A 137,594-nucleotide genomic window follows, 5' to 3' on the forward strand; every position below is an offset into this window, starting at 1 on the left:
CCTGGCTGTGAGTGGGTGTCTGCTCTGAGCAAACCTCTTTGTTTTCCCAAATAAATCTTCGCCTATGCCTCTCCGGATACACCCTGGAATTCCTTTCTGGGACATGTGTCAGGAGCCTTCCAAGGCTGAGTTGAGGTCCCCTTTTCTCTTCTGGGGAACTCCTTGGACTCCATCTGGTGACAACAGCAACACTGTTCATAACAGCCCCATATCATCCAACAACACAGTGGAACAGTGAATCAAAATGCATTTTTTCAATAATGAAAGTGGATGAACTACAGCCACATGCTGAAGAGGCGATTCTTAACAATACCCAGCAAAGGAAGACACAAGAGAATTGGTTCCACTTAGATGGAGACACTAAACAGACCAACTGTGCACTATGTAGCTGAGGGATACACGTTATGTAGCAGAAAAAAACCTCAAAATCCCGGCAATTTAAAGCAACAAAGGTTTCTTTCTTCCTTGTATTAATATGCAATGCAGGTTGCCTGCATTTTCTATGTATTTTTAAAAATATTTAGTTATAGTTGGACACAATACATTTATTTTATTTATTTATTTATATGTGGTGCTGAGGATCGAACCCAGGGCCTCACATGTGAGGGGCAAGCACTCTATCACTGAGCCACAGCCCCAGCCTTGAAGTTGTCAAGTCCTGTGGTCACTTTGCACCATCCTCTTGCTGAACGCAGCAGCAGCACGGGATAAAGGTGACACTGTCCTCTTCCTTGACAGTGCTTTTACACTCAGCTGCCAGGTGCTGTGCTCTCCTGGTCGTCCTCCATTACGGGCCACTTCTTCCCAGCCTCCTTGACGGCTCCTTCCCAGCCCCTGCGGGACTCAAGCCTCAGATGCTTCTCTTCCTTATCCACACACACATGCACACACACACACACACACACACACACACACACCCTTGTGGACTCACCTAGTTTCTGACTTTGATGCCATCGACATAGGGAGGATCCCTCCCAGACCTCTCCGCTGAACGCCAGATGGGCACACCAGTTGCCTACGCACCTGTCACTGGGAGGTCCCCAGAACCCCTGACTCGCATGGATGAAAGAGCACCTTGATTCTCTTTTCTAACTGCTCCTTCTGGGACCTGCACCATCTTAGTAAGTGGCACCATCATGCGTTCAGCTGCTCAAGACACAAACCTACTAATTATTCTCAACCAACCCTATTTTCCCTATTTCAGCCGGATCCCTCCAGTCCTGCTGACTTGGCCTCCTGGGCACAGACTCAGGCTGTGAAGCGCTAAGGTCACATCCCCAGAATCTCCGCCTGGGGAGGGCAGCCCCCTCAGGGTCTCTTTGCTGCTCCACCTGCAGTCGCTCTCCTCTCAGGGGTCTTTTGAAGAGCAATGGCTGCGTGTCCTTGCCTAAACCATTGCATACCCCCTTCAGCCTGGCATTTCCCACACCACTCTGTCGCTCCTGGAGGCCACCATACTCTAACCAAAGTCGGCTATTTTGATTTTTCAAATATCCAAAGCCTTTCCCCTCTGAGGTTCCAGGCACATGGTTGCCCTGTCGTGGAGGCTGCTGTTCCAGGGACTTCTTACTGTATAACAAGCCGCTCCAGAAGTTGGTGACTCAAGACGGTAGTTACTGTGGTTCCCGGGGCTGACCGCATTCAGCCCGAGGGTCCTGGTGCAGGTGCAGTGGGGTGGGGCAGCTGTGGTCCTCTGAGGTGGGCACTCAGCTGCTGGGTGCTCAAGACAGCTCACTCCTGTGACCAGAAGTTGCCCCTGGATGTCAGCTGGGAGCCCAGCCGGAGCTGTTCCTAGAATGCCCACACAGGGACACAGGGACACACCATGGAGCTCTGGCTTCTCACAGCAGGACAGCTGGGTTCTGAGAGAGACCGTGGCCTAGAAAGGAGTCCCACGAGACCAGAAGCAAAAGCTTCCCGAGAGACTCCTGGTGACTTCCAGAAATGACACAGCATCACGTCTGCCATATTCTATTAGCCAAAGATGTCACAGGTCCCAACCAGAGCCAAAAGGTAGAGGAACAGACTTCTGTCCTGGTGAGGGAGTGCAGAGTGACACTGGAGAAAGTCTAGTGGCATGAAGACAGGATGCAGCCATCTTTGGGAAAATACAGTCTCCCACAGCTAATTTCTTGCCCCTTCCTTCCTTCCTTCCTCCCTTCCTTCCTTCCCTCTTTCCTTCCTTCCTCCCTCCCTCCCTACCTCCCTCCCTTCTTTCCTTCCTTCCTTCCTTCCTCCCTCCTTCCTTCCTCCCTCCCTCCCTTCCTTCCTTCCTTCCCTCCTTCCTTCCTCCCTCCCTTCCCTCCTCCCTCCCTCCCTCCCTTCCCTCCCTCCCTCCTTCCCTCCTTCCTCCCTCCCTCCCTCCCTTCTTTCCTTCCTTCCCTCCCTCCTTCCTTCCTTCCCTCCCTCTTTCCTCCCTCCCTTCCTTCCTTCCCTCCTTCCTTCCTCCCTCCCTCCCTTCCTTCCTTCCCTCCTTCCTTCCTCCCTCCCTCCCTCCCTACCTCCCTTCTTTCCTTCCTTCCTCCCTCCCTCCCTCCCTCCCTTCCCTCCCTCCCTCCTCCCTCCCTCCCTTCCTTCCCTCCTTCCTCCCTCCCTCCCTCCCTTCCCTCCCTCCCTCCCTCCTTCCTTCCTTCCTTCCTTCCTTCCTTCCTTCCTTCCCTCCCTCTTTTCTTCCTTCCTTCCTCCTTCCCTTCCCTTCCTTCCTTCCTTCCTCTCTTCCTTCCTTCCTTCCTTCCTTCCTTCCTGTCTCTCCTCTCTTCTCTTTATTTTCTTTTGGGGAGAGTACTGGGTGGGATTTATCCCAGGTGTGCTTGACCCCTGAGCCACATTCCCAGCCCTCTAGCCCTTTTTGTTTTTTATTTTGTGACAGGGTTTCACTAAGTTGCTGAGGCTGGCTTCAAACTTGTGATTCTCCTGCCTCAGCCTCTCAGGGATCTGGAATTACAGGCGGGTGTCAGAGAGCCCGGCCACCGCTAATTTCTTCTTGTCATTCATCCCTGCACTGAAATATCTCAGGGAGGCCTTGCCTGTCCAAGGTATTCAGTCAATGTCACATCTGTGTCATATTCTAAATTTTGTCCTAACAATTATTATCAACTGGCCCTTATCTGATATATAGATCCTCCTCAACTTATGATGAAGTTGAGTCCAGAGAGATTTAAGTTGAAAATACCATAAATAAAAAAACACATTGAATATACCTAACCTACCGAACATTGTAACTTAGCAATATCAGTCACTTCCTGAGTGACTGCATGGTTGACTAGAAGCTGTAGCTGCCCAGGATCCTCAGAGAATCGGACCACATATCACCTGATTCAGAAAAGATCAGATTCAAAATTTGAAGCGTGGTTTCTACAGAATGTGTACTATTTTTGCACCACAATATAGTAAAAAAATTAGTTGAAGCTGGGCACAGTGGCACATGCCTGTAATTCCAGCATCTTGGGAGGCTGAGGCAGGAGGATTGCAAATTCAGAGGCAGCCTCAGCAACTTAAGGAGGCCCTAAGCAACTCAGCAAGACCCTGACTCTAAATAAAAATATTTAGAAGGGCTGAGGATGTGGCTCAGAGGTTAAGTGCCCCTGGGTTCAATCTTCAGTACCAAAAAAAGTCGAGCCATCGTGGGTTGAAGACTAGCCGTAGCTGCATTATATTAGTTTTCCCCTTGCACCTGAGCTCCCTGACAGTAGGGACTTCATCTTGCTCAATTCTGGTTCTTCCCTCCTCCTGAGAGGCCTGGCACGTGTTAAGTGCTCAGAGACTCACAGGATTACTGAATGAAGCTGCGGGGGCGACATTTGTACAGGAAGGACAGGAAGCGCCTGTGAGCCCTGGGAGATGAACCTGGAGGAACAGCTGCTCCACATGTGAATGAGCAACTTGCTCCTGGGACAGTTCAGGCAGGGACAGGATGGGCTGCCTCCAGAGGTGCTGGAGGGAGGCTCTGGACTCAGAGAGAGGGCTGAGGCACAAGCAGAGGCTCAGTTCTTGGCATCAACCAGGGGAGGCGGCTTCTCTGCTTTCTTTTGGCCCCTCTCAAAGTCAACTTAATCCTTCTGGTACTACCGGTAGAATGAGCCAGAATTTATGGCTCCGGGAAATTGTTGCAGCAATCTCTAACCTTTATCGCCTGTCCATTCAAACTCTGCTATGGGGAAAACCCACACAGTTATTTCTCCTCCCTCTCCCCAACCCCACCAGGCTTGTTTTCTTAGTTCAAGTTGTCTGACAGAACATGCCATGCCCCAAGGGTGGGGGTGTTGGGCTGGAGACCTCTCCACCAACATGAACTTAAGCCTTCAAAAGCAACTGCCTGGAGCAATGTCTTTCCAGCACCACAGCCCCCTTTTCCGAAAGCAAACCCTTCCTTGAAAACACGACAACACACTGAGCATTTACTATGTGCCTAGCTGTATGCTATGGGCTCTACGTGTTTAGCTTCCAAGAATCCCCGCCATAAATCCCTATAAGTTGGAGACCACTGTTAGCTCCCAGGTCACATGGTATGTGGGGACTTGGGTCTGGAACATTCTCAGTTCAGATCACACATTCTGAAACACCATGCTACCTGTTTTGCCATTTGGTTTTGTAATTCTGTTTTCCAAGTAAAGTCGCCCATGGGCTCTTGATGGCACAATGAACACTAGAGCTGCTTTCACTAAAACAGGCCCAGGGAGCAGGAGTCCAGACCCTTCGGTTCTCCCACCTTATCTCAGAGCAGCGCCCAAACCACAAACGCACCAAATCCATAATCCTCACCATGGAGGCACCAAAGAGCCAGCGCAGATTAGCACACAGGCTTTGGAGTCAGACCTTAGGCTAGGTGTCCTCGCTTGCAAAATAGGCTAGTAGGTATTCCTACATCAGCAGGGTCATGTGAGGACTACAGGGGCAGCAAATGCAAGGTTCGCACCCAGGTGTTCCTCATCAGAGGGCCTGGTATTAGGAGTAGCCCCTTGGCCCTCCCTCTGACCCCAAGACAGCAGACCTAGGGCCTGGGGACATAGGCTGAGCAGCTTCGCCAGCTCTACCAGGAACTGGCACAACATGAACAGATGCAGGGTGGTGAGGCCGTTCATAAATCTGTCAGTTTCCAGGATGCCCCCCACCAAGGCCCCCCACCCCACCGACGGGCACCACAGGAGGCTGAGGCCCAGCTGGCAGCAGACCCAAGTTGCCCGAGCCACTAGATAACTCTGTAATGAGTACCCCTCAAGCTGGAGCATTCATCTTGCTGCCCACAGGGAAACCTGGGCCCAGGTTAACCCTTCCCCTCCCAGCCCCAGGGATGCTGCTGAGAGCACAGCTCTTGGGGGAAGAGGCTGTGTGGTTACCTATTGCTGCCGAACAAAGCATCGCAGGACTTAGCAACTGGAAACAGGAAATGATTCTTTCTTGGTTTCTGGGGTATCTGGACTCTGAAAGTGGCCTACCTGGGTGGTTATGACCCAAGAGCTTCCATAAGCCTGCAACCAAGGCCTTGGCCTTAGTAGCAGTCATCTCTAGGCTAGACTAGGGGAGGAGTCGGTTCCAAATTCACTCATGCAGCTGTTGGCCGACCTCAGGGGACCCGTTTCCAGGCTCTGTCACGTGGGCTTTCCACAAGGCTGCTACACATCTCAGCGGTGGCTTACCCCGTACTCGTGATCAAGACAGAGCAGAAGAAGGCAGCTGGGAAGGCCGCCGCAGCCCTTTTGTTACCCAGCCTCTCCCCCATCACTTCTGTAGTGAGCATTCCCTTTGCTATTTTCAAGTTGATAAGTTGACCCCAAACACGAGGAAAGGATTGTAAAAGCACGTGAAAATCAGGAACTGGGGATCACTGGGTGGTGTCTTAGAGGTTTCTGGGCATAGGGGGCTGCAGCTGGCACGTAGCACCTGTGAACATACACACATAAAGACTGATTGTCCTTCAGGGCACCTACCAGAGCGCCAGGCACTGGCCACAGCAGCTGGCTGGTTCCACTTATCCCCAACACCACAGACGCCCCTCAGCCCTAAACAGCTCTCCAATAGGACCACTCATGCTTGCTGAGTGCCACCACGCTGGCCAGCACCCACCGTGTCTAGACGGGATGCCGTCACCAGCTTCCTCACTGGACCTGCTGCATCTGTTCTGCCCCCTGTACCTGCTCTGCATCTTCCCACCATCACCTGTCTTCTGTATTCAGGGGAATCTTCAAAACAGAGGTCTGATCCTGTCTTTCCTGGCCTGAAATCACTCAGACACTTCCTAGGATTCTCAGCATCAAGACCCAAGTCTGGGCTGGGGGTGTAGCACAGTGGTGGGGTGCTTGTCCACCAACACCCCCCCAAGTTTGCTCTGTGGACCACACGCTTCTGCAGGGTCAGCTCAGCCTGGACCTTGCTGGCCTCCCCTCACACCTGGCTTCTCTCACACGTCATGGTCTCCTTTCTGTGCTCTGAACACACCTTATGTCCTCTGGACACGGGCTTTGCCCAGGGTTGCCTCTTCAGGGGGCCCTTTCCTTGTCCTCCTCGCCTGCTGGACCCCTAATCACAGCTCAGAAGTCACATCCTCAAAGGAGTGGTCCCTGATCAGCCCTGATTAGGTTGGAGTCAGCAGCTGAAAACCTGTTCCTCCCGTCAGTGCCCTTTTCCTGAACACTCTTCCCTTTTGGGGACCAGTCACCGTGTCTGTTAGAATGCACGCACCGTGTGGGCAGAGGCTGGATTCAGTTTTGCCAGCTGCATCCATAGTGTCTGACACCAGTTGGTGCTCAAGAAACATGGGTGTTGAATTTGAAAAAAAAATTTTTTTTGGTTGTTGTTCAAAGGATAAAGCAACAACTTAGAAAACATGAATTCATTTAGAACTCTGGGGCTCAAAGGGGGCTCAGAAACCAGACAACCTTCTCCTGTTCAGAAGAGGAAACTGAGACTCAGAGACAGGACTCAGAGACAGGGAAGGACCATCCGGGCTGCAGAGTCAGGGAGGCCAGAGAGGAGAGGCCGGGCTGCAGATGCGACCCCTCACCTGCCAGTATCCATCTGTCACAGCCCACCTGCCAGTCGTCCGTCACCTAGCCTCCACCACGGGTATCTGACGAATGCTAACAGACCACTCTCAGCCTAAGACTTCGGCAGGAAGACTCTGGAAGCTGCTGGCAAAGTCCCCTGCTCGTCAATTCTTTTCTTAGTTTTGGAACAACCTGAAGATGCACCATCTGTCCAGAGAAGACCCATTTAACCCCAAATCAAGACCAATGAGATGGCTGCGGCCTGAGATGTCGTAGCCAATTCCAGAAGGTGCAACTGAGGCCAGAGTGGGACAGGGACCTTCCTAAAGTCCCACAGGGAGTCAGTAACCAGGCTGGGATCAGTGCCTGGATGTCCCTTCCCTGGGCTCTGGCCTCTACCCCAGGCTGCCACCACAGGTTGGGATTAGCTTGAAGGTCCATGTGGGCTCTGCGCTGCTCCAAGGCCAACACTCAACAGAAAGCAGACCTCTCCTTACGAAAGTGGCGCACTGGTATTTCAAAAATCTTCACATTGGCTGCCAACATTTAAACTTTGAGAGATTTTTTTACACGCGAATTTCAGATTTCCAGATTCTCTTCGGAAAAACAGATCCTCTGGCAATACAAGCCGGCTTGCCGACACTTGGCTGAACTGAGTGTGGCTGTTCAGGCAGACACGCTCTCCAGTCCCCTCAGGCCAGACTCCCCCTTCCACGGCCTCCCTGGCCCTTGCCGCCCTTGGTCTGAAGCTGCTCTCCCACTGGATCTGTAACCTACTCCCAGGAGCTTCGTTGATGCCTCCAGGGACCGGGAGGTCCCACTGCTGGTCAAGCGGACAGTGGGGTGAGGGAGAGCTCAGCCTGAACCTGGTCTTATCTGAAGCTGTGCATGACAGGTCCTGGTATAGTGTCATCCCGGAGCCTCATCAACTTTAATTGCCTCATAACCAAAGCGCTCTGTGCTTGTTTTGGCCAAGGCAGATAAGAGAGCCACCTCTGGGAATGACTTCACAGACTTCCAGGCCTTGGTGATGAAGTCCAGACCTTGTTGTATTCTGGGCAAACTAGGGACCATATCTAGATGGCCCTTCTGAAGTTTCACAGGCCTCCAGAGAAAATATCAAGAGTTTGGAGGTCCTACCTGGGATTCTCGGGCAGTGACAGCTCTCAGACAAATCACCTTTCATGACATGCCGGCCGGGGGAGCTGACACCCGACCTTGCCGGGTGCTGTCAAACATGTCTCATAATCCATGGGCGGAAAGTGGGAGTGGGGGTCTCACAGCAATGTCAGGGTTCTGAGCACTTCATCAGGAGGCAGCCTGGGAAATCTGAGCAGATGTTCTTGCAAACGTCCAACTTTGGAACTTTAAAATAGCAATGGCTTTGTTCCCACCACACTTATCGGTCATCCGATCTCAAAGCCAACTGAAATATGAGAGTCTGGATTACTGGATCTGGGAGGGAACCTGGGCAATTCTCTACCTCGAGAAGCTACTTACAGCCTCCTAGCCGAGAAGGGTCAGCCAGACTTGGTGGGCACAGCTCTTCCCGATAATGGGTCAGAAGCTTTCCCCATGGAAACTTCTAGTTCTTGCCCCAGTTTCATCCACAATGTAGGAACCATTTTTATCTCCTATTTACATCTGCAGCCACGGGGCACACCGTGCTCGATTTTCTCTCATCTGCAGGCTGCACCTGGCCACCTTGGAGGCCTGGCCACCTTCTTGCAATTGGTCCGTGTCCCTCCTCAGCATCTTCTCATAAGAGCTGTGACCTTAACAGGACACAGTTCTTGCTCCGGGCCCTCCAGGGAGGAGAGGCTGTGTTCCAGCTATACCACGCCGCAGGCTTCCTCTCCCTGGAGTTTACACACAGGCTGGTTTTTATTTCCTTAACACGTAGCTCTGTTTACTTGTGCAATGTTAATTCAAGTCCAACTGATCCTCTGAGATAATTTATTATCATCATTCCCAGTGTACAGATGATGAAACCAAGACCTGGAGAAGTGAAGTCCCTCGGCCAAAGTGCCAGTTAAGTGGTGAGGTTGGGACCTAAATGCAAATCATGGGTCTGGAGCAGAAGTGCATGACCACCCGAGCTGCCTCTGCCCGCTGTTGTTGACGTTAACCTGGGGAGAAGGCTCCCGGGGAGATCTGGAAACACTTCCTGATAAGTCAGCCCCAGGTCCAGATGCCATTTGTCCAGTGTCACTAGTTCTGCAGTGATAGCGTTGGAACTTCAACTGGATTCCAAACCCAAAGGGCTCTTTGCTTTTAGCCTAGAGCTTGCTGAGTGGACTAATCTGATTTAACTGAAGTGGAAATAAATCCTGCAGGGTGGCAATGTCACAGAGATCCTAGCCAGGGGAGCGGAATGCGTTCTAACCGGCTTGGAGCCTGGATGCGTATCTGACAGGCCACTGGCACCTAGGAGGTCCCTGGGCCAGGGAGAGGAGAACTAACCAACCTGAAGAGACAGCAGGAGAGACGTGGAGACCTCATTCACGAACAGGCTGGTAACTTGAGCCCTCCTGGTCTCTGGTGATGTGAAGTGTGTATCACCCTTAGAGACACACACTGCTCATAAATGGTCTTGTCAAGGGTGCTGTGATGGCATGATGGCTCAGTAGTGAGCATCTGTCCCCTGGAGCCAGGGGGTCTCCCTGGGGGACAGGGGCTCACTCCTAAAGCTGATCATGCTCTGTCTCTTCTTCCTGTGAGTAAATCCCTGCTCCTTCAGTGCACACGAGTCCTGTCATTCTCAGCAACACCAGCACCTGCAGAGTGTCCCATCCCAGGACTGCTGCTCCTAGTGACAGGCATTACCTTTCTCTCTCTCTCTTTCGGTACTGGGGATTGAACCCAGAGGTCATTAGTCACTGACACATCCCCAGACCTTATTTATTTAGCGACAGGGTTTCACTAAGTTGCTAAGGCTGACTTTGAACTTGCTGTCCTCCTGCCTCAGCCTCCCCAGCTTCTGGGATTACAGGCATGTGTCACCGTACTCGGCCATTGCTATGCTCTTTGCTTTCCTCCATACAGCGGGACTCCTCCTGGAGGTGGGCAACAGGCACCATGCCCTTGACAGAAAGTTTAGACTTTGTGGGTCATGCAGCCTCTGACTCCACCACTCGACTCCACCACTGGAGGGTGGCAGCAGTGTCCGACGACTCACGACATACAGCAGGGCTGTGTTCCAGCACAACTTTACGGGAGTTTTTACAGAAGCAGGCTGAGAGCAGGCTGCACACTGGGACACAGTGAGCCTCCAAACACATCCCAGAATTGGCTAATAACCATCAGCTGGGCTGGGGGCGTAGCTCAATGGCAGAGCACTTGCCTAGCATGTGTGAGGCCCTAGGGTCAGTCCCCAGCACCACAAAACATTTACCAAAAAAAAAAGGAGCAGTCGAATCTCACCGCACATCTGCCATCTTATGGAACTGAACATCCTTTGTATTGCTCGGCATTCCTTCCTTGACGTGGCTAAGAGTGACACCTTTATTTTTTTAAGAGCCCACTGTTTATGCCAACTCTACACCAGAAAAGAGGGAGGGACAGACTTCATAGCCTAGGTCCCCTCCTTGGCCATCACCAAGAGACATAAATCAGGAGGCAGGAGGCGCTGCAGAACTGTGGAGAAGACTTCCTTTATTGGGACCTCAGTTTCCCCCTTGTGTCAAACAAGGCTGTGGGTTTTCTACACCTAGCATCCTTCAAAGGCAAGGCTGGGCGATGAAAAGAAAGCTCTCTGGAGACAAGAGGGCCTTGGAGCTGAATCCCAGTTCCATCACACCTTGGACAAGTCATGACGTCTCTGTCTCTTATCTGTAAAATGGGCTTGTTGTGATGTCAGTAAGTTGTTGGGAGCTCAGGGTGCCAGCATGGTGGGGTTCTGGTGAGGGCTCACTGTCTTGGAGACAGCCACCATGCCGTGCCCTCACATGGATGGAAGCGAGGAGGTAAACTCCCTTGTGTCTCTTTCTCTAAAGGCTCCAATCCCCATCGTGAGGGCTACATCTTCATGAGCTAATTACTTTCCAGATATGATCACATTGGGAATTAGCCTTTTAACATGACTTGTGGGGGGGGGGGAGGTGCAAATACTTAGTCCTTAGTGTTATTGGGTCTTATTGAGAGAAGGGTATTGAAATCTCCACTACAATTGTGTATATGTCTATTTTTACAGTTGTGTATATATCTATTTTATTTATAGTTCTACCAGATTTTGCATTTTGTATTTTAAAGCTGTTATTAAATGTTTAAATTATGTACTCTTTATTAATTGACCCCTTTATCATTATGAAATAATCTTCTTTATCACTGATAATACTCTTTTCTCTGAAATCTCATTTGTCCTATACTATTATCCAGCTTTCTTTTGTCCAGTGTGAGCACTATGTATTTATTTTATTTATTTTACTTTTAACCTATTTGTGTATTTATATTAAAAGTTTGTTTCCTGTAGGCAACATATAGTTGAGTCTTACTTTATTTTTCTTAATCCAACCTGTCTCTGCCTTTTAGTTGAGATGTTTAGAGTATTTATATTTAGTGTGATTACTGATATGATCAGGTTTTAATTTACCATCTTGTTATCCATTATTTTTCTCCTCTGCTCTTTACTTAATTTTCCCCTTTATCTATCTATCATCAGGAATAATCGAATAATTTTTACAATTTCTTTTTTCTTTTTTTTTAAAGAGAGAGTGAGAGAGGAGAGAGAGAGAGAGAGAGAGAGAGAGAGAGAGAGAGAGAGAGAGAATTTTTAATATTTATTTTTTAGTTCTCGGCGGACACAACATCTTTGTTGGTATGTGGTGCTGAGGATCGAACCCGGGCCGCACGCATGCCAGGCGAGCGCGCTACCGCTTGAGCCACATCCCCAGCCCCAATTTTTACAATTTCATTGCATCTCCTTTGTTTTTTTAGCTGCAATTCTTTGTTTTGATATTTTAGTGGTTTAGAGCTTTCAGTTACTTCTTTATCACATTCTCACTTCATGTAACATAACACTTCAAAAATTCCCTAAGAGCCTTAGAACAGTACACTTCCACTTCTTCCCTTTTGTCTAGTTGTCACACATTTCACTTTTTTTTTTTTTGTTTTTTGTTATAAACACCAAAGACACTGTTCTTATTTTTGTTTAAAGGTCAATTTGATTATCTTTTAAAGAGATTTAAATAAAAAAACATGGGCTGGGGATGTGGCTCCAGCGGTAGTGCGCTCGCCTGGCATGCGTGCGGCCCGGGTTCGATCCTCAGCACCACATACAAAGATGTTGTGTCCGCCAAATACTAAAAAATAAATATTAAATAAGAAAACATTACATATTTCCCCATATAGTTGCAATTTTCAGGGTTCTTTATTCATTTGTGTAGATCTAGATTTCCCATTTGGTATCATTTTTCTTCTGTCTGGAAAATTTCCTTTAACATCTTTTATTTTTCCAGTCCAGTGGTGATGAATTCTTTCAGATTTTATTGCTATGAAAAAGTCTTTATTTCACCCTCATCCTTTTTATATACTTTAAAAAATTTTTTTTTGTAGTTGTAGATGGACAGCATGCCTTTATTTTTATGTGGTGTGAGAATTGAAATCAGTGCCTCACACGTGCCAGGCAAGTGCTTTGCTAGTGAGCTCCACCTCCAGCCCCTATTTCACCTTCATTAAAAAAAAAAAAAAAAAAAAAAAAAAACCTTTTTTGATAAATATAGAATTCTAGGTTGACAATTTTTTCCCTCTAGTACTTTAATGATGCCATGTCATTAGTTCCTGGCTAACAGTGTTTTTTGTTTTTTTGTTTTTTTTTTTTTTTTTGTAATGAGAAGTTTGGTTTCATTCTTTGTTCTTTTGCACAGAAGCCTTCTTTTTATTCATTACTACGGTTCAGCAACTGGACTATGATGTGTCTTCTTATTGTAGTTTTTATTCTTCTTGAGATTTACTGAGCTTCTTTGATCTATAATTTCCATCAACTTTGGGGAAAGGCAATTATTTCTTCAAATGTGTTTTCTCTTTCTTCTTCTTCTGGTTTGTATTTTTGACACCTGAAATTGTCCCATGAGCTGTTTATTCGTTTTTCAGTCTGTCCTCTCTATGCTTCATTTTAAGTAATTTCCATTTCTTTGTCTTTATTTCACTGATTTTTTTCTTCTGCAGTGTCCAAATTGTTGTTACCACTTTAATTTGGATATTACATTCTTCACCTCTAAAAAATAGCTCTACATCTTTACACCTATCTCTCCCATGTCTTTCTTCCATATGCTCATGTTTCCCATAGATCTTTAAGTTTTTGTAATATTGATAACTGCTGTCCTTAAGGCCTTTCTTAGCTGATTCTATCATCTGTGTTACTCGGGGCCTATTGATTCATTTTTCTCCTGGCTCTGGGTCATATCTTTTCTATTTCTCTGTATGGCTAGTGATTTTTTGTTGAATATCAGGCTTGGCAAATATTATACTGTTGAGTGCTGGGTTTCTCATATTTATTTAAACGGTTTTGGACTTTGTTCTTGTTGAGAGCCACAGCCGAGTCGGAATGACCCCTGGCATTTTGCCAGAAGTAATGGTTGAGAGGCGATCCATGAAGATGATGCTGGATTGATTCAATTGTATATTAGACTTTTACTGTCCGGTAATAGGATGGCTCTTGCTGCCTAGGGCACCCGCTACTTTGGAGTTCCTGTTGAGTTCTCGGGAGGTTCCTAGAGTGCGCGCACGCAGCCTGCACAGCCCAGTGGTGTTCCGGGAGAGTTCCCGTTGGTGTGTGGTGTTCCTGGGGGCCGCGTGGGTGGTGTTCAGGAGAGTTCCCGGGGAGTGTGCGTGGAGTGCTGTTGGAGTTCAGGCAATGAAGTTTCCTGTTTGAACATACAAGTGCTTTGTGGCAGCACGGTGATTTGTGCCCAGCCAGACTGCGGCAGTTCTGATATGCAGCCAAGTTACTTCCGGATCAGTTTGAGGCATGCTATCAACCTTTTCTTTATGACAGTCTGGCAAGCACAGCCTTCACTCAGAGACGAGTTAGCTCCACTACAGAGGCAGGATGTTCCAGTGCACTGGACCCAGGGCTCTGTGTATTATAAGGTCTCTTTGCTCTACTTAGTGGAAACCTCAACTCTTCTCAGCTGTTTGAGCTCTGGGAATTCTTCAATCTATTGCTTATTGTTTGATCTTGTGGTGTTTCACCCGACACTAATACTGACTAGAACTCACCTAAGGGTCAAAAGAACCTTCTGCAGACCTCCTGAGGTCTGACTCTGTGAAACTTCTTTCTATACGTCATTTCTCCCTGCAAAGTCTAGCCACCTCGGTCTTTCTGAACTCCGACTTCTGTTTCCTCAATTCAGTAATACAGTGGCCCTCTGGTTCCCTCCCTCTGTGCTGCAGCGTGGAAATTCTCTAAATAAATCAGGTGGGATGATCACAGAGCTCTTCCCTCTCAGGGATTCATAGTCCTGTGCTTCCTGTTGCCCAATATCTGAAAGCATTTGTTTTATATATTTTGTTTGCTTTTCTAGTTGTTTACGGTAAAGGGCAGTTTCCATAGCACTTAATCTTTCCTGGCTGGATTTGAAAATTTCTAACCCAGTTGTTATCATTATTGGTTTATACTTTAAAATGCCATTTAACAAATATATGATGACTTCACGGAGGGTTAGTAGAAACATTTTTTAAAAATTGTGTTTGAAGTTAGTTCATGAATATTCTTGAGTTTTATAATTCTACCAGGAAGCCAGGCTCTGTCAACATTTTCGTGAAATGTTGAACTAGGAAGAGATCTTCAAAGTCCAGCTGAATTCATTGAGTCATAGCCCATTATTTAAATAAACTTTTTTTTTTTTTTTTTTTTTTTTTTTGCGGCACTAGGGGATTAACCCGGCCAGGGCCTTGGGCCTTGTGCACGCTAGGCAAGTGCTCAACCACGGAGCTCCACCTCCAGCCCTTTCAATGAACTTTTAAAATTCACATTTTAAAGTGCTCAAGATTTTGAGAAGAGTTCCAAGACCATTCAAGGGGAAAAAACAATAATATTCCCGTCAATAGATGATGCCAGGGCACCAGGAAACAAACAAACAAAAATAGACAAATTGGATTATATCAAACTAAAAAATCCCTCTGCAAAGCAAAGGAAACAATCAACAGAATAAAGACACAATGGGAGAAGGCATTTGCAAACTATTCACCCAACAAGGGATTATTATACAGATTCTATAAAGGAACTCAAATAACTCAAGAGAAAAAAAAATAAGATGAAGAAAAAGAAAAAAATGCAATTAAAAAATTTGGAAGTGATATGAATAGATATTTCTCAAAAAAAGACATACAAATGAACAAGTATATGAAAAAACGCCCGACATCATTAATCACCAGGGAAATTAAATCAAAACCACAATGAGATACTATCTCACCCCAGTTAGAATGGTTGTTATAAAAGGCAAAAAAATACTAAATGCTGGCAAGGATGTAGAGAAAGGAGACTTCTATGGACTGTTTGGAATGTAAAATTAGTAACCCATATGGGAACCAATATGGAGGTTCCTCGAGAAACTGAAAGCACAGCGAGCTCATGATCCAGCAATCCCACTACGGCACGCCTACACCCCAAGGAAAGGAAATCGGCATGTCAGAGAGTGGCCTGGACCGCCATGTTTACTGTGGCACCAAGCAGACCAGCCAAGTGTTAGGGTTTGACTTGAAGTGCTCCCCAAAGCTCATGTGTTGAAGGCTTGGTCCCCAGAGCAGCAGAGTTCAGAGGTGGGCCCTGGGGGAGGTGATGGCCCCAGGAGGGCTCTAAGATCATCAACCGGTTAACCCACTGATGGATTCACACCTTGAGGGGCTATTACGAAGTCAAGGTCGTGGAAACTTCAGGATTCAGGTCTAGTTGGAGGAAGCAGGCCATTAGGGCTGTGTCCTTGAAGGGTAGGTACATTTTGTCCCCAGGCCCTTCCTCTCACTCTCTGCTTCCCAACTGCAAAGAGGTGAGCAGTTTGGTTCCACTCCACTCTCCCATGGGCCATGATGTTCTGCCTTGCCCCGGGCTCACAGGGATGGGGCCAAGTGACCTCAGAAACCATGAGCCAAAATAAATCTTTCCCTCCTTTGTTTTCTTGGGCATTTGGTCACAGTGACAGAAAGCTGACCAACACACCAAGAAAAACCTAGGTGTTTGTCCATGGATGAATGGACAGATGTGGTGCTATGCTTTGGATCTGCAAGGTCACCCAAAGGCTCATTCCTTGAAGGCTGGGTCCCCAGCTGGTGGCAGTGGTGTGGAAACTTAGGAGGTGGGGCCTACCTGGAAGGCTCCTGGGGGTGTGTGCCAGGGGAAGGAATATTTTGCCCCTGAGCTGAGCCCCTTAGCTCCACCATGGCTCCCAGCCATGATTTCCTCTGCCTCACCATAGGTCCAAAAGAAAGGGAGCCAGCTGACCATGGACTGAAACCTCAGAAACTGAGGGCCAGAGTAAGCCTTATCCTTTCACACCCCTCCCATCAACACACATATATACACACAGGTGAACACACACAATGAAATATTAGTCTGCCATTAAAACAATAAAATCCTGCAATCTGTGGCAACATATATGAACTTGCAAGACATTGTGATAAGTGAAATAATTCAGGCATGGAAAAATAAATACTGCATGCCCATTCATAGGAAGAAGCTAAATAACTGGATCTCGTGGAAGCAGAATACAACAGTGGTTACTAGAGCCCGGAAAGAATGAGGCAGAGGGGCTGGGGATGTGGCTCAAGCGGTAGCGCGCTCGCCTGGCATGCATGTGGCCCGGGTTCGATCCTCAGCACCACATACCAACAAAGATGTTGTGTCCACCGAGAACTAAAAAATAAATATTAAAAATTCTCTCTCTCTCCTCTCTTACTCTCTCTTAAAAAAAAAAAAAAAAAAAGAATGAGGCAGAGAGGGATGGACAGTGGATGGGCACAGGGGTAAAATTGGATACGAGGAGTAACTTCTAATGTTCTATGGCACAGAGGAATGACCTGTGGTTGACATTTATTTTCATTGTGTATTTCAAAATAGCTAGTAGACGTCTCTATTTTGAATATTCCCTATACAAAGAAATGATAAATGTTTGAGATGATGGTTATGCTAATTACCCTGACTTAATCATTACACGTAGTATGCACGTGTCAAAATATCACAATGTACCCCGTAAAAAATATGTACAATTATTTTGTGTCAATTAAAAATAAAAAAATGGTGCTGGCACAACTGATATCTATATGCAAAAAAACAAAGTCAGATTATAACTTTATATTAGATACAAAAATTAACTCAAAGGGGATTAAAGATCTAAATACATGAGCTGAAAAGTATAAAATCTTAGAAAGAAGCAGAAGTAAATCTTTGTGGCCTCAGATTTTGCAATGCTTATTTGAATACAATCTCAGCACAAGCAAAAGAAAAAACAGGTACATTAGCATTCATCAAAATTAAAAATGTATGTGAATCAAAGAACTCTATTAAGAGAGTAAAAAGATGGCCCACAGTGTGGGAGAAAATATTTGAAAATCATAAATTCGATAACGGCCTAGTATCTAGAATATATAAAAAACTTTTACAACTCACCAGCCCAAAAGGTAATTCACAAGGTAAGGAAAGGACTTAAGCAGACATTTCCTCCAAAGACGACACGCAACCAACATGAGCAAAGATGCTCAGCCAGTACTTAGCAAGGAAATGCTAATCAAAACCATGAGGTACCACTTCACATCCACTAGGCTGGCCACAGTTACAGGTAGAATTGTGGATGTCCTAGTGTCCAGCAACATGAATGTGACCTTATTTGGAAATAGGGTCTTTGCAGGTTTAGTCATGTTAAGATGAGGTCATTAAGGATGGCCTTGATCCAATATGACTGATGTCCTTATAAGAAGGAAGTCTGGACACAGACACAATGGGAGGGTGGCTATGTGAGACGATGGAGTGGAGGTCACAGTTCTGTGCCCACAAACTGAGGCACGTCTGGGGTGGCAGGAGATGGGAGGCAAGGAAAGACTCTTCCCTAGAGGCTTCAGTGGGAACGTGGCTCTGCAAACATCTCGATCTCAGATTTCCAGTTGCCAGAAATATCTATTACGTTAAGCCACCCAGCGTGTGGTACTTTCTAATGGAGCCCTAGGATGTTAATATAGCTCTGATTTTAATAATGGAAAATAGCAAGTGTCAGTGAGTACAATGGTCAATTTTATGTGCCAGCTAGGCTTGGCCACAGTGCCCAGCTATTTGGTCGAACATTCACAATGGTTCTGTGAATGTGTTTTTTCGATGAGATTAAAACTGAAGTTAGTGGATTCTGAACAGAGCAGGTTTACCCTCCATAATCCATGGGAACCTCTTTCAATTAGTTGAAGATATTAATATAACAAAAGCGGAGAAGGAATTCTACGAAGACTGTCTAACAGCTGCCAGACTACTCCAGCAGACCCTGAACTCCGCTGTGTGGTGTGAGCCAATCCCAATTCCTGAAAGATCATTCTCAAATACACGAGCTGAAAGTATAACATCTTAGAAGAAAACACACATCTTGACGACCTTAGATGACCTGGCAATCATATATATAATATGGATCAATTGGAACCCTTATAGGATGCTGGCGGAAATGGAAAACAGTGTAGCCACTGTGGAACACTATTTGATGGCTCTTCCAAAAGTGGAACAAAATGACCACATGACCCAGGGATTCCACTCTGAGGTATATACCCCAAGAGAACTCAAGACTTGTTCAAACCAACTTGTCTGAGAATATTCACGGCAGCACTACTGACTGGGGCCAAGGAGTAGAAACCACCCAAATATTCCTCGGGATTAACAATCTGTGGCATGTCCGCACAATAGGATGCCATTCAACCATAAAAAGCCCCGAAATTCTGATACATGCTGTGCTGTGCCTAAACCAACATCAGGAAAGAAGCCGGACACAAAAGTGGTCAGGTGAGTGGTTGCCAGGTGGCACATGGGATGACCAGGTGCTGGGAGCAAGGGATATATGAGGAGTGGCTGCTCATGGATATGGGGTTTCCGAGAGGGGGATGAGAATATTCTGGAACTAGTGGATGGTGAGGGCTGTGCAACAACACGAAGGTACTTAGAAGAAAAAACACATCTTGACAACCTTAGATCTGGCAATCATATATATAATATGGCTGTGTTCTCTGCTTCTTCCTCAGCACCGCCCATCTGAAGTTTGCCTCCTTGAAGGACCCCTGGCCTCTTGATGGCTGAGAACTACTCAGTATGCAGGTCACTGCTCTCACCTGCATCCAGCTCCGCCCCCTTTCCCCAGCTCCCTCACCCAAGCATCTAGCTAGCCACTGGCATCTCATTCTCTGGATTTTCCCAGGCAGGGATCCATCTAGGCCGACAGGGATACCTTCTGAGCTCCAGTGAGGTCTTTCCCCTAACATCCAAGGAAGGGATTGGTAGGGAATCAAACATACCAATGGCTTTCTAGAGCAATTTTCTCCCAAATTCTCTTCCTTCCCCTCTAACTCCTTACCTTAGGTGGAGGCACTAAAAGGGTTGCAGGCTTTCGTTTGTGGGATCGATCCAGTACTACCTGTCTGTGTGCATCAATTTTAACTTCTTGTTCTACAAGTACAAGTTTGTTCCTAATTTGTCACAGACATGGCATGAGACCCTTTTCACAAATATGTCACTTAAAGTTATTAATAGGTATGCTTATAGCTGCTGTGTCTCCGTCAAAACTAAGAATTCCCAAAGGTAACTGGCATTTCAAAATCCATGGAAGGGGCTGGGGCTGGGGCTGGGGCTGAGTGGTAGAGCACTCGTCTAGCATGTGTGAGGCACTGGGTTCAATCCTCAAGAGCACATAAAAATAAAACAAAGGTATTGATTGAGTCCACCTATAACTAAAATAATATATTTTTAAAAAATCTATGGAAGAAATTATGCAGGTAGTGAGTTTACTAATAAGATTCTCAGTAGGAAGAAATAACTCCAGTAGCCGTCTTTCCCAGAATTTCAGACCTTTCAGGTTGGTCAACTCTATTCATTTCCTTAAAGTAGCAGCTGAGGTCCCAAGTGGCTGCATGACTTGCCCAAGGTCATCAGAGTGAGAGATCAGAAGACAGTTATCACTTCTTGCAGTTCCTTTTGCTTGTAAAAAAAATATTAGATAAATTGATTTATACTGGTAATTTTAATATTTATCAAACCAGCGGTAGAGATGAATTTTTGACGCAAAATAACTATTTCATCTGAAAAACTGAGCAAACTGGGCTTTCAACACTACATAAAGCTATATGAATCCTAACCTACTGTGCAGGAGAATAATGGACTCTTAATTGGATCTGTGCCTCAGAGTGGAAGAGCAATTTTTAAATGGAAAACTCTACAGAGGTGGTGGTGAGAAATGAGCTTTGCTAGATGAATTATTCCAGGACAAAGTAAGAGAGCAAAACAAGACTAGAAAATGGCTTTGTCTTACAGATCCCAAATAGACCAATGCAGCTGGTTTGTACTGGTGAATTGCTATATTTGCCCCCACCTTCCTGATCTTGCCACCGTCTGTTGTTCCAGGGTCCTCATGGACCCTGGTCTCCTGGGTTCCATGAAAATGTGTACAGCAGCATTAGGACACTATTCATTATCTGACAATTATTATTGGGAAGCCAGGACGTGTCATCCAGAGGTTGCAAAGACTCTATACAACAATCATAAGCTTTTGAGGTTGGGATGGAGCCAGCCCGGAAATAACAATCCGACACATTTCATATACAAAACAAAACTGAGGCTGGGGAGCAAAGTACCCAGTCCAAGAAGGTCACACAGACAGTTAATGGCTCTAATCACAAAAATGAAGCGTTTTGACAGATTCATGAACTCTTGGGTAGCTCCATCCTCAGCTCTGAGACCTCAGAGTCATTCTGTAGCCTGAAGTGCTAATTAAACCAGAGGAATTATGGATTTACTATTTATAGGTAGTGAAATTAACTAGGCCATGATTCGTGGGGACACAGGAGGAGATCTTGTCCTCTGAGATTCACATATTACATTCAACTTTTGTATTTTAAGACAGAACATGGGTAATGCATAGCTCAACTTTCCTAAGGCTGGGCTAGGGTAGTCTTGATGGAGCACAGTGGTGACGAAGGTGTTTGCCTCATTAAGACCCACAGGTAACCCCACTTCTGGCACATGCTGCCCTCCTCCCTCAGTGGGTAAGGTCAAATCAATCCTTTCGAACCTACCAACAGCTTCAAAGGACCTATTTCAGACCTTTTTTCTATTATTTTAGGAGTTTTAACCAATAACACCAAGTCAATATGCTTTCACTGAATGTAAAAGGGAAAAAGGAGAAAGGAAGCCTGTAGAAATACTTTTAAAAGGCACGCGGCTGGGTCTGCAGGTAGCTCCCGTTTTGCTTCCTCTACTGGTCAGAGTGGCTCTCCTTATATTACCAAAACCAAACGGCTCTCAGGAGACCTGGTGGTGTGGACAAAAGTGCTGAAAGCGAGGAACTTCCAAGTTTCCATGTCAGAGACTGGCTGTGCATACCCGGGAGGCGTCATTTAACCCCTCGCCATCAGTTCCCACCTCTGCACAATGAGGATAAACCATGGCGGCACCTCTCCTGGGTACTGTGTGGATTGGCTAATTAAAGCTAATGAAGACCCTGGAAAGAACCAGAAAATACTATGTAAGTGCTGAGTATTTATGTGCCACTAACAGTCGCAAAAACTCCTCAGGGACAAGATTCTATGCAGACAGCACACTCTCCATTGGTGATTACTAATCAGCCACTGCTTACAAAGAAAGCACTGTGTTTCCAGAAAAGGGCAAGGAAAAGAAGCATCACACAGAGTTGTTCAACAACACCATCTTTATTCAAAAATATATATCTATGAGACATTTCAGAATATACTGCTGCCACCAATGGCAGCCTATACTTCTAAATAAAGTCCTAAATTAATATACAAATTTAAGCTTTAAAAATATTCTTTAAGAAAAACAAAACAAAAGCAAAGGAAGATTAAAGACTTTCTGAGGAATATGACCTAAAGGAAAGGTCCCTTGAGGCCTACGGATGCCCTAAGTAAAGAAACAACACAAACCAAAACCACCCACCCCGCCCCACAGACCACCTCTTACAGACAAGGAGAAAGGTTCACTTAAATTAAATGAAGTAAGCACACTTTGAGAGGTGAGGGAAAGAGAATAAAGATTTAAAAAAGCATTTCATTAAAACAAAACTAACTTCCTCACAGGAAGTCCACTAGTAACAGGTGTTAAGAGGCCAACACATTCATTTACATAATTGCTACAGGTTCATTTCTTGCTCTTGCTATAATAATTACGCACCAATCGGTGGATAATAATTAACTCAGGTGGATAAAACATAGCAGTGGGCCGAATCCCTCATGCTGTCGTATTTTCACCTAGCTGATCAGAGCAAATACAGTCTTTTGCCTGGTTTGTGGCTGGTAAAATTTTGCCTCCTTGGTGAAAGCAGAGCGTCCGAAGCAGGTCTGTTCAGAACCAGCTCCTGCACGACGCTGGAGCAGCACGACGGGAGGGTGCGCACCAACAGCAGAGACTACAATTTATCTTGCAAGTTCAGTGAAGTCACCTACTGCCCTGTGGCCTCTGGGAGAAAAACCTTCTAGACTCATTAGTTTAACAATGACAGGACAATAGGCAGTGCCAGGAAGCCAGCCCCACACAGCTGCACCCACACCTGAGAAACGCACCAGCACCACCAGGTTCTCCAGAGCCAAACCAGGCACCCGGCTCGACTTTTCCTTGTTGTCACGTCATGGTGCTCATGTGCAGGGGAGCTTCTGGAAGGGAGGCCTGTCATTCTGTGTAAAACACAGGCTATGTTTAACATGTAAAACGACATAGACTTTTGGTGATTCTAAAAACAACAACTCAAAACGATGGAGACTCTCAAGCCCCCTGCACTGAATTCCTTCGTACAGGTCTTGGATCCAGCCTAGGGACCATATTCCTATTACACTATTGGGGCAAACTGTCTTCTGCCCTTTCCAATGTCAAAAACAGGCCTGCCAAATTTGAATGATTTCGGTTTGCAGGACTGACCTTTATGATACAAAATAAAAAGCCTCTCTAACCACATTATTTAGTCATAGTGTCAGCTGGCATGATAATGGAATTAAAAACCAAATCAATATACCCAACTTTCCCCTCCCCTGCTGAGATGAGCTGTTCAATAACATCTGATGCAAACTCTCCTCCTCCTCCTCCTCCTCACATGGGGACACAGACACGTGCAGTGGTGTGAAGTGATTGGCAAATGGACATGCTCAGTGTCCTATTGGCAGGGGAGATGTTCAAGTTTAGTCACCATATTGTGGACAACACCCACACAGTGGATTAAATGATCATCTGTGCCCTACTCCCAAAAGGGTCAAAGCCGTACCCCTGCAGAGCCCAGACTCAGCATGCCTCCATGTGGAGCCTTCATCTTTAGGGCCCACCAGTGCCATCCCTACCAACTACCTTCATAGCCAATAGGGGTCAGCAGGGTCCTGTTTTTAGGAACATGGAACCCTTGAGAAGTGCGGCCTGGGAAGGTTCTATGGAGGAACCAAGCAAGCAACTTGCTCTGTGACCCTGTTACTGTCTCCAAACTATGACTTTATGTCCCAGATCAGCTCTGAATCTTATTGCTAGATTCTCTGGTTTGGTTACAAAATGAATGCACCTAACCTTGACTACAGAGCACTAGAGGAAGTAATGGAGGAGAGGGGGAGGTTGAGCAATTTGGCAACTCTTTATGACAAAGCTGCCCGTCTGCTATGCCACCAACCATTGGGGGAAAGATGGTAGACACGAAAGCTAACATCAGCAGAGAGCACCCTGCAGTGGAAGCCTGTACCTCACCTGGACAAGCCCAGCTCAGAAAGGAGGTGCTGCTTCCATGACACATGCTATCACAAAGACAGGTTCTTTTGAAAGGTTCCAGAAGTACACATGATTTTCCTAACTTCTTGGGAAAGAGAGAGCGAGCTAAGAATGGAAAAGCAATAGGGGCATAAAACATGAAAAGGGAGAAAGTGTCTGTGTTCTTTGCAAACACGAATCTAAACTGGACTCCACTCACGCTCTGACCTGTGCTCAGGGTGAGAGGCTGCAGAGGAGAGTCGGAAATCAGAGGCCACGGTTCTTTCTTGAGGCGGAGGGATCAGGTGGAAGAAGGGCTAGAACCAGGACCAGAAGATCATTTCCAACCATGACTTGCCCTCCTCTCTCTGGCACAGATGGGAATCTGGGGCATGACACCTGTCCTAGTCAGTTGAAAAGAGGTCACCAGCAGAGGGCAGAGGGGCCAAGCCACCTGTAACGTTGGGCAGCAGCGAGAGGTCTGGCAAGCTCTGAATATGGGACTTCAGCTCCTTGCGGACCTGGGTGACTCGCGCGAGCTTCTGCTTGTATTCCTAGGGAGACAGAGAAGACACCGCATGAACCTCTGCGCAGCACTCGCCCTCCAGATCTCCCAGAACCCACCGCCCCGCTCAGCCTCGGCCATCACAGGGTTCTCAAGTTCTCAAAGAGCAAATCAGAATGCCATGCTAGCCAGGCTGGGTTCAGGGGTATTCAGGTGAGCACTTGCGCTCTGGGAGGAGAGGCAGTGACACTTAATATTTGCTTTCTTTTTAAATTGGTTCTCAATAGTTTTTAAAAGCTTATAAAACAGAGGCTCAAACTTTATAACTATTCTGAAGGCTCCATCTAGCCACGGTTAGCAAAATCACTCCAAAGCTGTACTTTCTATGGCAGTGCTTAGCGATAAACCCAGATTTATCATTTTCACAAACGAGCACCACTTAAGATCAGAACACTCCCCCTGCCACGGCCTGTGTCCAAGACGGCCTTGTTCCATGCTGGGTAACCACAGTAAGGCCCTGACTAGGCCTGTGAGGTCCCTGCCCCTAGTTCCTCTAGACATGCAGCCGGACTTACCTTCCAAAGGCTCAGCATCACAAAGCCAATGCTCCGAGGTGAAGCAGGCCCTCGCTATCTCTGTGACAAACTCAAGGCCTTCTGAAAACTGCTGCTGCCCAAACTCACTCCTCCCCACCTCCACTCCTGTACCCAGGCCACCGCCCACATGGGTGCTTGTCCAGGACAGACCTTAAGCTTAGAGGTGCACTTTCTCCCAATGCTGGTGAAGCCCTGCCTCCACCCCTGTCTACCTGTCTGGGAAAATTCTTTCCCTCATCTGGGAGCCGGGTCCAGATCCCAGCTGCTCCCGCTCCCCGCTTTCCCTCGAATCCCTAGCAGGCGCTCTGGGCTCTCCCCAGAAACAGCCAATTTCCACGTTCCTCTAAGGCATGGCTCTCCTGATAGGAAGAGGCTAGATTTTTCTTTCTTTCCTCAGCTCCCAGCAAAGGTATACATCATCTGTACAGAAAACTGGGCCACGTGAGGTCTGTGTCTTAGGGACCCCTTGGGGCTTGTCTTTTTCCCTTCTAGGTGTTTCTGCAAGGCTAAGGAGGTTCTCAGGGCTGGACACGGGCTGTGTAAAACCTCTCCTGCATTAAAGTAACCCAAAGCACAGGCTGAGACTCAAAGACCTGGCAGTGTTTGGGTTGGCTCTGCCTCTGACCTGCTATGAGACCAGGGACGTGGTCTCCTCCTCTCCCTGTCTGAAAGGGAGGGAACTGAGCACACCACATAATGGACTTTAAGTTCTAAACTCCCTGATGCCAGACTCATTCCACACACTGGAGGAGGCAGAGGGTTTGAGGGCTTGTGTAAATCATTAATGACTCCCCCATCAAACTAGTAAACTCTAGTAGGTCAGGACAAGACCCACTTGCTCCACCCAGCACTCACCATGTGCCCTGCAGGGCCAAGTAAACTGCAGGTGTCTGGCACATTTGCCAAATGAATGACTAATACATGAAACAAACATTATGCATAAGTACAACATTCCTAGACTTGGGTCTCAGTCGCCTTTCATTCTTGACACTGAAAGCTGACTTCGAACATGAGCATGGAAAACGCCAAGGTTCCCTTGTCTCTTCACATGAACATTCATGTGAGGTTAATCTAAAGCATGAAGACCAAGGATCTCTTTCCCAACATGGATTCATTTAATAAACCTCTCCTGAATGCTGAAGCAAAAAAGGGTAATAGGTACCATAATACTCGCCTCACCTCAAATTCTCTGCCCGAAACTGAGAAATGAAAGCCACCTCGACTCAGAGTCATCCACTCATGACAACCAAAGAGACTTCACTGGAAAGAGCTCACCAACAACCATTTGAAAATCACCAAGTTTCTTATGAGCTGAGGGATCAGAAACCAAGGCTTTTTACCCTGGGGGATCATCAAACTAAAAACTTACCAAGCTCATCAGGTTGAAAGCAAAGGCAGATGACTGATCAGACACCACCTGAAGATTCATGTAGGCAATTAAAAACAAAAATCCCACCTGCTCCTGTTTGGAAGAAGAGAGTGTGTGTGTGTATATGGGGGTACCCTGTCATGCTTGGGCCAATAGTATATCCTAGACATTGCCAAAGAAATTCTACTTAAATTAAAGGAAATATATTCCACAAGAAAGCCTTCTCTTAGGCCACTCTCAAAGCAGTTGGATCCTGCCCACACCTCCTCCTGCCACAGGTTCCTCTTTTTACAGAAGTAATTTAAGAACAAGCACCCAGGCTCAGGAGGAAGGTTTCCCAGAGAAGGAGTGAGTGTGGCCTCACTGACAACCATGGAATCCATCAAGACCGTAAAAACAACCCCAAAAGATTCACAGGCCAGGAGGCTTAAGCACCTCAGCAAGGGTGACTTGGTACATATACTGAATAGCCAAACACAGGTAGAGACGGCCTTTAGAACACGTACCTGCCCACCAGAGATGATGGAAAGGCCTAGCTTAACGTCCCTAGGAAAGAAAGGCAGGTTAAAATTCATGGCAAGCCCTGAGCAGGTCAGGCTGTAGCTACAGGGATTCTGTAAGCCCTAAATAGACTCAGTAGTGACTACTCTGTGATCTCCCACCTCTTTTATTTTTTAAATAGATTTAGGCTTTCCAAATAAAGTCAGCTATAAATATTGCCAGACTGCCAAAACACAAGAGTGAATTCAAGCAAAACTATCCTCCAAATACAACCTTGGCCTTTACTCCTCCTCCTTATGCTCCCTGAGTTGGGTCAGGCACACCCTTGCTAGCTGCCTTTCTAGGTTATTCTCTTCAATTATAAACAGGTAAAGGAGATAGAGCTCAGGAAAATCCAAGATTCTCTTGCCTTCTGGCAAAGTGTGGTCCGTGAGTTGTTGCTACAAGACTCCAAATGGTGCCCTCAGCAACTCGTACTTTTTCAGAAGAAATCCAGACCTCTTCCCAAGATGCCGCTAAAACCAACTTCATATGATGAGGCCATTTGGAGCCTTCTGCCTCCCTACAGCGTGCTGCGTCCCACAGCCTCTTTGGCACACCAAGTGCCACTCCTGTAGAGAACTGATGGCAAGGCGATCAAAGTTCCTTGTTTAGGAGGCCTTATGCTTATTTGTAATGTTGGACTAAGCCTGTAATCTAACACTCACGACGCGCTGCCTGGTGCAGGATGGTGGTGCCGGGCTCCTGCCTGGCTGCTTCTCCCTGCACTCAGTGCACCCCAGCCACGGTTCGCACAGCTCCACCCCGCACCCTCATCTTCAGACACTTGCTTTCCAGTTAAGAACAGACACAGCAAACCCAGAAGCCCTCTGCCTTTCCTTTCCTGCTCAGACATAACCCAGACCAAGAGGTGAGGGCCGAGTGTATCCTGATCACCACGGACCTGCCCTAAGGAGCCAGGAAATAGGGAAGAGTCTCATCAGACCTGCTGCTACTGCCCTGCTGCAGGATCCCCAAGCTGGGGGCAGGCACCTGTGATGAACTGCCCAGGTTTATCTGTCTGTCAAGAGATGTTTAAAATGTAGAATGTAAGGCCCAATGTGTAGTTCTGAGATAATGCTTAGGATTTAGCTCCTGGCAAAGCTTTAGAATTTTCACTTCACAGATTTTCTGAACTTGTAGGAGAAGATGTGTCTGGACATCCCTCTGCTTCCTGTGGATCCAGCTGACACGGTGAACTGATCATCATGGAGCACCGAGACAGCTCACTGAGGGAACAAAGCTTACACATTCTTTGCCTTTTATGGTCAGAGCAGTACGCCAGACCAACACACTGCAGATGAGCTCTGAGATAAGAGGGTTAGAAATGACAGGGGCTGACAGGGCAATGAACTCTCTACAGGAATTTCACTTTCAAAACAAGCAATATCATAAATATTTCCTCAAGCAATTCATGTAAGAAATACTGATCAAAATGTAAATACTATCACTTATTCTCTTCCTTGCTAGGAAGTACTTACATAAGAAAAAAACACATTAGTAATAACATCATGGATGGGGTTTAACTTGGAAACCCCTCTCCAGAATCCAGAATCAAGACTTGTAATCTCCCTTTATCGTGCCCTGTTGTGCTGTTGGACATATGGTATATAAAAATCACCCCCTGCTCGACTACCCCCAATTAACAGTCATAAAGGGTTATTATGCACGAAGCAGTTTATGAAGGCCCTGAATAAAGGTGACCTGCTATGCTGAATCTGAGTAGAAGAAGTGCTTCATTGCATGGAGCTTGAGAGTCAGCCAAAGAAGTAACCCTCCAGCTGGCCTGGAGCTTACCCAGTGCCACGAAGGTCCACAGGACCACACTTACAGATCTTGGTCTCTACTTAAACAATTTCATTTGTTCATTCATTCATTCATTCACTTACTCTTTAGAAAATACAACATATAAATTGTATTTGAATTGGTAATAAGAATGCTACCATTTTCTTCAGAGATCAATGTGGGAACAAAACCCATCACTGACCTGGCAACCTCTCTCAGCCAGCTCCATGCTCCCATGACTTAGTGGGAGCTGTGACATTTCAAACTGATACATTCTGGGATGTCACAGCAGGCTTACAGCTGCTGAATAAGACACTGTGGAAGATACAAGGTAAAGAAGAAATTGTGGCCTCTCAGCTCCATGACCAAAACACACCAAGAATTTCCCAAAAGGAAAAAATGACAAAATAGCTAGAATTAGAGGAACGTTCTCAGAGCACTCCAACCATCCATCAGAGTCGATGCAAACAGACTTTCTCAACTCGGAACAGCACCACAAAGTGTTTTCAGGGTACTTCTTCCCTCCCAGAGGCCCCTCTACACCAGAGGCAATTAAGACAGATTTGACTGTCATAACAAAAACCCCAATATGACAGGGATTGGCAAAAGCAAGGGAGGAATAAAAAGTTATATTTCCACACACAGACTAATACAAATGAAATAAACCAAAGTAAAAGCAATTTTAGGGCCAGGCAATTTTTCAAGCATTAATATAATCATAAACCTAAATACATACAATGTCACAGATGTCTATAAAATGACTTAAAAATACTTATCTACAACGAACAACAAGGCTTACTTACAAATTACTCAGTGGGGTCTCTCATTAGATAAAACCAAAATGCTGAAGACAATCTATAAGTTTTTTCCTCTAGAATTAACCATCAAAAAGGTTTGTTCAAGATCCTCCATAAACTGGCTTTCTCAGGGATCATTTTAATGGAGAGCTGGTTATTGATGCTGTGCAAACATCAAAGGCACAGACCAGTCACACCATTTCTCCCTTTGGGCTGAATACTGGGAGTCAAAAATCCTGAAGAGCAGTTGAGAACAGAGTAGAAATGAAAAACTTTTCACACAAAATCACCTTCTCTGATGCTCACTGTGACTCTACTTGCTGGCGGGTCTACCCAAGCAGTCTAGAGTTTACTCCTCTGCATTTGGATATAACTCTCTCCATAAGCAATAAAAAGACCAATTCCCTTCCATCAGCAAACTAAAAAAGAAGGAAAATCCACGTTTCCCACCTCCAAAAGCCTGAGTACATCACATCCCTCCCACTGGAGGGAGGTGGCTGTGGCAAAATAGAAAAAACTCTGGTGAGTCAGAAAACCCAAGTCTGAGTCCTATTCTGTCACTGCCTGTGGTGTGACCTGGGATGAGACGAGAATGGGAACGATGCTTGTGCTTCAGGGTGGGCCCCAGGCTGGGCTGAGGCCAGCACCTGCTAGGTGTTCAATGTGAATTAACAGACCTAAGGGGGAGAGAACGATTAGCCTGCTCATATCCTAGTATTTCATGAGCAACACTTTATCTTCCTCATTTATAGGTTAAGATGAGATATGCAGAATAGAATAAAAAAGTATTGTTAGTGAAATGCAAAATCCTTTCAACCAAACATCTGAGTATGTCCTTAAAATTTAGACATTAACTACAAACTTCCTTAAGGAGAGAAAGGTGCTTTGGCACCTTTCTTCTTTAAAGGTCAAGTGTCAAGGCCAGAAAATAAGTCCCAGAATTTTTAAACTAGGTGGCATCATAGTCCAAATCCATCCAGCTATAGGCCCAGAGAGAAAGGAATTTGTCTGCAGAGCAAGTCCAGACCTCAATGGGAACACCCCCAAAGTGGAAGGAGTCCCCATTGAAGTATACTATGGCCTTGCCCAGAGATGAACCGAGCTGCCACTGTGCCTGCCACCCCGAAACCAGAGTGCTGGGCTAAGTATCAGGAGAGGACTGGGCACACAAGAGTGACTATGCAGACAGACACATGCAGGGGGACAATCAAACCACCCAGAAGCGGATCACAGACTGTGTGGGGCTGAGGAAGAGAGCCGAGACAGCACATGTGAGGGGCGGGGCACACCAGCTGTAAGGGGTGGGGGGGGCTTGCGGGAAGACTTTCCTTTGCAAATATTGCGTGACTTAAGATATAAAAGATGAACAGAAATTAACTAGGTAAAGATAAATGGGAGGAGCACTCTAGGCAGGTAGAGAGAAAGGCATCCATAAAGCCGAAGCAGCAACATGGACAACACCACAGAACACAGCAAGAGACCCGGCTGAGGAGCTGCCAGGGGCCAGGCAGGGGTGGGGACGGGAGAGGGGCAAGGAGTTGGGTTCATATTTTAGGAGCAAAGAGAAGCCATTTAAATGTATAAGCAGGGGAATGACAAGTTCTCAAGTCATCACAGGGGTGCCATGGGAAGGCATCATGGGGCCTAAGAGCAAGCAGATGGATCAATAATGAGGCCAGGCAGAAGTGCAGAAGGGAGGGTGGGGGATGTGTGAGTTTGAACTAATGTCCATGTACAAGTGGAGACAGAGTCAAGAAAACCCAAGCGGAGAAAAATTGCAATGGCCTAGTGACTAACCAGCTGTGGAAGACAGGGATGGGAGGGCAATCTGGCACAGGTGCAGCCGAGGAACTGAGAGGGCTGGAACAAGAGAAGGCTGACACAACAGATCAGAGTGGGAACAATCAGGAGGAACACTGGGTGGGGTCTAGGGTCTGGTTCTGATGACTAGCAATGCCACTCTCTGAGTGAGGTTAAGAAGAGGAAAGGACCAGAAGACAATGGTCTGTCTTGGCCATACAATTGGAAGTGTCTGGGCTAGTGATGTCATCAGCTCATAGGTGGTAACTGAATCCACTGTGTGATCACTCAAGGAAAAGGTCCAGCATGAGAAAAAGGCGAAGGGCATTCGTGTGCAGGACTGAGAAGAGAAAAGCTTCCTGAAGCATAAAACAAGTCGACCAGAACAGCAACAGGTCTACAGAGACTAGAGAAGGAAAACGGGAAGGTGTTAAAAAAACAAAAAAAAAAACTCCACACAGTATTAAATGCTACTGAGGGGGGCCAAAATGAGAGAGAACAGAAGACAGAGACTGAGAATGTCCCTGGGGTTTTGAGATTAGACTGCTGGTTGAGGGGCTGCCCATGCTGCACAAGGGCAAAGGGACGTGGTGTGGTTGGAAAGGGGCAGTAGAGTGGAAGATGTGCTCATCTTTTCAACATTAGAGTGGCAAGGCAGACTGCATGCCAAGGACACCCTCAAGCAGCCTGCTGGAGGCTTTTTCCACAAAAAAGAAAGTCAACTGGCCCTAAAGGTCCTGCACGCCAAGGACAGGTGGAAATTAAGGACTTCAGGTGAGGGTACGGAAAGCTGTTGCCCAACATGGAAGTAAAGTTGTTATTTTATAAAAAGAAAAAAAATCACATCAATGATAAAAGGCCACAGGGACCAACAGGCACCAGTGGAGAAATCCAGGAAAGGCCTGGCACAGGCACTGAGGGTCTCATTACGGAACTACCATCGGGGTCAGCAGCTTCTTTATGCAAACGACTTCTAATAAGTCTCTGCCCCACAGAAAAGCTGTGAACAAAAGAAAAGGCCTTGGAGAGCACCTGACACCTCACTCCAGGCATCGTGGAGAAGTGGGTGTATCATCCATAACCACTGTCCAAGTCCCCAAAAGGTTCAGAAGACTGCTGGTAAATTATGTTGAGCTGAAATTTGCAAAGTTAATGTGCTTGAAATTCTCAAAGCAGCTAATGACTGAATTAAGCAGAGAGTTGAGCATCCTTTTTCATCAAGATTTTTAAAGATGAAGAACCTAAATAAGGAATAGAATAAATAAGGAGGTAGGCAAAACTATAGCAGCAGTTGACTGGTGCCATCTTTTCCTTCTTCTTTTTGGTACCTGGGAATGAACCCAGGGGAGTTTACCATTAAACCACATTTCCCAGTTTCAGCCCTTTTTATTTTTTTTAAGACAGGGTCTCACTAAATTGCTGAGGCTGGCCTTAAACTTGTGATCCTCCTGCCTCAGCCTCCCAAGTCATTGGGATTATAGGATTGTGCTACTGTCTCTGGCTGGTACCATCCTTTTTACATGAAGCCTTCCACAGTTTTGAGGGCTCATGGATTTTGATTGTACAGGTTTCGTTTTGACTTCTGATAATAAAGGACATTTCTGCCCTAATCACAGAAAAAGATGTTTCTGATCTTATTTCAAGTCCTACATTTTTATATACAGAAAAAGAGATGTAACTTCCAAGATTGCAAAGGATCCCGTCCATCAATTTCACTTTCTGCAAAATCCCTACTTGAAGTGGGAGAAGACCCACCTTAATGATAGGAGGAACATTCATAAAGGTCTTTGCTCAAAATAACACTGGGTCAAAGACAGTTAGCTACTGGAGTTCAAATTTCTGTAATCTGAACCCTCCTCTCAAAATTATGCTCACTCAAGTCAATGTTATAATAAGTGTCTGCTATTTTCCCACAGCTGTCTCAAATGTAAACAAGATCATTTAAAAACCAGAAGAAAGCCCCATTTGTGTAATTAACTATTCAATATTTACTCCTTCATAAAACAAAGACTTAACTTGGAAAGAGCTATATATGAAAGCTTGATGAAATCCTAGAATGCTTTGAAAAAGAATGAGCCCTCTTGAGGCAGGAATGCACACTGGTAGCAAAGACCCTGAAATGCACACAAACTTCAGTGGACATAAAGACAAGCAGACATCTGCACATACACAACTACTTCTGGAAATGACCCAAAGATTAACCCAAAGACAGGAGCTCAAGGCAGAGATGCTCAAAACGATTACTGAGTATCCAGCCACAGGCATGTAAGCAGCCATTAAATATGTTTACAAAGTTTTGGTTAACAAGGGAAAATAATTACATTAAGTAAAATAAATGGAAAACTATTTGCACATTCTAATTTTAGAGGAAAAAATAAAGGAAATATATCAAAAACAAGTCACTAGAGCTAGGCGCAGTGGCACACGCCTATAATCCTAGTGGCTTGGGAGGCTGAGGCAGGAGGATTGTGAGTTCAAAGCCAGCCTTAGCAAAAGCTGGGTGCTAACTAAGCAACTCAGAATACAAAAAAAAGGGCTGGGGATGTGGTTCAGTGGCTGAGTGCCTCTGAATTCAATCCCTGGTAACCTCACCCAAAATAGTCACCAGATTATGAAAGAAATCATGATGGTTTTTAAAAAATATTTATTTGCTAACTTTCTTTTGATGAAACAACTGAGTGTTAGGTGAATATGATCAAGGGCCCAGATGTTTTACTTGTATAAGTACTTTTGCACTAATACACTAATATACTCAGAGGTGTTCCAGGAAGCAGGGATTAATGCTGCCTACATTGGCTAGAGGTGTAGCTCCAGGTACACAGCTTGCCAAGCATGTACAAGGCCCTGGGTTTGATCCCTAGCAGTCTCAAAAAAAAAAAAAAAAAAAAGAAAAGAAAAGAAAAAGAAAAGGGGGGTTGTGCTATAGATATGAAAACAATACAGATATGAAAACAGCTTTGAAACCATGTCACTTTTTCATTGTGAAGTCTCAAGTACTGGCAAACCATGTCATTAGGTCATCAAGTATATGAAGTACATTATAATGTGGCTATTCTTACTCCTGGAGTGAAAAGAAATATCCCAAATTTCATACTGTAATAAAGAGCATACACACACACCCTGATACATAAAACTTTAGATATAAATCTGGAGGGTCAGCAGGGACCAAAATGAATAGAAGGAATCTAAGGATCGGATATAAAGCTGCTAAACTTCCTATTGCAGAACCAAATGCATCAACTCAAAAAAGTCCCCACATACTGAAAGGAAGTCTGAGGGAAAAAAAGACCCCCCACAACTGTGTAAGGGATAAAAAGACAGAGAGAGCAAGCCTCGGCCTGCTGCATGGGAGAGGAGTGGAGAACAGCCCCCTGCCACCATCGCCAGATAGGTGTGAGCAGATCAACCTGATCCTACAACTGCCCAGAATGCTGAAAGTGCTGTTGGTCCAGCAGGGAGCACTGGGTGCTAAACAACAGTAGTGTGAAGGCCTAGGGGCAGTGTGCTGGTGCTACTAGGGCCTCTCAGGCCCCAGGAAACACAGTGGATGATCACTGCAGTTGGCAGATTCCAGTATTGGTCCTTATTGACTTTCTTTGTGACCTTGAGCAGCTCACATAAACCCTGAGCTTAGTTTTCTTATCTAACATGAAGATTAGACCACCTGCTTTCATCTGCATCTACTCTAAGAGACAATGAGAGAGTGGCTCTGATCATCATGGGGGAGAGAACTGACTCTAAAGTTGACAAAAAGGAGCTCTCTTTCTCCTCCTACTGCCTGTCCCATTATTGAAACAAATGCTTCTAACCATCTGCACCCTGCAGGGAGGTGGGGGATGCTGCCAAAAACAACAGACGGCCATCAGTTTGGTTTAGTACCCCATCAGCTGCAGCCAAAGAATTTCTCAAGTTGTAATAACCACAATGCAAACAAAATATGAAGAGTCACAAGGCAGTGCTGGATTCTAGATCACTCCCCCCTTCCCAGCTGCATTGTCAGAAGCAAAGACTCTACTCTGAGTATTCATTACAGCCAAGTGGGAGGTGCCAAGCTGGGGAGAAAGAGCAGCAGCCCTAAGTTCACTGAGGCCCACCCAGTCCCCAACACCAGAGCAAGAGTTGTCACTGGCACAGCTGGAGGGCAGGCCTCTGTAGCAGAGTGGACTCTCTCACACTTACAGAGGTCACTCTGGAATGCTTTCACACAGCCATTTTAATCTCCCTATATAAGATGTCGTTTCTCTACAAGAAGATTCTTGGGAATTGCTTAATTGATTCAACTTTGGCTACTCCTCTGTGCAGGATATTTTCCTGCTGTTTATTTCACTGAGTCAAGTTTAAACTAAATAATACAAACCTGATGGAAAGTAACCAGATGTCTGGCCTGAATTCTAACATCTCCTCTGGGTCTGAGCTGCTTCACCAATTCAGAAATCAAGCACACGATCTCTCAGGTTCCTTACAACTCCAATAATTCTACAAACAACTTCTCTCACTCCTATTCAAGGCCTCTGTGTCCAGGAGAGAATTAGCACTGACTACTGCAAGGCCACCCTACTGCCCTTGATCTGTGGTCACTGATATTTATGGTATCTAGATAAGGCCTTTATGTCAAATGCACCAGTAAGGGACACTCCAGGATGCTTCTGAAAATCCTGCAGCAGACTTAAATAAATGGAAAGACATCTCTTATTCATGGATTGAAAGACTTAAGATTGTTAAAAGGGCAATACTTCCCCAAATGATTTACAGTTCCTATGTTAAAATTAAATATACAATCCCTATATTAAAGTAATTAAAATATACAATCCCTATATTAAAATTCCAATGGCCATTTTGGTTCTCTTCAAAAATGGAAAAGCTGATGCTCATGTTTATATGGAATCACAAGAGATCCCAAGTAGCCAAAACAACACTGAAAAGAACACAGTGTGGAGATTCGATTTAAAACTTGCTACAAAGCTATAGTGATTGACTGTGGTACCATCACAGGACTAGAGACATGGTCAATGGTACAGAATGGAACAGAGCAAAAACAAACCTACAAATCTGTGGCCTACTCATTATTGACAAGGATGCCCAGAATTCTACTGAAGGAAAAAATAGTCTCTTCAACAAATCCTGCTGGGGCAGATGGATGACATGCAAAAAAGTGAAGTTGGCCCCCCATCTCACAACATACACAAAATAAACTAAAAAATGGATCAACAATCTAAATGTGAGAGTTCAAACAATAAAGCTCTTAGACAAAAATAATACAGAAATAAAACTTCATGACCTGGGATTTAGCAATGGGTTTCTTAGATGTGACACTGAAGTCAAGAGCAACAAAAGAAAAAATAGATATACTGGAACTCCCCCGCCCCGGAAAAAAAAAAAAAACACCTTAAACTTTTGTATGTCAAAGGACAGTATTAAGAAAGGGAGGTGAGGATACAGCCTGGTGGCAGAGCAGGTACCCGGCATGTGCAAGGCACCAATATAGGAATGGATGGATAGAATGGGTGGGGGGAGGGGAGGCATGCAGGCAGAAAGAAAGAAAAAAACCTACAGAACAAGAGAAAATATGTGCAAACCATCTCTCTGATAAGGACATAGTATCCAGAATACTTAAAGAACTCTTAAAAGTCAAATAAAAACAATTTAAAAATGGGCAAAGGACTTGAATATTCTCCAATGAAGATATAAATGGTCAATAAGCACATGTAAAGATGCTCAGGGCCATTAATAATTAGGGAAATGAAAATCGAAATCACCATGAGATACCATTTCACATTTATTAGATTGGCTAGAATAAAAAGACAGTAGGTGTTGGTGAGGATGTGGAGAAATTGGTAGCCCTGTACATTGTTGATGGTAAGATAAAATGATGCAGCTATTGTAGAAAACAGGTTCGTTCCTCAAAAAGTTAAACATATGATCCAGGGACTCCACTACTAGATACACATGGCCAAGAGAAATGAAAACATATCCATACAAAAACTTGTATATAACTGTCTACAACAGCAATATTCCTAATAACCAAAAAATAGAAGGAATTCAAATGTCTAAGATAGACTGTGTCAGATATATGTAACAATTGATTCTTACTCTAATAATAATTATTAATCAGCCATAAATAGGAATGAAGTACTGATACATGCTATACCATGAATAAAATTAAAACATTACACTAAATGAAAGAAGCCACACAGAATTAGATAAAATATCCAGGACAGGCAAATCCATCAAGACAGAAAGTGGTTGCCAGCAGCTGGGAGAAGTGAGGCATGAGGAGTCACTGCTTAATGGAATGGGGTTTTCATCTGGGGTGATAAAAGTGTTTTGGAACTTTACAGTTGGTAGTTGCACAGTATTGTAAACGTGCAAAATGCCAATGAAATCAACATTCTTTAAAATGGCTAATTTCATATAAATTTCATCTCAACCAACAAATGTGCTGCTACATTACCCAGAGCTCTTCCCTGTGTGGCATGTAACCTACTTCCCTGTGTGGCACGTAACCTATGTGCCTGACAGTGCAGCATGTGTACTACAGAAAGGATGCCCCCTTCCAGTTCTAGACCACTGACAGATGCAAGACCTAAATACAAAGAACTGATGTTGAGGAGGTAAAATTGCAGGTACCTGTTTTTATCTTTAATGCTTGTTCAAATAGGTCTCTTTCTCATACACACATACACATACTCTTTCTTATTCTGATGGCTCCGATGAATATACCCCTATCACGCTTTATCCAAAAAGACAAGATAGAAAGTCTCTCCAATCTAGTCAGAATAAGTCCTGTGGGCTTTAGAAGTCACTTGTGGTAACAGACCCGACAACAACAAACCTTTCTTCCTTCTAAGCAGTGACATTTCGAGGTTTTTCTGGCATCTTTGACCTCTACCTTTTTTAATGGACACTTTTTCAGAGCTTCACATTCCTTAGCCTCAGCTCTGGGTGGCCACACACACTTCCTTCCACGTGCCTCCATTTCTAAGTTTCCTCACGTTCATGACAAAGCATTGCAGACCTTCAGCTTTCCCTCTAACCTTGCCTAGAATTTAAGGGAAGGCAGTAGGCCAATGTCAACCATGACGCACAGAGGCAAGAGAGGAGGGTCTAAAAAATTATCAGCTCAAAATGAACCATGATTCTAGTTAAAGGAAAGAAGTAGCACAAAGAAGAAAACCCAGAGGAATTTCTATCAAACAGCCACTTTTCTTTCCTAACATGGTCTTTACAACCAAAAATTAGATCAGATATGTTAAAACCACTCAATGAAACCTAAAAATAACTTTTTCTTTATCGGAAAAGTCACAACAAATGATGGATTTCAGTCATAGAACAAGTATTTATTGAGGAACAAATATGTTCCTGACACTATGAGAGCAGTCAAAGAGCACACAGTCTAGCACACTTTGGAAGCCTTGCTGAAGGCATATGGTATTCAGGAGCAGCCCATGCATTTGATAATTCACCTAAACATCTCATCAAATTAAAATATTCTTAGCATTTTTCTTGGTCGGTTTTAATTAAGTCACAATGAGGTAGAATATTCTCCTTCCTTATAACACTTCTCATATTCTGTGTTATGGCCTTGTTTGCTGCAGTGTCCCCTAGTGGGACAGGGCTTTGAGCAGAGGAGTACAGCTTGCTCCTCTCTGTCCACCATGACTAACAGGCGCTGTTGACTCTATGAAAGCACATGCAGTCCCTTAAAGACAGAGACCCTGGTTCCTGCTGGCATCTCCAGCACCTCCTTCCCTCACCTTGTCTTTATCTTTCTTCAAAAACCTAACTTGACCAGTCCAGAGGCTCCCCTTTATAAATATAATTCCTTTCTAACAATTGCTATTTCCTTTTACAAGAAAAGTTTTAATGCCCAACAGGATGTCTGAATTTACCTTCAGCCATAATCAGATTTGTTATTTGTATTCTTAATTTCACTACAAATAATCAGTTGGTTTTGGTTTTATATTCACCTAGGCAGTTTATACCAGAATATGATTTCCTTGAAACATAATCTCTTCCTTTAAGCCCTAACTGCCCCTCCTAGATCCTAGGCTCTGAATCAGCATACTCCCTACCTTGAAGTTTAGGACTCACTAAATATCTAGCACAATATTTTCAGGTGAAAGCAAAAAAAGAGATGCTTATTACATGAAGCAGGATATAAACTTAAAAAGAAAATACAAACAAGCCCAAGTGTTAACAAATTAGAACTTCTGGAGGAAAAAGCATGCCAAATGAATTGCTTTTCCAAAGAATTCCATGTATTTATATTCGGAGGACAATAAAAGGATTAAAAAGAAAATATTTAATTCATTAGTTTTAAAATAAGGACTGGCTGTGTTACAAAAATAAAGGTTAAAAATACAGATATATCTGGGCTGGGGATGTGGCTCAAGTGGTAGTGCGCTCGCCTGGCATGCGTGCGGCCCGGGTTCGATCCTCAGCACCACATACAAACAAAGATGTTGTGCCCGCCGAAAACTAAAAAAATTAAAGATTAAAAAATTCTCTCTCTCTCTGTGTCTCTCACTCTCTCTTAAAAAAAAAAAGGTTAAAAAAAATACAGATATATCTTATGTACTCTCCCCATCAATAAGAGATTTTGGAGGATTTGGAGAAATTCAGAGTATTAATGCATCTTTCAAGTTGCATGTCAGGTTTCACCATCACTTCAAGGATGTATAGAATAAAACCAGTCTATTACAAACACATGAGAGAGAATCTCATCTTCTGCAGGGCAGGCTGTTCATGATTTTAGTAAGCATGGACAAAGAACCACCAGCTCTTGCCGTCTTGTAGTTTAGCTAGTCATTTGCACATTTCACTCTGTTTTTACTATGGCTCTGCTCAAGTGGCTGAGAGACAGTTTGGTAGGCGAACTCTTAATTCAGACTCTGTGCTTTGCAGTGCTGGGACCTTCCTGTTCTGCTAAAGGACCAGGATTCCAATGTCATTCCACAGCATGAACTAGCAGAGGGACATGGGCTAAAAGGCTACAGAACAGACCCAAATCTCTGATCCATTTCTGTGTCTCATATGACACCCATCAAACCACTGGTTCTACAGAAACCAAAATGATTCCCCAAGAAGTCAACAGAAAAGTGCAACTATGTGTTGAGAGTAGGGGGTGGGTGCAGGGGGCAGAACAAAGAGTTAACTAGCTCTACCAACAGTCTCCTTCTCAAAGACTCTGTCCTCTATGGTAGCTTGCCACGTTCCACCCAATAACGGCTGCTCATGATAATCAATGTCTGACAGATCAGAGAAAGCCCTTAATGTGTCGCCAAGGGGCAGTTCAACAGATGGCATGGTGACTTACAACCAGAATCATTAATTACACTCTCTGATTAGTCCCAGGGCACAGTGCTGAAAATGCTTTCTCAGTGAAAGATGAGCATTTCAGATAAATGACCATCTGGTACTGCCTGCAAAACTCCCTTTAGGATTTCTGGTCAGCGCCAATTTCTACATTTTTACAGTTGTTTCCCACCTTCCATGTTCAGGTTGGCTAGGGATATGGAGTCCCCACCACCACAGGCCATCTCAGCTCCCACAAGCACTGCAGGTTAGGATGTGGTGAAAAGTGCCACCACTCATTTCCCTCTCAAGCCAGCTGACTGTGGGTTAAGAAATATAGTCAGCACTAGCTCCATGTCCCCTCCCTGAGTGCCAGGGAACATGAAGGGGTGGGCTGGCTTTCCCTCTCCCTCATCTCCTGAGTGGGTTCTCAGAATATAATGTGACTGGTTTTCCAACTCAGAACTGTCCTCCCTTCACAGAACCATTGACCACAGCTCTTTTCTATGTATCTTAAAAAGAGAAAAGTAGACACTCCTAACAGAAAGGAGGCCTAGCAGCTTAAGGCAACAAAATAATCCCCAAATGTCCACACTGCTGACTTTGTTATCCCATGGGACTAGGTACTATGTACTTAATTAAGAAGCCAAATAAGTGCATAGTGAGGAAACGCTTCTCAACTTGCTCCCGAGCGCACCCAGACTTATGCCCTTGGCCCAGGGTAGAAATGAGTTCCTTTTTGACAGTTTGAGAATCTAGCTCCAGATCCATTACAGAAGCCAGGTCTAATTACTGTGGCACACCTGTAATCCCTGTGATACAGGAGGCTGAGGCAGGAGGATTGCAAGTTTGAGACTAGTCTTGGCAACTTAGAGACCCTGTCTGGGGATGTAGCTCAGTGGTAGAGCACCCCTGGTTCCAATCTTTAGTACCATAAAAACTAAAATACAAACAAAACAAAAAATTACTGTGAAATTTTAGAACTGACATAGACAGAGCATGGAAGCAGATAATGTATTTGCCTTAGCAGAGATATAAGAAATAAACCCCAAAATGACCCAAAATAAAAAAAAAAATTAAAGCATTTCCTAAATATCACCAAATATTCTTTGATTTTGCTGACCATTTCTGTACTTCGATTTTTTTTTTAAATGAGGTTAAACTAAAGTAATATTAAGGTCCTAAATGCTGTCATGAAGAGTTCACTGTTTTCTATAATCCAATTAGTTCTTTCCTGGACACATGAAAACATGACTTTGATTTTTAAGTAGGCTCAAATAATGGATGTTTCCATCATTTTTTTTCCCTGGTTATCTTGGATTAAACCCAGGGGTGCTATACCCCCAGCCCTTTTTAATTTTTATTTAGAGGCAGGGGCTTGCTAAGTTGCCCAGGCTAGCCTTGAACTTGTGATCCTCCCGCCTCAGTCTCTCAAGTAGCTAGGATTACAGGCATGTGCCACAGCACCTAGCCATCTTGCAAATTTTTAAAAGATAAAAATGTTAACTAAGACATTTTAAAAAAAGAAAAAAGAAAAAGAAAAACACCCTCCCTACAGGAAGGGAGCCTCAGGCAGCCTGGGTCTGCTTTGCAATGTACTCACTTCTAGCTTTTTCTCCTTTTCTGACAACACGTCTTTCTGGTTCTGGGTGTACTCCACGAGCATCCGAGCCAGCTGGCGCCTGTCTTCCAGTTCCGCCGCGAGGCGCCCGTTATATTCTGCTAGTAACAGACATGCTTCATCTACTGTTTTTGAAAGACGTTCAGCTGCCTCTTTGTCTGAGTAAAAATGAGACCAAAAAATAGAAACAATAGAAATCACACAGGTACAACTGCAAACATTTCTGAGGGGAGATTTGCAGTTTCTCTCCCATTATGGATTCCAAAAATAAGCCAGAACCTATGGACAAACAATGAGCTGGCTGGCAAGAAACCCAAAGGCTCTGTCTGACTCTGTCAACAAGACAGGACATTCCTGAATCACCTGAAGGGAGGCAACTGTGCAGGGGAGAAATCTGGCAACGATGTTTGAACGCCCATTCCTACAAAAGCTCTCTGAACAAAACAAGCAAAAATATAATTAAGGTCACCCATGAAATACTTTTTCCTCATCTGAGAAGTTCAAGGGCTTTTGCCTATGTTTTTCATTAAATATTCTTTTTATATCCCTCTGAAATTAAAAAAAAAAACACTCATTGTTTCAGTGTGGAAACAGACAAAATATGATCAATGAGAATTCAATATGTGGTCAGCTGAGTTGGGCCTCAAAGTCAGATCTCTAAACCTACCTCTTCAACTATGAAAACCTGAAGCCTGAACTCTTTTCCTGCATTCTGCAAAATAAAGGTTCTGATAAGGAGCAGAGGCTTTCAAATGTTTTTGAACATGACCCACCATAGAAATATATTTTATGTAAACACATAGAAAAATAAACATTTCATAAGACAGTACTTACAATTACTTTGTGCCAAGTGTTCTTTCATTCTATTCCACTTTTTAAAAAGGGTTGGTCATTACCTACTGGACAGACCTCATGTCCAATAAACGGCTCCCAACCCATGCTTTGTGGAGGGGGAAGAAACAAACCTACCCTGAGCAATAAGAAAGGGTATCTTTGGTAAGAAGTGGAACAGAGACTCAATGCAAGGAAATGAGAAGAAACAAAAGGAAGATTTGTATTTATAAAGAACTGCTGTAATTAATTATGTGTGGTGAGATTAGAACTTGAAATGTGTTACTTCTTATTCTTAAAAGACCTTTAAAGATCAAAACAGTAGGTAAATGCTTTGAAATAAAAAGCTCCAGACTCCAACAGTTCCATGAGACAACTAAAAAGTGAGTTCCTGGTGATACACATCTGTCACAGGCTGTCCGAGGTGAGAGACCTTGGCATTCTTCGGGTAACTGAGATTTAAGAATTTGTACCATCATATCTGTTTGGCAAACAGCATACATGCCTCCTTAACATGAATACTGGGAGGTGAACTGGTGAGGCGTTCCCAACTGGGCCTGATGCCAAGATCAGACACTTCTACCTCCTCAGGAATAAGGAACAAAAGGATGTTCTGGGTGAAGGGAAAGAGTGAGCAAAACAGGGCCCAAAGAAAGGGTCTCCATCATGGAGGGCAGAGAGGACTAGGACTCTTCTTCCACATCAGTGAGGATGGTCTGGGAACAAGCTGTTGAGGACAACAGGCAGGCTAGTTTTAACATTATCACTGCTTGATTAACCGACTTTTTTTTTTTGGGGGGGGGGGTAATTCATTAAGATGTTTTAGTGCCTGGGGAAAACGACAAGGGAATCACTTTTAAGATTTAAGATTTTTTAAAAAAATCAATTCTCACCCTCAAGAACCGCACAAAGGAAATAAATCATTTGCCCAAACAACTGCAACTCAGAAAAATAACTTTTTATTATTTAAGGAGTCATAAAAAATTGTAGTCCAAATGTAGAAGCAAGATCTAGCTTCGGGGACTTATCTGTGACTGTGGTCTGGCACCTTGCCCTCCCTAACGAGCCAGATGAGCACTTGTGAGGCTCTGTGGCCACCCTCCACTTGTGCATGGACACCACATACCTCCCAAGCTGATGCGAAGACTGTGTGACAGTCCTGTATTTCCCTGCCTAATGGATTCCTCTCCCCTTTCTGAAGCATTACTATCAGCATATCAATGGACAGTGTGTGTTCCAGCCACTCTCCAGCCACTGCCCATTTCCCCAGTCCTCTTTCACAGAAAATTCAAAGGTTGTCTCTACCCCTGTAACTACCCACTCTCCTCCTACACCACTAAATCCACTCCAATCAGGACCCCACCCCCACCCCATATTGTGGATGGAACCCAGGGGTGCCTTATCATTCAACTATATCCTCTTCTTTTTTGCTTTGTATTTTGGGACAGGGTCTTGCTAAGTAGCAGAGGCCAGCCTTAAACTTGAAACCCTTCTGCCTCAGCCTTCCAAACTGCTGGGATTACAGGTGTGCACTACTGCAACCAGGCTTTAAAACCCATCAATCCTGTGTGTTCAATCTCTCAACCAGCCGAGCAAATACCTGAGCCCTTACTGAGTGTAGTGGTTCTCAGAGACAGCAGGTGACAAAGAGGACAAAAACTCTGCCCTCCAGGTAGGAAGAGAAACAACACATAATACTGTATGCAGAAGGGAAAGAATGGGTCACTGGGGTGGGGCAGGGGACACAATTTTCAATAAGGTGGTCAGGGTAAGCTTCACTAAAGTGATATGCAAACAAAGGCCTGAAGGAAAGGGACACCAAGGAACAGCTAATAAAAGGCTCTGAGAGCGGAGGGTACCTGGGAAGGAGCCCAGAGGACTGGAAGGGGAAAGTGCTCAAAGTCCACAAGACAATAGGTCCAGACTGTGGGGCAATGAAAGCCTCCGGCTCCTACCGTAAGTGATGAGCAGAGACCTTGGGATTTTCTGAGCAGAGGGTGACACGATTCGACTTTTGTTTAAGAGGACCATTCTGTTTACTACGTTGAGAATGGGATGAAGGTCAAGGATGGAAGAAGTGAGAAGATGGGAAGGAGGCTACTGCAATAATTCCAGTAAGGATGGTGGTAACTTGTGCCAGGTAGCAGCAGAATCGCTGACAAGATATCAGGTACTGGTTTTGGTCCCAATCAATGGGAATAAGGAGTGGGCCCCACTGAGATGTGAAGACCATGAGAGAAATAAAATTCAGAGACCAGTTTGGGGCAGGTTAAGTTTAAAATGCCTATAAAGACATCTACTAAAACTGAGCAGGAGGTTTATGTACAGGTCTCAAGTTCAAAGGGAAGGTCAACACTGGAGATGTAAGTTAGGGGACATCAGTATGAAATTATCTAAATTCATGAGACTAAGTGAACAACTGCCAGTGAAACTAACTGCAGAGGGCTAAGTACTTAACACTAGGTGAACAAGGAGAAGGGAAGAAACAAGCAAGGAGGGAAAAGACTCCGTCAGAGGGAAGGGAGGAAAGCTAGAAGAATGTGGGGTCCTAAATGACTACTGCTGCTAAAACCAATTATTACCAGGACCCCTTCCTCCATCTCTAAAAGCACATTCCTGCAATCTCTATCTTCTTATCTGACTTCTACTTTCCCACCCTGTGATTGCATGGGGGCCCACCTGGATAACCCAGGACACTGTTCCCATCTGCAATGTCTTTTTTGCTACATGTGATAACATTCACAGGTTTTAGGGATTAGGACTCAAGACATTTTAGAAGGAGTATTAGTCTATCTACGAAACCAAGTAAAGAAAAGTATTTTCAGTAAGAGGAAACAATGTACTGGGCTGAATGCTACTGGGGAAAGTTAAGGTAAGGGCAGGGAATATACTACAGAACACGGCACAAGGCAGGCATCACAACACTGACAAGGGCAGGTTCAACGGAGTGGAATCAGAGGAAAATGGGAGGGCAGGACGTGGGGACAGTAGAAGCAATCCAGTCAGGGGGTTATGCTGAAAAGAGCAAAGAAATGAGGCAGCAACTAGAGAAAGATATGGGATCAAGGAAAACAACTTTCCCATGTCAGGGCTGGGATTGTGGCTCAGCGGTAGAGTGCTCGCCTAGCACATGGGAGGCCCTGGGTTCAATCCTCAGCACCATATAAAAATAAATAAATAAAATAAAGACAAACAAAAAACTTTCCCATGTGGAAAAATACAAAACGTTATGGGGCTGAGGCTCTAGCTTGTTGGTAGAATGCATACTTAGCATACTGAAAGCCTGGGGTTCAGTTCAATCCCTAGTGCGCCCACACACAAACGGCTTTATGTTATTCAGAATGATCCAGTTGGGGGGTGGAGGCATGAAGAAGAAAAAGGGAACATGGGTGGCGAAATGTCCCTGAGTGAGTAAGGAGGAGCAGATCTAACACACAAGGGGAGTGGCAGGTTTGGAAAACAGATGTTAATCCAGAGAAATAATAGGAAGTCGGCCTAGATGTGTAATTTACTTTTCCCAGCTATGTTCAGCTGCACAGGTGTAGGAATGGAGCAGATAAAGAGCTGGATTTAAGGATGTGACTGCCAGTGGGTAAGGGAAGGGGGAATATGAGGAGCTATTGTTTAATGAGTATAGAATTTCAGTTTCATAAGATGAAAATATTTCTGGAAACTGGTTGCACAGAAATGTAAAAGTACGTAACACTACTAAACTGTATACTTTTACATGAATTTTTATCATAATTAAAAATCCTAACAGGCTAAGGGTGCTGTCACCCCAGGGACTCGGGAGGCTGCAAGTTTGAGGCCAATCTTAGCAAAATAATGAGATCTGTCAATATATAAGGGTGCTGGGCAAGGTGGCATCAAAAGCTCAGGAGGCCGAGGCAGAAGGATCACAAGTTCAAAGCCAGCCTTAGCAATTTAGTGAGGCCCTAGGCAACTTAGTGAGACCTTGTCTCAAAGTAAAATATAAAACAGGGACAGAGATTTGACTCAGTGGTTGAGTACCCCAGGTTCAATCCCTGACATCAAAATAAATAAATAAAAATTTTAAAAAGTTAAAATAAAAATTAAATGAAAAAGGCCAGGAATGAAACTCTGTGGTAGAGTGTCCTTGGGTTCAATCCCTGGTAGAGGAAAAAAATAAATAAATATTTAAAAAACCAAAATAGGCTAACAGTGCAACTCCTTGATAGAGGACTTGCCTCACATGCAGGGTGTGACCCCAGCACTGAGACAAAAAGAATGAGGTGGGCCACGGAATAATAATTCTTTAAAAATTGAAGTTAACCATTTTAGGGGATTTTACAGTGATGGAGGAAAGAACAACAGATGCTGAAGGTGTGTGTGAGAGAGGACAAAGACTAAGCTGAGTACAATGAGGACTCAAAGGCTAGAAGGAGGTGCAGGATCAACAGACCAAGTGTCCTCCCAGCAAGGCTGAGTTGGTGGAGCTTGGGAAGCAGACCGAGGGAGTGCAAATGCTTCTCAAGTGACTCCAAAGGCCTCTGCGCTGTGCTATGTGCTCTAAGCACATCTGGCCTCGAGGGTTTTCCACACTCTATTCCATTTGCGTGGTAGAACTTTCTTCCCTCAGACAGCACCTCCGTTTGGTACCTTAGAGTGCCCACAGGTGTGGCATGCCAGCACTTCTGCAATAATTCTTGGAATCAGTACTGACTATTTCAAGAGTTCTTTGTTGAGCATGTGAGCTGTTCACAAATCCCAAGGTAGCAGAGCACCCAGTATCACATGGAAAGTGACATACACATGTCCTAGGGTTTGATGCTCTGTAGAGGGACTACACATAGGTTCCTCTTTTCTCCTCTTTCATCCACACTCCACTTTCTCACCTGTTATTTTTTCCAACAGAGAAACATCCTGCACTTCCTGAGGCAAAGAAGCAATTTTCTGTCGAACAGTAGCATCCCCTGATGCAGCATTTTCCAGATCTTGCAAAGCTTTGATCAGTTCCTCAGTCTATAAAATAAAAATAGAAACAACACTATAGTGTACAGACATATGAATTTTAAAGAAAATTAGCTGGAGTTAAATTAGGTGAAGGCAAATTTTAAAAATGGTCATTTCTGGTCTTTGAAAATGTAATTCTTAGTTCCAGAGCTTATACAGAAGTCAATGACAGTCTAAAAGAATGTACAAAATTAATTTTTCTTGTTCTCTAGTAGGACACAAATGAAATGTTGCAAAACTCTTTAAGGTATATATATCTCAACTGTTCAACAATTGTGCATTGACTAATTAAATTGAGTTTGCTTTACAAAATGATCACCACTCCCCAAATTAAAAGAGTCAAACTCACTAACTATAAACAACGGTGAGAGGCAAAAAGAAAAGCAAACCAATATGTATTCTGTGTGTATTAAAAGGAGTTTATTAAATTGTCAGAAAAGAGAATACTGACAGGTAAGCCAGTCCATAATGACCTAAGAGTAGCTTACTCTGCACAGAGTGCTAAATGACCACAAAGCTGATAATTCAGGTTGCTCTCTTTAAAGTTTTTGGATGCAAAGGTATGTCACCTAACGTCATTTCATTTAATCATTTTAACAAGACACAAGCCCATTTACATAAGCTTTGAATTCACCTACATGTAATAAAAGCTGATTTAGACAAAATAAGAGGGGCATGGGCAAGACAGACCTGGATTCAAATTAAGACACTGGACAAGTTACTAAAACTCGGTCATTTTGAGTCTCATTCTCAAGAGCTATAAAATAGATGAAATAAACCAACCAAAGAATTCATAAGCTGACATGTTTTATGAAAGCCCAAATAATGCAAACACATGGTTAAAGGCAAACTCCCTGTTTTAACATTTAAATTGGCTATAGTATAAAAGTTTACTCTTAGCACACAAACTGTTCTAGCTATGAACAAGCTGTTTACTTGCAAAACACCACAACAGAAGACTGGAGACGTGCCACAGCAGACTTTGGAATGTCTTTTAAACATATTATCTACCCCTTTCGCAACAATCTACTTTTTAATAATATTTTTAAATTCTAGGAGTAAAATACCACATCCAAATACTTTAAAAAACATAAACTCGGGTCAAGAGTCACAGCAGGCTTCTCTGGATGAGATCTTGTATTAGATGCCCCAGAACTGCCCTCTGGTGATTTCATATGATTGGCCACCAGTGCCACCTTGTGGCCATAATCTTCAACTAGAGGTCACTTTAAGCCACTGAACCCTATTTTGGGGGAGTCAAACATACCAAGAGGGGTCCTGCAGAAGGATCTTGGGGAGAGTAGCTTCCAGGGTAATCATCATCCTCCTCCTCCTGTATCTGCTGAAAAGTCCGCTTTAGAGACTTCTTTTCTTCTGCTGCTGGAGGAAATCAAAAGGTGACAAATTTGAGTTGCATATCCTGTCCTGGGCAAGGGTCAAATGCTACGCACAATGGGCCATATGTAAAAATAGGGCAGAAGGGGCATTTGTTTTCAGATGCCTCTTTATGTCAGTTATTCTTAATTGACTGTGCCTCCTTATACTACTGAGAAGAGTCAAAAAGATCTGTCATCTCATTTTGACTGTCTGAAAAAAAACACTATCAAAAACAAGCATCTAAAAATAAATCAAAATTATAGTATTAATTAAAACTTCATATCTTAAGAAAAAAGTTAAAATGGTAAGAAACCCATCAGGCAAAATAATAAAGTACACCAATGTGTGGAAGGGATTACAGATAACTTACTGCATATAAAATGAGGTATTTCATCCTTTTCAGGATCATTTCAGAAAATAGGAGAAATTCAACAAAAAAACTGTCAAAAATTCTAAACACAAATACTCTTAAGCCATCCCTTTAAAATGAACAAACCTAATTTTACCTTAAAATTAAAAAAAATAACATCATCATCATTCTGAGAAATATGATTGATACCACTGGGAGAAATTACTGAAGTTACCATTTTTAGATTAACCACTTTTGAGGCTGACAGGTAATATTTTTTATTATCTGTACTGTTTGCTTTTACATTATTATGATAGATGCATTAATTCTAAAATTGTTCCCATTGCATCAAATTGGACAATATAAAATAAATGACAAACAACTGCGGGAAATAAAACTAAATGACAAATTCTGGTTTAGAAAGTAAAGATATATTGGACACCTAATATGTCTAAGACATTACAATAACTTCTTTACATTTACTCATTCCAGTAACTCTGCGATGCCATGTCTCCACTTTAAAGGTGAGAAAACAAAGGCTCAAGGAGATTCAATAACTCATCTAAAGGCATGACTCCGAAACCTAAGCTTTTTCTACTGCACTTTGAATTACTAAGCACAAAACAAGTACCCTCTCATCTGTCAAAAAAGGGAGACATGGGGCACCTGCCTCAGAACTCTGAGTTACACACAGAATGAACACACACTTTTTGATTAAACCACTTCTGGGACCAAGCAAGTAGCTCCTGTTTTCTACCTTACACATTATCTCACCAAACTATGTTTGAAGTGAAAGTCAAGTCAATATCACAAATTGTATTTTTTTAATATTCTGTTTATTCTACCAAAGGAAGAAGTAGTAGAAGTTAGTAAGAAGTAGTAGAAGTAAAAGAAGAAACAGCAACATTTGTGATATAGGCAGTCCCCCAACAAGAGTTCACAGTTCAGTTACCATCATAATAGCTTACTCTGAGTACTTGGATAAAGTAAAAATTTCTCTAAATACTTCAGTCCCCAAGCATGATCAGTGGCCAATCACATCACTTCTTCAAAGTCTACCAGTGACAGGTCACTGCACATCTGTACTCAGCTCACACACACAAGCAGCGTACTGGTAGTGCTGCCTCCTTGTTTCGGGATAAAACCCATATGACAGTTCATAAAAATGAGTCATCCAAACAGGGAATTGGCTACCGAGATGAAAGTGCAGCAAAGAAACTAAACCAAGCTAAAGACAAATGGCAGGTAAACAGAGCTCAGAAGAAAAGGCTAGCCATGGGACACCACCAAGACACAAGACCGCAGCCAGAGAAACTGATAAGGTCACACAATCAACGCAAATGAAGAACACGGCAGCAGAAGGCTGGCAATGTCCTTGAAGTGATGCTGACAAAAACGTCACACAAGAGGAACTCTCAAAGAGATTTCAGCACACTGAATGCACAAAGGACAAAATGCTAACTATTCACCAAGGCCTAGGAAAGATGCCCGCTCTGTTCAAACTGGACTAGAAGGCAGGCACTGATCAAACTACCCTTGCTAACTTTATTACAGAGAAAACACATTTTTTTCTCTCAATGTTTCTGATTTTTAAAATTTTTTTATTAGTTGCTCAAAACATTGCAATGATCTTGACATATCATACATTTGATTCAAATGGGTCAATGTTTCTAATTTTTGAGTTAATACTAAGTAACTACTATTTGACCCCCTCCTCCTCAAAAAAAAAAAAAAAAAAAAAAAAAAAAAAAAAGCATTATCTCACTGACTAGTAAGTTCACCCTGTACACTTCAGCTTGCATGGTCATTTCAGTCTTGCACTATCATGCAAAGCAAGGACTGCTGTATTTTTTAAATGGAAATCTATCAGGATATCATTTAATATGAAACATCTGACAGAACTTCTCACACACTGCTTAATTAATGTATGGTACAGACATACAGATATTTAGCCTCTATAGCCTCAAAGTGGCCATGTGTAAGGGGTAGTATATATGGTTTTGTTTGCTTCTAAGAGTCCTCAATAAATAACTGTTAAAACACTAAAGATATAAAAAATTGTAACTTGAAATAATCTCCAAACTCTTATACAGATTCTATCATACATTCACTACCCTCAGGACACTCTGAATCACTCAATTTTGGCAATGAAAGGCATTAAATTGGCCTTTGCTTTCCCACACTTCATTTTCTTGAGAATATCCAGTCCCACAGGTTGTGGTTTGCGCTAAGTCAAGGGGCTTGTTAGCCTAAGTCTGGGTCCACAAGCCAAAGCCTTCTGCCTCCACACTCTAGCAGTACAAGACTTTTTTCAGTTTCCACTGATAAAAATAATTTCAAGGTCATTTCTGTCCTTTGCCATCAAGAGGGAAGAGGGTATAGAGGAGATGCTAACTATCACCAGCCTACTTTTCCAGTGTACTTTTATTTTCAGCTGGAGAATCAACTGGTACTGCAAACCTAAGATTTCTAGAAATGAATTATCCATCCTTTCCCCCTCTGACTCCTATCCCCTAAGGTACCTATTTCCATCATGAAGACTTCCACTGGGCCCATCTTCCCAAGTACAAAACCTTGAAGACCATCAGAACCTATCCCAAAGTCCTGACTTCTGTAAGATTTCACACCCCTGGGGGATGTCTGGCAAAACTCTCACCCCTTCCCAGGCCCAGCCTCTCATTAGCAATCCTCCCTTCATCACACTGCTGAGACCACTGTTCCACCTGGTCTCCCTGCCATCAGTTGCTCCGTTTCCAACTTAGACTATATTGTTAAATTGCTCTTCCCCTCACCCTATCTTGTCTCTATGCAAAGATCTTGAATGGCTGCTAGTGATTCACACTGTCCTTCTAAGCTCAAACCCATTGTGGCTAATGGCAGCAGCATCGTGAGCACTCCCTCCAACTCCCACTGCACTTGGGCCTCTCTTTAAAGCACTTGGCATTGCTGTTTTATGACTGCTGGCAAGCCTTCTTCTCTGAGAAGAACATTAAGTGTCTTATTCCTCCACCTCCTATAAAAGGGGTGACAGACCAGAGTGTACACCCTCATGAAGGGAGGAGTCTCAGAGCTTGGAAAGTGCTGGTGCTATGCCAGAAATGATTATTAAAGCTAAAAAGTTAGCAGTTATGATGCCCAGAATTCTCAATTGAGCCAGACAGCCATTAATAATAACCCAGCAAATCTGCCCGTTGCATTCCTACATCAGAAGTTAAGATAAGCCTTCAACAATCAATTCAGCTTCTGACCATGGTATTTATTTACATTCCCTTTTTTACTCAACCACTCCGCACAGGCAGGATGGCACTACGGGAGGCTAATGTCCTTCTGTCCTCATTCTGTGCACCTTCTCTTCTATCCTTGGACCCATCTTTATGTCTCCAGGAAGCCTTGTATTTGACTAACCCTCAAGTAATCCTGGTTACCTAAGGGGAAAGTATGCCTCTGAGAGGCCTTACTGGTAGAATTTCAGATACTATGGCAGACTGTGAAACTAACCTTAAGGCAAAAGCTGGCCTACAGGCTCCCAAACCACCTTATAAACACAGCTCCCTACCTGCAAAGCTGGATTTTCTGAAGGATACACCTGAAATTTTCTGCAATTAAAACACACACACAGGGCTGGGGATGTGGCTCAAGCGGTAGCGTGCTTGCCTAGCATGCGTGCGGCCCGGGTTCAATCCTCAGCACCACATACAAACAAAGATGTTGTGTCTGCTGAAAACTACAATGAATAAATAAATATTAAAAAAAAATTCTCTCTCTCTCTCTCTCTTAAACACACACACACACACACACACACACACACACACACACACACACCTTCAGTTTTACATTACGTTTATTTGTTTTTGTTTCAGACCAAATTTCACTATGTTCCCCAGGATGGTCTCCAACTCTTGTTGACTTCAGCATCCCTCTCTCCTCAACCTCCCATGCAGCGGGAACTACCCATACTCAACACGGCACCAAGCTTTACATTACTTTTAAAAAAGAAACAGGAAATACTGTTGGCAACAGCTGCTTCATTCTGTCTCCTCCTTGAAAAATAAAGGAAAATTTTAAAAAAGCACATCAGACATTACTCGTGGAAAGAAACTGAAACAAATAAAGGGTTAACCCTGGAGGTATGGTTTTAAAAAGCACTTGCTCCTCATCTCACTGAACAGAGCCGCCAAGACTGGTCTAGAACCCAGGCAAGCCCAGAGCTCTGCTCTTAATGAGTATGCCCTTGAGCCTTGCACAAAACCCAAGGGACTGAAAATATCGTAAGTCTCCTTCTACTTGAGCTACTGGCTCATATACGGATGCTCAGAATATTAACTATTAGAATGAGAGGGACAAATAAAAGTCATTTTCACTGCTCCACTGATAGTATCTTACCTGTATTAACTCATCCTCACCACAACCCTATAAAGTGTAACTAACAACAACCATCCTCAATAGTGGGGAACTGAGGCTCAGAGGTCAAATGCTAAGCTCAAGGTCACAAGGCTTTAGCAGTGAGAACTGAGATTCATAACTCTGTAAGTCTGAATACCTAAACTGCACTAATGTCCAGGCAAGTTGGGTAACCTCCTCATGAACTCATGTCACAACTCAAGTGTACTAGATCCTTGGGCTTTCAGGGGAAAAAAAAAAAAAAAAACATTATGAAGAAGGTCAGCCTTAAGATCATACAGATCTGGGTTTAAAGCTGCCACTTCTCACCTATATCCCCTTCAACAAGATTGCCATGTATTTTTGAGCTTTAGTATCCTCACCTGAAATATGAAAATAATACCAAATTCATGAAGTAGTTTTAAAGATGAAAATAACAAGGCAGGCAGAAGATAAACTAGAACATTTCAGCTACCTGATAAATGCTCATTCTTTTTGTCTACCTTCCCTTTTTAAATTCTTCCACATTTGCACGACACTATGTGATTCAAGTACATAATAAAGTTCTATCTAGTCAAACAACAACTTGAGTATTCCCAAGAACAGAGGCAACTTTAGAACACCTGGGCTTTGCACCTGTTGAGACAGTTATATAAATTCAATCTACAGTTTTAAAACAGAATTCCTAAGCTCATGCATGCTCCTTTGCAGTAAGAACTCAAAGTTCCACAGGAAATTTATTATTTCAAAAACTCTATAACATTGTCTCAAGACAAAGAAGTACCCATGAATAAAAGCCAGAATATAAAAGGATTATTCAAATTTGGAAATGAAAACTTCTGGAGAACTTATCAATATTTTGAAAGAGTTGTCGTAAAACCTTCTGATAACTCAGGTCCAGAGGAAACGCAGCGAGTTGGCTGAGGCCAACACACACTGAAACCTCTGCAACTTGCTTTTTTTTCTTTAAAGAACAGGAAAAGAGAAATTATCTTTAGATTAGCATTATCTTTCACATGGTTACTGCCTTTGTTATTTATTGTTAATGTCTGTCTAGACTGAAAAAACAACAACAAAAAAAATCAGAAACCCAACAGAGCGATTTTCCATACCACCACTGCCACACATCCCCCATTTGTCTGGCTGCTCCCTGTTTCCCACTCCTCTCCTGTTCCTTCCTATGGCACTTAGCTTAGCCACTCACCCAAAGCACATGTCCACCAAATGCTTGAACTGAAATTTGACATGGCTTCAAGCATTCTTTTTCCAGAGCCCTCCTGCTTACCTAAAAGTGCTTTAAAAAACCAGCACTGTTTACCAAATGAATTGAAAGGCAGATTATAGAAAATAATGCTGGATAATTCCCCAAAGCTGTACAAAATAAATACCTCCAAAGGACACAATACCAACACTACCAGAATCCAAAGCAGCAAACATCTCACTTTTCAGCAACTCCCACCAGAATGACCCTAGAATTATTTCCTAACAACTCCAAGTAAAACAACAATAACTTGTAGCCTGAAAACATGTATGTCATCTTACAAAGCCTCTAACCTTTAGTTTCACAGGAAAGTTAGAAATTACTGTAAAATGCATACCATTTTAGACCTGGAAGAGATCATAAAGGGTACATAGTTAAGGGTTGTTGAATGAATGATACTGTCACGCATGCTAATTCCAGCAAGTTCTATAGCTGAGCATGTATATGGTAGCAGAGAATAAGGAAGGAATGGTTACATGTGCCCAGACAAGCAAGGAAGCCATCAGAGTGAGAGAAGCACTTGGAGAACACATTCACACAGTGAAAGGGGCAAAAGGACATCTCAGGCGGAGGTAAACTGCAGATGCAGAAGAAGAGGTGAGTGCCAGCAGAGCATCCAGAGGGGAAACTTGTAATTCAGAATAGGCAAAGAATAGGGCATATATGAGAGAATGGCAAGAGAATGATCTAAAAAAGTGGGCTACTTCAGATTAGAAAGGTCCTCAATACTATTAGACCTTGGACTTGATCCTCCAGGCAGTGAGTACATATGCAAAATCAGATCAGATCCGAAGCTGAGAAACATGTTATGCCAACTACAATTAAACCGTAACTTAACCAGAAGACAAATTATCCAATAACATTTGATCTTACTGTTTATAGAGAAAAAAAAAATAACATGTGCCCTTTTGAAGAACTTGGTAAAATTCTCTTATTCTCTTCTCTCTTTCTTTCTTTCTCTCTCTCTCTCTCTCTCTCTCTCTCTCACACACACACACACACACACACACACACACGCGTACTTACTTCCTAAGGATATCCTGGGCTCAATAAAAACAAAAAATCATTTTAGACAACAAGCAAACAATCTTAAAGTACATTCCAAACCCACATTTATATTTAATAGGAACCAAGTTCTCAGAGGGTTTAGGGACTTATTCAATAGCGAGGCTAGAACAAAATCTTAGTATAAGGTACTTCCTAGTTAACCACAACTCTGTTGCTCCTTACGCTTGTGCAAGGAAAGTCTCTGAAAGACAGGAGAGAGCCAAGGAGAACACATAGCAGAAGTTAGGGAGGGAGAGAATCAACAGCATGAATACTAGAACCAGGCTTGCACACTGCGAGCACTACGTAAATTCTCACCATCATTCATGATCATCTCTCTCTGAAGAATCATAAAATTCCTCGTGGTTCACAGCAACCCCCATTGCAGCTTTTCATATTTGATTCGAAAGTAGGCAAAGACCAAGAGCTGTAAACATGTGGTGATGTTTCTACCTTTGGGGGGAGGGCTCTTGGAGTCCTCCATAGACAGCTTCAGCTGCTGTATGAACTCGCCGCCATACACACTTCGTTCTTGCCAGATGTTCAGCAATCTTTCTAAAGGTTTTTTACAGCCTTCATCTGCCTCTCTGCCCAGAAAAGATGAAAAGATATATATAAGCTTAAAATTTTTTGCTTTTAATTAGGACAGATCTACTTAAAAAAAATCAACAACTGACTAAATGATTTACATAATTAAAAACAGAAGGAAAAGTAAAGTACATGTTGTATTACTCGGATACCCAAAACTTGACCAGAAACTACATTCTTCCTGTGGTGGGTGGGAAAGAGAGAGCAATCATATCACAGAAGAAATCTTTTTTCTCCTTTGAAAGATGGGGCAAATGGCAAGGGGGGTCCAATGGCCAATTTTTACAGACAAAATATTATCAAAAATTGATCATATCAATTCTGACAGTTTGCTTTTTAAAAGAAAACGTTAACTGGAATGTAGTGGGAGACATTCTGCTAGAAATTAAAATTGGCCAAAACTTTTAAGAATTAAAAAAAAAGAAAGATTAACAAAAACAAATGTTTACAATGAAAAATTCACCACACCAACACACCAAACCTCTGCATGTATAAATTCAATTTGTACATACATATGCCAAGACTGACCTCAACTTTTAACTACTTCCTAATTATTTAACACTGGGCTAAGTCTGTGTTTCAAGCTCACACACAGGTGTCTCACTGATAATCTTAGAACACACTGAGAATAGGGAGGTCCTTAGTAAGTTATATCTGAAAGAAATTAGGAAATATGTTACACTCTTGATGTAGAACACAGCTGGCACTCTAAATCTGGTACCCACCATAAAAATGTCAACAAGCAGAAGAGTAAGAAAAGACTTCTTGAAAGGGAACAGAATTCCCTCATGTGCACTGGTTCCTGTCAATGGTTCTGTCTAGCGAGACTGTGTGGATGTCAATGATCTTGGACTGAGTAACTTTAACCAAGAAGGGACACCACAACATCTTAGGACCTAAGTCCATACCCTTTTTTTTTTTTTTTAATTTTTTATTGATTATTTAAAGCATTACATAGCTCATGATATATCATCTTTCATACATTAGACTCAAATTGTGTTTTGAACTCCCATTTTCACCCCAAATATAGATTGCAGAATCACATCTGTTACATATTCACATTTTTACATAATGCCATATTAGTGTCTGTTGTATTCTGCTACCTTTCCTAACCCCTACTATCCCCCCTCCCCTCCCCTCCCCTCCCATCTTCCCTCTCTATCTCCCCTGCTGTTGTTCAATTCTCTCCCTTTTTTTCCCTCCCCCTTGCCCCTCATAGCCTCTTATAATTTTATGTATCCTTGAAGGTCTCCTACCATTTCCATATGCTTTCCCTTCTCTCTCCGTTTCTCTCCCCCCATTCGTCTTTGTTTACTGTAGTCTTTTCCACATGCTCTTCCTTCCTGTTCTGTTCTTAGTTGTTCTCTTTATATCAAAGCAGACATTTGGCATTTGTTTTTTAGGGCTTGGCTAGCTTCACTTAGCATAATCTGCTCTAATGCCATCCATTTCCCTGCAAATTCTATGATTTTGTAATTTCTTAGTGCTGCATAATATTCCATTGTGTATAGATGCCACATTTTTTTTATCCATTCATCTATTGAAGGGCATCTAGGTTGGTTCCACAGTCTAGCTATTGTGAATTGTGCCGCTATAATCATTGATGCAGCCGTATCCCTATAGTGCGCTCTTTTAAGGTCCTCAGGGAATAGTCCGAGAAGTGCAATGGGAACATCAAGAAGAAACCATACCAAGTTCAATGCTGGCAGCACTTGTGTAAAGCTCATGCTAACATTCAAAGTGAGGTGAGGTTTCAGCCTGGCCTGATCAGACTGTGTCACTTATGAATTATTAGGGGCAGATTTCATTGAACTGGGATTAAAAGTATAAACTAAAATATATACAAATTAATCCTTTTTTATGAATGTTTTCTTTCAAGATAGGGACCAGGGTTAAGAAAAAACTGCTACATTTATAGAGCTCAAAGATATGACCTACTTATCTGATATTTGTGAGTAAACACTTTCTTATGTCACCTTTGAAATGTATCTAGAAATGAGTTCTCACCCTTCCTCTGCTATGGACCTATCCAGCCACAGTCACCACCTGACTGGATTACTACCACGGCCTCATTCCTGGTTTTGCTGCTTCCTCCCTGTCCTCCTCCAATCTTCTCGCAAGTTATAATAATGTAACTCTAGCTGCTTATTAGACGGTGTTTCTTTCAATTCTCCCTCATTATTAAGTGAAAGTCCTTATAAAGCCTTCAAGGCCTTTTCAGCCCAGCCCACTGGTTCTGGGGCTTCATCTCCTACCCACACCATCCTTCCAGAGAGTCCCTCCCTAACCTCCACAATGACGCCCCTGCCCCTCTTAATTTTTCTCAGTACAACTTTTCTTCTCATATGCTATAATTTGTTTACTCTTTCCGTTTGAAATTTCCACAAAGGCAGGTGTTGATCTCCCCCATCACCACTAGATGCCCTAAAATAAGCACAATAATTATTTGTTGAATTGTAATATTTTTTTGAAAGAAACTTATGTAACCATACTTCACTTCCAACAATCATCTTTCTACAACATGGTCAATTTGCATCAGAAATCAAATAAGCACTCACCAGCTCAACCAATGAAAGTTTACTGTGTATTATGCTTGAAATAAAGCCTTAGATCTTGACCTCCAGGACCTGATCCAGCAGCACCCCAGATCCTTTGTCTCATCTTTCCATGCCCTATCTGGGGCTTCACATTCTAGCCCCCCCCAACTTTAAAAAATTGTTTTAGTTGTAGATTTGCCTTTATTTTATTTTTATGTGGTGCTGAGGATCAAACCCAGTGCCTTCCACATGTGAGGCAAGCGTTCTACCACTGAGCTACAACTCCAGCCCAGGACTTCACATTTCTGCTAGGCACATGCTTAATATGGCATTTGAGCCCTCTCTAATTCTAATTTAGCCTTCAGCTAAACATATTTTCTACCCAGAACTTGTTCCTTCTCATGCACGGAGCTTTGCTCATGCTATTGCCTCTCCTTTGCATGGAACTCCCAAAATGAAATAAGGAAAAAGAAAGCAGAGGTTGAGAAATTCAGTTAGCTGAAGTATATAAGGCAGGTTGGAAACAGCAGAAGAATCTGGAAGACAAGAGTGGAATTAGAGAGGGCTCAAATGCCATATTAAGCATGTGCCTAGCAGAAATGTGAAGTCCTGGGCTGGAGTTGTAGTTCAGTGGTAGAACGCTTGCCTCACATGTGGAAGGCACTGGGTTTGATCCTCAGCACCACATAAAAATAAAATAAAGGCAAATCTACAACTAAAACAATTTTTTAAAGTTGAGGGGGGATGTGAAGTCCTTGATGTCATCATATGCACAAGTTTATATATTTCTCGAACCAAAACTTAAGTGGTTGGTACTTTTACCATAAAAAAAAAAAAAAAATCTGTTCTCTGTAAATTCTCTGTACACTTCAGAGAGATACTAATCATGAGAACAAATACTTGAGAACTGAGTTAAGGGGGCATAATACCTACTTGGCCCACCATCCACCATTCCTGGGAATAGTTAGGACTTAAGACTGGTTTTGAGTACAGTTTCTGCCATATTACTTAACAATGGAACGATGGAAACCAATTTTCATTTTTCTCCTCCTCCTTCTTTTTTTTTTTTTTTTTTTTTTGGTACCAGGGATTGAATGCAGGGATGCTTAACCACTTGAGCCTCATCCTCAATCCTTTTTTTTTTTTTTTTTTTTTTTTAAATTTTGAGACAGTGTCTCGCTATGTTACTTAAGGCCTTGTAAAGTTGCTGAGGCTGGCTTTGAACTTAAGATTCTCCTGCCTCAACCCCCGGAGCTGCTGGGATTACAGGCATGCACTTATCGCACCCCACCACAAAATATTTTCAAGGGCTTTCATTATTAAAGGCTAACGTTAAAAAGGAGGTCCAAACTTAGTGAATTTAACTAGCCAGAATAGGCTATTTCCTTGAGCAGTATAGCAAAGCAAGATTTTATTAGATAAGTTTCAAAGTTATAGGTAAAAAAGCAAAAAAAAAAAAAATTTTTTTTCATTGATAAGGTTTTGCAATAACTAACTACAGTGAACTGAAGTTACTTTTGCATCTGCAATCAGACACAACTAAAGCAACAAAATAAATTTACAAAATAAGGGACATTATCTTTTTTTTAATTTTTTTTAGTTGTAGATGCACTCAATACCTTTATTCATTCATGTATTTATTCAATTAATGTGGTGCTAAGAATCGAACTCAGTACCTCACATGTGCTAGGCAAGCGCTCTACCGCTGAGCCACAATCCCAGCCCCAAGGGGCATTATCTTTATAGGTTGCACCAACTTCATTCTAAATTGAGAAATCTTTAAGTAAAAAAAAGACTAAAAAACCTTTGCCATGAATCTATGAATGAATTGAAAGATGACAAATAATAACCTATATACTTCGTATGTCTCTCTCTCTCTCTTTTATTTTTGGAACTGGGGATTGAACTCAGGGACACTCAACCACTGAGCCACATCCCCAGGCCTATTTTGTATTTTATTTAGAGACAGGGGCTCACTGAGTTGCTTAGTGCCTCACCGTTGCTGGGACTGGCTTTGAATTCACAATCTTACTGCCTCAGCCTCCTAAGACACTGGGATTATAGGTGTGTACTACTGCACCTGCTCATATGTCTCATCAATTTTTTTATATTGAACACTTCACGTATATTTTAATTCTAATTAATTATAAAATCAATCAATGCTCACTTTTTTTCTATACAGAAGGCAAAATTGACCATAAAAGTAAACAATGTGGCTGGGCGTGGTGGCACACACCTGTAATCCCAGCGGCTCAGGAGGCTGAGGCACAAGGATCACGAGTTCAAAGCCAGCCTCAGGAATTTAGCAAGGCCCTAAGCAACTCAGCAAGACCCCACTTCTAAATAATATACAATAAAAAAAAGGGATGGTGATGTGCCTCAGTAGTTAAGTGCTCCTGGGTTCAATCCCTGGTACCAAAACAATAACAATTAACAATAACAACAAAAAGTAAACAACGTGGGCTGGGTTTGTAGCTCAGTGGTTGAGCACCTGCCTCACACACATGAGGCACTGAGTTTGATCCTCAGCACCACACAAAAAAATAAATAAAGTTATTGTGGCCATCTACAACTAAAAAAATGTTTTAAAAAAAAAGTAAACAATGTGTATATACCTGCCCGCCCCCGCCCCTCAACAAAATTGCAGCTTGGAAGTGTCAGCTGGACACCTGAGGCCTTTAGGGGCTTTTCTTCCTGCAGTTCCTGGATAAAAGTACCATAATTGTGTGCCTGATTTTCCCAAGCTCAGCAGGCCTGTGGTAGGCCTACGAGGGGCACAAATTCTAACTCAGCAGGCTCAGCATTTCTGACAGCACCCCAGGAAAGATGGAGTAGAAACACTCCTTCACAATCGTTCAGAAAGAGGTCACAGAATGCTGAAACCCGCTACCCTCAGAGAGGCCTGCTGACAAGTTGGGCCTTGGGATTTCAGGAGTGTTCCCAGTATTTCCTAACTGATCAGTGTGGTTTAATGTGTCTAAACTAATCACAAAAACAATATGGTTCCAAAGAAACAACTGCTTTCTTTCTAGGAGCCTGGAATGATGGCAGAGGGTGCTCTACATGATTGAGCCCAGTGAAAGGTCTGGGTGCTAAATCTCCAATGAGCTTCCCAGTTAGACTGCACTACACACATGCTATCCCAATTTAATGCTGGAGAAATTAATTAAGCCTGTGTGACTCCACTGGGAGAGGACTATTGGAAGTTCATTCCTGGAGTCTTGTAGTCTTTACTGCATGTACCTTTTCCCTTTTTGATTTTGCTTTGTCTCCTTAAGCTGTAATAAATCACAGCTGTGAGTACTCCCAGGGAGTCATCAAACCTGGGTGTGGTCTTAGAGACCCATAAACAAGTACAATAAATAAATATCATGTGTATGTATGGGGATAACTTCCAAATTCATGTCTCTACTGAGTTTCAGCCTATTTTGCCCATCTGCCTCCCCAGCCTCACCCCTTGGACTCTCTATCAGCCATCTCAAAGTTAACATGGCCAAACCAATTTCTTTCCCTCTATCAAATATTTTCCCCAGTCTTCAGCTCAGTAAAAAGTACCTTCACCAGGGCCGGGATTGTGGCTCAGCGGTAGGGCACTCGCCTAGCTCGGGCGGGACCCAGGTTCGATCCTCAGCACCACATAAAAAATAAAGGCATTGTGTTGTGTCCATCTACACCTAAAAAATAAATATTAAAAAAAAAAGTACCTTCACCTATCCACTTATATCAAAAACCTAAAGATCATCTGGGATTTCTCTTTTCCCTAGCGACTAGCCCCTGCAGGGCTGAGGTTGTAGCTCAATGGTGGAGCGCTTGCCTTGCATATATGACGTACAGGGTTTGATCCTCAGCACCACATAACATAAATAAATAATAAAGGTATTATGTCCATCCTCAACCAAAAAAATAAAAATAAATTTTAAAAAGTCCACCCACAAAGTAATCAATCACTCAATAGAAGCTATCTTCTCACTGCTTTAATCCAAGTTAATGTCACCATAGCCTGTACTACATACAGCAATAGCCTTCTAACTCAGGTCTTTGCCTCCTTGGTCTCTGTGAGCCATTTTCCACACCACACCATTTTTAAAGAAGAATTTTTTGAAAAATGATTTAACTTAATTTCTTTTTTAAAAAATTTAATCTTTGTTCTTTCTAATTATATATAACAGTAGAGTATAATTTGACTTATTTATACAAACATGGAATACCTCTTATTCTAATTAGGATCCCAGTCTGTGGTTGTACACAATGTAGAGATTCACTGAGGTATATTCATATATGTGCACAGGAAAGTTACATAAGAATCATTCCACTGTCTTTCTTATACCTGCCCCCCACTTCATTCTCCTTTGTCTAATCTACTGAACTTCTTCACCCCCACTTGCTGTGTTACAACCACTTATTAGAGAGAACACTCGACCTTGGTTTATTTTACTTAGCATAATACTCTCCAAATGTCATAAAGTCATTCTTTTTTATGGTTGAGTAATATTCCATTGTGTATATATACCACATTTTCTTCATCCATTTATCTGTTGCAGGACACCTAGGTTGGTTCCATAGCTTAGCTATTGTGAAAGATCTTTCTTAAAATGTAGATTTGAATATATCATTTCCCCTCTTAAAATCTTAATTGACATCCTATAGAATACAATCCTCTCCCAAGGCTTACATGACTATTACCTGTCCACCTCTCTGATGTCATTTGGGTTTCAATTCTCCCTTTACTCACTGTGTTCGAAGCACAGTGCTTTCGTTCTGTTTCTCTTGATGATTTCTATCTTAGGTTCTTTTTAATAGCTGTTCCTACTTTGCATGATTGCTTCAAATGTCATTTCCTTTCTAAATGTGGCTTTCCTTAATCACACTGCCAAAAAGAGGTCCCACTCTAGAGCACCACCTATTTGGCTCTGTTCATATTATCACTCCCTGAAAGTGTCATGTTTGTTCCATCCTCCTTGCCTGCCTTAGTCCTGCTGCTCCCCTGGTGTCTGGATCAGTATTTGGCACATAGAAGACACTCAAATGCATGTTGAATAAAAAATGGTCTGTACAATTCCAAACTGAGAAGAAAACAAAGACACTTGTGTAGATAATAAGTATATAACCTGGTTAATTAAACTGCTATTAAGTCAAATCTACCCTGGTCACAGAAAATGCATACAAAGAACATATTTTAGGCTACTGTCAGTTGAGAAGGTGCATCAGGATTGAAGTAGTGAGTGGTTGGACTTCTGCTGTAATAATGCAGTGGGGAAAAGGACCCTAAAAACACGGGCATCCTAAATAGAGACCCAAGCAGGACCTTGAAAGAACTAGAAGAATGCAAAAGAAAGGAATTAGGGTTTTTACAGAGAAAGACCAGGATGAATCTGACAAGATGTTTTCACAGTGCCTCCTGCATAGATAGGTTTTAGGTTGTTCTCGAGTAGAAAAGGAATTTTTAATCCTGGTATTACCCACTCCTCTTCCCCCATTCCTTCCTACGTAGCATAATATTATAAGTTTGAAGGCAGCTAAAAATTATTGATCCATTTATAAGTAAGTGTTTACTGTCTCTACAGGAGATTATTTCAGCCAATTCCCTAGACCAAACTTTTTCCCCAATGAATAAATATTAATTAACTCATTCAACAAATATCACAAAATTGCCCAAATCTTGGGACACCATTTTCATCAAGTTATATAAATGGTACTCCTTAAAGCTATGTAACCCAACAGCTTTGTGCCAGACCCTTAGGAGATCCCTGGCATACGGCAAAGAACAACAACAGAAAAAGAACATGGTCCTTTCCTTCAGGAAACTTATAATTTAGCATATTCTAGTGAACAGGAAAATAATGCAGATGAAGCATTGTGCTATGTACTTTTCAACAAATTATCTTACTTCAGCTTCAAAATAACCCTAACAAGATAAGTGATATTCTAACCGCTTTTAACTAATTAGGAAACTTGGGCTCAAAAGTTAAGTAATACGCCAGGCACAGGGGCGCAGGGCTGTAATCCCAGTGGCTCAGAAGGCCGAGACAGGAGGATCGTGAGTTCAAAGCCAACCTCAGCAAAAGTGAGGTGCTAAGCAACTCAGTGAGACCCTGTATCTAAATAGGGCTGGGGATGTGGTTCAGTGATCATGTACCCCTGATTTCAATCCCCAGAACCAAAGGAAAAAAAAAAAGTTATGTAATACATCCATGGTCACTCAAACAGTTTTGGAGGACAGCCAGTGTCTAAGAAACTGAACTAAATCTCATCAAAAGAAGAAATTCCTGTTTCCAGTTTCAGATAGCTATCTATAATAGTCTACTCTAGAGAATCCAGTAATTAAAATTGGTAACACACTGTTACTTCAGTATCCATGTTCATCAAAAGAGCTAGCTATGCAGTTAACAAATAAAAATCTTTTTCCATCCCTAGAAAGTTAAACGTCATTTAAAAATTTTTTTAATTTTATTCCTTTAAATTTTCAAATCCTTTAAGGAATGCCAAACTTAATTTCCCATGTAAGGCCTTACACTGACACCTTAGACCCTAGAACAATTCCTGTTTGACCCACTAGTCTCTTTTTGCTCTTTCCAACTTCCTTCTGCAAAGATCCATGTTTTACATATATATTTATTTATAAACATAATAGTCCACTGAAAACCAGTTCTCCTTTGCTCTTCTTGGGAATCCAACTTTTGCCCACAAAAGTTGTTGTTTTTAAATAAATAAAGATTATTTATAAACTCTTTAATCCAATGTATGCTGTATTAACTATAGGTGTACTCTGGCTCTAGTCCTCTCTCCCACAAAACACAACAGTTGCAGACTCAATACAATTTGGCCAGAACAAACACCTACTTTTCCATACTAATAATTACTATTTTTGATATGATAATGATTATTTTTAGTAACAGACATCCAGACATTCAGAAGGAAGTAAACAAGAAGGCATAAGTAACTAATCTCTGCTATTGAAGATATGTTACTAAAAGACTCTTAAACTACTTAGCTTTGTTTTTTCCTTATAAGCTAATGAGACAACTCAGCAAAACCAAAAACAAACAAACAAACAAACAAAAACATAAAACAAAAAACACCATACTCAAGAAATAAATTCAATAAATGAATATATCAGGGGAAAAGATGTGCTTCTAGTACCAGGCAGAATCTCCTTAATGCATCATAATGTTTACAGGACTCAGTTCTTATGGGCCCAGCAAAACACAAACTACAATCTGGCCTCCACAACATTCCTTGTGTAGAACAAAGCTGTCAATTTACAAAAGCTATCACAAAAGAGAATGAAAAAGTGGGAAAGGCAATGCATTTAAAAACAAACAAACAAAAAAAAACTCTGACAACGTACCTGGCAACATGAGAAAAAGCATCCACAAGGACAGATTCAAATTCTCTAGTGAACTCAGGTCCTTTCCTTTTACTGTTTTGGATGACATCGTTCGCCAAGTATAGAAATGTAAGTTTTCTATTTGATTTAGCTGAAAAAAAGAGAAAAGGATAATTTAACTTACACCAAAGAAATTCTTAATTCACAATTCTTGTGCCACAAGTCTATTTCTAAGGAACATTAAGACAAGAATTATCAGTCAGCATGATGATCCTAGCTAGTTGAGATTTCGAGACCAGCCTAGGCAACTTAACAAGACCCTGTCTCAAAATTAAAAATAAGAAAAGGGCTGGGATATAGCTCAATGGCAAAGCGCCCCTGAGTTTAACTCCCACTACCAGGAGGGGGAGTGGGGGAAGATAAACATTATCTACTCCTGGAGGTCTCTGACATAACGGGTCTGGAGGTATAATTTAGGAGGGAATAGGAGTTCAGCTTCATTTCTGTATAATTTTAACAAAGATAATGAACTGACAATAAAAATGAAGACAACTCAAAGGAAATTCCCAAAGGATAAACAGTCAATATTAACGTTAAAACCAAGGCTTTCAATTATTATACTACAAAGATAAATATTTCTAATGTACTCTTAATTTATTAAATAATCTAAAATGAAAGATTAAGTTAAGTTTTAATTTTAAAATACATGCTTGTAATTTATGCTCAACTGAGAATTTCTCTTTGGTACTCCAATAACCATAGTCTGTTATCAACTCTACAAATTCACATATATCTCTAGATGTATCAATGGCTGTTTATCTCAAACAGATATGCAAAAATGCTACATCGTTATTGAAAATTTACACACATCTGAAATCTGGGTATGCAAAATTATGGCTCCCACAAAATCCATAGCTTTTCTCTGCTATATATACAAAGCGTAGTATTTTCTATTACTCTATCTGGTATCATATATTAAACCATAAAAACCTCATGCAATATGTCTGAGTTATAGTTGCTTGGGGGAACATTACTGAATTTCCTAGCTTCTATGCACATAACTTCTTAACTGTAAAGTTACATCACTACCATTTTTGGTCCCAGTTTTCTTTTAAAAGAAATAAATATATGAACATAATTAGATAATTTAAAACACTAAGTTTATTCTCCAATGCTAAAGTGCCTCAGGAAAGCTCTGTCAACTTTTACACACCTGTATAACTAGTCCTTGCTCTACTGCTCTCAGAAACCATTTCTCTGTTTCTTTTGAAATGCACACAGCATGTATAAGTTCTGACACAGCAGGCATAAAATCTGACATTTTAAAACGTAACTACAGGAAATTAACCCAAGTTAAAAACAAGATTTTTAAAGCACACTGTAGTTTAAACTAATACCTTAATATGCTCATAAAATTAAATATGAATATCTTGAACTGTATTAACCTTCTGGTAATAACCCAATTTAGATGGTCAACTGATAAGAATATTGGTAACCTGCAACTATCTTTAACTATTCTAGTTATTATTCAAAAGCAGGACCAAAATGTCAACAGTTACAATACCCACTCTTGTTACAAAGGTATGACTAGGACAAAAGGCTCTATTTTTAAAAAAAAGCAAACCTTGTTCAGGGAAGTTGCAGTAAATAAACTAAGGAGTTCACAATGCTATTAAAGTTAGGGGATATGATGTAAAACGGATCTTCAGCAAAGCAAATTTGACTAATTTACAAAGTCCCTATACTTTATGTTTAAAAAATGCTAGAATCCATATTGTAAAATATCATTTGAACACTCAAGGTCTAACTTATTTTTCAGTATTACAAACATGATATCCAAGATGTTCAAGAGCCAAGGTTTTCGCTATCTACAATGCCAATTACTCTTCATCACCTCCAAACTTAACAATGGCGATTTACTTAGGATAAAACTGTAGACATCCACATTCAGCATCCTGAATAGTCAACATGAGCACCCTATGTGTAAAGGGGCTACAGAATGAACTCTAGAGCACTAAAACATATGTAGTCAATAATACATGCAACACACACCCCTCTACCCCAACCCTGGTTGATAACTCAACTTCAGATATATATTTCTAATATGACAAATTAGAACTTTTCACCAAAAAGTTATGCTCATCCAAAACTGGTAAAACTAGTTTCTAAACAAAGTTTAAACAAATGACTAATCAAAACTTTTTGCTTGTTTGGCTGGTTTTGATGTCTAAAGAAAGTCTTAAGTAATTCGGGGAAAAAGGCCTATTTACCTATATTCAGGCATGATAAAAAAAAAAAAAACACTATTAAAAATTATTCATCCTTGGGCTGGGGATGTGGCTCAAGCGGTAGCGCGCTCGCCTGGCATGCATGCGGCCCGGGGTTTGATCCTCAGCACCACATACAAAGATGTTGTGTCTGCCAAAAAACTAAAAAAAAAATATTAAAATTCTCTCTCTCTCTCTCTCTCTCTCTCTAAAAAAAAAAAAAAAATTCATCCAAAAAGACTGTACATCAAACTATTCCATAAAGAAGAGGAGAAGTAGAAGTACATGGGCATGGTGGCACTATAATCCCAGTGGCTCAGGAGGCTGAGGCAGGAGGATCAAGAGTTCAAAGCCAGCCTCAACAACGGTGAGGTACTAAGCAACTCAGTGAGACCCTGTCTCTAAATAAAATACAAAAAAGGGCTCAGGATGTGGCTCAATGGTTGAGTGCCCCTTGAGTTCAATCCCCGTGCTCAAAAAAAAAAAAAAAAGAAGGTGATTAGTTCTACTTGGAACAGAGCCTAAGGGGATGAATTAAGAATAATTCCTGTTGGGAACCGAGGCACATGTCTATAATCTTAGTGACTTGGGAGGCTGAGGCAAAAGGATCAAGGCCAGCCTCAACAACTTAGTAAGACCCTGTCACAAAATAAAAAATAAAAAGGACTGAGGATGTAGCTCAGTGAGAAAATACCTCTAGATTCAGCCCCCAGTACCAAAAAAAAAAAAAAAAAAAAAAACCTTAAAAAAATGGGAAAAAAAAAAAGTAACACACTAGGAATAGAAGTAGTATTTAAGGGAGAAAAAGTAATTTTTGTAAATTTCATATAAATTTTTTGATGGCAACTCAGACAGTCTGTGAACAAACACCTCAGGGAAGATGACTTCACCATAGATATAGATATCCACTTTTAAAGATTCAAGGTGGGCTAGAACCTATGGGGCTAGTTAATTTAAATGTAAGGGCACAGAATCCTTTTCCATTTTAGTGTGGGGGCATTTTCAAATCATGAAAGAAGCATGGGTATTAGAGAAGAAAGCATCTCAATAAAGAATAGCTCTGCAGTGTCCAATATGGTAGCCACTAATCACAAATGGCTACTGAACACTCAACTTGTAGCTAGCTTGGGAAATAAATTTTCAATTGTATTTATTTAAAACTTTAGTTTCTTAGTCACACATTTTAAATGCTCAATAGTCACATGTGGCAAGTGCTACCTTGTTGGAAAGCACAAATAACACACTGCTACTGTCACAGAAAACCCTATTAGTGCTGTTTAGATACTTTACTAAAACACAAAAATGGTATCAAGACCACGATTTAACTCCTAAGCTTTTTTTTTTTTTTTTTAGTTGTAGATGGCCACAATAACTTTATTTTTTATGTGATGCTGAGGAGCAAAGCCAGTGCCTCACATGTGCCAGGCAAGCACTCTACCACTAAGCCACAGCCACAGCCCTCGTAAACTATATTTTAACAGTCTAACAGGCCCTATGCTAAATGCCGATGCATGACAGAAAAACCAGGTCAAATTTCTTACTCAAAACAACCTAGTGAAAAAGGCATAACCAAAAGAATGAGGTAAATGCTAATTAATGTAATTAATTCTACTAAACAAAAACATGATAGGTTTGGTCAGAATCAGATGACCATCTTTATGCATTAAGTAGACTGAGACACTGAGTACAGTCAAGTTTTGACATCAGTGAGCCCTGGGCTCATATCCCAGCTATATGCCCCTGAATAAGCTACTCAGTCTCTATGCTATCTTCTTATCTATAAAATGGGGGTAATGCTGGCCTACCTACAACATAAGGCTCTATCATTTGACATTAGGGATAATGGAGCTTCTTCAATGAACACACTCTCCAAATTGTTACTTTTCAATAACTCAAAGAGGGTAGGTGAGGAATCAAGAAGGCTTCATGAGAGAAGTGTCATCTGAGACGGACTCTGACAATTTTAAGATGATCAAAGAGAGTGTTGAATGCTACAGTGGAGTATATGAAGCAGACTCTGGGAGCCCTTGGCTCTACCTCCCTACTACCTACAGTAGAGGGGATCTACATCATATCATAATTGGGGAACTGGGTCTCCTGAAAGAATCGTAGAATTTGGGGTCTGAGCCTCACCAGTTCAGAAGACTTGAAAATACCACTTAGTCACTTCATTTTTACTATCTGGAAAACAGATAGTAACGAACACTTCCTATACTACAAAGGGTCCACTGCATTATAGGGTTCCAGAATAGATTCATTTCTTCCACCTGTTACGAAATTCATCAGGGTATCAAACAGCAGTGAAGGTGCCCATCTTTCCCCACCAGACTGCAAGCAACTTGAAGGCAAAGACCATGCCTTGCCTATGTGGTGGCGCCCAGAGGCTGAGATGGGAGGATCGCAAATTCAAAGCCAGCCTCAGCAACCGTGAGGCACTAAACAACTCAATGAGACCTTGTCTCTAGATAAAATACAAAAAATAGGGCTAGGGATGTGGTTCAGTGATCAAGTACCCCTGAGTTCAATCCTTGATACAAAAAAATAAATAAATAAATAGAAGACACCATGCCTCATGCTGAGTAATCCATAGTCCATATCACCATGATTTACTGAATGCTACTCTGTGCCTGACATTATGCTAAATGTTCATTTGGATAATCCTGTTTACTTCTCACTACAATTTGCTTATCTGAGCCTAAGGTTTTCCCTCATCTAAAAGCTCCTACTTCATAAGGCCCTAAGAGTTTTTAAAAAATGACAATATATGTAAAGATATGAGCACTGCACCTGGCACATGATAAAGACACAGTACTATCAGTTATCGCTACCTTCATGTTGCAGATAAGTTAACTAAGGGGCAGCCAGGTTAAGTTGCTGTGTTCAGTAAGTGGCAAAGTCAGGCTTAACTTCAAGGCAGTTGGCAGAGGCAACCTGCTGTAAATATAGTGTTCAAAACGGTGCCTGGCACATAACTGGCTGAGCCCAATGAATGTCAGTTCCTGAATGGGGCCTGAAATCAATGGCAGGTGAATGAGGTTACCCCATTCACAAGGTGGTTCTGAGGACTGAGTGTGAGGGTGTAAGTAGAGTGGCTGGCATGGAATAAAGCCTTTGTAAGTGGCAGCTCTCCTTGCTGTTTCACAGATGAGAAAAGAGAAGTACTCGGAGATGAAGAAAATCGCTCAGTACCACTCAGTTACTAAGGCTGTGCAGGACTCGGTCTATGCAGTGTGACTCCACTGGCTCTAACTCCAAGTACCCAGCACAGAACCGGGCACACAGCAGAATGGGCCGGTTCGGGTGCCCAGTGCCCTGCCGCCAAGAGAATAATAGTCACAAGTGTCAGGAGCAGCCTGAGGGGAAATCTGAGCGCCTGAGCCCTGGTCCCAGGTCCCTCAGACAAGTACCTTACACCTTCCTAGGCCTCGGTTTCCTTCTCCTAGAAATGGGGGTAACATTGTCTCCAATCTCAGAAGCGCGAGCAGAGACTCAGCCTGAAAAGCAAGGATCGATTGAGAAGCTAAGGGTCTGCGGAGCGGGCGGACGGAGGACCACCCACCGCCGGGCCCGGGGTGGGAGGAGGCGTCTACCTTTGCGGAGCTCACGGTGCCACACGGAGACGATGGGTCCTGCGTGCTTGCGGTGGTGGATGAGCCACAGGGACAGGGTCTGCACGCTCTGCTGGGAGTTGCTCAGCTCCGAGAGCTTCTTCTCCAGCGCCGACTCCGAGAAGGAGGACATAGTGGCGGCAGTGAGGCCCGGCAGGGAGCGGCCTGGGCCGCCCAGTGCGACGGGACTAGCTTGCGATTGGGGCCTCACCGGACAGACTGCGGGACGTTTTTGCCGACTGACAGACTGCCAGGGGCGCAAGGCGGGGGAGGGGATGGGCCTCCGCTGTAACAGCCGCCCGCGCCGCCGCCACAAGATGGCCACCCGACCCCTCACCCCCGCCGCGAGAGCGGGGTCAAAGGGCAAGGGCCGGAGTAGCCGGGCACCGAAAAGCGCCGGAGCTGTCGAAAAACGTTCCTTTGGAAGCGGCGGCCTCTCTGAGCCTTGTTCAGGCCACTTCGAAGAAGCCAGACCGCGGGAAAGAGGGCAGTTCCCCGAGCCCCCGGAAAGCGCTTTGAGCGCTCCTGCCCGTACGCCGGCGCAGTGAGTCTCACCGGAGCCCTTTCTCCCGCTCCTCAGAACCTTTCTGGCGCGGTTCGGCGCGCTATTTAGCGCGTCATTTCCGGCGGGGCTCTAGAGGCGGGAGAGTGAGGGAAAGACTGGAAGACGAGGTAAGGGAAGAGTGGCGGGAACTAGAGGGAGCCCAGCAGAAGGAAGCCCTTGGAAGGGAATCGTGAGAGGACTGTGAGGCCTAGAGGTCGTGACCTGGGTGTGGGAAGGGGGCTTATTTCTCACCTGGCAGGCCCCGGGCCTCACCTCCGTATGTGTCCAGCTCTCAGGCCGCCCCCCAGAAAGCTGCTCTTTGGGTCTTCCAGGACACCCACGTGCCTCCACGCCTTGGCTGTTTCTCACCCGGCGAGCCCCCACTCAGTTTCCAGATGACCCCTTAATGTCCAGTCCTGACATTCGGTCTGTGACCGCACTGCCCCATCAAACACCCTCTGGGCCCTCTGCCCTTAACTGGTTTCTTCATTGGAGAGTTACGTGCACCCTCCCCTCCTTTGCCCTCCCAGGGCGTCCATTGACCTCGCTGGGGACACAGTATTGGAGATTTTAAATCCTTACCGTATATATATATATTTTTTTTTGACGTATTACATTCCGGTTATCAGATCAGAGAATTTTTTTTCCCCCCAACTACTACAGGGATAGTAGAAGGTTTTCATAGACAGCAGAATTTTAAAATTTCCTAATCGTCATTGAATTTCCTAGTTGGGGGCTGGTCCCAATTTAGGAAATATTGTTCTAGTTGGTATCTGTTTTTGTGCTTTCTTAGGTATTGTTGTTCTTGGCTTATATGCTTTTATCCCTTCTTCAGACCAGAATCATCATACTCGGAGCTAAGATCCAGAGGTTGCTGTGTGCTAGACACTGTTTTCACACAGTAACTCATTTAATCCTAACAACAAAGCTATGAAACAGGTATTATATTCTCTCCCGTATGACAAATGAGGCTCAGAGACGTCATGCCTACCCAAGCTCCTGTAACTAAGATTTGAGGGAACAGACTCCATCTTAGCCATCATTTTAACCCTAGCATTTGAGTCATACTTGAGTTAATATAAGAGGTGAATAACCTAAAATCACAGTCAATATGTAGTCATCATCAAGTACAGCTTTTGAGTTCATATGTAGACTTCCTTCAATATTAAATAACATCGTCACATACTACATGCTTCTAAACCAAATTATGTGTATTCAGTGCATTACATAAATTCTTCTACTTAGCCCCATAACAGTCCTGTGGGGTGGAATTATTATCACTATGTGACATATGAGAAAGCATAAAACATGGATAAGTAACCTAGCCAAGGTTATTTGAGCACAGCTAGGAAATGGCAGAGTCAAGAGTCAATCAAGGTTATCTGATGTCTGATCCCAAATTCTTCACTCCTGAGCCAGTGGTTCATTCAACAGATAATTTTTGAGCACCTAAATCTGAAGCACTCTTGTAGGCAGGCAAAATACCCATATCTTTAGAAGCTTGCTTTCTACTGGGGAAGATAGAAAAATAAATATATGCGTCAGGAAATGATAAGGGCATTGAATAAAATGGAGGGTAAAGGAGATAAAGAATGTATATGTGTGGGCAGACAGGAGTCTATTGTATATGCTTGTAAGAAGGGGCCTCACTGATCAGATCCTGAAAGAAATGAGAGAACAAGCCAAAAGCTATCCTTCCAAGCAAAGGAAAACCCAACTTTTAGACTAATTGTTAGGTTGTTTGTTTGTTTGTGGTTTTTTGTTGTTGTTGTTATTTTGCTTTTTGTTTTTTTGAGGAACAGAAAGGATAGTAAGGCTGGAACCAGAAGAGTTGTTAGAAATGAGCCCAGAAAAGTAAACCACACGTGACAGGGACACTTGTATAAAGGACTTACATGTTACTCTGAATGAAAGGTGAATCTACTGGACAGTTTGGAACAAAGGAGGAGCATTGTATCTGTTAGGTAGAAAATAGTCATGGTACAAGAGAGGCGGGAACATCAGTTTGTCAACAGTTGTAATAACCCAGGTAAAAGGATGACTCAAGCCACATAGAAGTGGTGAGAAAGGGAAAGATTCTGGGAATATTTTAGGGAAGACATAACAGGATTTGCCGGATGTGAGGTGCGGTGAGAGACGAGAGTTTAATAAATCACCTACGGGTGTTAGCCTGAGCAACCATAAGCATGGAGCTCCCAGTTACTGAGTTGCATAAAGAGCAGGTTTGGGGAGTAAAAGCAAGAGTTTGGATTTGGACATATCCAGCTGGAAATTTATCTAAGTACAATATCTCAGTATTTTCAGGGCATTGATTCTAGGACACCCCCACCCACTGGCAGGTACCAAACTCCTCTGATAACAAATTTCATATAAAATGGCACAGTATTTGCATATATCCTTATACATGTCCTTTTGTATAGTTTAAATCATCTCTGGGTAATTTAGAGTACTTAATACAATATAAATGCTATGTAAATAGTTATTATTTTGTATTATTTAGGAATAATGATGGGAAAAGTCTACATGTTTGGGGTTTTGTATCCTTTATATGCTTTTGATCTATGGTTGAATCCATGGATGTGGGACCCATGGATACAGAGAGTCAATTATATACATAGGGGCCTAAGAAGCAATTATGTTTATGATTCTGGTGTGCAATGGAGAGCTCTGGGGTAGAGAGAAAAATATGGATGTCATAAGGAGAAATAAGTTCAGAAAAAACTTGAGTCCTAGGACACATCAACATTAAGAAGTCTGGAAAATGAAGATGGTATGATTATGTAACTTTTCTTCTTAAGCCTTTTAATATTGATTATACTGGTTGATTTTCAGATTTTGAGCCAGTCTTGCATCCCAAAATCCTTACACACCTCACTTTGTCATAGTGTATAATTCTTTTTATTTATACTTCTGAATTCTATTTCTTGGTAATTTGTTTAGGATTTTTGCATCCGTATTCATGAGGGAAATTGATCTGTAGTTTAAAAAGTTTTGTATTGTCTTTGATTTTGGTACTATAATAGTAATAGCTTCATAAAAGGATTTGAAAAGTGTTTATTCCTCTTCTTTTTCTAAAAGAGATTGTGTAGAATTTGTGCTAATTCTTCTTTAAATGTTTGGTAGAATTTGCCAAAGAAACCGTCTGGCCTGGAGATTCATTTTCATATTCATTCTTTTTCTCCCGCCACCTCTGTCACGTGGAGTTTTAAATGACAAATTCATGTGTAGATTTTGGTAGTTTGTGTTTTAGCCTTTTTGTTTTTACAAAATAGATACGGCTTGGATATGGTCTGAATGTTCCTCAAGGTTGCATGTGAAATTTAATTCCTCTCTGAGGCATTAGGAAGATAGACAATCCGACTGTGAAATTTAGAGGTGAGGCCTTTGAGAAATGATTAGGATTATTTAAGGTCATTGGAAAGGTGACCCATAATTGAAATGGCTTCATAAAATGAGGATAAGAGCACACACAAATATACACTCCCTGCCTCTTGCCCTGTGCCACCTCAAGAACTCTGCCAGCAAGAAGGCTGACACTTGATGCAACTCCTAGACCTTGCACCTTCCAGAACTATGAGCCAAAATAAACCTTTTTTTTTTAAGTAGCTTGCTCAGGTATTAAAGTCACAAAAAGCAGACTAATACAATCTAAGTTGTCAAATATATGTTTAAAGTTATTTATGGGCCTGCAGTGGTTCCATACACCTATAATCCCAGCAGCTCAGAAGGCTGAAGCAGGAGAATTGTGAGTTCAAAGCCAGCCTTAGCAACTTAGCAAGACCCTAAGCAAAACAGTGAGACCCTGTCTCTAAATAAAATACAAAATAGAGCTGGGGATGTGGCTCAGTGGTTGAGTGCCTCTGAGTTCAATCCCCTGTACCAAAAAAATAAAGTTATTGGTGGTATTCTGTATTGAAAATTTTTAACTGATATTATTTAAATGTTTAACTGATATTAGTAATTTATGATATTCCTATTTCTCCCTCTCTAACTCATTCCCCTCTCCACCAAATTTTTTAAGTATTTTTTTAGTTATTGATAGATCTTTATTTTATTTATTTATGCACAGTGCTGAGACTCAAACCCAGTGCCTCACACATGTATGTATGCTACCACTGAGCCACAGCCCCAGCCCCTCTGTACCAATCTTGCTAGAAGTTTGTCTATTTTACTGATGTTTTCAAAGAACCAGGTTTTTATTTCATTGATGTTCTTTATTTTCTGTTTTTAATGTCATTAATTTTTTGATCTGATCTTTATTATTCCCTTCCTTCTATTTGCTTTAGGTTTATTTTTCTCTTTTTCTAGGTTCTTGAGAGGTGAAAGTTTGGATTTTAGTTTTGAGACCTTTTTCTTTTTCTAATATATGACTTAATACTGTAAATTTATCTCTGAGCTTGGCTGTATCTCTTTGCACAGATTTTGATAAAATGTTATATTTTCATTTTCATTCATTTCTATGTATTTTTGGTTGTTTCCCTTAAACTTCTTTTTGTTCCATAGATTATTTAGTTTCTAGATGTTAGGAGATTTTCCTGTTATCTCTCTGTTAGTAATGCCAACCTTGATTCCTTTGAAGTTGGAGAACATTCTGTAAATATATTTTTTAATTTGTTGAGGTTTGTTTTATGGCTGAGCATATGGTCTATCTTTGTACATGTTCAACGTGCACTTGAATGTATGTTAGGCTCTCGTGGCATAGGGCTATTTCACACATTTTGTGGTTGTTGTTTAAGACCATTTAGTCTTACTATGTCTTCTTACCAGATTTACCCTTTAACCACTATCTTTTAATTCCTTTCTGTCTCTAGTAACTTGCCTTTACCAGCTCTAGTCAAGTATAAAAACCTTTCCTTTGTATCTCTTTTCCCTCCACTTATAATTAATTTTAAAATCTCATGCTTACATATTTAGAACTGCATCAGACATTGTTATAATTTTTGATTTAACTGATAAATGCAATTTAGAAAACTCAAGAACATAAGGAAAGCCTGTTGTATTCACACTTTTTTTGCTTACCGTTTTCCTTCCTGATGTTCCAAGATTCCTTTCTTTTCTAAATTTCCTGTTCAGAGAACTTCCTTAGCTGTGTGTGTGTGTGTGTGTGTATGTGTGTGTGTTGTTGTTGTTGTTGTTTTGAGAAAAGTTCTTCCCAAATTGCCCAGACTGACCTCAAACTTGTGGTCCTCCTGCCACCACCCCTGTGCAGCTGTGATCACAGGCATGTGCCACCACACTGGGTTAGCCATTCCTAGGATTCTGCAATGACAGTCCTCTTTCTTTTCAGCACCTGAAAATTACTAAGCAACTTCCTTCTGACCTACATGGTTTCCCATGAGAAATCTATTATCATTTGAATTATTTTTCCCTAGTAAGCAAGATATTATTTTCCTCTGACTGCTTTCAAGATTTTTTTTTGTCATTAGTTTTCAGAAATCTAATGATGTGTCTTTTTGTAAATTTCTTTAAGTTTATATTATTTGGGGTTCACTTAGCATTTCAAATAGATTTTTCAACAATTATTTGTTTTAAGCACTTGTTCACCCTGACTTCTTCCTCCTTCCCTTCTGAGGTTCTTTTGCGATAGTCCCACTGGCCCCTGAGCTTCTGTTTTTTATTTGTTTATTTCATTTGTGTGTTTGTTTGGGGTGAGATGGGGATGAACACATTCTAGGCAAGCACTCTGCCACTGAGCCACATCCAGGGATGCAGTCCTTTGTGTTTTTTGAGACAGGGTCTTGATAAGTTGCCCAGGCTGACGTCAAACTTGTGACCCTCCTACTTCAGACCCCCAAGTAGCTGGGACTGCAGATGTGTGCCACCACACTCAGCAATCTGGGAAATTCTGTTATTCAATCTTCTAGCCCTTAGATACATTATTCTGTCCCTTTCACTCTACTGTTGAACCCATCCTCTGAGCTTTTTCTTTGTAATGAATTTTCAATTAAAATTTCCCTTTGTTCTTTATATCTTATATTTCTGCTGAGGTTTTCAATTTTTTCATTTGTTTGAAGCATGTTCATAATTCTTCATGGAAATATTTTAATCATGGTTGCTTTAATCTGTTAATCAAATCTAACATCTTTGTCATCTTAGTGTTGATAGTTGTTAAGACTGTCCTTTTCATTCAGTATGAGTTCTTCCTGTTTTGGGTATGATGAGTGATCCCCCCACACACACACACACTAGAACCTGGACATTTGTATATAATGTTCTGAGACTCCAGATTGTATTTAAGTCTTCTGTTTTGACTGGAATTCCCTTATAGCTTTCCTACTCCAGTAGGAGGGTAGTCTGTTTCATTACTGCCAAATGGAAATAGAGAGTCCAGGTTCCTCACTCAGCCTCCATCGGCACCCAAGGAGAGCTCCCTGTTACTGCTGGTTGGAGGTGGGTGTTCAGCTTCCCACTTAGTCTCCACTTACACTGTGGTGGGGTCGCCTTGTCACCACTGGGCAATGGTGATGGTCCTGACTTGTCCCTAGGGCTCTTCTGACACCTCATTGGTAAGGAGTAAGAAAGGTACCTTCTTGCTGAGTGGGTATGGCAATTTAGGCTCCCTGTGTGGCCCAACTAACATTATATTGTTTGGGATGATGTGGGACTGGGAAGGGCTCATTCTGGAGCTGGTGGGGTTGGAATTCCTCCTCCTACTTGGCCCTCTTAGATACCACCCCTGTGGGCGTGTTGGGAGCACCTCATCACACCCTCGCAGGAGTGGAAGTCTAGACTAGATGCCTCCCTTGGCCTTTGCTGGGGTGAGCGGGGGCGGCCATTGTACTTCCTCTAGTGTTTGACTGGAGCGGAACAGTGTTGTCCAAAAGCTCATTGTCTTGCCAGGCTGCCCTTTCTAGCCCTTTAGCTCGGGAGCACAGGTTGCGCTGGGCTTTTTGTCCCTGCCCTTGTTGGTGCTTTTTCAGCTCAAGGTGAGGATCTGTGAGGCAGAAAGAAAACACAGGTTACTTAGTACCCCGTCATTCCTAGGGTCCTGAGAACCCTCACCAGTTTCCTTCCCTGCCTCTGCCTTTCAGAGTTGTCTTATGTTTGTTTTATATCTTTTGGTTCAGCTTAAGAAAAGGTAGGTTTCTATTCCATCTCCCCAGAAGCAGAAGTTCTCTATATCTGTGTTCATATATATATGTGTATATATATAAATAAACAGAATTTTATTCATATAAATATTTAACTGTTAATAAAGAATATAAACATACATGTGCACTTATTAGTCACTTGGAGAGTTTATGCCCGTTTCTAATGCCAGGGCATAAGTGGGAGTTGAAGAATGGGGATTTACCATATATATTTCAATGCACATTCTTTTCTAAGTTAAAAACTACTTTTGTAGAATATATTACTTGCCAAAGAACTTCTTGTGTTGTGAAGGGGATGGGCATGTAATGTTCATGTATCACAAGGCACAGTTTCGTAAGTATTCTTCAGAGGACAGGAGTAAATAAAGAACGAAGTGAGCTGAGAGTGATTGCCAAGAGTGATTGCCGAGCCTCCACATTCTTGTATGTGTACTTGGTGTTCTGCAGAAATCTCCCCTTTGCAGGGCAAATCCCTGTGGTGAACCTTCATCTCCATTCTTCAAGAGCTTAGCACTGTGTGTGGCACATAGTATATGCTAAAGAAACATTTCTAGGTAGAAGGAAGGCTGGGTAGGAAGCAACAAAACCGAGAATGCTGAAGGTTTAACGTCTGACACCTGCTTGCCATGTGCACATCTCTTAACTTCTCCGATCCTTGGGCTTCTCTTCCTATTACTTCTTTTACTTACTAGACAGTGAGTGGGTGGGGACTGCCTGGCAGACACTGTACCGGGGGCAGGGGAACAGCACGGAAAGCTGCAGCTCTAAGAATGTGCCATTTGGTGGGGAGACGGGGAAATAACCAAAGACCATAGTCCTCCAGCATACTCAGCTCTACTGCCAGGTGGAGTACTGAACAAGGACAAGTCCCCCTTTCATCACCAGGTGCCTGTTCTTGAGAATGGAGAGCCTGTGTCAACTGTACACCTTTCAGGATTCCTGCCCCTGGATGTTCATCACACTGACCTTGTGCACTTTTAAAATCATAGATTCCCAAGTATACCTGCCCCCCTTAAAAGAGATTTTTTTTTTTAAACTTTTTTTTTAATATTTATTTATTTTTTTTTTAGTTCTCGGCAGACACAACATCTTTGTTGGTATGTGGTGCTGAGGATCGAACCCGGGCCGCACGCATGCCAGGCCAGCGCGCTACCGCTTGAGCCACATCCCCAGCCCTTAAAAGAGATTTTGATTCAGCAGATTTGGTGTGCAGCCCAGAAATCTGTACTTAATCATTACTCCTTGATTCTGATAATAGCCAAGTGACATGGTACTCAACTGGAATCCCAGTTGACTTGGGAGTCTGATGCAGGAGGATCTCAAGTTTGAGGCCAGCTTGGGCAACATAATGAGAACCTATCTCAAAATAAAATAAAAAGGACTGGGGATGTCGCTCAGTGTTAGCATTCCCCTGACTTCCATCCCCAGTACCACCCAACTACCGCAAAACAAACAAACAAACAAAAAACAGGCAAGCAGGAAGTTCTGGTAGAACACACACGGCCTTTATACTCAGTCAGGCTTGAGGTGAATCCCTTGACTGACACCTGCTTGCCATGTGTACGTCTCTTAACTTCTCTGATCCTTGGGCTTCTCAGCTCTTGGATGAAGAATTTATATACATAAAATACCTAGCAAATGCCTGGCATATGATGGACTTTTTCAGCAAAAACAAAAAATATATTCTCTTCCTCCTACTCAAGAACTTGTGTTGGCAATTCTAATGTCTGAAGTTCTATCTCTGAGATCCTAAACCCAGTCTTCCTTTTCATAGGCTAATCATTTGGAATTAGAAGTTTTGCAAATCATCTATCAAGTTTATTTTTTGTTGAAGGAACCAAAATTTGTGGAAATCATGTAACCAGACTAGAGTCCAGACTAGAAACCATATCAAAAGATTTCTGAACTCATGCTGTTTCCTGTTCTGGAAACAGCCTAAAAGTGAGCTACCATACAGCCAAAATCTAGAATTGTGATTGCCGTCCAAAATGAATATACTGAGGTTCTCCCCTGATTGATGAGATCAGTTATCTGCAGGAATAATTGACCCCAAGAGAAGACTAATGTGGCGATTAGTTGAAGAATGCAGTTCAGACATAGCTGGCATCAAAATCCTACCAATGAGAGAACCAGATCTTGGGTTATGGCCACTAGTCCAACAAATATTTATTGAATAACTGCTCTGTGCCAGAAACAATAAACAAGCCAGTCAAACAAAGATCGCTGCCTCCTAGAGCCTATGTTTGAGTGAAGGGAGAGAGGAAACCAACAGGTGGATAATCTGGTTTGACAGGTGACACTAAGGAAAACTTGAAAGTCAGAGAAAGGAGGTAGGGAGTGCCATGGTGGAAAGGTGACAGGGTGGGCCTCACTCAAAAGTCACCTTTGAGCAAAGCACTGTGAGAGGCAAGGAGCAAGCCATAGGAGATGGGAGGAATAGTGAGTGCAAAGCTCCCAGCATGCGCTTGCATGAGAATGTCACTACAGGGTGAAGCATCTCTGTGGTCTCTTTAGTAGGTGCTGTGAGTTTTCTCCCTTCTGGGCAGTGCTTGTGACAGGCCTTTTGCTTTGAGCAGTCCTTCTGCCCAGCCCCACGCATATAGTCCTCCCACTCCAGCAGGGATCCTTCTTCCTCCCAAGAGATTCTCTCTTGTTGTTCATTCTATTTCCAAACTCCTTTTGCACTTCTTCCCCACCCTTTTCATTTCTTGCTTGTGTGATAATAGTATATGTACCTTTGAACCACCATCTATCCTTTAAATGTCTGTAAAGTATTACACCTTGTCCTGTACAGAGTGTTCCACTTGTCTCCACCACCTGTACACTGTTATCTTACATAGCTCATCTGGTAACAAGACCGAGTGATGGGGAGCAGGGGAAGAGGATTGCCTGCTCTCTAGTTGCAGGTCTCTTCTGCCACCCCTGCAGTGACTGCTTCCCAAGACCACACGGGTACATTAAACTAGAAAGGGGGAACAGCCTAGAACTGCGCATTCATGCTTTTTCAGTTACTATCTGAACTCTTAAGCATTTTCTCTATTTACCTGGAGTGAGCTTGTTCTGCAGGCCATATCCCAGTATCACTTTTGGGCCAGAATGCCCCTGTTGATGTTAGCTATAGAAACATCAAACTTCACAGCAGTGCCACTTTAAATAATCAGGGTTGCACTTTATAGGAGTAGAATCTAGGACTCATAAGGCTCTAAATCTTCAGACAGTTCCTTCTGTAATTGACGTATTGTCAAACAAGTATGATTTCATGGCCATCCCATAAAGCTATATGATTGCCTTTTATAGTTACATCAAAGTAGCAATGTGTTAAACTGTCTTTCTTACAGAAATCTGGTTTATATATTTCTGAGCCTTAACCCATTCTTTAGAAGATCTCTGTGATAAATCTTCATCTGTTTAACATTCCATTGAGAGAATATACCACAATATCCATTCTACTGTAGATGGCATTTGAGTATCCTCCCTAAAGGGTGATTGTGATGGTGTATTCTAGAACACATCTTCTGAGAAACTATTCATCTTCTGTTGGGTATATATCAAAGAGTGGAATGACTAGATCATAGAGCACACCTATATGTACCTTTAGACTAACAGGTGCCGCAAAAGAATTCCTGAAGTAATCATGCCAGTTTATGCATCAACCAGTACTGAGAGTTCTAGTCGTTTCATATCTTTGCTAATGTCTAGTATTGTCCTTTCCTTTTTTTTTTCCTTTATTGTTTCAATTTAGCCCTTCTGAATTGAATTTTCCTGACTCATGATGTTGAATAGCCTTCTGTGTGTACTAGCATTTGTATATCCTTTGCTGTTATAGATCTGTGCAAGTCCTTCTCCATAGTTCTGCTGAGTTATTTTTTTAATGGTTTATTTCTAAAATATTTTATACATTCGGATATGAGCATTTTGTTAAATATACAGCAAACATCTTCCTGACTTTGTAGGTTGCTTTTTCATCCTCAGAATGGTGTGTTTTGCTGAACAGTTCTTATTTTTATTGTTATCCAGTTTTTTGATTCTTTTCAGTGCTGGGGATTAAACCCAGGGTCTCATGCGTACTAGGCTAGTGCTCTATCTTTGAGCTGTATCTCTAGACCCCTTTTTATATTTTCTTTGGTGACATGATCTCACTAAATTTTGCAGTCTGGCCTTAAATTTATAATCTTCCCATCAATCTCTTGAGTACCTGTGGTGTGCCCTACCACACCAGGCCAATTTTTTTCCTTTTCTGTATCCTGTTTTTATATCCTGTTTAAGAAATCTTTGCCTACTGCAAGCTCACAAAAATGTTCTCCTCTGTTTTCTTTGGAAAGCTTTCTTGTTTCCCATTTCACATTTAAACCTGATATGAGATGAAATCTAGACAGAGAAAGACACACGCATGAATGCGCTCAAAAACACACACACACACACACACACACACATCGTCATCCTTATCTGCAGTTTTGGTTTTTATGGTTTCAGTTACCTCTAGTTATCCATGGTCCAAAAACATTATTAGTCTTGACTCTTTAAGAGAGATTACACACACCTAATTTTTACTCTAGTATATTGTTATCATTGTTCTGTGTCATGATTATTGTTGCTAATTTCTTACTATGCTTAGTGTTTTAATAACTTTATCATATACATGTATGTATAGGAAGAAACAGTGTATATTTGGTTAGGTACGCTCTGGTGACTACTAAGTATTTTTCATATGGATAGCTGGATGATGTGGCACCTCTAAATGAAAAGACTCTTCTTTCTCTCACTTCATTTCATTGTTACCTTTGTCAGATGTGTTGACCTAGATTTGAGCTCTGTTCTATGTGTAGTTCTATTTCAGGGCTGTATTATTCTCCAATAATCCATTTATCTTTCTTTATGCCAATTACACACTAATTATTGTACCTTTACAGTCAATTCTGAAATGAGATAGTATAAATTTTCTAATTTCTTTCCTCTTCTTCAGGATTATCTTTGCTACTCTAGGTCATTTACACTTCCATAACATTTTAGAATCATGTTACGTAAGTCCTGCAGGGGTTTTGCTTGGAATTATTTTGACTTTACCAATGATTTTTTTCCAGGGGCAGTATTTGGGCTCCACAAGATATTTGGCCCTGGCTGGAGACATTTTTGGTTGCTACCCCTGGGGGAATGCTTTTGGCATCTTGTGGATATATGCATGGCCAAATGCTCAAGGCCAAGGAAGCTGCCAAGTAACCTACAATGCGCACAGCACAGCCTTCCACCAACAGATGATTATGCAGCCCAAAATGTTAATAGTATAACTGCTGAGAAACTGACTTAGTGTAGCTCCTGTTCTAGTTAGACTTCTGTCTGCCCTCTTAGTGTTTGTTTTCTATTTGGCTCATCAGTTTTGCGTTTTCCTCATTTTTGTCTTCCTTTGGATTAATCAAAAATTTTATTCCATTTTTACTGCCTGATGAACTTGTTAGGTAGATATCCCTTTACAGTTATATTAAGAGTTTATCCTGTAGATTTAAACATGCATTCAACATCTTGACATGCTACACTCTAACACAAAAGATTTTACCATTTCCTGATACTATATATAGATGCTTAGAACACAGCTCCCTCCCCTTCCCTGCATTTGGTGCATTTTTATTATCTAGCATTTTAGTTTTATGTACACCTAAACTACAAAAGACATAATAGTTGTTGCTTTATACAGTTAATATTCTTTTTATTGACATATTTTATTTCCTTCATTCCTACCTACAATGCTGTGCTTCTATGTTCATTTTACCACTTTATGTTTTCCTTTAGTGTAGCTTTCATAGCAGTGAATTTCCTCTGTTTTTTGTTTGTCTAAAAACATCTTTATTTTACTTCCCTCCTCCCTGCGGGGGATAGAGTCTACAGCCTCACAAGTGCTAAGCAGGTGCTCTATCATTGAGCTAATGTCCCCAGTCATACCTTCATTTTGTTTTTGGTACCGGGGATTGAACTCAGGGGCACTCAGCCACCTCCCCAGCCCTATTTTGTATTTTTAATTTAGAGACAGGGTCTCACCAAGTTGCGTAGCACCTCACTTTTGCTAAGGCTGGCTTTGAACTTGTAATCCTCCTGCCTCAGCCTCCAAAGGCGCTGGGATTACAGGTGTGCACCACCGCACCTGGCTATACCATCTGTTTTTAAAAATGTTTTTGTAGGGTATAAATTCATAGTTGGTAGTTATTTTCTTATAGTATTTTTTGATTTCTAGATTTTGTCATTTCAGTTGAAAAGTCAGCTGTCAGTTTTATTGTTTCTCTGCTTTTAAGATTTTACTCTTTGTTTTTGATTTTCAACAGATTGACTGTAATGTGTCTGTATGCCTCTGTTTGTATTGCTCAACTTGGGATTTCCTGAATTTCTTGAATCTGTGGGTTGATCTCTTTCATTTGTTTTGGACATTTTAGTATTGCTTCTGCTTGTACTGTCTTCTGGGACTCACAGTGGGACCTTTTGGTATATCCCCCCTGCCTTTTATCACCTGTGTTTGCTATTATTTTTCCTTTGGTTGAGTTTGGGTTGTTTTTTTTTTTTTTTTTTTAATTGGTCTGTGTTCCAAATCATCAATCATGTCTTCTGCTAAGTCCAGTTTAGTAGAAGACAAACCTGATAAAACCTTGCCTTGAGTTCTTAATTATACATACTTTATTTCTCTGTTTTACAGTGTTCATTTGATTTTGTTTTTTAATAGATTCCAACCAATTTTGTGGTAAAACTCTTTACACTTCTACTTATTTACTTTATCTGTATTTTCCTTTTGGGTATGTGTATTTACTTGAAAAATGAAAGATTTTCAAATTTATTTTAAATAAAAGTTTCCAAAAAATAGTAGTTTGTAGAGAATATTTTATTTAAAAAACAAAAAAGTAATTGAGATTTATACCACCATATTTTAAACATGTTTTAAAAGTAAAAGTCTACTTAAATAAACTATAATCCTGGAATTTAATAACTATGTAGTCACCTTTTAAGTATAATTATATGGGTTCAATTGAATTCATGTTAGAAAAACATACCTTGAATTCTTTAAATTGTCTAGTTACAACTTGTAGCTTTAATATCTTCAAATTACAGGTAAAAAAGAAGATAGCAATAAGTAACATCTTTTTTCAAAATTAAAAAAAAAAAAACAGTGTTCCTTTCTTTCTTGACTATATTAATCTTATTTATTTAAAGGCCTTGACTGCTAACTCCAATATTTGGGTTTCCTAAGGGTTTGCTTTTATTGTCTGTTTTTCCTCTTGATTATCAGTTCTGTGGCCTATATTCAAAAAATTCTTATTGTGCATAAGACATTGAAAAGAATCTTAGTGGCACTAGGAAATATTACTTTCCACCAGATAGGAACCCTTCTCTGTTCGGTTAAGAGAGGTGGGGAGCTGAACACTTGAATTTAAGGAATTAAGCTGGGTCACTCCGGACTGCAATCCTGAAACGGCTCAACCCTGTCATCCTTGTTGATAGAGGGTGATTCCCAGGGCTTTCAGTTGAGAACTTCAAAGGCAGTCTGTCTCCTTAGACTTGAAAGACTGTCAGGAGTCAGCTCTGCCCTTCCAAGGCTTTCAGCTTAGTTCTTTAACCTGCTGCTTCATGTGGATTCAGAATTTGCTAAATATCTTGAGGAGATACTAGCCAAGTATTGTCTCCCGTTTTGTCACTTTAACTTTGAAGAACACCCAAATACCTACTGTATTCTTTGTCCCCAGCTGCTGAAACCTTGCATTTTGAGGTCCCTCAAGGATGTAGTTATGTCTGTCCAGCCTCACATGACCACTGTGGATTCTCTTTCCTTACTGATAGCCATGCCCTAATCTTGAGTCCATGTCCAGGATCAGTAAATGTACCAACGGCAAAAAAAAAAAAAAAAAAAGCAACTGATTGTTGACTCCCTCTGAACATTCTCCCCTTGCTAGGTTATTAGTTCAGGTAATGAATACTTTAAGAAATATTTTTGTAAATTATTGGACTTTGTTAGTCTTCAACATGTGTTGACCTGCCACTCTGTACTATATCTTACTCGAAAGCAGAATTTGTACAGTTGTTGTCAGGTATTACATGTTCTTGCTTCTAGGTTTAGAATTGTCGCTGCCTCAAAGAGCCCCAGTATAAAGTAGGTAAGACACGTGCACAAGTAATGCAGCCTGTCACTGTAATAGAGGTGCATACAGTGGTAGGAGAAAGGAGACAAATATGAAATAGCACCATCTTTTTAGAAGTTGTATAATTTTACGTGATTATTGTTTAGCATTCAGGGGGTGAATCAAGAGTGAAGAAGTTGGTGAGATAGGCAGGGCCTAAAGGCAGAGGGTCCTATAAGCTGTGGTAAAATGTGTTTCTACTTTCATCAGGCTGTGGGAAAGTAGTTGAAGAATTTTAACTGTGGAGAAGAGTGATCAGAAAGATCACATGTGAGTTTGAAATGTGGATTCAAGAAGGGCAGGCACAGGATACACGGGACCCGAGAGGAAACTGTTGCAGTCAGTGCAGTGTGACACGTGGAATTACCATCAGTGGCGAAATGGAGGGAGTGGTGGGATCAAGAGGGAGGTAAAAGAAAGCAAAGATTCTAAGGTTCCTGGCTGGAGTGAGGACCGTAAATCACAAAGGAAATATAATAGAAAAAGCAGACGAGTTCAGTTTTGGACAGTGTGTGTTCCCATTTCATCAGTGCTGTTATAGTTTTTGTCATATCATCTGAGGACATAGTTTGGACTACCACTTTGGGGCCCCCAAGTTATCTTCATGAAACTCTTAAAGTAAATAAGAGAGACACAGAGCCCCAGGCTATTGTCCACACACCAGAGACAAGAGACCCTTAGATTTTGTTTGTTTTATGTATTGAGTTTCCACTTAAACATTTTATTTGAAGAAGATTTTTCCTTGCTAAAAGAAAAAAAAATTACCATTGTTTCCTTTTTCACTCATCTTCCCATCTTGGATCTCTGTTTTGTTTGAATAGCGCCCATTCTCAGGCATCTTCTCTAGTAAAACATATGGGTGATTCTTTCTCTAAATCCTTGCATGTTGTTCTTCCACCTTGACAGGTGAATGTCTTAGCCGTCCATAGGGTTTAGAGGCCACAACACTTTATTTATGATCAGCAGGTGCTATTCCACTGTCTTCTAGGATCCATGGTTGAAGAGGAAGAGTTCAAAGTCAGTCTCTTTTTCTTTCCTAAGTTATTTGTTTCTTCCTGAACATATGATTTTTCTCTTCATCTTTAGAGTTCGGGAATTTTACTTGAAATCAACTAGGTGTGTATCCTTCAGGCTTTTCAATATCCAGATAAATCTTTTGACAACTAAGGGAAATGTTTCAGGTGTTTGTTTGCCTTAGCTCCTCCATCTGTTCCTTTTCCCCTTCCAAATTCCCAGTTATTTACACTTGCTTCTCCCAGTTCTGTCCCACAGTTCCCAGCTTTTTATATTCCCGCTCAGAGTTTTATGAAAGGTCTACTGGATCTTCCAGGTCATTCAGTGGGTCTCAACAATTAACCATCTTCATCTTGTATTTCATCAGTTGAACTCTTTTGGTATGGAAACTCATATGTTTTTAATTCTAAGAAATTTGTCTGTCCCATAATTGAACTTCTTTAATTGGTCTTTTTAATCAAATTCTTCTCTGCCTCTCTTAGTGGTTCTGTTAATTGAAGATTGACCACCTAGAGGAGTGCTGAAATACTCTTCCTACTTTGGACTGCTGGGTCCCATTAAGCAGTTATCATTCTTTCCCACTCATTAGTCCAGTGATACCTTGTGCAGGGGAGATGGCACAGCAGCCTCTGGATCATCAGTGTGTGAGCTGATGCCCATACCAAGCTTTGTGGCATCCACACATGGCAGTTTCCTAACCTGCAATAAGGAGGATTTGAGCTTCTTCCTTTCTCTGACTTCTCGGGGACACAGAGACCAGGAGATTTCTTCTCAAGAAGCCACACAGAGGCCACCAGTGCCCTTCCTCACAGGGGTCCCTGGAGCTCAGTGGACCAGACTCTCTAGGGTTTAAAGAGTCCCATTTATGCCACAGAGATCCCTGTTGATGGAGAGAGGAAGAAACCCAACTCTAGGTTTCTTTGGACCGAGCAGGTCTTGGCCCACACCCACCAGTCACCACCTGCCTGCAAGTCCTATAGCCACTGGGACCAAGAGCACTATTGAGTTGTGGGTAGACTGGCAGCAGCAACTTTCTTAACATCATCTTTTCAGAAGCCATAGCAAGCAGAGAAAAAAAGAGAAAGACCCCCAGACTAGATGATCTATAAACCTCCATCCAGGGCCAATATTTTAGGTTATACACACTTATAGGTTGTACACAGCTTCAGCTCAATCCTCCATACCCTTGAGCCACACGTTAAAGCTTCCCAGCAAGCCCTGCTTCCCCAGAGGGAATAGGAGACTTCTCTCCTCAAGCCCTGTGTTAATCCCCTTTCTTGTTCACGGTCAGTCCATGACTTTAAATTTCTCCTCACAAACAAAAGAAAGACTCTCAGGTATTAAGTTGCTCAGCTTCTGCTTCTACCTATAAACTCATCTCCTTTGCCTGCCTTTTTTCCATCCTGCAGGAATCTCTTCTCCCAGGATTTCTGTGATAGTGTACCCTCCTGGTTTCCCCATCCCTCTAGGTACTCCCATCTGTTTTTGCATTGCCTTCAGTCTCACCCAGCCCTGATCCTTATTCTGTATTCCCAGCTGCCAGGGGGTCTTTTCATTGTGTAAAGTTGATCATATAAGCCACCCACACTAAAAAACCTCTCAATGACAAGAACAGGCAAAAGGACTCTCTCATCATAGAAGTCAGGATTGTGGTGGGAATAGGAATTGATGCACAAGGGCTTGGGGGAAACTTCTTGATGCTAGAAATATTCTCTGAATTGCTTTGGGTAGTGCTTCCACGGGTCTGTACATAATTTACTGAGCTTTACATTAAGGCAGCATGTTTTATGCTATGTATTCCTCAACTTTAACAAGATAAAACTTTCAATGCTCTGTCACCATCACAGTTAAAACCCAAACTCCTTAGACTAGCCCACGGGTTCCTGTTCATTCCTCCCTTAAGTTGTGTTCAAGCATCATCTTTCTGTGAATCCCATCCTGGCTTTTGCAGGGATATGATTCCTCCACACGCCCTGAGGATCCCACACTGAAGTCTATTCTAATCCTTAAGAGACTCTCATAACTGTGTATTTACTTCCCTCACTCGACTGGAGGCTTCTGAAAATAGCACCTATCTCATTTCAGTTTTTTTCCTCCCCTAGTGTCTTGGGCAGTGGCTGACACATAGGCTCCCTTAAATGCCTGTTGAATGAATGAATACAAGTTCACTTCATATTTGCTTTGAGCTTGACCCTCTTTATCAAATCATTCCTTCCTCCAGCCTACAGGATGTTCCCTCGGTGAGAGGAAGATTCGCACAATGGCAGTTTTTGATACTCCTGAGGAGGCCTTTGGTGTCTTACGTCCAGTTTGTGTTCAGCTCACAAAGACACAGACAGTGGAAAATGTGGAACATCTGCAGACACAATTACAAGCCGTGAGCGACAGTGCCCTACAGGAACTTCAGCAGTATGTCCTCTTCCCCTTGCGATTTACCCTGAAGACCCCAGGTCCCAAGAGGGAGAGCTTGATCCAGAGCGTGGTAGAGTGCCTCACATTTGTCCTTTCTTCAACATGCGTGAAAGAGCAAGAGCTTCTCCAGGAACTCTTTTCAGAACTTTCTGCCTGTCTGTATTCGCCCAATTCCCAAAAACCTGCAGCTGTGTCAGAGGAGTTGAAATTGGCTGTGATCCGGGGACTTAGCACCTTAATGCACTCGGCTTATGGGGACATCATTCTGACTTTTTATGAGCCCTCCATTCTTCCTCGATTAGGATTTTCTGTGTCTTTGCTGTTGGGCTTGGCAGAACAGGAGAAATCAAAGCAAATTAAAATTGCTTCCTTAAAATGTTTACAAGTTCTACTCTTGCAATGTGATTGTCAAGACCATCCAAGGTCCTTGGATGAGACTGAGCAACAGCAGCTGGGGGATTTGTTTGCTTCTTTTTTACCTGGAATCTCAACTGCACTGACAAGAGTTATTACAGGAGACTTTAAACAAGGCCACAGCATCGTTGTATCTTCCCTAAAGATCTTTTACAAGACAGTGGGCTTCGTTATGGCTGATGAACAACTCAGGAGAATCTCGAAGATCCCAGCAAATCCTGCAGTGGGGCACAGAGTTGCAGAGCTAATGGTTCATAGGGAAGCAGATTGGGTAAAAAATACTGGTGACAAGTTGGCAATCCTTATTAAAAAGATAACCGAGTATGTTTCAGTTCACCCACACTGGAAGGTGAGGTTGGAACTGGTAGAACTTGTGGAGGTCCTTCTTTTGAAGTGCAGTCAGTCACTGATTGAGTCTGCTGGTCCCCTCCTGAAGGCTTTAGTGGGCCTAGTAAATGATGAGAGTCCTGAAGTCCAATCCAAGTGCAGTAAAGTTCTGAGACATTTTGCAGATCAGAAAGTAGTAGTGAGCAACAGAGCCCTTGCTGACATCTTGTCAGAAAGTTTACATTCCCTTGCCACATCTCTTCCTCGCCTAATGAACTCCCAGGATGATCAGGGCAAATTCTCCACTCTCTCCTTGTTTCTTGGTTATCTGAAACTCTTGGGCCCAAAAGTAAACTTTGTTCTCAACTCTGTGGCCCATCTCCAGCGCCTTGCCAAAGCACTTATCCAAGTTCTAGAGCTAGATGTGGCTGACATTAAAATTGTGGAAGAGCGGCGTTGGAATGCTGAAGACCTGAATGTTTCCCCAAATGCCTCATCTGTGCGACCATGGAACCAAGTCCAGAGGAGATACTTCAGATTCTTCACTGATGAGAGAGTGTTCTTGCTCTTACGGCAGGTTTGTCAGCTTCTTGGTTATTATGGGAACCTTTATTTACTTGTGGATCACTTTATGGAACTGTACCACGAATCTGTGGTTTACCGGAAGCAAGCCGCCATGATCCTTAATGAACTGGTTACAGGGGCTGCTGGACTGGAGGTGGAGGATCTGCATGAAAAACATACTGAAATGAGCCCAGAGGAACTGAGAGGGATTGTGACATCTATACTTGAAGAATATACAAGCCAAGAAAACTGGTATTTGGTTACCTGTATTGAAACTGAAGAGGGAGAGGAGCTAATGAAACAGCCAGGCCTCCAGGCCATCACATCCAATGTACACACCCACCAAGTTCTGTCTTCTCCAGCCTTCTCAAAGCCAGGTCCCACTATCTGCTCCTTGAACAGCAACATCTGGCAAATATGCATCCAGTTGGAAGGGATTGGCCAGTTTGCGTACGCACTAGGAAAAGACTTTCGTTTGCTCTTGATGTCAGCCCTCTATCCAATATTGGAGAAAGCTGGAGACCAAACCCTGCTCATTAGTCAGGTGGCTACCAGTACCATGGTAGACATTTGCCATGCTTGTGGCTATGACTCCCTGCAGCACCTGATCAATCAAAATTCAGATTATTTGGTGAATGGCATCTCTTTAAATCTGCGCCATCTAGCTCTGCACCCTCATACTCCAAAGGTCTTGGAAGTCATGCTGCGGAACTCAGATGCTAGCCTGCTTCCTTTGGTAGCAGATGTGGTTCAAGATGTCTTGGTCACCCTGGACCAATTTTACGATAAGAGAGCTGCTTCCTTTGTCAGCGTCCTGCACGCCCTGCTGGCAGCATTAGGTACATTGAAAGTCCGTTTTAATGCTGATTTGGGGGATAGGACTCAATATCCTAGTTTGCCTGGTCTTATTGTTTCAGTGTTTATGGTTATGCAATGAAGGACGTTTGAAAGGTTGTCTCTTTAAGAGCTCTTTGAAAGAGCCACATGTTCTGATGGGGTTCCAGTGTTTATTTTTTATACTTTCAATAATCTATCAATTATTGAGCTCCCGCTCTGAGCCAGGGATATAAACCCTATAAGCTAAATATAAACATTTTTATTTCACAAAAAACCCAAGGCTCAGTGAGATCCTATTTAGCTAGGGTCACACAACTAATAAGGGATAAAAATCAGGATTTATGACAATTGTATTCTTTCCAATACACCAAATTGCTACTGCTGATATTTAGTGTTAGCAGTATCTATGCTAATGGAGAACAGAAATAGCATGAATAATTCAGTCCACAGATGGCTAGAACAATACTGTCCAATAAAACTTTCTGTGATGATGGTACTACTCTATATCTTTTCTGTCTGATACAATAGCCACTAGCCACACGTGGCTAGTACTACTGGGAAATTGAATTTTTAATTTTGTTTAATAACTACACATAGCTGGTATGGTGGCGCATGCCCACAATCTCAGTGACTGAGAAAGCTGAGGCAGGAGGATTGCAAGTTTGAGGCCAGCCTTAGCCACTTAGCCAGACCCTATCTCAAAAAATAAAAAGGGCTGGAGATGTAGCTCAGTGGGTTTCATCACCTGTACCACAGAAATAATAAATTATAGCTACGCATAATCAGAGCAGACCTAAGAATTCCCTTTTAACCTTTTAATTGAGTGAGTTGGTTTGCAGTTTTCTTCCCACAGATGTTATAGGGTGCCTATTGGAAATGTTAGCTACCGTTAGAATGGCAAAATTTTGGACTACAAGAAAAAGAATCCCTCAACTGGACAGTCAGTCTTTGAAGGAAAAAACAATGAGCTGCGGTGCCTTTTATCCAGAGAGCGTATCTGCATATTTATTCCAGTACTGCTGATAGCTTCTGAGGCAAGTGGAAAGGGCTTTGATCTCATTTTGGTGGATGAAACGCCAAGGCCATGTAAGAGACTTTCTCATGGAAAGTAACTGGGGCAGGGACTGTGCTCTGCCCCCTAGGTAATGCTATTTCCAGTGTTCGTTCATTCATGAACATTTATATACAGCATAAATGTTCTCTTATTAACAATAAAAAGTGTTTGCCAAGTGTCAGATACTGTGCTAAGTAATGAGAATACAGCTATGGACAAGATGAATAAACTCAGCACCATCCTGCTACTGCAAGGGGATGATAAACAAATCCTTAAACAAGCTCACTGCGGACTGTGATAAGCACTGTGAAGGAAGCAGCTCCTGGATGCAGGAGAGTACCAGAGACAGGCTGCTTTAGGTGGAGTGGTCAGGGAGGACCTGTCAAAGTGACATGACACTAAACCTGAAGGATGAGGAGAGCCCATCAGTACATACAGGGCTGTCATGAGGTTTATATGATTTGTAAGAATATTGAGGCAAAGGGAACAGCAGGTGTGAAGCCTAGAGGAAAGAAGAGGATTAGGGTATTTGAGAATAGAAAAGAGGTCATTGTGGAGAGAGTGGTACAAGGTGCAGTTTGGAAAGGAGGGCAAATTCTTCCAGGCCTCTTAGGCCAAGGAAAGGAATTTGGACTTGACTTTGCAGTCATTCACAGTCTTACATGATGGCAACAATCACTGGGGAGACAGCTGTGAATGAGGCCCACCCAGGCCAGCCCTCATGGAGCTGCCTGTTAGGACTGGCTGGCTACAAAGCTGCTCGGACAACCGCAGACTGGGACCAGCTCCCGGGGCCACATAAACCCCAGCTTCACTGCCTTGGGGAACTACACTGCGGTTCAGTTTGAGTTTTAAACAGGCCTATGAAATATATCCTCCTGAGAGGTTTCTCAATTTGGGTCTTGAAAATTGAATTGCTTTATATTGCTTGATGTCTTTGGACATATCTAAAGAAGGAAAGTCAAATCCTGTGTAGTGCCTTTTTTTTTTTTAGTTGAGGTGGAGGAAGGAGGGTGTCCCCTGCAGAAGGGAAAATGAAGATGATCAAGATTGGCTCTGGAGCATTATAAGAGAACAAGCAAAACTGGAGATAACATTTCTGCAAGTCTTGAAATAGCCAAGAATACACTTGAATTTTGAATAGTAAGTAGTGGAGTTGGTACCATCACTCACAAGTCAAAGTAGCATTTGGTGCTAGCATTGCAATTTTTCCTCAGTTGTCTAACTGCTGGCCTCTCTTTGAAGACGAAAGTGGCAGTGTGCTCTCACAGAACTTCTGAAAGGTCTTAAAAGAACCCAGTACATGTTTTAGGAAACTGAGGACGATACACCGTGCAGTGCCTGCAGTGACTAAAAGGCAGTAGGTGCCATAGAGAGGGCAAGAGCCAGCAGAAGATCACTGCCTACCCACAGCTAATGATGGGCTGACTATTCATCATAGGAAAAGGCAGAATAGCTTGGAAAATGAGAAAATGTTAATGACAGATACTCCAGAACCTGGAGATTGTGCCACATCCACCCACACAGGGCCGCTTGTTCTTTTTACGGCTGCCTTGTATCCTGCTGTGTGGATGCACCATTCTTTTTTTTTTTAATATTTATTTTTTAGGTGTAGATGGACACAGCACAATGCCTTTATTTTTATGTGGTGCTGAGGATCAAACCTGGGTCCCGCCCAAGCTAGGCAAATCCCAGCCCTTGCACCATTCTTTATTTAACCACCCCTTTCTTAGGAGATGTTTGGTGGTTTCTAATTTTTTGCTACCACACACACACATGTTGCAGCGAATATCTTTATAGGTGAATATATCAGTAGGGTAAATTCCTGAAAGAAGTGCTAGTTTAAAGGATATTACAGTTAGATTTTTGATTGAGAGTATCAAATTGCTCTCCTAAGAGGTTGTACCAATTTAAACTCCATCAGCGATGTAAAAAAGTGCCAATTTTGCCACGCCCTCACCCACACTGTATATTACCACGCTTTTGATCTCTGCTAATCCAATAGGAGAAAAATGGTACCTTATTGTAGTTTTAATTTGCATTAAGAGTGAGGTTGAGCTTCTTTTTGTATGTTTAAAAGCCATTAGTGAGCCAAGACATTTTAACATCTGGCACTAGCCTAGAATCTAGAAATAATCTTTGCAGTGAGTCCTGTCCTGGCCATGTAAATGCTGGGTCCAGGCTTTAACTATTTAGGAACCAATCCCTTTGAATGCACTTAATATCTGATTTACACCTGGGAATGGGCCATTGAAGAGATGTCAAAATTGATTCTTCTAGATAGGAACTTCCATATACTGGATCGAAGGCCCTCGTTTCAAGTTCTTGCTCTGTGCTCCTTGGCCTGTCATCTCCATCTGCTGGCACTCTGGCCCTGTGCAAATGCTCCTTGATGAAAAGGAGATTAGCAGGTGCTAAAGGCCATCCCAGTCTCTTTCCCTGCTGTCTGCAGAAGGCAGGCCCTGGGCCACAGCAGAGATTCTCAGGCGATGGGACTTTTGTTGTTATTTTATTAAGCATTAGGTCTTTTTTGAAATTAAGCCTTTGAGGGACCTTGATATTTAAAAAATGGTTGAAATTAGAGTTGCTCTGGTTGAAGAAGAAATGGAGACCCCAAGATCCACCACCACCACCTTTAACGTGGAAAAATGGTGTCCTCTGGGACATCAAGGCACGATATGAAAACCCCTGGAGTCAGTGATGTTTAAGGTTGGTTCTATGATAATACATCAGATGTATTAGAGCATCACTGAAGAAGGGAAGGCTTTGGAGAACAATGGCCAGCCTTCTAAGGCAGTTGATATTGGAAATACAGGTGAGACTGCCCGTTCTCAAGGTGCTGTGGAGCCTGTTTTTACTACTGAGCAGTATGTCCTGTACTCAGAATTTTGTCACTTGTACATGTTTTCCAATCTTGTGTGTTTTTTTCAATCAGCATATATTTTGAGCATCCACCCTATGCTAACCATGTTAGAGTAGTGTCTAGGGGAGAGTCAGATGCCAGGCAGTACACACAAAGTAAACTCATGGTTACCTGCCGTGATGAGTTGATATGAAGGGAAAGACATGGTGCTAGGGAAGAGATTGAGTAAGTGATCTGAGTTAGAGTGAGGAGTGAAGGGATGGCTTTACTGGGCAAGTTCTAATTATACTGAGATGAAAAGTGATTCCAAATTAGAGGTAAGGTTAAGGGGGAAGTGAAGTATTTCGAACAGCAATGACATGCACAGTTTCTCATGGAGGAAAATGCTTGATACATTGGAAGAACTGGAATGTAGTTATCAGGTAACTGGAATGGTAGAAAATGATGCAGAGACAGGCAGGGAAGCCTAGATGTGTGGGGCTATGCAGGCCATGGCAAAGAGTTTATTCTACTTATAAATTACTAGTGCCTATTATTATTAATGATCATTACAATACTATTTACATACAGCTCAGTGGTTCCCAGACACAGGAGATACGGGGCAACTCCAAGAGCAAAGTTTAGAGGCGGAGGGAAGTCATTCATGCCAAACAGCGGCACCTCTTGAGAACAGCACTACAGCGGAGGACATTGAACAGTTTGTGCTGAACTACCTCAAAGAGAAGGATGTGGCAGAGGGAAATGTCTCAGCTTTTGACAATGAAGAAGGTAACTACTATTTATTTTGCCTTAACTAGTTCTTTCTCTTTGAAACAAATTATTGTAAAAATAATGAAACGTCATTCCAGAAAGTTTGAAAATACTCATAAGCTCACCATATTAATATAGCCATTCTCCTTTTTCTGTGTGATCTTTTTCCATTCTGTTTTATTATAAACCTATTCATAGGTGATGGCAGCCACAGTTTTGGTTTGTTTTCAGTGCTAGGGTTGGAACCCAAGGCATGGTGCATGCTAGGCCCTCAAATCCCTGCAGCCATAGTTTAAATGCAGCATACACTTTTTGCATCTAGTTATATGCAATGCTCCATGTTGCTATGGAGTTTTCATAATTAATGTTTTAATAGCTGCTGCTAAGTATCCATTCCCCCTTGGGAAGTTGAGGTTGTTTCAATTTCTCTGTAATAAATAGAGCTGCAGTGGATGATTCTGGGCACACGATCTTTTCCTTCTTGCATATCTCTTCATAAATTCCCAGAAGTGGGATTTCTGGGTCAAGGATATGAACCTTATTTAATGCTTGCCAAATTACCTTCCAGAAAGGTTGTATCAATTTATACCTTTCCTTCAGCAGTGCAGGACTGATACTAGTTTGACCATAACCTTGCCAACATTGGCTTTTACCAATTTTGCTTTTTCCTAAATTAATAGGTAAAGTTGAATATGTTTCTATATGCTTCTTTCTGTGACATTGTTCTCTTATGCCCATTGTCTCTTCATATGCTTTATCTATTTATTTATTGGTAGGAAGAGATTCTTACCTGTTTATATGATAAAGGAAAAGAGAGTTCAGGCTAGTAGCAGCTCTGGCCTCTTGTTTTATTCACAAACTCAATCTGGAGCTTCAGGTCACAAAAGGATTAATAAATTATTAGAATCTCCTCTGCAAATATAAAATGCCAAGTCATAATGAGCTTGGTAGTCTCGGAACTATCCTAAATTGAACTGAGTCCCAAATTAGTTTGTTAGGTTGAAATTGAGCGGATTTCTTTTCTTCCCCCCCTCCCCCTTTTTCAGTCCCCCTCCATCTTCCCCTCTCCTTCAATCTATACTGTGAGATTTTGTTGAACTGAAGCCAATACTTCCAGGATAACAGGTGTTTGATGCACTAACTACAACAAATTTCTTCTAAACAGAAAAGCATCTTAGAGCACAAATAATGATTAATGCAGAGTTGAGTCATTGCTGTCCCCAAGGACAGAGTTTTCTGATTAGAAAGATATCTGACAGGCTTTTTCTACTCAGGTTTGTTTGTTGATCCAGCCAATCCTTTTTGTGAACTATACTCCTTACCCAAACCTAGGAGCCCTGAAGAAGGGAAGGTATCTTGATCCTTTGTAATCCAGATTTACCATTCTGGTTTAAATTTTAAGCATTGTCAGTGAAGCTCTTCGTTCACGATTAGGTTCTTCTGGTTATAGTGGATGCTGGCTAGGAGCAGACAGAATGAATCAAACCCTCTTCCAAAACCAGAAAATCCACATCCCTCAAATAACATTCTGCAGCAGGTGAATTTCAAACAACAAACCCTGCTCTGGGGAAAAAGCATAGCCGTAGCATTCTTAGAATTACCATTCATCAAGTACACATCACATACTTGGCATTATGAAGAATGTTCGGCTTGATGCTGGTTTGACAAGAGCATTTTGTTTTAACCACATAAAAGCACCTATCCAAGGTCCCTTCCTCCTAGAAATCCCAGCATTCTACAAATGGATTTTCATTTATCTTTTTTTTTCTCTAAGCATCTCTTAGAGAAAGGTGCAGCCTCTATTGTAAGATTCTGTTTTTCCAGTAGAGGAAACTGAAATGGGAAAAAATTAAGGGAGCAGTACTCAGCGGAAATGAGTACCGTTGGTAATAGGGGTTTAGGGACAGGGGTGAGTGAGGCTGTAGGTAGATAGGAAAATTTTTCAGGATAGGTATTTTGGCCTAGATTTCATGCAACCCCAGTCTTTCTGGTGTTGTTTTAACTTATAAACTTACACCTGTCTCATGCAACACAGTACTTTAGGCAGTGAGAGAATGGCAATATTTGGTGACATTGTGTCATTTAAGTGTCTGAACAAGTAGATGAGATATATATGCTTTTCCCCTTTTATCTGAGTAAACTAATGTAGGATGAGATAAATTGCTGATAGGTTGTGGAAGCAAAACTTGCATCAGTCCCCTCTGGCTAAACCCCATGTACTCTCGCACCAAACAGTCCTGGTATCAGTTTGTACAAAGATGAGTGAGGCTTGACACTGGCAGTGGAAGAGCTCAGGCTGGTGGGAAAGATGGGTGCAAACTCCTCTAGGCCAAGGGTGGACCAAAAGGAAAAAGAGGACAGAGAAAACCCAGCTTCAGCACTCCAAATTAGAACTGTGGCCTCATAGGTTTTTATTTAAATATTTATTAATTGAAATTTAGAGAAGAACAAAGGTATAGGAAAAAATTTAAATCACCCAATATCTCACAACCCCGCTATTGATATTTTGTCATGCTCCTTCCCATAGTGCTCATGCACATTTTAATATCATACCTTTTTCTTTTTAACAAGGTATGTTTCATTTATCCTTAAAATCCATGCATTTTCCCCTGATCATTAAAACCCTGATGAACATAAATCTGAGAGACCTTGTAACTCACCACTGTTGCGCTGAACAGGGGTTTACAGAGCCATTCCCCTGTGAGTGGACAGAGAGTGGTGTGCTGGTGGAACATGGTACCTGAGACTGGGAAATTTATAAAGAAGAGAAATTTACTTTCTTATAGTTCTGAGGCTGAAAAGTCCAAGATCAAGGTGCTGGTAGCTCAGTTACCTGTTAAAGGCTGCTCTCTGCTTCCAGAATGGTGCCTTCTTGCATCCTCCCTAGGGGAAGAACTCTTTGTGCTCAAAGGCAAAAAGCAGAAATACAGGTGAGCTGCAGGAAGCCTCTTTTATAATAGAGGCTTGATCCTGTTCACATGAAGAGGAGTTCTTGTGGCCTACCTACCTATTACATGCCCCACCTCTTGATACCATCACATTGGCCATTAAATTTTAACACCTGAACTTTGGAGGGGATACATTTAAACCATAAAAGAGTTTTTTCCAGTTTTTAGCTGGTAGTTAATGCTGTTGCAAACATCCTGACTTGTACAGCTTGACCCAAATTTCAGATGGTTTCCTTAAGATCTGCTCCTAGATGTTTTCCTATAAGTGTTATTTCTGAGTGTAAAGCTCGGGATCAAGCTGGATTTGGATACCTCTCAAAAACCACTGTCACCAATCATGCTGTTTTTCCAGAGGAGTTATCAGACCCTCCCAAGGTGGACGAGAATGACACCCTTCCAGATGTGGAGCCGCCACTGCCAGTGCATATCCAAATAGCCAGGGATGTGATGGAGCGCTGCATTCACTTATTGTCGGATAAAAGTCTGAAAATCCGCTTGAAGGTCAGTGTGCAGCCCCTTCTCTGCGTTCACAGAGCAGCAGGACTGAGGTGTAGTCTGGCTGGCAGTGACTATGTGGATAAGTAAGGAACTTCCCTTATCTCCTGGTCCATGTGTGGTGGCTAAGAGAAGGCATCAAGAGGAATTTATCTGAGGGATGACATTTTCACATCTTTCTGTGTCAGCTCAGATGCCGAGAGGGAACTGAGTCCCCTACATTAAAAAAAAAAACCACAAAGTTATGAGGATTCATTGAATCTCCAAAGGAAAGAAAGTCATTGCTTTAAAAGGATATCATTTTCTGAACTGACTAGATGCTGGATGAGGGTTTTAATACTTTAAAGTGGTCATTTTTGCAAACCTGCCCCTTATCTCTGCTTCTGTTTCTATTTTCATCCTAGGAAAAGCCCCAACACTTTCTGTAACATTACACACTTGTTTGTTGGCAGTTTCCCAAGTAAACACCCCATCAGCAAAGACTTGAAATAAATCACAGGACAGTGGGATGAGGTGCTAGTGGGGGCCATTGCTTTCAGAATCATTTCAGAGATCATACACCCAAAAGGAAAGCAACATTCCTCCCCACCTGCAAGCTGGGGGCAGAAACAACTGGCTTAGTGACTCACTCTAGCGCTGAGAGCACATTGGCAAAGGTAGGAAACGCCTGAGTCTGAGTTTCATAGAACTTGTTTGGTCTTCCCTAGTACCTCCTTTTAGCACCCTTGTATTCCATTCAGCAAGTGCTTTTCCAATGTGTGTTACACATAAAACTTCAATGTAGATGTTTGATACATTCAGCAAACTCCTGAATATCCTTCCAGATCTTTCCTTTCATGGAGGCTTTGTAGCAGCTGTATAAACACTGTAATTAAGGGTGTCAATGTTGCAGTCAGACATACATACTTCAATTCAACTCTTGGTGTTGCCTCTTACCAGCTATGTGACCTCAAGGAAGTCAAATCACCATTTCAGGCCTTTTAGTGTTTTTGTAAAATGGAAACAAGGATACCTACTTCACAGGTTGGTTGATTGTGAAGATAAAACAATTAGTATGAGGTGGGCGTATAATCATTCATTCATCACTTAAGTGTTAACTGAACATTTGTGCAGGTCAAGCAGAGGCTATATAGAAAGGCATGATCCCTGTCTTCATGAAGTTTCTTGTCTGTTGTGGGGCAGTACACAAACACTCCAAGTCCAGGAGAAATGGTGTGAAGGTATTAAGCAGGTTCTATGACAGAAAATAGTAACTTAACCAAATGTGAATTGGGAACCTACTCTACAACAAACCCTGTTGAGTAAGACAGAGCTTACATTCTGATTTAGACTAGATGGTCCCAGGAAGGCCTCTCTAAAGTGGTAACATTTCTAAAGGTTGAGGAGTCATTATATAAAGGAGCAAAAGCAGGGAGAAGACCATTTCAGACAAAGAGGGGACGTGTGCATCTTTGAATTAGCAAAATATGATCTAACTTTTCCAGTTACTGACAGAACTCAGTTCAGAGCCAGTCAGGGATGCCAAAACCATTTCTGCTACAGTACTTTGCTCTCCTCTCTACTGCTGAGCTCTCTGATTTCCTTGCCAGTCACATCCCAAGGGCAGGACCTCTTCTGGTTCTGTTCCAGTCTCAGAGTAGGCTCCCAGTAAGGCCTAGTTAGGGTGGACTTCACTTGCCTCTGTGCTCCAACACGCACCTCAAGTGCACTGTGAAGGCTGCCCTGCAGCACTGTTGCAGGTTGTCTGTGTTCAGAGAAGTAAGAGATCAGGAAACATGTCCTTAAGGAACGTCAACAGTCAGGTGCATCTAGGTTAGCCCCAGGCCTCTCTGCCAGCCTAGCTCTCCAGGCAGCAGTAGCACCACTTGAATCCACACGGCCCCTCGACTCACTCCCCCTCCATCACCCCTGTCGCATTCTGTGGACCTGCTGCTCTCATGTTGCTGTACCTGAGCCCAAGTAGCTGCATTTGATACCTCTTCCTCTCCCTTGTGCAGTCTTCCTGCAAGTTAAGCCGTTCCAGTTCCAAAACAGATTTCAAATCTTTTTTTCTGCCTCTGCCGTCATCCTGTGGAAACATGCCTTTTGTGGACTTGTGCTACAGCCTCCTCCTCACTTCTCTGTCCCCTTCAAGCCCCTTCTCCACGCAACAACTAGAATGACCTTAAAACATGAATCATATTATGTCACTTTCCTGCTCAAAACACTTGGATGGCTCTCCACTGCACTTAATACAAAATAAAAGACTCTTAGTGTGACCCTCTTGTGGCCCAGCCCCTCAGTCATGAGCCATAGGATCTGTCCTCATTTCCTAAGCACAGCAAGCTCAGGGTCTTCCTCGTGGTGCCAGCTGTAGAACACACCCACCCTGCTCAGAACTAATGCCTGCTCAACTCTTAGGTCTTGTTTTAGGAGCTGTTCCTCAGAAGCCTTCCCAGCAGTCTCTGCTTTAGTTCTTCCCTTCCGCCCTTTACTTTCCTTCTTGACACAATTGGTAATCTTCCCTTTATTTGGTTGTTACCTAATTAAGGTCTTTCCCCAGCTAACCATACACCCTGTGAAGGCAAGGAAGCCTGTCTGTTTTGTCCCCGTGTGTCTCCCTAGTACCCAGCCTAGCCTATAGTAAACAGTTACTCTATATATTTCTCAACCTTACTCTTAAAATGGTGACTTAGGCCTGGTATCTGGTTTCAAACTTTTACCATCTAATGAAATCATGTCTCTTTTTTCAGGTCTTGGATGTGCTGAACTTGTGTGTCGTGGTTCTGCAGTCACAAAAGAACCAACTCCTTCCCTTGGCTCATCGGGCCTGGCCCTCACTGGTGCACCGACTCACAAATGATGGCCCTTTGGCAGTGCTCAGGGCCTTCAAGGTACTGCACTGAGGTTCTCACTGTCCATCAAGGGGGTGGAGGTTGTCAGCCCAGAGCTCCTCAAGGTCTTTGCATCTCTTCTCTTTTCTGTTGGTTGCATGTCACAGACCTTGAAGAAAGTGTAGAAAAATAAGAAAAGGACAGAAAAGAAAAGTCACTTTCCTTTTGAATTTGAATCAGGATGAACTAGTAAAGCAAAAGGCCATCAATTTTTTATTGAGCATCTGCCGTGTGCCAGGTGGTGAACTTGGCACTTCCCCACATATGAGCTCCTCTCAGATCCGTCAGGGTAAGTGTATGGGCTCCACTTTTGGCAGAGGAGAAAACAGGCTTGGAGAATTTAAGGAAGTGTCTCAAGATCATACAGCTAATGAGCAACAGACTCAGACCCATGAGTTCATGCTCATGTTCCTTGCTCTGCACATGGGTTCCAGGTTTCTAGTGAAGCTAGCATGGGCATCTTCTGCCCAGCTGAAACACTTTGGGTGAAGCCCAGGACCACCCGTTTTAGGGGCCTAGGAATACCCATCCCATCCTTCTCATAAGGTTGTCAGAGATAAAATGAGACTCTGATGGAGTGCTTTAACCAGCTGAAAGCCTGTGTAGATGCAGTGTGTTATTCTCCTTGACTTAGCTTGGCTTATATGAGCACATGTATTTTAGCTTATATATTTATATCCTTCTTTGTTCTAAAAAGCACTTATGACATCCTACAGAGATACATTCACCATGGCAAGCTATCATAAATTAGAAGCAGGAGAGCAAAACGAGACAAAGGAAAAAAATATGTGGGAATATGAAGGAAGCTGAGAATGCACCGAATATACTTGGCAAAAGTAGTAAGACCAAAATACCAGTTTACATTCAAACACATAAAATTGTTAACATGTTTTTCCAAAGCAGAATGCATACAATGACGTGTGTGTATGTGTGGCAAGGGGAAGGAGAAAGAGGGGGAAGTATTACTAAATCTTATTTAAATGCACCGTTTTCCTTTATGAAAATTAATAGGTTATCTGAAATGACAGCGAGTGTAGAAAAATGAAAAAACCATCACGCTGTGTGCACTGAAACTGAGGCTGCTTTCCACACACAGACACATTAATGACACCTGAGGCCGGGGAGAGCCTGTGCAGTCCAGCCGAGGGACCTGCAATGAGTGTCATGTTCTCTGCAAAGTGGGCAGCCGCTCTGTGCACCGGTTATGCCTTACTTGCCAATTTTTAAAGAAATTTCTCTTCTCCTGTATACTCAGCCTTGTGCAGCAGGGCAAAACGTTTCAATATGTTCTGCTAGAGAAAGTTTAAAATGAGACATGCAAAGAAACCGCCTGTTGTGAAAGATAGAACGAGGGTGATGTACATAAGAGATTGTGTAGCCAAACAGAAGGAACGCAGAGTCGACTCCAGCCACGGAGCTGGCCCTGGCTCAGCCAGGGACCTCAGCCTGATTCTCCCCTCCCAATGCCTTCCTGTGGCAGCAGCCGAGCCCCTTTGTTTGTGTCTGCTCAGCTAGCTAGAGTTAAAAACACAAGTCTTTTCTCAAGGGATGTTAGAAAGATTCCAGAGATGATCTATGTGAATTGCTTTAAGCTCTCTCTCTTTTTTTAAACAGAAAGGGAGGAAAAATCAAGATATTAATCATATTATTCATCCAACACAAGATTTCTCTGAATTATTCTCCATGTAATCTGTATTTATGGGTAGAAGCAGCCATGCCTTGGGAGCAAAGACCTCCAAATTCATAACTGTCAAAATTACAAACCATGGGCAAGGAATTAACAGCAGTAATTCTATTTTTTTTTTCACAAGTAGAGACCTAGATGGAATTGAATTACCAGGTATTCTTTAGCCCCCTTGCTGCCGTGGCGATTTCAGTCAGTAGACTGGGGACTGTTTCTGCAGGTTTTACAGACACTGGGAGGCAAGTGTGGTGATTTTCTACGGAGCCGGTTCTGCAAAGATGTCTTGCCAAAGCTGACTGGCTCCTTAGTCACCCAGGCGCCCATCAGTGCCAGGGCTGGACCAGTTTACTCACACATGCTGGCCTTCAAACTGCAGCTGGCTGTCTTACAGGGCCTGGGCCCCCTCTGCCAGAGACTGGACCTAGGTAGGTACCGACACATGTCACTGGGACACAGAGCTGCAGTGTTGTGTCCCGCAGCCCACACCCCCCGCCCCGACGCCTCCCCACCCCAGCCCCCCATGCTCTGCCTGGTCCTGCCATGCTCCCTCGTGTGCGCCCACTTCAGTCTCACTTTGGCCTCATCGGTCTGTTTACCTTGATGCCATCCTGATTCACAGGGTGGAATATAGAGCTCAGGGAGCCTTGCCTCCCTGTGCCCATCTCCCCCCCGACAGCCGTTGGTTGCTGCTTGTCCCAAATGAAGTCTGAGGGTCGATGCTTTGTTTTGTTTTTCCTCTCTGCAGGTGAGGGTGACCTGAATAAAGTGGCTGATGCCTGCTTGATTTACCTCAGCGCCAAACAGCCCGTGAAATTACAAGAGGCTGCCAGGAGGTACGTCTGCTTGATCACCCGCATCTCTTTACGTTTGTTCTAAATTATAGATGATTTGCTAATGGCAAGCAGAGTTGAGGCATCTCTGCTCTTTTCTCCCTCTCCTTGCCAGGTTAAGATGATTTCTTTAGCTGTGCCAACCCTAAAAATGGTATTTTTACTAGATGCCTTTCTCTTTGCAAATAATCTTTTCCTCTGCTGCAGTGTCAGCATCAATTTCATAGGGGCAAAAAGCAGAACCACCATGTGGTGGAGGGGCTCTGCCCCCTTCCTGGTTAGAGGCTGATTGACTCTAGGCCTTGTTCCTGGTGACCCTGTGGTCCTGGCACCTGTCCATGCCTCAGCTCTCTCCAGTTCAAAGTAAAAGCTCCAGGTTACTGATCTGCCATTCCCAGGCCCTACTGATCTGCCATTCCCAGGCCCCACAAGGATCTAGGATGATGGGAAATTGCATGCAGGATTGGTTGTGTGTGCCAACAGCACACAGGTGCTGTTTCTAGAGTCCACACCACCCATCTGGTTCTAGCAGGAATCTGGGACCCAAACAATAGCAATGACAACTGCACAGGCCTTGCCTAATTCTGAGATGACATGATTCTGATTTCTAAGAGTTTTGACCATGCTTATTAGAGAAGGGCTGTATTACCTCTAATAGAAGAGCTAGTAGAATTTCCACTTCCGTGAGTACTAAGAGATTTTTCTCCTAAGCTGAAACTCTGAGCACAGCAGCTTGAGAGCATCCCAGACTTGAGAGTCAGTGCATTCTGGCCTCCTTTCCCCAGTTCTTCTTTCATTTAGGAGCAACAGTGTTCTAGAGGTATCCCCTGGTGCCTGCTGGGCCTGGACTATCTGGCCTGCCAGCTTCATATCCCTGAGCAGAGTCCCTCCTCCTTCCTGGGCTCCTGGGAACAGTGCCCTGAGAACCCTTGCTTGGGGAGGAGTTGGGAGTCACCCCATTCCCTTATAGGCTTCTCTGGCTAGAATGGGGAGAACCGTCTTGCTCCCTCATAAACTTGGTACTCCCTGGGAGTGACGGGAATATCTTTTGGAATTGATTTATTGTCTTTGCAATTTTTGCTATTGATTTCTCCAGTAGCCTTTTTTTTTTTTTTTTTCTTGTCCCTTTTCTATCACATCACGTAGACCCAGAACCAGTGATAGTTTCTGGAGCACAGGGGTGCATCCCAAGGAGCTTCCTATCCCTGGCATCCCTATTCCTTAAAGAACCTTGGGGTTAGCACGGTCCTCCCTGGCAGTGCCCCAAAGCTGATAATGCTGTGATGAATGAATTTATCGTGAAGTAAATTTTCTTGGCTGCTTGTTAAGACCAAGAGTCACACAGCTCTGATCTCACCTCCCTGGCCCATCCTGCTTTCCTATACCCACCACATCCCATCTTTCAAGTTTAGAGACATTAAACAAACTAATATTCATTATTCATTCTTTTTTCATTTCTGATTTTCTTTGCCGCTGCTGAACGCAGTTAGGTCCAGGATCAGACTGTGCTCAGTCCCTCGGTGGCGTCTGGCACCTCTGGGGAGGAGAGAGCTCGGGGCACCACTGCAGCGCTCCAGCGCTCGCTCTGCTTGCTCCCCAGCATTCCATTCAGGCCCTCCCTCTGCAGGGGGGCGGGGGGGGGCGGGGAGGAAGCAGGCTTGATTGCTTCACACACATCGCCTGCAAACTTATTTTGAAGTCGGGGAAAAATCAGTGTTGTCCTTGATCAAGAGCTGATTTGGCATCTTGATTCAGAAATTAATAAGCTCTCTAAATGGGAGAAGAATCCTGAGACAATAGGAAACTTTGTGTCTGTGAGCTGAATTACTGCCTGAGAGAGGGTGATGGTGGGCTCATTAGTACGGGGACAATCACACCCGCTGGTACTGATGAGCCGCGTCTCTGAGCAAGGTGGGGTCCCCACCATCCAGCCAGTTTGTCCTTAGTTCTTTTTCCTTCACACTCCACATACATTAGCACGAGTGAAGCCCGTCTGCCTTCTTGCAAAGTCTCTTAAAACTGCTTCTCTCCTTCTCCAAGCACAGTGTGGGCCAGGCACCATCACCCCTCAGCTGAACAACCACAGAAGCCTCTGTGCCGGAGCCCTGTCTTTACTCTTGCCCCTCCTCCGTATTCTCCACACATCGCCAGTGACATACGCACCCACTCTTTTGGAAGAAGAGAGAACTGTTGTGTGCAGGGAGCCCTGTTGTTGGGGTTCACAAAAAGCCAAGCCTCCGCTTAGTATTGAGAAGAACCAGTCAAAGTGCTGTCCAGAGATGACTGGCTCCCTCTGACCTGGTGCAGTCCCCAGCTGCCTCCTCTGTCTGCTGGAGTCTGAGGGAACCTGTGGGAGCAGGTGCTGCTGGGAGGCCTCCTGCCTTCTGCAAGGAAGTGGATGAGCACTGTGGTCTGTGGGCCCCTCTGGCAGATGGGGTTAGGACCTGAGGCCGTCATTGTGTTGGAGTGGAGGCAGACTTGGCCGCTGCTCTGAAATCCTTGATATGTGCATTACAGCCACGTTTCTCCTTCCTCTTGTTTGCTTTTCCTGGCTTCAAAGAATGACCAAGCCTGTGTTTGCTTTTTTAATTTGTCATATTAAATATAGCCTTTGTGGCAGGCTTTTACGTCCAGGCTGTAAACTCTGGAAATGGAAATTGATCAGGGGGTGGTTGATATAACCAAGGCTGTAAACGCTAAGAACAGAGATGCCATTCTAGTTTAATGCTTTTATCTAGTGAATGTGCCTTGTAAGGAGGGGGCATAAATCTTGGAACTTGGGGGAGGTGGGGGGCGGGGTATACCCTTGCTGCTTGTTACCACCAGGTGTCACTGTTAACTGGAGATGCAAAACATAAAAACAAAAAACAACCAGCTCCCCAAAGTTCATCCGGTTAAATAACTTCAATGGATAAGGAGCAAATCATATTTAGGGTGTGGGAGGAGGGGTCAGTATACCGGAGCTGTAAATAAGGCAGAGTCCCTAAGGGTAAGCATTGCATTACAAATAACCAGTGGGATCAGACACACCCTCTTCTCAGCCCAGTGCAGAGGCATACTTAACTGATTTTAATTCCCAGGTGGCCCCAGAAGCCTTCAGGGTATGTCCCAGCATGCAGTGGGTCTCCACAGTTCTGTGCCTTTTCTGACCAGGGAACTGTTCCCTTCCATACATGAAAGGAATTTGAGATGAAAGAATATACCCCAAATTTCTGTTTTTCTTTTAAGCCAGTACATGCACTCAGCCAGGCTCAACTCCATTAGAATCATACTCCTTGGGCCAGCCTCTGAAACTCTCCGTCTTGCAGTGAGGTCTTACATCATCCAGTAAGCCTCACCCTGGACTACAAGGAAACAAAACTAGGCAGTACCTATTTCAGTCCCTGCCCAGCACATTCATGATCGAGGAACAAAACCTTTTGACTGCTTGGTCTCTACCAAGTTCTACTCCCACCTGCCAACCCCAGAGCCCAGCTAGGGATGCAGGGCACCAACAGGTAGTGACCAGCTGGTGCACCTTCTGGCCAGGCGGGTACTGGATGCTGTGCTGCTGTAGTCCTCCATGTGTTGGAGGAGGGGCATTGCCTTCTCTGCTTCCTCTGCCCAGCCACTGTGTATGAGAGCAAAGGCAGCAGTCTTGGAGTTGGACAGACCTAGGTTCAGATCTTACCAGCCTTTGAAGGAATGGCTTAGTCTCCTTGCATTTCATTTCCTTCCTCCGTAGATGGGGAGTGGCAGTACCATCCTCTTCATAGGGTCTCCTTGTGGAACACGTTGCTTTGACCTGACCAGGAAAGTCCCTCAGTGCACACTCATTCTGCTTATCACTGAGGAGGCTGTATGTCCCAGGCACTGTTTTAGACACCGACAACAGAGGATGAAGTCTGTGCCTCACTGTGCCTGTGTTCTAAGGTACTTGCATGCAGGCACGCACACAGGGCGGGCTATATGTATAAATTTATCAAATTTGTGTGATGTGTAGATTCCATACACACCCACCTGAATGCAGCGTCACTTGCCAGCCTTCTGAGTCTTAACTGATACCTGAGCAGGGGTTTTCACCTCAGAAAGGTCTTTTTCATGTTAATTGTGCCACGTCTTCCCACCCCCTCTGCGCAAGAGTGGGACAGGTTGGAAGGTTCATTTACTGACTGACTTCCCTGCTCTCTTTCTAACAGTAGGATCCCCGCCCATCAAAGAACCAGTGGTGCCTTCAAACCCTGGACAAACACAGACTGGCACAGGCTCCTCCATTTCATCCCTGTCAGAGCCCAGCTTCTGTCTTCACCCACACATAGGCCTATTATATTTGAACAGATCAGGAGCCACAGAGGTGATCCGTTAGCTCAGCCGAGCTTGGAATGAGTGGCTTATTCCCTTAAATGGTGTGGGCAGTTTGTTTGACGTTGGGCTACAGAACTGTTTCCCCTTCAGACTGCACCCAGCATGGAAATGAGGGCACTTCTAATATTTTTCCTTTTGACACTTGATTAATAGTTGACAAATCCAGACCCAAGTAGTTGGCTTCCCTATTATCCATCTTTTGACAGGCTTTCCTGCTTTTCTCTTCAAGGCCCATTGTTCTAAAAATACACTCAGATCTGAGGCTGTTCACCGTGCATATATAGGCCTGATTTCATGGTGTCAGAGAGAAGAGATATCTGCCATGCAGATTACAAACAAAGTGGGTTGCTGGGTTTCAGATCTGAAGGCAGGGACCTCGGTGCTGCTTTAATCAGATGCTACCAGTCCTGTCCCTGCTTCCTCGGGGTTGTCATGTGACTGATAATCGACCGCCCAGTGGGGTGTATTTGCAGATGTACATGCAGTGCTGGGTCAGGAACAGGATGCCCTTGATGGCAGATTTTGCCTGCATCAAAATCCTGGGCAGACCACAGGGTAGCCATTTTGCCCGTCTGTCGTCTGTCTTGAACACCTAAGACGCTGTCACGAATGTGATAATCTCAGTACCAAGCAAAGTAGCCAGGGAAATGGCCCAAGTGTCTTACTATGTGAGCATTTATTTCAAAGATTGGTGGAAGGTGCTGAGGTTGAACCCAGGGTGTGAGACACGTGCTCCAGCACTGAGCTGCACGCCAGACATACAGTAAATGCAGCCTGCGCAGTCACTGCCGCCTCTTAGGTGCTCAAGACAGACCATTTTTATTGGATCTCTTATTTTGAGCCAAGCACTGTGCTGAGAGTTGAAGATTTCAGAGATGAATACCAAGTTAGAGCTGGCCTCACATTGCTGTTCACTCCAAGTATCAGCTTTCTTGTCTACAAGACTGAAGTAATCCTACCTATTGTTTTCTACCTAATACAATTATTATAAGGTTCAGTAAAGTCATGTATATTCATTTTTCAACACAAGAAATAATACCACAGAGTGAAAAGTCAATGATAGTAGTTGTTAAACATTATTTAAACTTTCTCCTTAATTCCGAAAATGACTTTGGGGCGTCTTATAAACTAAGTGTATGCGGTAAAGAAAAAAGGAAACAAGCAAAGGACTTTTTTAAAAGGAAAAACAAGAAGAGCAAAAGCAAGGTGAAGCCAGAGTCAAGGTGGATGTGTAAAATGCAGAACTTGAAGTGGCTCTGCGATCCCTAACAGACAGCGAGGAAGGAAATGTCATCTCTTTTGCAACTTCCAGTGAACACTGGCAGAAGAGCTTAGAAAAAGAAAGCTCAGTAAGCAGCACAGCTGTCCTTGTTACTGAACCTTAAGAAAATGCCTCCATGGTCATCTGGGAAGAGCACAGGGCGCCATTGTGACTGATGTCCTCAGCATCCTTGCAGTAAATACAGAAGGGCGCTTCCAAGAGCCGTTTCTTAAGGCATCTTAAGACTTTGCGCCAAAACTCAGCTGATAGGAAAACGTTTCTGAGAGGAGGGGGCAAAATATGTAAGCTGCTACCCGGACGCCCGTGTGTGTAGGGAGGCCAGGAAGCCGCTGCGGCCTGAGCGCAGCCAGCCAGTGCCAAGCCCGGGTCTGTCAGCACAGGAGGCTGCTTTGAAATCAGTGCCCAGCAGCAGCACCATGGGGTCAGGCTGGGAAGCCTGGAGGTTGGGGAGCTGATCAGATGGAAGGGGCTGCTTTTAAATCCAGCCCAGTGGGATTTAAACCCTTCTAGGCTCTGGCTTAGTCAATTGTCTGTAACAGATTGGGCCTCTCAGTGCCATATCCTTTTAAATATGCACAAGGCAGTAGAGTCATTCCACTGCATTTATGACACTTTGTCTTGTGGTACTTTCAGGGCACAATTAGCATCATACACTTCTATTGGTGTTTGTGGTTTTAAATCCTGTCCTTGTTGCATTTAAATATTTTTAATATGGGTCTCTGTGTGAGTATGCATGTTGGAGTTAGATCGATAGATGAATGATTTTGAACACGTAAATATAGTTAAGTCTAAAGAGTATGTATAGCTGCAGAGGTAATTGGTAGTATTTATTTGGAAAGTAAATCGTTGCTTCCAGTCATAATCCTCCATTTCCAACATTTAGAAACAAAAAACGACCTCCGTGCAGGGGAAGATAGCTAAATTGAATAGCAAGAAAGGACAGGCTTGAAATACTGGTTAACCAATGAACCGAGACCCATTAGAGTAAATTACTGAGTGTGGAAACATAGCCCCACCTCTTGCTGGCTAGGACACGTCGGCACCCTGAGCATCCATTTGTTTAAATAGCAACACAGAGCCTCATTTGCAGCATCGGCGTGCACAGAGTAATGGGAGAAGAGGTGGCCAGAGAAAGAGGGCGTGGAGGCTGTTCCGCCAGCACAGGAATGACAGGCGCGCTGGAGTAGCACTGTGGCCTTGCCTGCTTCCCGACAAGTGTGTTTCTTTCCTGATCACACTTACTTGTGCCGGTATAGAGATAGCCTGTGTCAGGTTCCTAAGGAGACAGCCCTAAGTAACTTCTTTAGAAGCCCCAAATAAATAAATAAACAGATCACAGAGCTGCAAGTCCTTTACCACTGGCATTTACCCTGACAGCTCATGAGAGCATTTTATAAATCCAGAAAGAGACAAGGAACAGTGGACCCCTCAAGCAAGTAATTGACAGAAAGAATAGCCTGCTGCCCAGGAGAGCTGGAAGCCCCATGTTTCAGTTACAATTTATTTAGCCTTGCTGGGCCTTGATTGGCTGGTGGTTTTCTAGAGTTCCCTTTGAGCAGATGTTGTCTAGACAGAAATGGTGAGGACACACTTTGTACTATGTGCTTCTGCAGCAAGGGGATTTCTGTTTGGTGTCGCCATGTTGTGGGAAGGGGTACAACCCAGCGCTCATGATGGAGAACTGCTGTGGATCCTCAGAGCTGGAAAGCACCTTAGCACTGGTCTAATCCACACCTCTCTTTACAGGGGAGCCATGTCCCTCCTCAGGAATCCTTCCCTGGCCCCACCCACATGCTTCCTAGGATGGCCCTCGCCATATTGCAACATGGGCCTCTGTGATCCGTCTGCCTTCCCAGCCAGACAGATCTGTGAGACCAGAGCCTCTGTCTATCCATCTTTGTATCTTAAGCCCTGGCCCAGAGCCTGGGCTGGACCAGGTGCTAGTAAATATTTGATGAACCATGAAGCGATAAGACCCAAACCCAGCTGTGGATTCCAGGAGCACATTCCCCACCTCCCCAGGCCCCTCACCCCAGCTTGTTCCCTCCGAGCACCCCAATACCATCCTGAAGGAATGAGCAGCTTCTGTTGTTTGGGCATCTGGAGTTTATTAGGTACTTACTGATACCCGTCAATTGTAGATGGGGCTGAAGTGCAGGGAAATGGCTGCCTGCATGAAGTGAAATTCAATAAAACCACATTTTAAGTGAAAAATCAGTATAAACACCAGGCTTCTTTGCCATGGAAACAGAGGTTGCTTAGAAACTGCCTAACGGCGAGTTCTAAATTTTTTAAAGTCAAGTTATCATTTAAGCTACACGGCCCTACAGGTTATTGAGAGATAATCACTGGCCTCGGGACACGTGGAGGCATGAGGCTCAGCTGAGCGCCTCCCTGTGCTCAGGGGACCAGGTAACTGTGCTCCCCAGAGCCACTCATTTGGGCCTGGGGGAAGGAGAAAGAAATTTTTGTTCATCAGTTAAATAGTGTACATATATTTTTTAAAAGTGTTTCTCTTTGGCTTTGAAAAAAGATGGAACTGGTCATTTTGGCATGTTCAACAGACATCTCTGCCACATCTCGAGACATATTGGAACAGTTCCCAGGTCATTACCCCAGTCACTTCAAAGCAGAGGTCCTGCCTTTGTCTTCTGACTTTCAATTATGTAGAACTGGCCTCCCAGGACTTCAGCTTTTGCTTTGGGCTCTTCACTCTGAGAGTCCCCTCCTCCCAGCTCAGGCTGGCCAGGAACTGGCCTCAGAACAAAATGGGAGCCGAATTTGGGACAAAGCCTGGCTTCTGAGTGCTCAGACCAGACCTCTTGGTCCTCAGGCTCAGCTCCCAGGAGTTAAAGCCAAACAGGGTCCTGGTTCAGAATTTGTCGGTGTTTAGAGTTCAGCAGGCCGCACGCCTCTCACCCAGCAAGAGCGCAGCTGCGCCTGCCAGCCATCTGCCTGCATGGCACAGTGTTTGCGCCCCACCTCAGGCATGTGGAGGGCAGAGAGTCCTGCGTTTGTTTCTTCCTAAAAATAATAGGTGAAGTTAGAACCCCATTGTCTAAGAATCAGGACCCCCACCAAGGCAGCCTGGCGGGGTTATGAGTGAGACAAAAGACAAATGCTTTGCCCTTTTCAGAGTGTCTGAGAGGTACCCATGGTGTGGCAGTGCTGCTGTAGTTGGTAGTGACAATTATTCCTTAGACACACACACACACACAGTCTTCTCTCTCTCTGGAAAGAATGGTGTTTTCATTATACACTTCAAAGTGTTTCCCTGCACCTCTCCTCAGAGTCTCAGAATAAACCTGTGGGGAGGATGGGCCGGGTGTGGCCATCCTCCTTTGAAAGAAGAAGAAGCGGGTTCAGAAGGCTAAGTAATCTGCTCCAAGCCTCAGAGGTGGGGGAAGGAGCTTGAGTTGTTGCCTGCCGTTCTGGAGCAAAGAAATGAGACCCAAAACAATTCTTCCAAGAGTTGGGCTCTTAGGGAATAAAAAAGGTGAACTTGGCACACACTTTTTCTTTGCTTCCTGTTAGCATTTTATTTGGAGATCTCTCAGAGAGAGGCTTCTTGCCATTTCCTTTTCTGCCAAAGAATACAACATCCCATTTAACATTTTTAAAAGGGCTCAGAAAGTGAGCATTGCCACCTTTTCATGCCACAAGAGTCAGAGGGCACTGTGACTGAACTGGGCAGTGGCACCGGGCGTTGCCACTGTTGCTGCTGCGTTGCTGGGTGTTGCCCAGATACAAACAGTCCTGGAAGCGGAGTGCCACCCAGAGCTGGAGAAGGGGTTCCAGTTCTTGAAGGGGAAAAAAAATGAAATGAAAGCATTTGCATTCTAACAGTCTTTGGCACCAGGGAAAACCGTCTACTATGTCACGTGTAAATAGAAATCTGCCTCTTGTTTGGGGTGCGTTTTTTTCATCATTTCCCTTGCCACTCTAATTATCAAAGATATTTTTGTTTTTAAACAAAAATTGTCTCCCACGCAGGCCCCATCTCCTTTCTGCGGTGAAGTGGAAACAATGAATTAGAATATTCTAATCACTTCTCCAGCAAACAGTGTGCAGGTTATAAACACACGATTATCCTAAGCACAGGAAACTAAGATTGTTGGGGCACAGAACAGGCCGGGGAAATGTTTGAAGTGCCCCCTCGCCTCCCTGCGTGCCTCCCTTAGTAACCTCCTTCACATCTGTCTGTCAGGCCCAGGGGAGGAAGCAAAACTGGCTTCAGAAAATAAGACCTGAATCCCCTAAGGGCACAGGTTTTTCAGATTAATAAAATTTAGAACCAAAAATTTGCTTTTGGCTGGCCAGCATTTAATTCCTGATTTGATGCTCAAAAAGGATGCTAGGGGCTCCCAAGAGTAACTGTCAAGAACAAAATGGGGAGGGGGAAGTAAAATACCATCCATCAAATGGTACTATGTACAGTTGTCCCTTAGTATGCGTGGGGGTTGGCTCCAGGACCTGCCGCATTTACCAAAATCTAAGGATGCCAAGACCCTTGTATAAAATGGCACAGTGTCTGCATAAATCCCGCACACATTCTCTCCCTTACCTTACATCATCTCCTGATGACTCACAACACCTAGTACCGTGTGAGTGCTGTGTGATGGTTGCTATACTCTATCGTTTAGGGAATGGTGATGAGGAAGAAAGGCCGTACATGTTCAGCATGGACACCATGTTTTTTTCCAAATAGTTTCAATCCACGGTTGGTTGAATGCATGGGTGCAGAGGGCCGAGTGTAGCTTTAGTGGTGAGGGGGGTTCGCGTGTTAGGGTTTGATCTCTGTTTCCTACTTCATCGAAACCTTGAAGAAATGAGGATACCAAGTCCAAGACAAGTGTGATTTCCTGCACCTCCGTAGCTAGTGATGTCATAGCATGAACCCTGTTAATATTTCTTACTTTTATATATATCTATATGTATAGATTATTGCATAGTACTGGGGGTTGAACCCAGGGGTGCTTTACCACTGACTTACACCCCACCCCTTTTTATTGTTTATTTTGAGATAGGGCCTCACTAAGTTGCCCAGGTTGGTCTTGAACTTGTGATCCTCCTGCCTCAGCCTCCTGAGTCACTGGGATCACAGGTGTGCGCCACCATGCCTGGCCCTTATACCTTTCCTGATGATAAGCAACTAATTTCTCTTTCACATCCTTTCACAGGATGTAAATATTCCAGAGAAGGATGTCACCTTAAGTCTTTAGTGAGCCACCAGATAAGCCAAAGTCACATGAAAACGAGGACCTGTTTAATCATTGAATGTTTACTGAATGCTTATCATGAGCCATGCCAGGTGGCCAGGAATAGCAGCAAGCAAAATGGCCAAGGTCCTTGCCCTTGAGGAGCTTACACTGTGAGGAAGGGAAATGGTCATAGATAAGCCGCTAGCATGTATGGGAAGGGTGGGTAAAAGAGAAAGGGAAGGGGCAGCCACCTGGACAGAGCAGGACAGCAGTCCCACTAGCAGGAGATGCACGGGCTGAGGCAGCAGGCCAGCAGGGAGGGCCTTATCCTTCCTGGGATTGACCAACCAGACTCCAAGCTGCTGCGGGGGCCTGTTGGCCAGGTATGTGAGGACTGCCCGCCATAGTGGCCTGGGTTCAACTAATGGTTCAGAAGTAGGAGTTGACCAGATAAGAGGCAAGGGCCACATAACCTTGTACTCTCATCCTTAGCATTTATGGGGTGGCCCAGGCCCTTGGACACTTGTGTGTAAGTCACAGGCACGCCTCAGCTGGTCCTGTCCCCGGAAAATAAAGGACCCTTTGCCAGCCTGTGGAGCGCTGCATGATCTTTTGAATCTAATTGCTGTGGGCTCCTCTCCAGGGAGCCCGAGCGTGTGTCGGAACCACCAAGAATCCAGGACTCTTCACGACCAGAGAGGGTCCAGCTGTACAACTGAGCAGCAAGACCCTAGAGACAAAGAAGCCCAGAGGCTAGGACAGGAGCCCACTCTGGGTCTGACCCACGTGCTTCCTCTTCGGTCCCCCAACCTGCCCGAGCCCTTGAGGGCTTATAATGAGGGGTGGGCCCTGTCATTTTTCTTCATTTCAAAATGCCAGCTTTAGACTCCAAAACTCAGCCCGTGTCTTTGCCAAGAGCTTGTTGAGTGTCAACATTGTCTGCTCGGCCTAATTTCTATTTTACTCTGTGTCAGTGGATATGAAACTGTTTACTTTGATTCCTATTGGGCTTTGGGACCATCTGATGTGCCTGTCTTAGGAACTAAAGTGGGTTCCTTGTGCTGTTGGAGCATTTGTTATGATGGAGTTCTCAGCTCAGTAAACAGCTTGCTGGGGTGAAGGCAGCGCCCTACTCCACCATGCGGGCTCCCTCCCAGACTCACCCACACTCCTGCCTCTCCCCACAGCGTCTTCCTGCACCTGATGAAAGTGGACCCAGACTCCACCTGGCTCCTCCTGAACCAGCTCCACTGCCCTCTGCAGTTCACACCCCCCCACGCCAGCCTGCGCCCTGTGCCGCTGGGCATGGCCTCTGAGCAGCAGAGTCCCTACGCCAGCAACGTGCTGCAGCTGCTCCAGGAGCTGCAGTGACCTGCTGGAGGCGACCATGGTGGCCACAGAGAAGGCCATTGAAGGTGGAGCGGACAGCCAGTCGATTTGTAAGTTGATCGATTACAACTGCCTAAAAATTGGATTGAAGGAAAGTGGCTGGCTGTTGTTCATGTTCCCCCCTTCGGGTTTTCAGATGACACTGTCGGGTAGCCCTAAGGGCTTAGCACCTCAGCCTACCACCTCCATGGCCCCATCTGCCTCCCGGTCCCCCCCCCCACACACACACAAGCACCCCTAAATACTTAAGGACACTGGCACTGAAGTGCACTGCACGTGTCCTCTGAGCTCCCGAGGGCCGCATTCAGGATCACACATCTAAGACCTTCTGAGTACAGTCCTGCCACAGATGGGTCCCCTCCGTCTGCACACACCGCCCTCCTCAAATGATGAGAAGGAACTCGTTTGCTGGACCTAAACTGTTCTTTGGAAGAAAATTAAATAAAGGCATTTCTTGGATGAAAGGATGATCTAGAGCTCACTTTGAAGTTCGTTATTTAAGTTGGGTGGTGTTTTTTTGTGAGGGGGGGTGGTGGTAAGAGTTCACATTCTTGGGTGGCTAGTACAGAACCAAGTCCAAGCACTGCAAAGCCACACAGTAGAAAGGTCCCCTCCCTCCCTCCCCAAGGCCACCACTCAGGACGGTTCTGTGCGTGTTAAGTGAGAGATTCATTTCTTAATTTTTTACTGTGAATGATAGTATACAGACGCCCACGGGTGCCTTCACTGGTTACCAGCACGTGGCGGGTCCTGCTCCACCTACCTCGGCCCACTTACCCACCACCATAACACCCTCAGTTATTTTCAGCTGTCTATAGACTTTTGAAATGTATAACTAAATACCATTATCATAAAAAAATTAAGAGCACTTCTTTAATATTGTCAAGTATTCCTCACTCGGTGTCTAAATTTCCCGGCAGGTTTGAATCTGGATTAAAATAAGTTCTGTACATCCAGTTCTCAATGTGTCCCTTAGTAGAGCTCTCTGGTCCCCTCCACTTCTGTTTCCTCCTCCTTGTAAGTTTTCTGGCGAGGACACGAGGTCAGCTGTCCCAAGCTTTCCCCGCATGTGGATTCACTGACTGCGTGGCAGGGTCCTTTCCCGGGCCCCTCCTGTCTCCTGTGTTTCCTGTAAGTTGGGAGGAGAGCAAGACTCCTGCCTGGGTTTGATGTTGTCCTCTTGGCTTGTTTTCTGGACTAGACCTCCAGCGCTAGCCTTCCTCACTGCCATCAGGAGGTCTGGAACATCTCGTTTCTTTCCGTGGTTCCGGTTTCTTCCTTTCGTTCCTCAACCGTGAGGTAACCTGGAGCTACTGTTTATTAGAAAAGGCTAAGAAGATAAATACTGGATTTTTTTTTTTCCTAACTGAGGAATTTAACAGATTAAGTAAATTGAGATCCCAACAGGGCTGGGAATGTAACTCAGAAGTAGAGCACTTCCCTAGCATGTGCGAGGCCCCGGGTTCAGGCCCTAGTACCTCAAGAAAGAAATAAAAAAAATCTCCCCCACACACAGGCGCGTGCGTGTTGGAAGACCCCAAGGGTGATGAGCATTCCCTCACCAGATGCGTGGGACGCCCTAGTTAGATGACTTGCGTGAGTGACAAGCTCTACAGAAACCCAAAAGGTGATTGGCATGGGCACACCGTGGAGTCAGGGTCCCCAGCCAGTTCTGGAGAGGAGCTCTGATTTGCTTTCCATCTCCCCTGCCAGGGCAGTGACATATCCATCTCAGGGGGAGGTGGCAGCAACCAGGAGGGTTCCTCCTCTCTGGGCTTCAGTCATCCAGCTGGAAAAGTAGAGGGATTGGGCCGCAGGTGGTGCTCTCAATCTTTTGGGTCTGGGCCCCTCCAGGCATCTGATGAAATCTGAGGACCTAGTCCCTAGAAACACGCTCCTGCTCCTCTCCCGTCGCCCCCTGGAGGACACTGCATCCTCCAGGCACCATCTCATCTGCTGGGCCTTCTTAGCTGACCTCACAGTTGTATTTGCAATTCCAGAGACTTCACCGTGACCCCCCTCAAGAGACCCCATGTTAAGAGCCCCACAAGTGCTCACTGCCGTGCAGCTCTGTCACAGCTTTGAAGTTCAGGGATGACATCCTCTGGGAAAGGAAGAGAAGTGCCCTCTAATTGATGGGATCGTAAAAGGATTCAGCGCTGCTCCTAACTCCACCGGGGACACAAAGCAATAGGCTAATTCAATCTCTAATGGCAGATGAGAAAACGAGCACCACATAGCTGCTCCCTGCAAGATTTAAGTGGCCTACCTTTCCAGAGTGGCGGGGAGTGGCAGGCCACAGTGGTTCTCAGAGGCAGGGGCAGGCACATCTGGATAAACCTGGGCCCTGCCTGGAAAGCTCTCTGGGAGATCATGAGCGTAGGAGGGTTTGCCATGGTCTTCCAAAATCCCACCTCTTCTTCAAAGAGTGAAGATACCCTGAGCTGAGCTGCTTTCCGATTCATGCAGGCAGATTGTTGCTCTTGATTAAAAAAAAAAAAAAAAAACTAATTAGAGCACCTCTTCTGTTATTATTATATTCAGGCAACTTTAATTTTGAACCTGTCCAGCTGACTCAGAGTAGAGTCCTTGTTAACATGGACATCACTGAGTGACCCTTCCCCTCTGTTGCAAATTGCGGGCAGTGAGGGCTTCTCCTTCCCTTCAAGGGACACCAGCACAGCTGTGGCTGGACTTTGGGTAGAAACAGGCAGAACCTGAAAGACCTTGAATTCTGCAGGCAGGGGAGGACGTGTGGAGGATTCTGGAAAATGTAGAGCCGGATCCAGGGAGGAGTCCGGAGTTCATCAGAACTGGATTTGATTTCTGAGTACCTCTGAGTCACAGTGTGACCTTGGGCAAATCATCTTATTTTTTGTAATATTTTTTTAATTATAGATGGATACAATACCTTTTTGTTGTTGTTGTTTATTTATATGTGATGCCCAGGATCAAACCCAGTTCCTCATATGCAAGGCAAGTGCCCTACCACTGACCACAACCCCAGCCCCCAGTCATCTTCTCCCGAGCTTCATTTTCCTCATCTCTGAAGGGGACCTGCTGCCTCTGCCTCTTTGGGCAGCTACATCTGGAGTAACGTTCATAGAGCATCCATCCAGGTGCCTGGGGCTCCCACCACCCTCTCCACCAGCTTCCCAGCCCATAGTCCATCGCTTTATTAAGGATGCCCCTCCAGACAGTTTAGCTGAGTGAGTTTATGGTTAACTTTCAGCATGAACCTCCCCAGAACTAAAGGGAGCCCCAGAAATCTTCTAGGAGGTAGACTTTTCAGCAGTCAGAAACTGAAAGTGTCCAGCCAGAGAAAATAAATATGCTCAAAGGCTTGCACTGCAGCTGCTGGTATCTCTACTTGTCCTCCCGTAGGTGATGGGAGACCCAATCCAAACTGGCTGGGGCAAAAGAAATGTCTTGCTCATAGAACCAAAGGCCAGCTGGCTCCGCCCCCTTCAGCCTGTCTTGATTCCACTTTCCCTGGTGCTCCTTCATTGTCTAGCAGCCCTCTCCTTCACGTGTCAAGGATGGCCACCAACAGCAGTCCCAGCTTATATTCTGTCCTATTCAACACAGTGGGGACCAGGGGCAGCCCATACACCTGTCATCCCAGCTACTCGGGAAGCTGAGGCATGAGAATGGCAAGTGTGAGGCCAGCCAGGGCAACTTAGCAAGACCTTTATCTCAAAAAATAAACAGGGCTGGGAGGTAGTTTAGTAGTAAAGCATCTCTGGGGTCAACCCCCAGTACCACAAAAATAGATCAATAAAGAAAAATAACTAGGAGAGTGTGTGCCTCCTTCTGAGAGCCCAGCTAAAATCTTAGGATTTGTTTTTATCAGCTCAGCCAGTCCTTTGCCCAGCCCCAGATCAAACAGCATCCATCTATAACATGGGCGGGCCAACAGCCCCTTAAGGGGCCAGTAGTGAACCCAGTTAGGCTCCTCTGTCCCAGGTCTCTGGATCACCTTTGACTTTTTGGCAACCTTTTTTAAAAATGTAAAAATCATTCTTAGCTCAAAGGCCTCATGAATATAGGACAAGGGCTTGCTTCCCTCCTCCCCAGGACTGTCACTCACCGGCTTCCGGTCTACAGCATCCTCAGGGACAGGCCTGGAGGCAGGGGGTCAGTTGTCCACATGGTTACCTGTGGAGAAAGGGACAGTGTGGCTTCCCCAACAGGAAGGGATGAATTTGGTTACCAGGAAAAGAGATGCCAGGGTGGGAAGAGGGAAGTCGTCAGGCATTCCCCACCCCACATCAGTGACCTGTGACATGTATGGCCTGGCAGTCTGGGAGGGTGTGATTGGGGTTTCGGGAGCTGAGGCCACATTTGGAGGGAGGCCTTGAATGCCAGTCTAATGCCCCAGCCTTAAGGGATCGAGAAGTAGCCTTGGAAGGTTCCTGAACAGGTGAGTAATGTACTGAAAGCAGCATTTTAGGAATATTCATCTCGTGGCAGCCAACGGGAGAAATTGGACGGAAGAGAGACTGGCCATGAAATTGTGTTTCCGAAAGTCCCAGGACGAGAAAATGTTCCTCTTCCATCAACCCCAAACTGTTTGACATGCCGTGGTTCATGAGCAACTTGAGGCACATAAATATGTGCTTTAAAGTTTAAAAGTAAGAAGTGAGATGAATGGAACCTCTGATGAGGCTTCCTCCAGCTCCATCCCGAGCGGGCTGAGCCCTGGAAAGGATTTTGAGCAGCTCCAGCTGTGATGAACAAAGCAGGGTCCCTCTCCCTTTGTGTGGCTCGCCCCAGTCCTGGCGTCGGGCTTGATTGGAAGCCAAGTGCCCGTACTGCCTTTTCCTCCAGAGTAAGGAATAGAAGCCAAATTTCGGAAAATAATTCTGAGTGATGGCGGCCGCTGTCGGGGCGCTGATTGCTTTATAAATGGCATTCTTCTCCGCGCCCCGCCCCCACCCCACCGCCACTGAAGTTTGGAGGCAGCGGCTTTTCAAATTACGCTTGGAAAGCAGCCTGATTTCCCACAGGAATCATCTCCTAGATTAGGAGCTGTTCTACCTTTTCCGACAGTTTTGCCCAGAGTACAAAGCCTGTCTGCAAAGGATGAGGCAGGAGCCGGCCCTCCTCGCCCCAAAGCGTCCAGCACCAACCATTTATGAAAATGTCTCTGGCAGCACCAGCATCTGGGCTGCCAGCGGCTGCAGCAGGGAAGGGTTAAAAAGCCCTGGGGAAAAAAAATAGCTGCTGCCACCACCCCCTTCCCTCTTCCCTCCTTATGTCATTTGCCATTCTTTGTGCACAACAGCTCCTGGGTCTCCACCTGCTCCCTCAATCGGACCCTCACGTCCCCAGCTCCCTCCCACACAGGCAGCTCAGAAGTCAGGAGAGCACCTTTCAGAATCTCTGGGGGCCGTTTCCAAGGGAAAAGATGGGGGAGGGGACGGGAAAAGAAGTAGTGGAGAAGAGTCAGGCATTTTTTCTTGAAATAAAATATAGAGACGGACCCCAGCCCACCCCACCCCCATTGGTGCCATCTTTACAACCCCAGCCCGGAGCTCTCATTCCACCCTGAACCCTGCCCCAGGGCCCCGGAGGAGGCCAGAGAAGCCAAAAATAGGAATCAATCTGTGCCATAGCTCACAGATGACCTTGGGCACTGCCTCGGCAGCCTTGGTGGTCCTGTCCGCTAGGTGAAAAGTTTGGACTCCTGAAAGATCTGGGGTTGGCTAATAGTGTTGGCAGGTGTGTAATGGCACACACTCTTTGGAGGCCAATTGGACTCCAGATTGGATTCACACATGCACACAAAGAAGCACACGTATAGGCTGTTTGCTGTGACCCTGTTCTTAATTTACAAAAACTCGCAAGTGTTGCATGTCCTGTGTGTGTCGGGCATTAGGCTTAAAGCCTTATATTAATATCTCAAAGACTGGAAGCCAAATATAGGAACTAACCCAACCCTGGCATTTAACCATCCATCTAGGAGAGATGGACATGGCCCTCCTCTTCCCCCTCCAACCCAGAAATCCCACTGAGCTGTACTGAGGAGCCATGTATCAAAAGCCAGGAAATGTTGCTGGGAACTATTTCCTAAACATAAGTATAAAATTAAGAGGAAAGGGAAAGACGGGGGTGGGGAAGACAGGGGGTGGGCTGTTTAATGGCGTTTGGTTCGTCCATATAACAAATTGCTGTGCTGCACTTTTAAAGAATAAAACAGTAAAAGCTATCAGAGTTTTAAATGCACATACATGGACTCAGCAATCCTGCTTTTAGGGATTTACTTGCCCTTGTACAAAGATGATGAATAAGGTGCTTGTGATACATTGTTTGCATTAATAAAAAAAAATTGCAGACAACCTCAAAGTCCATCCAGAGAAAACTGGCTAAGGAAGGGCTCCCTAGACGGGTGTAGTGAACCGTGCAGCCTTTCCAAAGAACAAGGTCAACCTAGGAGAGGGGCTCCAAGACCCAGAGGAGAAGGCGGGCAGACAGGTGCTGCTGTTTTCCTGGAGGGGAGGCCCTGTGGGGAATCTTGGGACCCCCTGGTGGCAGCCTCCAGGAGGAGAGCCAATCAACAGTGAGAAGTCTTTTCACAGAGTCCCCTTCATACGCTTGACTTTTTTCCATATGTACGTGTAACTTAGGAAATATTTTATCATTAGAATAGGAGCATTTGAGTCTAATTCTTTTCAAACTCACATTTGGTGGCAGGGGACTATTGTCATCTGGGACCCCTTCCTTAAGCTTTGTATTTCTCAAGAGGAACAAGGGCTGGGGGTTGGGGGACAATATGTAATCTAAACAAGCAAAGGGGTCTTGGAGAGGATGCCTCTAGGGGTGGGGGTGGGGTGTGCCCTGCCACAGGCAGCCACCTGGGCCCCTGTAGGCATGCAGGAAGATGATCTCCCACCCACTCATCTGAGCCCGAGGGAGGCAGGTCAGGCTTGGAGGCTCCCTGACTGCCCAGACTGAATGCAGAGCTCTGGGCTCTCTAGGACCTGTGTGCTGTCCTCTGTCCCGGCTCTGGTCTCAGGAGGTGTATGCGCGCCTGCATCGTCAGCACCTTGGACAGGGACACGGCATGCCTCTGTCTCTAGTTGACTTCACACAGGACTGCGCATCCCCTGAGTGACCCAAGACGTTAAGAGCAGAGGTGGGATTCGAACCTGCAGCTGTCAACATCACCTGACCAAGTATTACATCAGGGTTCACTGAACAGGACCCACACTCTGCTCATAGGAAACTTCATCCCGACAAGTCCTGTTTTGAGGCTTCCTATGAGCCAGGCCCTGAGACCAAAAGAGATAAATGTTGCCTCCCAGGAGCTGGGCCAGAGAAGAACCAAACAAGCTGAGAAGGCAGCAATGGCAGTCTGCACTGGGAGGAGGGTGGGCAGCAGCCTGGAGTGAGGACTCTGAACCCTGCCCCTGCTGTGTGACTTTGATGAAATGGGAGTAAAAAACAGTGCCTTATGACACGCTGAGAGCCTGACGGACAGAGCTGGCCTCCGGGGCTGGCTGCCCTGGAGGAGTCAGCACCTGGGTGATGTGCAGAGACACAGGGAAAGCCCAGAGATGGAAGTGGAAGAACTCTGGAGGCCTCGTGGAGGAGAGGCCCTGGAACTCTCACTGCAGCCTTTGCCCATCAGGCACAAAGGGAGGGACCCCGGTGGGCAGAGGGCACAGTGGGAGGAACAGGTTCCCCATGTTGAGGTGACGAGGAGGAGGAGCAGGGCGAGGCTCGGGAGGGAGGACAGTGGGCCTGGCTCTGCTTCTGCCGGGTGCTCCCTGGGAGCCCGGGAGTCAATGGTGGACTCACCGTGGGCAGCTGTCCTGGGGTGTCTTCTTCAGGGCTCTGGTTAGACAGGACTTGGGACCTGGTTCTTCCATTTGCCACACTTACCAGCTCTGTGACCTCTGACAAGTCAGTTTTCTCACCTGTGATTTGGGGGCAATAACACACGCTCACCCCCATAAAATTGCTACCGATGGTTTACCACATGCAAAGAACTGTGCCCTGAGGTCAGTGTCTGTCACTCACTAAGACAGCTGTTCTGTTCCTGCAGCGTCGGGTCCCTGGGAGCCCTCGGGAAGGGAAGACCCACCCAGGGGTGCACAGCATGGGAAAGGGACCATTTCTCCCTCGAGAATCAGACTCAGCTTCCCAGAAGGGGCTGGGCATGGAGGGGGCCAGGCCTGAGCGGGCGCCAAGCCTTGGGCGATCGTGGCTGCCTCGCTACCTCGCTCTTCCTCCCAATGAAGGAGCAGCTTCCAGGCAAGTGTGAGCACAGCCTGGCCTGAGTGCACCCTCCAAATGTGGGCTGCTCAGGGGGCGAGAGGGGCCGCCCTGCTAATGAGCTAGAGATCAAGGAGTGGACAGACTACTGTCAGGCTTGCCAGCAGCTACAGTCTCAAATTAGGGCTGTCAGGGAGGATGCCACAAGGTCTGAGCCGGTCATCCTACTGCACAGTTCTCTCTGACCTTTGTGACCAGCCATGACATTGAATATTTTGTCCATTTTACAGGAGCAGAAACTGAGCACAGAGAGCCGGAGGGGCAGGTTCCTGAGGTCTGAGGGGCAGGTTCCTAAGTTCCTGTTGAGGGACCACTGGGGTCCCAGCCCAGGGTATTTCCAGCTGGTGAGCAACGGCTTTGCAAGTCTACCAAAGAAGGGTGTCGTCCCTGAGATCACACTCCAGTGTGGGAGGCCAGACTTCCCCAGAAACATTTTCATTTACTAATGGGTTTAATGAGTTCAGAACTTCCTGTTTTAAACAAACAAGTGATTAGCATTGACTATAGACAGTGAAAATGGATCCTAATGAATTGCTAATTAGCCGCCTCCTCTTCCTAGGCTCTTTAGCTGGTAAATTTTCTCTCTGGCCATTGGGGGCCCTCATTTATCAGAGTAGAATTCATTCTTTTATTCATTTATCCACTCAACAGACATTTCCTGAACACCTACTGTGTGTTACACCAGCCAGATCCCTTCCTCAGGGTCTGATGAGGAAGAGAGCATTCATCAGCCCCAAACACAGTGACACACTCACAGGACAGGGAGAAGGGACTTGATCTTGTTCTGGGGTGGAGATGAGGTGTCCCTCAGAGAAGCCCGTCTAGAGGATGGTGCATTTGAAATAAGATTTGAAGAATGTGGAGAATTTAACTAGATGAAGGGGGAAGGGAAGGCGTAGAAGAGAAATTCAGACATCCAGCACAGCATGTGCAAAGGTCCTGCTGTAGGAGAGAGCAGCATGAGTCTGAGGAATGAGAAAGAGGCCAGTGGGAAAGCTGTGCAATGGGGAGTGGGGTGTTGGGGTGTAATAAAGCGGCAGATGGGGCGTGTTGGCCTTCATGCTTTGTCACTGAAGGGACTGAGTGCCCCGCCACATCCCTCGGGGCTTCCTGCTTCAGCATGCTCACCCAGGTGCCAGCTGCCTCATGTTACTTTGTTGCCTGGTAACTTTTTTTTTTTAGTTTATTTTAATATGTTTTTGTTGCCTGGTAACCTTCTACAGGTGAGGCAGGTCTTCTGTCTGTACCTGCACACTCGGCACACCAGAAGTCCTGGTGGATTAAGCAGGAGCAGCCCTCAGCCCGGACAGATGGAAGCTGAAGTCTGTGGGCTCTAGCTATAAACTCTGGCTCTCTCCGCAGGATGACTTTGGGCCACATGCCTTATGTTTTCATTGTTTTGTTTCTACTGATTTTGTTTTTTCAGGCTGGAATGGAACTCAGGGACTCATGCATACTGGGCAAGTACTCAGCCACTAAGCCACATTCCTAGACTTTTTTGGGGGGGCTGGGATGTGCATGCTAGGCAAGCGGTCAACCACTATGCTGCACCCCCAGCCCAAGTCTCATGTTCCCTGCTATTTCCCAGAGTCCCCCGTAGTATGGAGCTTCACCTGCACACAATGGCATACCTGCTTGACCACACCCCTACCTGAGTCACTCCCCTGGTGCCTCCTGGGGTTACCTCCCAAACAAGCTACTTGCCTTCAAATCTCTACCCCAGGGTCGGTTTCTGCAGGAACCCACACAGAGACACCCTTGTAACAGGACGTAGGCATATCCATGTCCCCTCTGCATCCTGGTCCCTTGGCCTGCATGCTTTCCTCTCCTTGTTGGCTCCCTTCACGGGGTATTGGGTCCATGGGACGTGGTGGCCCAGATGGGTCCACCTACCACTGTGCACATAGGCCCCATGGCCTGTTCCTTTCTTGGTTTTCTACTGCTGTTAGCAAGACTTGAGCTGTCCAATAGAACTTTCTTCAGTCATTGGAATGTTCTAGACCTGAGCTAGCCAATATGGTGGTCACTAACCAGATGTGTCCATTGAGCCCTTGAAATACAGCTTGTATAACTGGGGAATGAATATTTTGTTTTATTAATTTAAATCTAAATAGGTGTGTGTGACTACTGGCAACCATATTGATTATGTAGCTCTGGGCCGTATCCTATACCTGGTAGCTGCTAAGTTTCCTGGAGACCAAGGTTCAGCTTGATGAATTGTGGGAAGGGCAGCCACTGGGCCCAGCTCTCTGCATCCACCTCCATTACAGAACCCAGCAGATCTTCCTGAGACAGATCACCCAGAGGGTAGCCACTAGCGTCCCAGGGAGGCCAGGGGTATGTACCCACGCGCAGCTCCTCTGAAGAACATTACCCCTTCTTTGAATGCACCATCCTTCAACTGTTCTTGGCCCCTGTGGCTGGTGCAGATGACCTTGGGGAAGGAGTCAGGGTGGCTGCCTCAGTGGTCAGGGGCAGGGACAGGAGGTGCTAACTGAGACACCTCCTGTTCCCACCAGCCTGACGTTCTGTGGTGCATCGAGCTGAAAGGGTTCTCCCTGAGCTGAGGAATGAACATTTTCTGGGTAACATGGCATATTGAGTTCAGAGAACTCTGAGCCATTGAAGACACAGTCCCGTTCAAGGTGGTACAGGAGGTATCTACCCTCCACTTCTTCAAAACAATAGAACCCTGGTATTTATGCCAGTTAGGCACCTGCCTGGTTAGAACGAAGGCCACATCTTCTGGTTTCCCTTGCAGGTAGATGTGGCAGGTGCACAAGTTCCGCCATGATGGACCCACTAAAATGATTTGCAACCTCAGGCAAGCAACCTCAAAGAGAAGCTGTGTGCTCTTCTCTGCACTGTGGCTCCTCCCTGCTGCTGAAACTCAGACCCAGTAGAGATTGTGATAACAGGGCAGAAATGCCAGCTGGCTCAAAGCAAAGCATCCCGTGAACTTTGGGGATCAAGGACAAAAAGGGCCATAAAACTTCCTTTGATTAGAAGAGATGAAGTCAGCCCCAACTTTGACCCAGAACTTTAAAAGCTCCTAAAGTCTGTGAGAGACAAACCTCTTGTTCATGGGCTGGCTCATTGGGGTGCCAGGCCCTGGGCTAGGCCTTGGGGCTGCAGCAGGAAACAGGTCTCTTGGAGTCTGTGCCCTCAAGAACCTTCATTACCATTCTTGACATTCTATTCCAAAGTGTTTTTGCAGTCACCTCCAGTCAAATTGGCATTGAGTTCATGCTTTAAAAATAAGCTCTGCTTCTCTCCGGAACTCTCCTCCATTGCAGATAAGAACATAAACTGGTGCAGCCGCTGCAAAAGCAGTTTGGAAGTTTCCTGGGAAGTTAGACATACACTGGCCATCCACCCAGCACTCCCACACTGAGGTATTCACCCAGGAGAAGACAGGCCCACACATAGACTCGTATGCAAATGTTCTCAGCAGATTGATGCATAGCATCCTCTCACTGGAAACAATTCAAACGTCCATCAATAGAAGAACCGAAAAGCGAATTGTGACGAATCTGCACAGGAGAGTACTGCTCAAAAAGGAACACATGTTGGTATACACAAGACGTGAGTGAGGCTCGGAATCACTGTGCTCAGTGAAAGAAGCCAGACACAAAAGAATACACCTTGTAAGGCTGCATTTCTATGAAATTCTAGGAAATGCAAACTAATATATAGAGAGCAGATCAGTGGTTATCTAGGGCTGGAGCTGAAGAAGGAGATTAGCTGCAAAGGGAGCAAGGAATGTTCTGAGAAGCAAAGAAAGCATTCTTTCCTTGGCTGTAATGGTGGTTACATGACTATAGATATTCATCAAAGCTTATTGAATGATTTGAATGATGCACCTCAATTGGTGATTTTATTCAAACTTCAATGAAATGGATATTAAAAAAAAAAAAAAAGTAAAAAGCCAGGTGCACTGGCTCGTGCCTATTATCCCAGCTACTCAGGAGGCTGAAGCAGGAGGATAGTAAGTTCAAGGTCAGACTGGGCAACTTAGCAAGACCCTGTCTCAAAGAAAAAATTAAAAAAGAAAAGGGCTGGAGATGTAGCTCAGTCATAGATGCACATGCCTACCATGCACAAGGCCCTGAGTTCAATCCCCAGAGCTGTAAAAATAAATAAATGAATAAATAAATAACAGAGGTTTGTGAATTAATGGAGAAAATGACCTCTGTTTATATACTATAGTAACAGATACTTTTTATCTTTTAAATTTAAAGGAGCTCATACTCATAAACAAGATAAACTTTCCTTTGCCACAAAAAGAAAATAGAAATCCAAAGATAAATAGAGGTTGTAAACTCAGGCTGACCACCATCTGGAAACAGGCACCAGTGACCAGGGATTCAAGACTCTTGGAGTAAGCAGGGGCCAAACAAGTCCTTGGGGCTTGAAAGCACATTTTAGGTAACAAGAGGGAGCAGGTGCAGGTCCGGTAACTGGCTCCTGAGCCAAGCTGCCCTGACTCCATAGGAATTTTGAGCTGCCAGGAGTAAGCCTGGTTAGGGACTGGGGTCCTGAGGGACTAGGTTCAAGGCAAGTGCAGAGGAAGAAAAGGGACAAAAATATTCCTCTTCAAAATAGGCCTGCAAACCCAAATGCTTGAGCACATGAAGAAAATGGACACTAAGAAAGACAGCCAACAAAATAATTAACTGTTCATATGAAAAGGAAATGATGATAAATCCTAAAAAAAAAAATCATTGAAGCAAATTCAAATAGTTGGAAGTCTACAGACAACACAGTTGAAGAGAAAATTTGTGAATTGAAAGATATTCCTGAGTCATTTACTCAGAAAGCAGCACAAAAAGATTAAAAAGAAGAAAATGTTAGAAAGTCATTAAGACATGGTGAGCAGATTGAAAGATTCCACTATGTGTGTAATAGAAATTCCAGAAGGATTGACTAAAGGATATAAGGGAAGTGCTGTAGTTAGGCAATGATGGCTGAGAGTATTTCAGGAAGGCCTCAGGTGGGAAATAGGTACCACGGTGACAAAGAAAATGAAGAAAAGTAAATCTCAACCAGGCCACTGTAAAGATAGGGCAGAATGTCACAGATAAAGAGTTACAAGAGAACAAAGACAAATTCATTACGATAAAGAATTGTCTACAAAGGACACCAGAAGTGTGCTAAGAACGGACAACAAATTTCTCATTGGTGACTATGAATGAGATACAGAGAGAGGTAATATCCTGAACATGCAGAGGGAAAAAATATATATTAATTTACCTCAAAAATACAACTAAATTAATACTAAAGAAGGAGAGCAAACTATAGGCATGTTTAGATTTCATAGAGTAAGGGAGCTTACCACCCATATCTTCACTGAAAGGATTACTAGGGCATGTACTTCAGCAGAAGGAAAAGTGAAAGAAAGCATTAAGTAAAGAAACTGAATGAATACATTGGTAAATTGAATTAATTTCTGACCATATAAATATTTATTTATTCATTTTTGTGGTGCTGGGATTGAACCCAGGGGCTTTGTGCATGCTAGGCAAGCATGCACCACTGGGTTATATCCCTGGCCCTAAATATTTACTTTAATGATTAACAGTGGAATTAGAATTCTAGACAATAATAAAGAAGATGGAAGGAACAGTTCAATTTGTGAGTACATTCTGTTCAGGCTGTTTTGTTATCAGGTGGAAAATAGAGACATTGAACTACTTAGCACTGTTAGGCAAATATATGGTTAAGTAACTATGTTAAAAAATTAAAATGTAATCACCCAAAGAAATGTACTTTATAAGCATTTAAATGAGAGGGTAGTTAGAGGAATCTGGTGACAAAGGACTTTATCCTTCAAAAGTTAAGAAAGAAGAAAAAAATCAAAATAATTACACATAGTCCCTCTTCCCATCAAAAAATATCCTAGTAATTGAAAATATGCACCAAATAATATGATTAAAAAAAGTTCAAACAAATAGCAATCACAATAAATATAAATGGATTAGACTTATCTATTAAAGGTCGAGACTATGAGATGAAACTTTTAAAAACATAACAAAAATCCACCTATGAGCTGCATATGAAATATACTAAGATAACAATACAGTAAATGTTGAAAACAAACATTAAAAAAATTCCTAGGAAAATGCTATTTTAAAAACTGAGAAAACATTACTCTTCAAGTAACAACATTAATTGAAAAAATATTAATGTTAATATTGGGCAAAATAGAATATAATGCAATAAGCACCCATGGGGATAAAGATAGACAATGTATTTATGATAAAAGCAAAAATCCCACCAAGAAGGTAAAATTCTTAAACTCAAAGCCTTCCCTGAGAAGTTGTGCTCCATTTGTGTACAACATGTCAAAATGCATTCTACTATCCTGTATAACTAATTGGAACAAATAAAACAATTAACTAAAAAAAAAATGCAAATCTAATGATAACAATAAAAAGCCTTCCCTAGAATTTGGATGGAGTTCTTTTTTTTTTTTTTAATTTTTTTTTCTTTTTTTTTGAGAGAGTGAGAGAGGAGAGAGAGTGAGAGAGAGAGAGAGAATTTTTAATATTTATTTTTTAATTCTCGGCGGACACAACATCTTTGTTGGTATGTGGTGCTGAGGATCGAACCCGGGCCGCACGCATGCCAGGCCAGCGCGCTACTGCTTGAGCCACATCCCCAGCCCGGATGGAGTTCTTTTGCAGTTACATTTATTCAAGGATTGATTGTTCATTAAACCAAAACTTCATGTAGGACCAAGTCCCTTAATGTGGAAAAAGATGAGGCATGAGGACACAAGGACATGAAAAAATAAGGTTGCTTACTAAATTATTAACCACAAAGCTATGGGCTAAATCACCAGAATTTCAACCAGAACAATAAAGGCCCAGCACACCCTAAATCATCTGCAGTCTATTTGCATATTAAATTGGAACATTTCTGTAGATAAAGCTTAGAAAATGGTCTCTATTAAAATGCCCACAGTTAACACTTTCAGATACCAAATTTGTGTGGCTCCAGATGCAACTTAGCAAGTCTTGCCTCCTTCTGCTGGGGGTCAGGGGTGAGGGCAGTGGAAGGGCTGAGTGACAGATGAAGGAGATAAGGTGGGGCTGGCTCAAGAAACCTTAGCATTTGACAAAAATCATGGAATGACCTTGTGGGTCAGAAAAAGAAATGAGCTAGATGAGGCACAAGTAGACAAATTTGTCTTGAGCCCCAAAGGGCAGCTGATTGATAGATGCTATTGAGCAGGACTGTTCTTTTTTTTTTTTTCTGTTTTTTTTTTTTTTTAGTTGGACACAATACCTCTATTTCACTCATTTATTTTTTATGTGGTGCTGAGGATCGAACCCAGGGTCTCATGCTAGGTGAGCATGAACTAGGTGAACCACATGCTAGGTGAACACTCTACCGCTGAGCCATATCCCCAGCCCCAGGACTGTTCTTAATTATGGAGTTCTATAGTGCAGAAGCAAATCTTTGGTTTCTTAAATTATTTACCGACAGGATGAGCTTGGTGAGTTTTTATCTTCTTTTTCTCCAGAAAGTGATCATTGCCTATTTCAAAAGTACTTGGAGGGATTAAATGACATAACTCATTAAAGCACTTGGCACACAGTAAGCACATGATAAGCAATACCTCCCAGTTTTAGGCTAGTGAGAGAGTTCAGGAGCCACGAGTCTGAAAAGGGTTTTAGAGTCTGGGTGGAGATAGAGCTCAACAGTGCAGTAAGCAGTTTGCAGCTTGGGCTGTGGCAACGGCAACATGCTCTCTGTGGAGGGAGGTGATAGCTCTCCTCTGCTCACCTTGAGTATCAATGTCATTTTGGGGAACTGTGTTTTCACAGGGCCCTAGACCAGCGATTCTCAAACTGTCGTGGTCAAGACCAGCAGCAGATCGGGTGGGGATCTGTTAGAAACACAGCTTACTGGGCCCCACTCTAGGCCTACTGAGTCAGGAACTCTGCAGGAAGGCCCAGAAGTCTGGGTTTTAACAAGCTAGTGGAAACAACCATTAGCAAGATTCTACTGTGTGCTACAGTTGGAGGACCACTGACCCAGATGGACGCCAGGTTAGGGGTGGAGGCCTGGAGACGGAGTCTCTCGAGCCTAGTGGAAGGACCTGGCCATGCCCAGCCTTGAGAAAAGAGGACCTAAGTGACCCAGATAACAGAAGGAGGAGCCCGCTTGTTCCTCCAAGTCGACCAGTGATGTCTGGGACCGACTGCGGAAAACGGGAGGGGACGAAAGTAGCCTGGGGGTGTTTGGAAACTCCAGAGCCACTGAGGGCAGAAGATGTTGACAGACCAGAACGAGAGGCAGAGAAATCCAGAACCGCACATTATTCAAGGCTTAAAGAGTCAGGTGTGGTGGCGCCCGCCTACAACCTAGCGACTGGGGAGGCCAATGCAGGCTCCAGGCCTGAAGTGTTACCCCCTTTCTCCACAGAAAAGTCTTAACTGGGCTTCTCCAGAAATCTTCCCCATGGCTGATTTTAGGACCGTCAGAGTTCAATGTAGACAAACTTCCTATTTTCGTTTCGCCCTGTTTTATGTGGCCACTGGTTGGGAAGAAATCAGCACTCCAGGTGCCGGCCACCCCCTTACTAGGTTTTCACAAACATGTGTCCAGTATAGTAGTTTGTAGAAATGCGAAAGGCCTCTGGCCTTGAGCTGGGCTTCACAGAGATGTCTACATTTTTAAGATAAGTTACAGTTGGACTCCATGGTAACAGCTGGCAGGGGGAGGAAAGAAAAGGGAGAAGAAGCCCTCCCCTTCTCAGGTGCTGTCCTTGAAGGGTTAACTTGCCCTGAACAGGGAAAGAAAAAGCTGCTTTTATGTGAACTTCTGCAGACTGTGAACTTCTGAGCCCCTCCCCTTACACGCTGGGTATAAAACTCTGAAACTCTCTGAACTCGGGGTTCAGGGGATTGATTGATTACAGCAAAAGCTGTGCCCTCTGAGCCTGGCTGCAGCCAAATATAACTGTTTCCTGCTGTCCTCGGTGCCTTGCCTCGTCTGTCCCTACAACAGGCCAGCCCCAGGAACTTAGAGAGACCCTTGGCAATTTAGCAAGAACCTGTCTCAAAATTTAAAGAAAAAAAAAAGGACTGGGGATGTGGCTCAGTGGTAAAGCACTCCTGGGTTCAACCCCAGTACAAAAAAGGGAAACAGAAAAAGAGAGAGGGACACAGACAGAAGCGTGTCTTGGGTGGCAACCAGACAGGAGGGTCCCGCACCCCAAGTCACGTGGAAGGGGTTTGTATGCCGAGCTAGACAAAATTGGGCTGTGGCACCAGCATGTACCCGGCCTTCCCAGAACCAATGACTACATCAAACGACAGTTAAGAAACAGTCCAGGCATCAGCGGTTGGCCTAAGCACCCAGGCAACCATCTTCACGGCTTTGTTTGCCCTAAAGGGTTTGGAATGCATGCCAGAGTCCCCTGGCCAGCCAAAGACACTTACAACCAAGATGGCTGCAGCCATGTCAAGCTGGTCCTTGCGGTAGATTCAAAGGGGTGC

At 43.6% G+C, this 137,594-nt stretch overlaps 2 protein-coding genes across 6 annotated transcripts; one reads left to right on the plus strand and one right to left on the minus strand.

Annotated features, from left to right (window-relative positions):
* Positions 1-21,840: 21,840 nt before the first annotated feature.
* RPRD1B (regulation of nuclear pre-mRNA domain containing 1B) lies at positions 21,841-73,217 on the minus strand. 2 transcript variants are annotated; one of them, XM_081290097.1, is made up of 7 exons: positions 72,722-73,217; positions 66,886-67,015; positions 56,866-56,999; positions 49,266-49,378; positions 47,881-48,007; positions 42,176-42,351; positions 21,841-24,440 (listed from the first exon to the last, which is right to left on the minus strand). In XM_081290097.1, exons 1-7 carry the CDS (start codon positions 72,870-72,872, stop codon positions 24,291-24,293), a joined length of 981 nt encoding a protein of 326 aa, XP_081146223.1. In that variant the 5' UTR covers positions 72,873-73,217; the 3' UTR covers positions 21,841-24,290. The 2 variants fall into 2 exon arrangements, with proteins under 2 accessions (XP_081146223.1, XP_081146224.1); XM_081290098.1 differs by having other exon boundaries at positions 21,842-24,440; positions 49,266-49,375; positions 72,722-73,216.
* A 70-nt stretch (positions 73,218-73,287) lies between these two features.
* TTI1 (TELO2 interacting protein 1) lies at positions 73,288-120,278 on the plus strand. Of its 4 annotated transcripts, none has more exons than XM_081290094.1 (9): positions 73,364-73,411; positions 74,119-74,222; positions 91,760-94,094; positions 98,580-98,777; positions 102,060-102,208; positions 104,935-105,075; positions 106,980-107,184; positions 107,505-107,592; positions 119,604-120,278. In XM_081290094.1, exons 2-9 carry the CDS (start codon positions 74,214-74,216, stop codon positions 119,785-119,787), a joined length of 3,309 nt encoding a protein of 1,102 aa, XP_081146220.1. In that variant the 5' UTR covers positions 73,364-73,411; positions 74,119-74,213; the 3' UTR covers positions 119,788-120,278. The 4 variants fall into 4 exon arrangements, with proteins under 4 accessions (XP_081146221.1, XP_081146222.1, XP_081146220.1 ...); XM_081290093.1 differs by lacking the exon at positions 119,604-120,278 and adding an exon at positions 109,630-110,302; XM_081290095.1 differs by lacking the exons at positions 74,119-74,222; positions 119,604-120,278 and adding an exon at positions 109,630-110,301 and having other exon boundaries at positions 73,288-73,411.
* Positions 120,279-137,594: the final 17,316 nt, after the last annotated feature.

The sequence above is a fragment of the Spermophilus citellus genome, assembly GCF_964194105.1.
Source record: "Spermophilus citellus genome assembly, chromosome: 4".
Taxonomy (NCBI): domain Eukaryota; kingdom Metazoa; phylum Chordata; class Mammalia; order Rodentia; family Sciuridae; genus Spermophilus; species Spermophilus citellus.

What these genes read in the sequence shown, in the direction of transcription:
- RPRD1B (XM_081290097.1), bottom strand. Translation starts at nt 72,872, where the DNA reads ATGTCCTCCTTCTCGGAGTCGGCGCTGGAGAAGAAGCTCTCGGAGCTG. An exon ending in CAAGAGCCCTCCCCCCAAAG is followed by an intron (nt 49,379 to 56,865) that starts GTAGAAACATCA and finishes GATTTCCTCCAG; the next exon opens with CAGCAGAAGAAAAGAAGTCT. An exon ending in TCTGTTGGAAAAAATAACAG is followed by an intron (nt 42,352 to 47,880) that starts GTGAGAAAGTGG and finishes ATTTTTACTCAG; the next exon opens with ACAAAGAGGCAGCTGAACGT.
- TTI1 (XM_081290093.1), top strand. An exon ending in GTCTGAAAATCCGCTTGAAG is followed by an intron (nt 102,209 to 104,934) that starts GTCAGTGTGCAG and finishes CTCTTTTTTCAG; the next exon opens with GTCTTGGATGTGCTGAACTT. An exon ending in CAGTGCTCAGGGCCTTCAAG is followed by an intron (nt 105,076 to 106,979) that starts GTACTGCACTGA and finishes CTGTTTCTGCAG; the next exon opens with GTTTTACAGACACTGGGAGG.